At 43.6% G+C, this 144,179-nt stretch overlaps 1 protein-coding gene across 2 annotated transcripts; it reads left to right on the forward strand.

Annotated features, from left to right (window-relative positions):
• Positions 1 to 21,087: 21,087 nt before the first annotated feature.
• Enpp6 (ectonucleotide pyrophosphatase/phosphodiesterase 6) lies at positions 21,088 to 120,140 on the forward strand. 2 transcript variants are annotated; one of them, XM_028857672.2, is made up of 8 exons: positions 21,088 to 21,442; positions 59,454 to 59,633; positions 83,631 to 83,742; positions 91,360 to 91,501; positions 91,926 to 92,105; positions 94,995 to 95,132; positions 111,462 to 111,585; positions 116,525 to 120,140. In XM_028857672.2, the coding sequence occupies exons 1-8, from the start codon at positions 21,196 to 21,198 to the stop codon at positions 116,728 to 116,730; spliced, it is 1,329 nt and encodes a 442-aa protein (XP_028713505.1). In that variant the 5' UTR covers positions 21,088 to 21,195; the 3' UTR covers positions 116,731 to 120,140. The 2 variants fall into 2 exon arrangements, with proteins under 2 accessions (XP_028713505.1, XP_037067626.1); XM_037211731.1 differs by having other exon boundaries at positions 91,926 to 92,048.
• Positions 120,141 to 144,179: the final 24,039 nt, after the last annotated feature.

The raw sequence follows: 144,179 nt of genomic DNA on the forward strand, positions 1-144,179 counted from the left end.
TTCACTATAGGAAAACAAAATCCTGAAGATGCACACGACAACAGGTACTGTGGCCCACGGTCTGAAACAAAAGACAAACGGCTTACTAGACGCTGGCACCATTATGTATCGCTGGAAGAGGCTGAGGGCATGTTTTCTTCTGCTAGAGATCTGCTCCAGACACACACTGTACTTTAAAACATAGAACTTCTGCCGTGAGAGCCTGCCTCCCACAAACTAAATTATCTAATATGGTATTCATGAGCACTCTATTGCATTTCCAGAGAGGGAGCTGGGTGTGGTTGTCTCATTACTATAATGGTAGAGCTTAGGAGGGGGAGGCAGGAGAATTGGGGGCTTGAAGCCGTCCTTAGCTACCACAGCCTGGTACATAAGATCCTGTGTGTGTGTGTGTGTGTGTGTGTGTGTGTGTGTGAGAGAGAGAGAGAGAGAGAGAGAGAGAGAGAGAGAGAGAGAGAGAGAGAGAGAGAGAGAACAAAAGAAAAACAATAACAATAACCAAAAAAAAGGTTCTGTGGGAAAAAACTCAGTTCTGGAAGCCAAATGAACAGCTAATTAAAAAACACAGTGAGTCCAGACGACAGGTTCAGCGAGCAGCAGAGTGACTGGCTGGATGCCGTCTAAGGGGCAGACACAGGAGGGGTTATTAGATAAGAGCATATTCCCCATTTCTTCCTCTCACTCTTATACAGCCGGAGTCATCCCTGGAATCCTTGTCACAAAGGTCACTGTTACTAGTGGGCATTTCTGTGTTTGATCCATGTCTGTCTTAAAGCCTTTACAGATTTATTTTAACTTATTTTCCGTTGTGTTTGGGGGCTGAGCAGTTGGTGCCTGTGGCTGGTGCTCCCCGAGGCCAGAGGCTGGAAGGACAGGTGATTGTGAGCCGCCTGACTTGAGTGCAGGGAACCAAACCCGGGTTCTCTGCCAGAGCAGGCAAAGCCCTCTAATCACTGAGCCTTGTCTCCAGCTCTGTCCCAGAGACTTTTGGAACAAGTAGGGTCTGTCTAAAATGGAGGCTGGCACATGAGCTCTCTGGCCCTCGCTCACTCTCACTCCAGAGAGAATGTCACTTTTCTCTGTCATAAACACTACCTGTCTCCCACTCTGCCACTCCACGTGTCTCCTGTGACTTCTCTCCACAGAGATCCCAAGGCCCTGGAGCAGGGAGGACGCCAGAGCCAGCTCCCAGAGACACCAAGGCAGCAGCTGAAGGAATCCTTCACTGTTTTAGCTGCCTTGGGGTTTAGTTCATCACATTCCTAGAACTAGCAACCCCACCAGACTTGTAGAAGGCTTTATTTGTTACATTAGATTTTTCTAAAGTCCAATTTAACATTAAATTCATGTCATATGTAGTGTACATTTAAATGAATAAATATATTCACCCTGTGATCTTTATGCCTCATAGCTCTTTCATATCCTAAGATCTGTGGGTGCTGCACAAAGTTTGCCTAATGTCAGTATTTGAGTCTAGAAATAGTCACTATTTTTTTTTTTGAGACAGAGTTTCTCTGTGTAGTTTTGGTGCCTGTCCTGGATCTTGCTCTGTAGACCAGGCTGGCCTTGAACTCACAGAGATCTGCCTGGCTCTGTCTCCCGAGTGCTGGGATTAAAGGCGTGCGCCCACTATTTTTAATAGAATGAACAATCTCTGTTATAAAATTATATTTGCAAATGTTTTCAAGCCATGGGCCTCTTGAGAGAACAGGCTCCCAGGGCACAATGCCATGTTGTGGTCCAGTTTCTTGCAGGGAGAGGACAGCTTGAGATAAACAGTGGCCACTGTCCCAGCTAGAGAAATGGAGTCCCAGAGGGTATCATTTAGGCCATTCTAGCCCCACCTGACCCAGCGCAAGTAGACATAGCATTAGTATTAACATCTGTCAAATAAGGAAGTTGGCATCCCCTTCTGGATCTGATAGCGAGGCTCTGAGGAGGAGACAGGGACTTGCTGTGACTCGGCAGCAAACAGTGGAAATCGTCATTGGAAGCACAAAGGTGTTGTCCCGACTCCTGTAAGAAAAGGAAGTCTACCAAAGACCGTGTCTTAGAATCTTAGCTAGAGATGAGCAGAGACAGATACAGCCGCATCCTTTTTCTCCTTTGCACGATGATAAAGTATGAAAATGTTCTTAATTTGTTGACAAAGGGTAAGGAGAGGCAGGGAGGCAAGAAGACTGCTTATATTGAAAAATTGATTTATATCTCAGTGTGTCTCCAGGACTGCCTGCTCTATAACTTATACACAATTAGCGAGAGTTCCAGAAGCAATAATGGTGCCTCCTGCAGACCGTCCTATCCCACGGCTTTCTCCAGTTCACTTCCTGCTACCACATTCCTCCTAACCTAACTCTCCTACCCTTACCCTACCCCGATCCCATCCCCTACCCCTGTGTAGGGTACAGTGGGACCTTCACTGTATTTATGAAATATTTTCTTGGTTGTAGGACAAGGGACATTTTCTAACTGCTCTCCAGCCCTGCTGATGGTGGTTGTGGAAACATTCTTGGACCTGTTCTTTCTCTTTCCTGGCTAATATATGTCATGCTTATAGTGTCATTTATTTCAGAGATCCCTCAGCCCTCAGAGTTTTGATTTAGCAATGGACTTACAGTCTCCCCTGCAAATATTTGTTTCTCGTGATTATCTTGATCCATCTTTCCTTGTTAATGGTTGTTTTTATTTTTATTTTCTTCTTTATAGCTTTAGCTTACTGATATTCATCCCTACTGCTCATATTTCCGCCATCACAACAAAATACCCATGATAACCAACTCATTGCAGTATATTTATTAATTTAGTGTGTGCACGCATATGGGGGGCACTTTGGGCATATAGTGGAGATCAGAGGATAACTTGTGGGGGTCAGTTCTTCTACCCTGCAGGTTCTGGGGAACAAACTCAGATCCTTGGGCTTGGAAGCAAGCCCTTAACTACTGAGCCATCTTGGGGGCCCTGAGATAATCAATAAACTTATAAAGAAAGATGTGTTGCCATGGTTCACGGTTTTCTTTCAACATCATGAACTTTTGCCTTGATCATGAACATATGACATGAAGAGGGATGCCCTTTAGTGTTTGGTCTTCAATCCGGGTCACTTGAAATTCTCATACATCTGATACAGACCCTTCTCAGTCTTTGCCATGCTATGTTTCAATGAAGCAGATCCATTAGGAATGTCTGTTACTTCTTTTTAATCAAGATTGTAACTATGATGGGTGGGACTTAGTTGACCAGCAAATAATGCTAATGACTTATTTCCCAACTTCATAGTCCTTAATCACTTTTCATTTATTTCATTTTGAGGCCAGGCACTTGGTATGTTCTCTAACTGCCAACACTGGTTGTTGATTTTGTACACTAGGTATCACCATGGAGGAAACAGTAGAGACTGAATCAAGTGCAAGAAGTGTCATAGTATGAGAGATGAACATAAGATATCCAAAGCTCCTGGCAACAGAACATAGCACACTTCTGTTTAATTTAACATTCCATTTATTTATTTTTGAGGCAGCCTTGGTATGTAGCCTAGGCTAGTCTGAAACTCTCAATCATCCTATCTCAGGCTCCTGAGTACTGAGAGATTGCATACAGTTTTGCAATAAACTACAAACTTTTCTATATCAGTAGAAGACAGATATAGTAATGATTTAGCAAAAAGTAAGATAAATATATAAAATATCAGCTATATAATGTATACCACTACACAAATGTATTATTACACTTTTACACTGTTAGTTAGCACAGTAGCTTTGTTCACACCAGCACTATTACAAACATGTGAGGTTATGCTGTGACCCTGCCAAAGCTATCCCTAAGTGATAGGAATTTTTCATTTTATTATAATCATGTGACATCACCATCATATCTGCAGTTCATTGTTGTTGTTGACCAAAACATTGTTTTGTGAGCTACAGGTGTATTAGCAAAACAAGTCCAGATATGGACAAAAAGAATTCATCATCATGACTCAGTGGATTTTATCCTAGGTGGGAGAGACTGGGTCAACGTGGGAAAACATCAACTAATGGAATCCATGACATAAAATGAAAAGTTTATAGGAGTATATTAATAGGTGCAGAAAAAGACTAATAAAATCTAATAGCTAGTCATGATAAAAGCTCAAATTTAAACTAGGAATAAAGGGAAGTCCCTAATGTTGACAGTAATAGCTATAAAAATCCTATAGCTAACATAGTGTTTAATAATGTTTAAAACCTTCCTAGTATGCTAAGGAACAATAGGGTAACATAGTGGGCTCTCGGGGCTCATCTTCTACAATATGCAGGAAGACCAGCTAACAACCTGGTAAGAAAGGGAGGGTATTCCACACACTGAGAAGGAATAATTGAAACTATGCTTTTTCAAAGGTGACATGATCACCTATGCAGAAAAGCTAAAAAGAAGAGGAACAGAAACTGGAATGAATAGAGCAAGGTTGCTGGAAACAAGGCTACTATGGGGAATCCAATCACTTTTCTACAAACCGATAGTGAATAAGTAGAATTTTAAATTGAAAACACAACACCATTTACCATAGCTTCAAGAAAATATGTTTAAGACCTATTGGGTGAGAAATATGAAAGTCCAATAAACACTATTTCTTAAAATACTAAATAAATGGAGAAATATTCCATGTTCACGTCTGGGACAGTTGTCAAGGTCTCAGTCACTTCCCAAATGAATGATAAATTCAGTGCAACCCCAGTCAAGCCCAGAGAGTTATTTTGTGGATAGCCAATTCTAGTGTTTACAGAATAGAGACAAAAGACAAAGAGTAGCCAATCAATATTTAAGAAGAACAAAATTAGAGAACTGATTCTATCTGGTGTCAAAACTCTCTATAAAACTTCAATAATCAAAATGGTGTGGCACTGTGAAATAATAGATCTGTGAAAGAGAGTAAGGAGCCAGTAAGACCTGCATAAATAGAGTCAACTGTTCTTGGAAATATAATAATGCCAATAGAAGGAGATAAAAAAGTTCTTTACAACAAATAATTTTGAGGTAAGTGGACACATTACATGCCAACAGCAAAGACAAGACAGAAAAAAAATACACCACCACCACCAACAACAACATCAACAAACAATATAGGCATGGACTTTACTTACATCTGTTCCCCAAATTAGCTCAAAGTGGACCATGGATTTAAATGCCAAATGCAATATAGAAGAAAGCACAAATTACCTTTGGTGTAGTAATGGGTTTTTAGATAGAAGACCAAAGTCACAATCCATAAAATGAATAATTGAAGCCAGATTTCATTAAACACATATTTTTTAATTTTATGAGTTTAAGTGCTTGCCTGCGTGTATATCTGTGTACCACATGTGTGCCTGTTGCCCTCACATGCCAGAAGAGGATGCTAGATCTGCTGGAACTAGAGTTATGGGTGGTTGTGAGCTGCACAATCCTGGGAATTGAACCCAGGTCTTCTGGGAGAACAGCAAGTGCTCTTAACCACTGAACCGTTTCTCCAAGTCAAATTTCATTAAAACTAGCTGCTTCTATTCTATGAAGACATGGTTAAGAGAAGGATAGGACAAGCCACAGAATAGACTTGGACTAAAATTTGGAAAAGACACATGATAAAGAGCTGATCGCAAAAATATAAGGAACTTCACACTATGAAAACAAGCAAGAGAGGGGGAGAGATGGATCAACAGTTAAGAGCTTTTGCTGCTCTTGCAAACCCAGGTTTGCTTCCCAGCACTCACATGGTGGCTAATAACCATCTAGAATTCCTATTCCAGGGGATCTGACACCTTCTTCTAACCACTGAGAACACAAGCCAAGCCAAGCTTGTGGTACACATGCAGGCAAAACACTCATACACATAAAAGAATAGGTAAATAAATGTTTCTTTCAAGAAAGAAAGAAAACAAGTAACCTATTAAGACATGGGCCAACGACCTCAGCAGACATTTCACCAAAGAATATGTCACGGATAAGCAAATGTGAGAAAGGATGCTCAACATCCCGTAGTCAGGGAAGTACAAACTGAGACATCAGTCAGATGCCACTGTGCAGCTACTTTGCCACTGCCAAATCTTGGTGACCTTTGGAGCCTCAGGGATTCTCATGCATTCCTGGCAGGAATGCAGAATGGCATAGCCATTTGGAAGACAGATTCCTATCATTCAATGCAGCAATTCCAGTCCTGGTCATCTCCCCACAGGAGAGAAAAACTCATGTTTATACACAAGCCTGTAAGTGGATGGTCTTCTATCTAAAAATCTAGTACTACATCAAAGATTGTTTGTGCTCTCTTTCTATGTTGCATTTGGCAGTTAAATCTATGGTCCATTTGGGCTAATTTGGGGGACAGAGGTAAGTAAGGCACATTCATAATTACTAAAAATTAGAAGCAACTGAGATGTCCTTCAACATGTGAAGAGACACATAAACAGTGGGATGTCAAGATAGTGAGACAGTCTATGTGGAAAAGAGGTGAGGTATGAGGCTGTAAAAAGATGTGGAAAGATGTATATGACCGGGTAAATGAAGCCAACCACTGTGCGGCATTGCCCATCGATGACACCTTAGATAAAATGAAACTTTGAAGACAGTAAGTTGATCAGTGGATGCAAGGGCTTTTTTGGGATGAGGGGGTGGGAATATATGGAACATACATGACTTTTAGAAAGGTGAAAATATCCTTCATGGCAATGTAATGGCAGATACATGTCAAACATTTTTATTTCAGACTAACAGAAACTATACTAAGAGTGAAGCTGGATGTAAATGATTACCCTGTATGTGCTGATGGAAGTCATCAAATGTAACATATATATGTGTGTATATATGTATATATATATATATATATATATATATATATATGCAGTGAGGGAGGCAAAGAGTAAGGGGGCTATGTATGTGACATAGGGGCCATGTAGGAAATCTCTGGTGCCTTCCTCAGCTTCCTGTGAATCTAAAACTGGTCTGTGTTCTAGAAACTAACATCTAAAAACACAGCAAAGATCTGAAGTGAATGTTTAGTCATTTATTTGATAGAAAATCCTGATTTTCCTTGTACCAACTAAGGGGCATTTTACTCACCATGCTTTTATTTGAGGCTATTTATGACATCAAATTTATGTTATTCATTCTCTCTCTCCCTCTCCCTCTCCCTCTCCCTCTCCCTCTCCCTCTCCCTCCCTCCCTCCCTCCCTCTCTCTCTCTCTCTCTCTCTCTCTCTCTCTCTCTCTCTCTCTCTCTCTCTCTCTCACACACACACACACACACACACACACACATTTTTGTCAAATATATGATTAGCTTCCTAAAAAACACTTTTAAAAGTATTTGGTCTTCAAACTTTAGGAACAATATTTGATAATAAGGGAAAAGGTTATTGCAACAATAATGATCTTGATTTTAGTTACTATTATTAATAACCACTAGTTGATAACCTGGTGATGTCTCAGACTCCATTACAGCTGATTCTGTAAAAGGTCTTTCTCAAATCAGTACAATACTTCTATTCTAAAGCACAGTGGTCTCAAAAGTCTCAAATAAAAGATGTATACCTAAGCCACTAAAAGCAAAGAATGGACACGACCAAAAATAAACACTAGAAGATGGTGGGGGCAAAGAGAGATGGGAGAAATCTGAAATCTGAAAGGGTGTTGTTGAGGGAGATCGAGGAGTCTGCCGGTTTCCCTTTGTGTTCCCAAGGGCACACTCCTCTGCCTATGTGAAGTCCAGCTTTTTCTCTGCCAGATGAGAAGTCTGTGACTCTGGAAAGAGTTTGAAGCTGCTAATTCTGTCCCTTCTTCAGAGTGGTTCTTCTCGCTCGGCCACAACCAAGATGTGCAGATCTCCTATTAAGATGTTTTAAGTTGACACACTGCTCTGTGTCTCCCTTCCTGTTTCACAGTTTAAATGGGAACTCAAACATATTCGTGTGACAACCAGTTCCCTACTTCTCCTAAGAAACAATACCAAGCACGTTGGTTGACTTTTAAATGATTTTTTTTTACATTTTAACTCTTTTATAATTAGTAGATATCATCACCCAATCAATCAACCTCTTCCGAGATGATATCTATTTATTCGGCAAAGACATAAAGGAAGAACATGGGGTCATTTGTATCAGAGAGCTTGAGGCGGGTTTCAGAATGGGTTGCTCTTCTCTGTTGTGCTGAGATCACCTCCCTCGGTCTCTGCGGAAGATAGAGTTCCTTTGTTACCTTGGATCATGGTTTAAATTAGCTTAACTTCCCTCCTTTTTCTGATTTATGTGATGGGTGATTGCTTAAAGATGGCGTTTTCCCTACTGTCCAGATCCTGACAAATGGCACTCCTCTGTCATCTAAGACAGAACCTTGGGAGTCATCCAAATGGCCTTCCCTCTCCCTCACCACCCACATGTTCAATTAATCACCAAGACTCGCTGATTTTTTAAAAAATGTTATAACACTGTCTGGCCTGCAAAAGGCATAATACAAATGGCGTCCATAAGCCAACTTTTGGGTGTGCGGAATTGTAATAGATTGTCAACTTTTTAAATAAATGGAACATGATGTTCAAAGACGCAGCACGTTGTCGGATTTCCCTTGCACATTTGCTGTTGCTGTCGAGTATTGTACACTTGTGTGTTAACATGCTTGCTGCATGCCTCTGACTGCAACTGGTTTATAGCACTGGATGTTGTTGAGAGCTAACCAAAAACTAAATATTTATCTAATTTACTCTTTTGAATAGCTATGTAAGATTTCATTGTATGAACATGCATGACACCTATCAATTATACATATTCTTGTTAATTAATATTTAGAATTGTTTATAATGTTTTGTCTTGGCAAACAGCGCTGAAATAAATATCCATGGACCTATCTCCATGTATAAGGAAGCTTACCGAAGGATATAGTGGAATACATACGCTGGAGTTTTGCAAATGGGTTCAGGCGTGCAGGATATTTATCTTCTCAAGTAGGACAGGTGGGCAGGACCTGAAACATGAGGAAAGTCTGGGCACTGGAGGTTGCCTCCACTTACCCCCACAAGCAATGGCAGTCATCTGGACACTGTACTAGTTAGCATTAACTGACAGCAAGATACAGCCTAAGGTTACTTGAGAAAAGAGTTTCAATGGAGTGGTGACTGCCTAGTCAATTTAGCGGATGTTCACGTCTGTAGGGTTTGTCTGGACTGTTGATTGACGGAGGAGGGCCCAGCCGGAGGTGGCGGTAGCATTCCCTGTGCGGTGGATCTGGGTTGTATAAGGAAGCCAAGCAGCGTATTTTCTGTGGTTTCTCCTTCAAGGAACTACTTGGGTTCCTGTCCTGACTTCTCCCCGTGATGGACTGTGACCTGAAAGTGTAAGCTCCACCTGCCTTTTTCTCCTCTGAGTTGCTTTTGACCAGAGTGTTTGACCACAGTAACAGGATGAAACTAGAACAGACACCACATATACAGGGATTTTCTTTACATAAAAATTACCCACTCTGAAAAAAAATTCTCCACTCTGTACTCAAAACAACCCCATGGGCAAAGGCACGGGTTTCACTCATTGTACAGACAGGGAAACTGAAGCATAGAAAGAAGCCAAGGAGCACGACCAAGGTAAGTGACGAAGGACTGGTAAAAATGGCGACTGGTCCCTCAGGGCTGCTGAGTGGGACGATGCTGCTCCTTGGTAAGTTTGCAGAAGCAGTGGTCTAAAGGTCAGCGCTGAGCACCTGCAAACTCACCGGCTGGTGCTACTTGGTTTTGCAAACGCTCCATACCCCTGATGTAGTTCCAGTTCCATCGGAGACTATGCATTAGAGACTCCGCATTTTCATTTGAAATAGACCTTTATTTCCCGGGAAGGAATATCGACGAGCCACATGCTAGCTCTGAGAATCAGCGTCATCTGTTTCTACTGGCTGAGCAGATTACAACGTCAGCATGAGGCAACGTCAGGCAAGGCTAGTGATTCATCCTCCCCAGGCAAATGGACCGAACCAAAGTCCTATGAAAAATGGAGCTTATATTTTCAAGTGACTACACTTTCCGGGGGTTCCTTAAACGAACGTGAGTGTGTTGGTTTGCTTGCTTGTTTGTCACCGGGACAACGAAAGTGTCTCCATACTACAGAAAATCTCCCCCTGCTTCAGCGACGACACTTAGACACTTTGCTGTGGCAAGGTGCAAGTTATTGTCGATTTGGTTCATAAGGTAGCTGGATAGATAACACATTGAGTAAGACATCCCTCCTAGCTCCTAAACAATGGGCAATTGTTACTCTATTGTTTTGTATTTTGAAAGACACTTTTATCCTCCCTGTGACCTCTTACTGATGACCAGGATTCTAATTTCAATTAAAAACAAAACAAAACTTTGTGTTCTGGAAAATTTTTAAAAATCCTGAAGGATTTCCAGCACAATGTGGATGGTTCCCATAAACTTTGTTTTTAACTCTATGATAAAACATAGTATTATTGCCCAAACTAAGAAATTAGCATTGTTGTAATAGTATTAACTAACTCTTTGGTATTCACTTGGAGAAAACTTTCCCTAATTAAAAAATTTTTTTTGAACTCTCTCTCTCTCTCTCTCTCTCTCTCTCTTTCTCTCTCTCTCTCTCTCTCTGTGTGTGTGTGTGTGTGTGTGTGTGTGTTTATCTATGTGAGCATGTGTGCATCGGGGGGTGTGGATACACAGATGTTCTTATGCATATGGAGGCTAGAGGTTGACATCCATCTTTCTTGATGCCTGCACACCTTATTCTTTGAGGCAGGGTCTCTCACTGAACTGGAAGCAGGATGATTTGGCTAGACCAATGGCCAGCAAACCCTGGGATGCTCCTGTCCCCAGTACTGGGATCACAGGTACATACCACCACACACAGCTTTTCTATGTTGTTCTGGGGGATTGAACTCAGGTTCCCCGGCTTGCCTGTCAAGCACTTCAGCTGCTGAGCCAACCCCACAGGCCCCTTTTATGACCCTTTCTGATTGAGGAGCTCATCCAGGATTCCACATTGCATACAGTTGTCATGTCTTCCCCGTTGCCTCTGGTTTGTGGTAACTTCTTGGTCTTCCTTTGTATTTCCCAGTCCGGGCTTGTTTCCCATGGTTAGACTGGGATTATGACACTTTTGGAAGAACACCAGTGATGAAGGACCTTTCACACCTTACTACATAAGGAGGCCTCTGACACCCTCATGGCATCCCAGGTGACAGCAACCTTCCTCAATTAGTTTTTCAGTTATTTTTGCACATTGTAACCAAATGACTGACAGTTTAAGGGAGGAAGGACTTATTTAGGCTGCAGTAGCAGAATTTCCACACACCAATGATGGATTGGTAGGGTGGATTTTTGACTCATGGCACCCAGGAAACAGAACAAAGATGGAAAGGGGCCAAGAGAAGATATGTCCAGTGAAGAAGGTCTCTCCAGTGACCCACTTACTCCAACAAGGCCTCTCTATCCATAATTTCCATCAGAATACATCAGTGGATCAAAGCCTTGATTAGAACATCACCCTCATCTACACCCCTCTGAAAACATTTGTATAAACCCAGATATATTCATTATTAATGTAGGCATCTCTCAACTCAAAGACATCAACATTCAGACTAGTCACCACACTGTAACCATGTCACACTTGACAAGTTTCTCCATTGCAAAGTTATTTTCCCTTTTGACTCTATTTCTGGCAGTGAGTCTATCAGTCCATCTACCCTCACCAAGGAGGAAGAGGAGGTGGGGATGGTATCTCTCTTACTGAGATGGGGAGTATCCTTTTTTCAAAATGTATTTATTCAGTTATTTACTTAGACCAGTCGATCTTCCGTATTTATTTTTATATGTTGGCTTATATTCCAATATAACATTGTTTGTTCTTTGGTCTAAATTGTCTGCTTTCAATCACTAAAAGTTCTTTCAGGTCGGCTCCTGTGTTTCTTTGACATTACCTTATGTTTTGGTCTTCTCCATAATTTCACCATTCACCAGTAAGCGATGCCTTCAACAGTTGCTTCTTTCAAATCCTAATGGTGATGTTTTGGTTTTCCCATCTCAATTTAATCAAGATAACTAAGGATGTTTAGACTTTTTTTCTTTAACGCGGGCTGTGTTTGCCTTCTGAATTTCAGTGACAGAATGTATTCTCTTTCTTCCAAAGAGAAGACTATCACAGAAACCTAGGTTTTCACTTAATCTTCAGTACTATAGGTTATCTGTTGTTAGCATCTTCTAAACCATGATTTCCTTTATGTCAGAGAGGTACAAATCCCCTCAGAAAAGGTTAGCTGCAGGATGGAGAGATGGCTCAGCAGCTAAGAACATTTGCTGCTCTTCCAATGGACACAGTTCAGTTCTCACCTTGGGCAATTCACCTGGAACTCCAGTTTCAGGGAGATCCGACACCATTAGTCTCTATGCGTACTTGTACTGGTGTGTCCATACCTTCCACCACATAGGTAAAAAAAAGAAAATCCTTTAAGAAAAAGAAAAGGCAAGCTGTAAAACAATTTCCGTACTTTTTGTTTCTTTCCATACCGAAAAAAAAAATTCTCTGGTTCTTTGTAGATATCAACTGACTGTCTCATAATCTAAATTATTTTAATGTTAACTATGTGGATTTAACACAGACCTCAATGTTAAGAGCTTAGTCTCACAACACTGCCTCCACTTCAGATGGCATTGGAAAGTCCAAGAATATCCCTTGTCCTTGTAACTGACTGGATATCAGTAGGGGCTCTTGGAACCCATCCCTAGGGTTGATAATTTTCTACGATGGCCATAGCACCTCAGGGAACCACTCACTGATACCCTTTTGCCATAAAGGGCACAGTTCAGAACTGCCAAACAGAAGAGGCATGCCTAACCCTATCCCAAAATACAGCTCTTCCCATTTGCTGTTCTGAACTGTGCCCTCTCCAGTGAATGGGCACAGAGCACCTAAAGCTGGACATTTCTACAATGGGAGGACTGAGGGGTAAGTTTTAAATTATTCATAATAAGCTCTTTTCAACCATGCCTGAGTTTATAATAGCACTTAGAGAATGGGGCTGATCGTCAGAAGAAGCATGTAATAAGACGGTTGGAAATTTCTGTTTCCTCTTTCATGAAGGTAAGGGAGAGGGACTACCGGGTGGGTTAATCATCCATAGTGACTATTGATCAATCATGCCTGCATATGAGAACGCCATAAGAATCCCTCACAGTGGAGATTCCAGGCTGGTGAGTATACAGTGGCGTTAGGGAAGATATGTGAGGGCCAGGAGACTATGGAAGATCTCCATTTTAGAAGCTCTGTTCCTGGGCTGTGGACAGGGACCAAATACCTATTCCTTGTTATAATCACACCACCATACAGCCTTACCAAGAGCTCTAGCTGGTGATTGCATGTGAAGTTCTCTGTGTTACAGGACATGGATATTACTGTTCTTGCTTTCACCTGCAGTATTATTGCCTCCATGCTTCCAATGCCTGCTTCTCACAGCTTAATTTTTTTTTTGCACTTATGTGTTTATGCTCACCTGTGTACATTTGGAGGTCAGAGGTCAACAAGGACAACAATGAGAGAATCATTCAGGAGCTGATTCTCTCCTTCGGTGAGTTCCGAGGACTGATCTCAGGGCCAGCCTTGGTGGAAAGTGCCTCTGCTTGCTGAGCCCATCTCACAGGCCCTAAAGCTTGTTTCTCAAAATATAAGTCTAGTGATGGTGTGATCTTGTTCAGGCTCAGTCTTTGTGTGCTGCTGTAAGTGGTGGTACCCAAGTCTCTCTCTCTCTCTCTCTCTCTCTCTCTCTCGTGTGTGTATGTGTGTGTGTGTGTATGTATGTATGTATATATGCATGTGTCTGTCTGTCCATCTATCTAATTTTACTCTAGCTCCTTTGACTCCAATTTTAGTAAGGTGAATCTATGATCTTTTCTATATAGATCTTCGCTGCCTTTTAATTGTTCAATGTACACATACAATTATCTGAGTGATACGAATCCACTGGAAACTGAACTCTGAGTTTGATCTTTCCCAAGGTCAGCAGTATGCTGTGTGATGCTCAAAGCTGGGAATCAGCAATGCGCTGTTGGTGTTAACTAACTCTTAGGCACACCATTTAACTTGGAAGACCTAGTTTCCATTTTTAGGCCAGTCTGGTCTACAAATCAAGTTCTAGGACAGCCAGGGCTGTTACACAGAGAGACCCTGACTGGAAAAACAAACAAACAGACCTAGCTTCCTGGCTTGTAAAATAGGAGCAGTCAGATTGTACCTGATGGTTAGGTATTAGCAGACTCCAAGGTTGTTAGGGATGGCCCCCTTCCTCATAATCAGCTGCCTGTAAAACCAGGAATGGATACTGTAGGACTTTGATTACCCGTCAAAAGAATAGAATCTGAGTCAGATCTGTGGTCCAGAGTTGAGACATATATTTGAGCTGCTGGAAGGTCATTAATAGCTGACTATAGAATCCTGATAAGATTTCTGTCTATCCAGAGGCTTTCTGATAGAGAAACTCCCTCTTGAGAGTTAATTCGAAAGAGTTTATTGATCACTTGCACAGGAAAATGCCTCTGTAGAAACTGACACAGAGACTGTGGAAGCAGTATAAAGCCTACCTAAAATGTAGGCTAGCACAACGACCTCATCAGCCATTGTCCACTCTCGTCCCTTTGAAAGAGTGCTTGTCGTAGTCAGGGTTCCTATTGCTGTGAAACGACACCATGATCACGGCAACTCTGAAAACGTTTAACAGAGGCTCACTCACAATTCAGAGGTTTAATTCATTATTGTCATGGCAGGAAGCAAGGCTGCATGAAAGGCAGGCATAGTGCTGAGGAGGTAGGTGAGACTTCTACATCTTGTTCTGCAGGCAACAGGAAGGAGTCTGAGTGTCACACTGAGTTGTAGCTTGAGCAAAGGAGACCTCAAAGCCCACAATGACACACTTCCTCCAAGGCTATACTTATTCCAACAAAGCCACACTTTCTAACAAGGCCACTCTCTTTGAACTTATGGGGGCCAATTACCATCAAACTACCACAAGGCTCTACCAGAATGACCTTGGTCATACTGACTCTCAGCCCTGAGTGTGTGCCCTCGATAAAGGTTTGGTTTGCCATTGCCCGCCCTCAGCCCCTGCGAGCGCTTCACTTTATAACAAACCCCATATGTCTTCTACACTGTGCTCTGTGTGTCTCATCTAAATTCTTTCAGCAGAGATCACAATGACCGGAGAGCTGATGGGAAGCCACAGCTGGATGGCAGACGCATTGTGGTTCCTGATGTGATGTAATGACACTGTGGTGCACTGTGTTGCTGAGCTGTGTTTAGTAGGTCTGGTGTACTAATTGAATCTTCAGCCTTTGATACTTCTGCCTCATAGGTTGGGATTTTCGGAATATAATATCATCATAAATTGAGGAATATCTACAACACACGATTTTCTCTAAAGGAAACAAATGCTTCTTTGTTTTTGCACATTGGAAACTGTAGGGAGCCGCCATTCTAAGATGGCGCCGACTTCCTGGTAGCCCAGCTGTAAACAACTCTATAATTGGCTATGCTCCTAGGACTATGTGTCCTAAGGTCTGCGCATGCGCGTATATGGTAATTGGCTCTATGTCCTCAGCCTATCCCGTGGCTCCCCGTGTTTGCATTCTGGCGGGACCCAATCACAGTACGGCACGTTTGCCTGATTCCCTATATAAGCAGCTGCATTCTGGCTCTGGGGGGGGGGGCCCTCACCTCCTGCTCTCCCTTAATCAAGAGGCGCTCCAATAAAGTGTGATCTGAGAAGAATCCTCGAGTGGTGGTTGTTCTTCCTCGCTGGTCGAGGAGCTCGCCGCAGGAAACAACACACAAAATGAGACACTTTCTAAAAAAATTTTTTGTTAGTTTATACATATGGGTGTTTCCCCTACACATATATGGCCATGCACCACAGCATGTGATACCTATGGAGGCCAGAAGGGGGAATCAGGCTCTGGGGACTGGAGTTACAGATGGCCGTGAACCACTGTGTAAGTGCTGTGAATTAAACCAGAGGGGTGAGAGTAGATATGGTCAAAGAACGTTCTGGTAGAGCATTCAGAGATGACAGTGGACAATGTCTGGCGGGATCATTGTGCTAGCCTACATTTTAGGTGGGCTTTGTACTATTTCTGCAGTCTATGTTATTTTCCTACACTGGTTCAAAGCCAGTGCACTGAACCACCAAGCTGTTTCTTCAGCTCTGAGTCTCCCCTACCAACCCCACGCCCCACATTTTTAAAGAAAGTTTGTGCTCAGAGTTAGAATCCCAATATATGTCCCAAATATTCAAGGTTGAATTTCCAAATTGAATTCCAATGAGAGATCAGGAGAGAGAAGTCTCCACTATCATATCTAGAAACCTCCCCTTCCTGGGACAGTGGGGGTGGGGGGAATCAATGGTTTAGTGTATTCAAAATAGCCCAACACCTTATTCAGGAATTGTGGTAAAGTGGCCCACACTGCTCTCTCCAGGAGTACCCAGAGACAATGACAGGCCTGAAGTAGACAGCCCTCCACAATTTTTACAGCTAAAAGACAGGCCTGTGTCTCTCAAATCCAGTCCTGTCTTGGGTGATTTCTGGATGGGGACTGTTAGGAAAAAAAAAAAAAAGATTCTCTCATTGCTAGATCCCAGATTTGGCTTCTAGGGCAAAGGTAAAGTATTATTGTTACCGGGGGGTTCGGGTAACTCCCCGGTGGGACAATTCCAAAAGTCAGAAGCAGAAGACGTATGGACCATGGGTTTAGATTTACTTATTTGGGACTCGCTCTTGGGGTCTTTTCTGAAAAGGAAAATGTAAGGTCTTAATTTATTCTCTTATATTTTACTGTGAGTATTTTCTGAAATACTGGGTTTTTATTTTGGACAGATCCGCCCAGTTAGTAATTGTTCTGGGTGATTTTTGTCAGCTTGGCATAAACTAGAGTCACTTGGAAAGAGGGGAATTGTCTCCATCAGATTGGCCTGTAGACAAGTCTGTGGGACACTTTCCTGATTAATGATTGATGTGGGAGGGCCCAAGCCCACGGTGGGGGGGTGTCAGTTCTGGGCAGGTGGTCCTGGGATATATAAGAAAGCAAACTGAGAAGATCATGAGGAAGAAGCCAGGAAGCAGCGTTCCTGTAGGGTAGTGGTTCTCAGCCTTCTTAATGCTGTGACCCTTTAATATAATTCCTCAGGTTGTGATGACCTGCAACCATAAAATTATTTTCATCGCTACTTCATAACTGTAATTTTGCTAGTGTTACAAATCATAAACACCTGACATGCAGAATATCTGATATGTGACCCCAAAGGGGTCGCAACCCACAGGTTGAGAACCGCTGCTCTATGGTCTCTGTTTGTCCCTGCCTCCAGGTTCCTGCTTTGGCTTTCCTTGGTGAGATGGTGGCTGGTAACCTGTAAGCCAAATAAACCTTTCCCTTTGCTTTGGTTAGTGTTTTATCACAGCAACAGAAAGCAAATTATGACAGTAATTCCCTAGAGTCTGACAGCTATCAGGGTACTTAATAAGTCCCAATAGGTCCTCTTTAAAGCTAGTTACATGAATGACTACCTCTGTAGGTCTTTAGGGGAACTAGGTCCTTAGCTGAACAGGGTTTGGATGAGAATCCTGGGAAGGGGTTGGTAGAAATGTGTTTTGTTACACAACTAAGTAATTTACTTTTTGGTTATACATTCTTCCTTGGTATTTAAGACCATGTAGGTAGCCAAAAATTAACATCATAATCATCATCATCGCCAGTCAAGACTGTGTAGGGATGACCCTTAGAGACCTAGTATAAGTAGGTTTCTAAGGAGCATCCCCAGGACTCCTTAAATTTTTTTTCTATCCAGTTGTGTTATCTGGACTGGGTCCAGGTCTTGCTGACTATGTGGCTTCCCTTGGAAGCCTCGAGGATACTTTTCTCTGTAATTAAATTACCCTGATCTTTACAGAATGTACACTGACTATAGCCGGACCGCTGGGTCTCCATGACCTCTCTGATAAAAACAGCAGGCAACTCACCAGTCCGAGGTCCTAGCAGCTGGCCTGGAGAAAAGGTGTACATGGAAAGGGGGCTCTTTTTGAAGGCCCTTCCTCTTTACTAGTCTTGGTGTCTCATGGCTGTTGGAAACCTGGAGGGTCAGACACACCAGTCCTAGAGAGTGAACTGTTGTGTAACATTCAGAGCAGTGGTCCTCACCCTTCCTAATTCTGCAATCCTTTAATACAGTTCTTCATGTTGTCGATCCTCAGCCACAAAATTATTTTCATTGCTATTGTATAAATGTAATTTTGCTACTGTTATGAACTGCAATGTAAATATTTTTGTTTTCTGATGGTCTTAGGCGACCCCTGTGAAAGGGTCCTTTGACCCCGAAAGGGGTTGTGACTCCCAGGCTGAGAACCACTGATTTAGATAAAGTGTATGAAGACAAACAGATTTTTAAATAAATCTTGAGTCTGTTAAGACTCAGTTTCAGAAATCACTCAGTTAAAAATTGGCAATTATCCATCTAAAGAATGAATTAATTTCAGACATTTTTTACTCTAGTGATAATTGGAAATTTACATATCAATCCTGTTATATCTAAAAAAATGTTTATACAAGAAAAAGCATGATAATAAACATTATTACTTTAAAATAATAATAAAAACGATTACTTAAACCAGAAATAATGCAAATAATGAATTCTGCTCTCAAGAAGCACAAAGAAAAGCAACAAAATAAAACTATAGGAAGGAGAAAGACTTTAGTAAAAGTATAGGTTATGTTAATTAGCTAGAAAAGAGCAGAATTTATAAATACATTGGAAATCTTAATAATACAATTTAAACACTTGTAAGACAAGACCTAAAGCAGAGATAAAACCAACATATTGAAAGACAAAGTGGAACCAAGGAAATGGAGAAGACTGCAAAGGAATCAGTGTGTAAACTGAAAAATGGATAACTAATCCTGGGTATCATATCACCAAGACAAGCTAGGGAGATTAGCAAGCATGTAAAATCTTTAAGAGAAGACTCAGTTTCCTTGACAAACTCAGCAGAAAACACAATTATCTTGATGAAACATAAAAACTCTCTTTATCAAAAGCCAATTATTATAAATGTTGCCAAGAGCAGATGAATACTTCAGTATTTTAGCGGGAAACTGAAGAGACTGAAGCCGAAAATTTGGACACGTGAAGTGTTGAATTCTTAACAATAATAAAAGAGCAACGTTGTCGAGATCAAAAGGCCAAAATGAAAAGCCAAACTAGAGAGCAAAACCATCCATGAAAAGCCAAACTAGAGAACAAAACCATCCACTGTCTACCAGGACAGAGAAATGTAGCAGTCATTTTATGCTCATTTTAAAAGTATGAACCTGATTCTCTCCTAAGCTCTCCTAAGCTCCTGAGTTGCCAGGGGTAACCCCAAGGCAAATATGTGGACTTGTCCAGTTAGCAAAAGTCAGGTTTCAGGGTCCAGCTGAGTCTGCAGCTTCCTTGGGCTTCTTCATGGGAAGAAGGTCTTTTAATATGCACAATGCTCAGGGCTGGGCACCCAGCAGCTGTTCGCATATTTCCCTCCCCCTCCCATCTTTTCATTTTTTCATTCTTTTCTTCTCCATCCTCTTCTTTCATGTCTCGTCTTTTCTGTTTAGTGAAGTGGTAATGTTACTATTTCAAACAGATAAGAATAAAATTGTGTAGCCAGGAGGTGGTGGCACACACCTTTAATCCCAGCACTCGGGAGGCAGAGGCAGGCGGATCTCCGTGAGTTCAAGGGCAGCCTGGGCTACAGAGTGAGTCCCAGGACAGCCAAGGCTACACAGAGAAATACTGTCTTGAAAAAACAAAACAAGAATGAAATTGTGTTTTCAAACTAAGAAACATTATGAGTAAGCTATCCTTTTTCTATTTTTAATAAAAAATGAGTTTAATTGCAAAAGGCATGACCTTTTATTAGAGAAAAGAAAAAATGAAGTTTCCTTCTTTTCCACATCACCTAGATGTCATTTGGTGCCACATTTCTTTTTATCCATGGTGCCACGTGAAAGTTTGACTTTAAACACTGGGATGGTGACACAGGAGAAGGATGTCAGCCAGTCAGAACCATGAAGGTGAATGAGAGTGACCACGGACTAACCAAGCCTTTGTGGTTTCCTCAGGATCCAAGCAACCCTATAACATTAATACCACCCAATGTTTTCTAAGTCGCTCTGTGGCCACACATATTTTATTAGCTTTTATATAAACATCTCATTTAATGTTGCACCAGATGTAAGAACCACTTGAGGGTTCCTGCGGCCTGGAGACTTAGTCTTTGCCATCTCCTTGATAAACGGGACCTTCTTCTCCTTCCCAGACTCCTCCTGTGACGGGCTCCTCTGCTTACTTATTCCTGTGTAGGAACATGCTTGGTTGTGTCAAGCTCTTTTTACCATGACAAAGTCGCATCCTCCATCTCCCCTTTACCCTCATGAACAATGCTGCCTCAGTCCAGCCTGTTAGGCCTGACCTCTTCCGAACCATTCTAGAATCTTCTCTCTGGCTCTGTAGCTCCTCTCTTTATCAACTCCCCCTCCAGGTGAGTGCCAAGCACCAACGGTTTATTTGCACTTGAAAAATAAAAACAGCAACCCTGCATTTAGGGGCATATGAAGACAAAAGTCAGTAGTGGAAACCTAGATAAATAATTTGTTTTTGAAGGCTGTGGCTATGACAAGACCGCATAGCTCACAATAGCTCACCTGAACATATTCTCTAGTTTATCCCCTAAGACTTCGGGGTTTCTAAATGGTTCAGTGAAGAGGTCAGAAGGTTTAAATCAGGCAGTACAAGTTTGCAGACTTCCCTTCTCCCTGGCTCCTCCCTGTGGCCAGCACAATTACAAACTTAAGAGTTGACTTGGTCATCTTCTAAGACTCTGCCTCTCGGTGGATGTTTATATTTATAGAACATTTCTACTAAAAACAATAAGGTTGTATTTTCTCCTGTTAACTCTAGGGTGTTAGGGAATCCTGCCTATCCAGAGGTAGTCAGTCTCTGGACTTTGTGAGGGTGAGCAGAAAGGTTTTTAGAAATGGAGTGCTGTTCCTTTAAATTCTGCAAGTGAACTTGGCTTAAGAAGGCCAGCAGCTCCAGGTCCAGCCCCTAGAAGACAGAACAGCTCCAGGCTCTCCATCCTCGGACTTTGCAAGGGGACAGTGGTGCCAGCTGGCTCGGGCAGGCTTCTGGCAGCATGGCAGTAAAGCTTGGGGCCTTCCTGCTGGTGTTTGGGCTCAGTGTGGTGTGGCCAGGGCCAGCTGCTGCCCACCGGAAGCTCCTGGTGTTTCTCCTCGATGGTTTTCGCTCAGACTACATCAGTGAGGAGGTCCTGGCGTCCTTGCCCGGTTTCAGAGAGATTGTGAACAGGGGAGTCAAAGTGGATTACCTGACTCCGGACTTCCCCAGCCTCTCCTACCCCAATTACTACACCCTAATGACTGGTGAGTACCTACCGTGTCCACTTCTTTGAGAGGAGGGCGCAGATGCCCTCTGACGTTGGGAATCTTAATAGTTATATGTCCCGAGTCCCTCAGGACATGAAGGATGGGCGGGAGTCTACGGTCCCAGCTAACTCTTTCATTTTGTCATAGCTGTGTTTTTCTACCAATGTCCTCCCAAGGAACGATTTTGCATTGTCTGTAAAGAGAAGAGAGGACAATAACAAAAATGGAAATTGGAGATTTTAAAAAGTGGTTATTGTTGTTTGCTTCATAGATTAAAAAAAAAAAATAACAACATCACATCTTCTAAGTTCAGGTGTAGAAGACGGACAGGTCTCTGGGAATCTATCCCAAGTCCCTCCGTCCCTTTACTGCGGTCTGGATTCTTGCAGACTGACTTATCAATGTGTAAGACAGTGACCATTACTCTCAGGATCCCTCGGCAGGGAACTTCGTTTCTAGACGACTTGGAAGACACATTTTAGGTCACACTCTTCAGTGTTCCCCAGCAATGCCACCCTCTGCTTTGACCTTTTTGGGGGCCTTATAAAATGATACAGAGACGAATTGTTTTTGTTGTGGAATTCAGATTGCCCAGCATCTATGAAATTGGGGGGGGGGTTGGCAAAATATAAGCACAAACCCCTAAAGAAACAGACAAAATTCCAGCCACTCATTTGGGAAAAGTGGATTTGGCTAAAGATGACCTCCCTCCATCTGGAATTGCCTGAATGTCGAAGGTGATTCCAGAAGGCTGAGCCTGTCTGTGTAATGATTCTTAACTTCTGTTTTTGTTTGTTTGTTTGTTTGTTTTTTCATCCAACCTTGCAAAATCAGCAAAAGGTGTTCAGAAAGTTTGTTTTTTTTTTTGTTTGTTTTTTTTTTTTTCAGCCAGCTATCCAGGGAGGCTAAGAATGCAGTCATTGCGAGACTTCTCTGTGAGCTCTGAACTCACAGAGAACTTTGAAATTACATTACCAGACAAGACTTGAGAACCGCGATATCTCATTAAATAGCTTTATGGAACTCCAAGGCCAAAGGAGTCTGAAAATATGCAATGGTGTCTTGAGCTGTGTGTTCCAAACATAGAAACAATCCCATAAATGATGATCAGAAAAAGGGACCAGGAACCCTAGGATTTCTGTCTTGTATGGGTGTCCTAGGTATATACAAAGTCACCATGAGCTGACCCCCAAGATTAAAGGGAATATATACTTTGGAGAAATAGAAATGAAGATATGGGAAAGAAAAAACTCAGGCTGCACACAAGCAAAGAATTGATTTATTTCCCCATCTAACAGATAAACCAGTCTCTAAGATAAACAGTTAACAAAGGACTGACTATTGGCCTTCCCTTGGTCTGTCAGTCCATGCTCACTTGCTTGCTCATTGGGAAGCAGTTTGCAGGCTTCTGGGTTACACATAGATGCTATTGTGTGTACCAACCCAGTTCTGCATGGGGAGTGTCACACACACTGGCCACCTCCCTCCACTTGTCTTTCAGAGCCTGCTGGGAGACACAATTCATAAGCTGCCACGTGCAGCTTTTCCAGTTGCGGTGGAGAAAGAACAAAATCTGGTTTGTAAAGTCTGACCCCAGTAAGTAAAAAGGGGCTATTGCAAACCCACACAGACGCGGAGCCAGTGACATGGACGTTTGTTTTTCAGACCCACATGGCTGACATGGCACAGGATGAGTTTGCATGAAGTCTCTGTAAAGCAAATATACACACTTCTTTTCAGGCTATAGGTCTCTAGGGGATATGGGCTAAGTGATCCCATGAGCATTGTACATCCTCAGCCTGTGTTTCTTAGTAGTCTCCAGAGAGAAAGCTATCCCATGGGGAAGGACTGTAGCGCCAAGCACACAAAGCTCTCATCCTAATTTTGACAATAAAGCTAGCCAAAGGAGGAAGAGGAGGAGGAGGAGGAGGAGGAGGAGGAGGAGGAGGAGGCCACATATACCTTCTGTCTATAGATTTTTAGATGGTAAATACATTATCTGATTTGAAAGTCTTTTCTGTTTGTTTTTTAGAAATGATACTAGATGTAGGCTGTGGCCAGCCAGACTCACGTTTATATTGAGATGTCTTTGGATATGATTCATCCTGCACCTGAGGAGTAAACTCACAGTTTGGGGGAAGAATTTTCAGACTATGAAATCTACCTGTATCATTTTCACTGTCCTGTAACTGACCAAAGGACAAATTTAGACTTTTTTTTCCACTTGATATCAAGAAATTCCATTTGTGCTTGCTTCTAAGGAAGAATATACCCATTGACAATTCTATTTAAGCATATGGTTTGAGCATCTGAGCATTTTATAAACCAACAAAATTGTTAGGTAGATCATACCCAAAGATAGATTGTTCGGATTTCTCAGAATTCATGAGAGAAGCTGTTCTTGCTTCATTACGTGGATTAGTGTGCATAAGATCAAAAGCCCTTAATATTTTTTAATTTCACATAATGAAGGATAATGGATTGTTGGAAGGAAAACACTGCTGGCCTTGGAGTCAGAAAAACTTACTTGGAGTCCTTGCAGGAAGGACTTTGACAATCCTCTGATTGCCCACAGCCTCTGTGTCCTCGGCCCCCGTGTAAAATAAGATGAATTAGCAGGGCCTAGATCTCTCCTGGGTTTCAGGTGCCGCTGGATGCAGGGATGGAAGTGAGTGATGTATGGGAGTTCAGGATGTTCAGGATTGGTCTTCTGTCTGTTGTTTAGATGTGGCGTGCTCCACAAGGCTTCCATGTGCTGGAGGCTTGGTCCTCCGTGTAGTTATGTTGAGAAACGCTATGGAAGCTCTCAGAGGGAAGGACTACCAGGAAGTCCTTGGAGCAATGCAGGAACCCACTCTCAGGAGAGAAATTAATGTAGTTCTCATGGAATTGGTGAGGTCTCGCAAGATTAAATTACCATAGAAACTCGAGCCCGATCCCTGAATGTTCTCTGGATTTCTAACGTGAGATATGATCTATTTCTTCCTCGTGTTCTACTGCCATGATGCTAAGTGTTGTCAGGACTTTGACAAAGACCAAATCAATGGAACCACCCAATCTCGGACTTACAGCCTCTAGAACTGTAAACCAAACAAGCTAATTTTCTTTATAAAATTCTCCACCTCAGACATTTCATGGTAGTAACAAAAGTTAGATCAATACAACCTTCTAGGGAGACTTTTATACAGACATTAACAAATGCCCAAGACAGAATTTTCTAGAGTAGTCAATGGAGTGTCATGGTAAATAAAGTTATTTATAATCAGAGATTCTCCTGCTCCGTCTAACAGGAAGAAGCCACTGTGCTGATTATCTCCCCAGCCCCCAAAGGTGTTTCCAACAGGATGATTGTGAACAAAATTCTGATAGTGATTAAGAAGATGAATCGATTGATTGCTGTAATCACGAGTCTTAAAACAAGGTCTTTCGCCAAGGGAGGTGTACACTGCATTTGAGGGAAAAAGTCACTCAGAGAATAGATACCTACTATATTCTAAAATATATCACAATGTATTGTGAGCTCAGTTGTCCATACGCTGCCCAAATTCTAGGAGGCATTCCCATCCACACTATATCAGAATGTGACTAGGTTTGTAATAAGGTCTTCAAAGAGTGATTATGTTAAGATGAAGCATTAGATTAGGGCTTTGTTACACTATAACCAGCGTTCTTATAAGAAAAGGAAGAAAAAAAGTTGTGTTTTTTTTCCCCAGCCAGGCAAGTGGTGGCACACACCTTTAATCCCAGCACTAAGGAGGCAGAGGCAGGTGGATCTCTGTGAATTCGAGGCCAGCCTGACCTTACAGAGTGAGTTCCAGGAGAGCCAGGACTACACAGAGAAACCCTGTCTCAGAAAGAGGAAGAAGAGGGGGAGGGGAGGGGGAGGAGGAGGGGGAGGAAGAAGAGAAGACTCCAGGTGTGTGGTGTGTGTAGAGAAAAGGCAAGGTTATGCCACAACAAGGAAAGGTTCAAAGAGAAACTTCAGAAGAAACCAAATCTGGCATCCATTTATGCTTGAACCTCTGGCCCCCAAACTGCGAATGAGTTTATCCTGTTTAAGCCACTCCGCCTTGGGTATTTTGCTACGGTATTCTGTTTGGGTGTGAGCTTGTCGGGGGTCAGGGTGGGGAAAACTGGACTAACACAAACAGACAGGATCCAGAAGCAGGTCAGAGAAGAGAGTTTTCTTCTAGTCACAGGAGCACGAGGAAGCATTTTTGTTGGGACTGAGCCATGTAGCCCAGGTTAGCTCTAAGCTCCTGATCATCTTGCCTCAGCCCCCTTATTGGCAATTGGGATTACAGATATGCTCTTCTGTGTCTGGCTATGAGAAAGCAAGGCGAAGCTTAGGTTTGAGTGGGCATAAATAGGCAGAAGCGTGGCTTATGTTGCTGGATCTACCTTTCTGCATATTCTGAATCTGAAGTTCAGTGTGTGTGGACCAAGTTAATGTTAGTTAAAATGCAACCACGGTTTCAATGTGGTTAGAGTACATTCTGCTTAAGTTCGTTTTACTGGGGATCTTTCTGGAAAATGAGAGTTTCCTTGGTGGGCAAATTCACTTTTAACATGGTGATTTCACATAAAATTAATGGAGAGAAAAAGAGTGATTTGTTCAGTCCAGGTCATGGGTCAGAGAAAATGCTATCCAGAGTAACATAGCATTGTTTTGCTAAGGCCAATGGAATGCTTGTTTGTCAGTTTTTGAAACGCTTGGCTAAGAAGTTCAAGTGGCCCAGAAGTGTCCTCTGTAGCTAGAAAGCCAGTCTAGAATTTTAGCTTCATTTTAAAAAGTCTGCCAAGATATGAAAATGTGCTGAAGCGGTCATTCCTACACTTAAAAACAGCAAATAAGAATCGAGGGAGGGGCGGGCTGAGTGTTAGCAGGATGTTAGCAGGAGAGCTGGCTAGAAGGTAAGGATCAGAGTCCGCCTGAGACCCAGGACAAGGGGCTCCTCAGGATGCGTCCAGGAGGCGGCAAGAATCTGAGTAAGGATGCTTTGTAAATCCTTTGTGGGGATCAAAGCAAAATCCAGGGCACTAAGTGCCCCTCATTAGTATCTGTGCCAGCATGATTCCTACCACACTCCCAGAAACTGCACGTGATGTAAATTCTTACCAGATACCAAGGACCCAGCACTCTAGGGCTAACAGCCTGCATGGTGAGACATGCTTCCCTACAGTTTAAAGAAAATGCCTCATGTAAATTAAAACCAGCCATCACTTGGACCAAAGGAGATCAGTATAGGAAATACTCAAACAATCACATTTTGAGAAAAGTACCCATTCACAGGCTTTTGCAGAATTCAGGCCGTTGTGGGAGTAAGGCATGAGGTCCATGAACCTCTATTCACCCATAGCACCAGGGAGAACAACACCCTTGGCTTCCTCTCCTCTCTGCCCTGGAATTCAGCACTGACGCAAGACCACTAGCCCTGGGTGTTAAGCTCCTCAGATTTAAATGCCTCTACTAGTGAGTGTTCTGGAACTGGGCACCTTTTTCTCTTGTCTCTTTCTCTCATACCAACCCCTTAAGCTTCTGTTTTCACAAGTGACATCCTAGAGATCCAGGCTCCGTTCCTCACTTCAAGGACCTGGCCCAAGGCCAGCATTTGTCACCCCGATGCTCCCCCTCTTTGGCAGCCCATCTATGTGTCCCCATGCCCCGCTCTGTTCTCTCTACTTCCTCTTTGTTGATTGACCGTTAGCTCCTTTCTCCTAGCTCTTCCTCATCTTCCCGATCTTTCTCTCTCATGGCCGGAGTCCCCTGCACTTTCAGGGTTCATCCCCAGTCTGTGTTTCTTCCACTCTCCTTGCCAGGGTCCAGTGGAAACCACGCCCATGGTTGCCAAGAGTCGCTTCCCTGCTCCGGCTCTTCTGTGTCCTATCGTCACGTGAAAGAACCAGGGAAGTCTTTGGAAAACATGCATCTGTCTGTGTCACTCTTCTGTCAAGCCTTCCAGAGAGTCCACTGTCACTTCAAGCGAGAGTCCTTACAAAAGGGGCCCCAAGCTGCCCCTGTTTTACCTTGTCCCTGACCACCCTCCCCAGGCCGCTTCACGTCTGTCATTTTGGTATTCTTACTGAACCAACTGTGTGCCCGTCTCAAGACACATCGAACTGCCTGCTTCTTCCCGGCACCCTCAAAGCCCCCAAGGCTGTCTCTCTGCCTCTTCTGCCTCCTTCCTCAAAGCTCTGGCAGCAGCTGCATCTTTCCCCACCCTCCTGAACTGGAACAGCTGAGCCTCAGATGAGAGAACCCTGTTGAACCTGGGTCTTGGACTTCTGGCCTCCAGAACTTGAGAAAAAAAATAATTCTTCTGTGTAAACTACCCTATTATGACCTTGTAAATGAACCAAACAAGATTGACACCTGTCTGTCGCTGGAAGAGTTGAGGGTTTCCAGACAGGCTGCATCCATTCCCAACCCTACTTTGTGAGAGTTTCTGGAGACTTCTGCCCTGAAATTAAGGCACTGGTAGCATTTGAGTTTCCTAGGACTTCAATAACAACGACTACAAATAAGGTGGTTCACATCAACTGGAATTGATCTCCTCACAGTTTTTGTGGCCAGAAGTCTAAAATTAGAGCGGTGGTAGGGTTATGTTCTGTAGTCAGAAGATTTCCTGTGTCCCAGCCTGCCGGCAGTCAGGACAAATCTCTCCCACTCGAGTCCCCTAAGTAAACACACAGAGGCTTATATTAATTATAACTGCATGGCTATTAGCTCAGGCCTATCACTGACTAGCTCTTACACTTAAACTCAGCCCATTTCTGTTAATCTATAGGTTGCCATGTGTTCCATGGCTTTACCTGTGTGCCATTACATGTTGTTCTCTGGACAGTGGGCTGGCGTCTCCTCACTCAGCCTTCCTTTTCCCAGAATTCTCCCCATCTGCTTGTCAAGCCTATAATATTCTCTCTGAAGGTTCTAGGGTGCGTGTGGCTCAGGACTCTCTCTTGGCTTCTAGTACTGCCAGTCATCCTTGGTATTGTTTGGTCTGTAAGAGCTCTGCCTCTGTTGCCACACGGTATTCTACCTGTTCATATCTGCCACCATCCTTGTGGAAGGGACACTCCTCTGATGATATCACAATAATTTTGCTATGCCTGAAAGGCTGTGATACTTTAGTTGTAATCTCAGGATAATGTAGAATCATCTGGGAAGAGAATCTCAATGAGGGGTTGTCTATACTGAGTTGGCCTGTGGGCAGCTCTGTGGGAGGTTGTCTTGATTGTTAATGCCAAATGATGTGGGAAGACCCAGCCTACTGTGGGTGACACCACTTCCTAGGCAATAGATCTTGGGCTATACAAGAGAAGAGGAATTGACCTGAGTGTAAGCAAGCAAGCAAGCAGGCAGGCAAGCAAGTATGTGCACATTTATTTTTCTCTGGTCTTTAGTTATATGATGTGACTAGATATTTGAAGTCCCTCCCTGCCTTGGCATCCTCAAAATGATAGACTGTGACCTAGAATTGTAAAATGAAACAAATTTTTCTCTCTTTAGTTGTTTTTCATCAAGATATTTTATCACAGCGACAGAAATGAAACTGAGACACAGGCCTTACTTCTCTCCAAAGCAAGGTCACATTTGTAGGTACTGAGGACTAGAACTTCAACATATATTGTTGAAGGATACCTAGAACACATGGTATAGTGGAAAGAGTAAGGCATTTGCTACAAAAAAATATACAATTTGTCTTAGTTACTATTCTATTCTTATGAAGAGACACCATGAAAAAGGCAACTCATTAAAAAAAAAGGCAACATTTAATTGGGTGCTTGCTTACAGTTTTAGAGGGTTATTCCATTATCATCATGGTGGGGAGCTTGGCATCATGTAAGCAGGTGTGGTTGCTGGAACAGTAGCTGAGAGCTTTCCATCCTGATCCACAGGCAGCAGGAAGAGAAAGAGAAAGACAGACAGACAGACAGACAGGGAATGGCATGGGCTTTTGAAACCTCAAAGCCTACCCCCAGTGACACACTTCTTCCAACAAGGCCACACCTCCTAATCCTTCCCAAACAGTTCACTAACAGGGGACCAAACATTCAAATACATGAGCCTAGGGGAGGGGCATTCTCATTCAAACCACCACACAATTTAATCTATTTTGCCATATTTTGACTTTCAGAATTTAATCACTTTGGGTTTTTTTTGTTGTTGTTGTTTTTGTTTTTGTTTTCCAAGACAGGGTTTCTCTGTGTAGCTTTGCGCCTTTCGAACTCACTTGTAGCAGCTGTCGAACTACAGAATCTGCTGCTCTGCTGAGTCTATTAAAACGTGTCCACACTGAGCAGCTTGGTTTTAATGTCATTTGTTTGTTTGTTTGTTTGTTAGTGGTAGGACAGACAAAGTAAAAATAAGTCAGTGAGTTTATTGTGAAGATAAATGTATCTGTGTTAAATCACCATTGTTGTAGTTGTGCTCGTTATACAAACTATCAGCAAGGTCAGCCTAAGTTGTGTTCCAGTAACAAGCAAATCCAGACAGTACCAGAAACATGGTCATTTTTTCCTCAGTCAGGAACTTGGCCTAAGGAATTGACTCTGCCTCAGTTTTTCTTCACATTGGGACCCAGGCTGAAGAAAGCCACCTTCTAGAAGAGACTTAGTACTTTCATGGAAGAGAAAATAGTAGAATGATGCAGCCTGTTTAAAATCTCTGCTCAGAGGTGGCACAAATCACAGGTGCTCACATTTCAATGACTGAGGTGAATCACATTGCCAAGCTTGATGCCCATAGTGAGATATACAGTCCTCCTATAAGGGGGGCTAGGGATCATTTTTAACTTTAATGTAGTGTGCCACAAATACATTAAAAATGATATAGCTGCAGTGAGAAACTTGTAGATCTTATTGCATTTAACAAGCTTAGATGAGAAGGGGATTTTGAAGACACCTAAAATGTCAAAGACTGATTTGTGAGTGAAATAATGAAATAACAGACTCTCTTAGTTACTGTCCTGTTGCTGTGAAGAGACACCATGACCAAGGTGACTCTTATAAAGAGAAGCATTTCATTGGTGGCTTGCTTATAGTTTTAGGGGGTCAGTCCATGATCATCGTGGTGGGGAGCACAGTCATGCAGTGGAGCTGGAGCTGAGAGCTTTGCATCCTGATTCACAGGCAGCAGGAAGGAAGGAGAGAGGGAGGGAGGGGAGGAGGAAGGGAGGGAGAGAGAGAGAGAGAGAGAGAAGAGAGAGAGAGAGAGAGAGAGAGAGAGAGAGAGACTGACTGACTGACTGACTGACTGACTGACTGACTGACTGACTAACTCTGGTCTGGCAACTACTAACCCTGTCCCAGTTCTTCTGACTGGGTACCTAGCATTCAAACTCATGCACCAGTGGGGACCATTCTCATCCAAACTGCCACAGACCAGAACAAGAGCTATCCTAAAGCTGAAAACGGAATAACTTGAACAACATGCAGACAGGCGCCTGGACCTGGGAAGGAGTGGCTGTTATTGGGAGCCACAAGGATCTTGACCATTTTCATAGAGAAGCTGGTATAGAATTAAATACTGTAAGATAAGCAGAAAGACTTTTAAGTAGAAATTAAATTTGAGTCAGATATTCAAAGAAAAACACCAGTAAAGAGTTCAGCAATAGGAGGGTCATGGCATAGACCAAGAGAAGCAAACATCAGAAGACAAGAGGAAAGGTTAAACACACTTGTCATTTAGGTGTGGCTTAGGGGGATACAAAAGAGAAGAGTTTGTAAATTTATTTTAAATTTAAAAACAACACATGTGCCTGGTGGAAGACTTTGAAAACCCAAGGAAGGATCGTGCGGCGGCGAGTCCATCCCTCCTTTCCCCACAAGCATTTAAGCATTCTTTTTTCGTGAAGGGGGAGACTTGAGTTGGAAGACTACCTTTGAGGAAGCACTTACTGACCAGCTGGGGGGGTGGATGTAAAAGAATTTAAGGGAAGGGGGTTTGAGTAGTTTCCAGGGCCGAGTTGTGTTCTCTCTGCTTCCCATGCATCTGAGAGAGAAGAGTTCTCACGAATGCACAGCCAACACCCAAGAGCATCTTTCCACATTTCAAAGGGAAACCCCGTCTCTGGAAGGAGCCCCGATGAGGCTTCTGAAAGCACACTGGGTAGCTGAAGTGTGGGGCAACAGAAGCCCTAGAGAGCTCTAGCTACCTCATGCCTTGAAGGAAGAAGAGAGGGATGTAAGTATTTACAAGAAATAATGTCTCCCAGCACATGATTAGTTAAGCTCCCGTCAACGACCTCTCCACACTGAAGTGCCACTTTTCAAAAACTGTGTTTCTCTTAGCCTCCCATGGTGATGAGGAAAGTCCTTACTATATAGCATTGGTCCACTGGAAACCCACTCCCTGAAGGAGGGAGTGGTGGGGCGCTGGGCAAAGCCTTAAAATGTGGCGAAAGCTTTTGATTATAATAACATCAGGCCTTTTTTACCCCCAGAAAATGTATCCAAATAGAGCCCTTGTGGTCTACAAACCATGGCGTACTTAGCCCTGGTCTTGTGTGCTCCAGCCCATTTTTGATTGATAGGACCACATACCTTTTCCTAGGGCTTCTGGGAGTTTGGTTAGACTGGTCTGTTCTCAGGACCTGCTTCATCCCGAGATCCTGTGCCAACAAAATGGGTTAAAATGACTTGAAGTTAATTTGGATGGGGCCTGACTCAGCACGTTAACATTCTGTTCAGAGCCCCTCTAACAACACCTTCTTATGTTTCCTTGGGTGAATAGCGCCATTGTCTCCGCAGTCTAAACAGGCAGGGACCTGGGGCAGGTCTGAGGCTCAGGTCCTGGGGGTAGCATTTGACTCTTCCTGGACAGTTCTCTCAATTGTAACCAACACATATCTTCAGCCCCTTTGAGAACAAGGAGATAAATTCCAATAGTCAGGTCTTGGAGTGATTTGTAGACAGACATTGAGACAAAGAGCTGCACACCCTGGAATTATAAATGGACTTGTGGTTTGGAATACTTCGGATATTTTGGCCCTGGAAGAAGAAACTACAGAGGTAGTGCCTCTGTAGTTGCGCAGTCTGTGGAAGAATCCATAGTCATGAGGATGTATCCAAGCATCTGCAACAGACCCACAACCCATGTGCTGTGGGTTGTAAATGGGTTGGACCAGGTATACTCACCCGTCACCTTTGGCTGTGAGAAGCCTTGTCTGCTGAACCCAACATGCCTAGTTAGAGTGACCCACATGGGACAAGTTGGTAGACCAGAGAGGAACCAAAAAAGGGAGTTTGAAGTCAAGCCTCTTTTCCTGATGATGCCACAATTAGCTGAGATTTTTTAATAAGCCACAGTAGCATGCTAGTCATGTGTCTGAAAGGATTGTCAACTATGCATTGGTGACAGCCCAGTGTGTGCTAAAGGTGTTGTAGATGTCGGAAATCCAGTAGTGAGACTCCAAGAAGAGTCTTAAGGGCTACAGAGGGAGCCAGGGGCGTGGGTGTGCTGGCTAATTTTATGTCAACTCTACACTGCCTAGAGTCATTTGGGAAGAGGAAACCTAACTGTGAAAATACCTATATCAGCTTAACCTGTGGGACATTTTCTTGATAAATGATTGGTATAGGAAGGGCCAAGTCCATTGTGGGTGGTGCCGCCCCGAGTAGGTTGTCCTGGGTTCTGTAAGAAAACTATCCGAGCAAGCCATGTGGAGCAAACCAATAAGCACCACTCTCCAAGGCTTCTACATCAGCTCCGGCTTCCAGGCTCCTGCCCTGACTTCCCTCAGTGATGAGGAGCTGAAGTAAACGCTCCTGCCCAAGTTGCTTTGGCCATGGTGTTTTATCCCAGCAATAGAAAGCCGAACTAAGATGGGGGACGACAATACATAAAATTTTGCAGCCTTGCTTATGATTGCGACAACTTCACTTTGACCCGCTTCATGCATTCAAAGAAAGTTGTTTGCAGTATATGACTGGTACTGATGGTCTATGATAAAGATATTGGGCTGAGGAAATGGGGCAGCAGCTGAAGTCTCCATATCTATGGGTGTAGTGGTTGAGACACACCCAGAGTTTGCTTAAGGGGGGCTTCTGGGACTTGCTGTCTTCTTCCAGATACTGCACACAAATTAAACAAATACATTCTCTGGCTCCATGGCATATCTAGCTTTCCACAAAAAAAAAAAAAAAATCTGTGTGTTTAAATGCTTGACTTTCACAGGTGGAAACATTGAGAAAACATTCTGCTTTAATGCTTGAAGGCAAAAATCTTAAACAAACATTGATGCTTTGGATAAAACCTCAAATACTGTATTCTTCAATCACTCACTAGCATAGTCTGGGGGCCTAACCTGGGACACACTCCCCAGGTCCCCACCACCTCTACACGGTGGTCCCAGACTGGTCCAAATTTTCCCCAGACACATTCAGCATCCCAAAAGTGAAATGCAGGAAGTGCTCTAGAGGATCTGGTGCGTTTGTCTTATTGAACAGAACAGGACACAGAGGCCAAGACTCAGGTCCCAGAGCTGGTTAGAGTAAGAACACACTAAATGCAGGTATCTGAATTGGGAACAGGGTTGGGCATCCTCTAAGACCATGGATGGAAGCAGGGAGTCTTTCTCGGTGCTTCTGGACTTTTTTTTTTTTTTTTTTTTTTTTTTTTTTTTTTTTTTTTTGCCTGTCCTCACCCGCCATCATTGCTGTATACTCTTGCATGGCTAACCATACCTGGGTTGCTGTTGATTCTTTTTTCATTCCCAGGGTGTGCAAATTGAAATAGAGATGTGTTGTAGAATATTATCTTAAGGTGTGTTACTTTTGTTTTGTTGCATTTGTTTAACTCTGTGAAGCTGTGTTACTGTGCCTGTCTAAAACACCTGATGGTCTAATAAAGAGCTGAATGGTCATTAGTGAGGCAGGAGAAAGGATAGGCAGGGCTGTTAGGCAGAGAGGATAAATAGAAGAAGAAAACTAGAAGAAAGATCAAGGAATGAGAGGGGACGGAAGAAAAATTCAGGGGCCAGTCACCCAGCTACATAGCCAGACATGGAGTAAGAAGGAAAGAAAAGATATATAGGAATAGAGAAAGGTAAAAGCCCTGAGGCCAAAGATAGATGGGATAATTTAGTTTAAGAAAAGCTGGCAATAAACAAGCCAAGCTAAGGCCAGGCATTTATAATTAAGACTAAGCCTCCATGTATGATTTATTTGGAACCTGGGTGGCTGCTCCCACCCCCAAAGAGTAAAGAGCAAAAACAACAACAACAGAGATGAGATTCAGGTAAGAAAGGAAATGGAACCATCTAGAAGGTCATACAATACTTAATGTTCAAGTCAGGATAAATGCATATCCCCCCCGCCAAGCATTCATCAGTTCTTTGTGGTGCAAACTCTCAGTATCCTTTCTTCTAGCTGAAGTTCTTAATTCTGGAAAGAGTTCTCACATTTTCATTTTATAGCAGGTCCTGCAAACCATGAAGCCTGCTTTTCCTTCCTTCCTTCCTTCCTTCCTTCCTTCCTTCCTTCCTTCCTTCCTTCCTTCCTTCCTTCCTTCTTCCTCCCTCCCTCCCTCCCTCCTTCCCTCCTTCCTTCCTTCCTTCCTTCCTTCCTCCTTCCTTCTTTCCTTCCTCTTTCAGCCCTTTTTGTGGAAGATGAAGCAATATTTCATTTTTAAAAATTTCATTTAAAAAATGGTTTTAATTTACATTTCCCTAATGACTGATGGTGTTGGGTATTTTTTCATGTGCTTTTTGGATATTTGATAACTTCATAAGAGAAATGTCTATTTAAATCCTTTTAAAAAGTTGGATTGTCTTTTGAAATGTTTTAGCTGTAGGAGTTCATTGTATACCCTGGGTACAAATTTTTATGAGTTACATGATTTATAACCCAAGTTGTGAGCTGTCTTTTGCCTTTTTGATGGAATGTCTTGAAGTACAAGCTAAATGTAAATGGAGTCTTATTTATCAGCCTTTTAAATCACCATTTATACTTTTTCTGTCACATTTGAGAAGTCATTGTCTAACCCAAAATCCTGAAGATGTCCCCTGCATTTTCTTCTAAGGCCTTTATATGTCTAAATCTGTTTAGCTTTGTGAATTATTTTGAACTTAAAAAGAAAAAAAGAAAACAAAGTATGTGGTAGTTCTTTTTCTACTGATTTTACAAAATAATCCTTTGAAGTTTATTCTTTGGCTCGCAATTTTAATCCACTTATGTATATGTATTCTTATGTAAGGATCATGTCATTATGAATGCCACACAGCTTTCTAGTGGTTTTAAGAGCACTGTTTGTCTTCCCATTTTGTTCTTTTTCTAAGTTCTTTGTGTGTGTGTGTGTGTGTGTGTGTGTGTGTGTGTGTGTCTGTTCTGAGTTTTCATAAGAATTTAGAATAAGCTTGTCAGTTTACACCAAAATTTAAAAAAAGCATGCCAATCAGAATTCTAATAGGGGTTGTATTGAATTTTTAGATTAATTGGGAAGATATCTTAATAAATCCTCTGATCCATGAAAATGAGATGTCTTTCCATTTCTTTCAAGTTTCTATCAACAATACTTTGTAGTTTTCATTGTACTAGTTTTGCATTTTCTATGTTAAATATACCTATATATTTTGTTCTTTTGATATTGTGCATGGAACTATTTTCCTAATTTAATTTTTCTAGTATACAGAATGCAAGAGATCTATTGTAGATGTTGTGTCTTGCTACCTTCATGGATTTTTAAATTAATTCAAATATTCTTATGGATTCCTTAGGATTTTTTTGCACACAAGAACATGTTTTCTACAAATAAAAGCAGGTATTTCTTCCTCTCCGGTCTTGATCTTTATAGGCATCTGGGAAGCTGCATGGGATCCTTACAGAGGATAAGGCAATTCTAGAGAAGACATTTAACTTGTCTAATATCATGGAGTGAATATATCAGAGTCGGGACAGAGGGCTCCACCACCCCTCTGTTGCTTAGCATTTTTACCCTGCCACTTCCAATGGGGACAGTCATTCTTAGAAGACAATGGACAGCCTATGTTCACCAGCATTCTGATTGTCTTCCTTTGTTACAAGAAGACACTGTAGTCAAGCAGGATACAGGATTTCCAGACTGTGTGTCATGCTAAGTACTATCCACATATAAGTACTCCGTGCCATCGTAAGTACTACACACATTCAAATACAGCCCTCGTAGGAACCCTGTGGGTAGTGACAATTGTTCTCACCTTACAGATGGGGAAACCTAGCTCTGAGATACAGAGTTACTTGTCCATGATCACAGAGCCTAGAGGTGGAAAAAAACAAGGGCACAAAATCCTATCCCCCTCCCATGGCGTCATGTGGCTCTCCCTTCTTGGTTCCAAGGACGGGTTTGCAGGGCAAGACTGTCCTAAGCATCTCTCCTTCAGACAGAGATCTTAAAGCTGCCTTGTGCACACAGATATCCTGCACTGTCCACACAGGACAAGAATCACTGCCTTGCCAGGCTTCCTCCAGGCTAAGCAACTTCATGGCTCCATGCATTTTTAAACCTTCCTTTGTGTGTCTCAATGGACAATGTGAACAATAAGTGTGCCTGGTGTTGAATATAAAAGAGAGGATTCAACCTCAGACACTCAGCTACTTATTCCCAATGGCCAAGGCAGTACAATTGTGAAAACTGGTTTAAACAAGCCTCTTTTGATAATCCACATCTGGGACACTGACCCAGACCACCAATGTGCAGCTTTAGGCTAGTGGCTTCTTCTTGCACTTGATCTTGGGGACATGGGATGGCACAGAGTCTCAGTCAGGGCAGCGTTGGACTCACTCTACTTCCCACTCGGCCTGCATCATACTCTCTGATACTTTGCAAAAACTCAAAATAAATACAGACTCTTTGCTTAAAAACTACATTGGTGTGTGTGTGTGTGTGTGTGTGTGTGTGTGTGTGTGTGTGTGTGTGTGTGTGTTTAGGACTCAGTTCTCCCCTTTCATCATGTGGGTTCTGGGGATTGAACTCAGGTCACCGGGCTTGTCGCAAACACCTTTACCAGACGTCTTTTTTCCAGTCCCTCCTTCGCTTTTATTATAAAGCCATTGGTAGCTTCTTTACCCCAAACAGTTCCTTTTTTTAGCTGTTCCTTTCCCCACACCTAGCACAAAGAAAGGCCTTGCTACCCAACTATTAAAGTGACAATTTCAGCTGAGGAACAGTCCAAAGGAATGTGGCAAAAGGCCACCTCAGACCCAGCTGTCTGATTCCCTTGGCCCTCTCTGCCCAGTGCCAGCCCACACTCAACCCAGGACCCATTCTGGGACCTCCAAGCAGGAATGGATGTAATTAAGTGTTTTTGCTAACTCTTTCAAGGCCATGGAAGCCCCACAGTTTACCTTTATAGAAAATTCCAGATTGGTGAGTGACCCAGCACGCCTGAGCTTAAAAACAGCTCTTTCATATCACCCAAGAGATTTTTCGCTTTGGGAGTTTAAGCCATTTGCAAGGCAGAGTCTGGGAAAATCCTCAGGAACAGCAGTTCCCTGAGGCAACGTGGTGTGAGGTAGAAGATATTCTGTGTTAGTTCAGCTCCTACTTCCAGATGGTTCGTGGTCAGCAGGAGAATATGAAATTTTTAATAGCGTGAAATAAAAAGCCAATACTTCTGCCAAAACAAGATTGCCCCATGTTTTACTTTGCCGTATTTTATAATCTCTCAGTTGGCTGCCAAATCCAGCAACTTAGCCCTCCTGTTCCTTCCTATCCACATCCACATGTAATCTTGGGCAGCAAACTGCTTGCTTCTTTACTCCTTGAAGAAGTTCTTGTGATGAGAGTCATGATGGACTGGAAGCAAGAGACACAGGTTCTTGTCTGGGCTATGGAGAGATGCAAATTTTGTTTTCTAAAAAAAAAAAATAATAAAGCAAAACACTTTGGATGCTGTTTGTTTTCTTAAACCAATGAGGGGCGTGAAGTCTAAGGAGAATATTCGAAGGTTACTGCCAGGGTCCTTTTTATCTTGATTCTTCCTGGTCTGTTTCCCTCTAGACATGTTTGACTTTTGCTCAGCCCTGTGACTACCTCTCCTCACATCTATCACCACTACACTGAGCAGAAACCTCAGCAGATAAATTCCCACGGCTGGACATTCACTCTTCAAGACCTAAGTTCAGTCTGAGTGCACCCTCTTCTACTTAAAACTCAAGTTATAATTTAAGAAAAGGGGTGGGGGGAAGTTCTGGCTTGAGGTAGGATTTGTGGGGTTAGAAACCTAGGCCCAAATTTTCTATTTAAAATCCTATTCTTCATTATCAATTTCCCTGAGGAACAAAGTTGAATCCTGTTTTGGGAGATATCAAATGGCCTCTGCCACCACCAACCCCACTTCACTGTGGAATCACCCCTACTTAGTCAGAGGCATGGCTGTGAAGCAAGGGCTGATGGGAGAAGGATCCCTTGATGTACACACAAGGAACTATTTATTATGTCAACTTCCAATCTACTTCCCTAGAGGAGCAGAGCTGTTGAATTCCTCGTCCCTGCTTTACCCAGGACTGAGTGGACACCCTGGTGAAGTCCCTGGACCCAAGATCAAGTGGACACCCTGGTGGAGGGCAAAGGGAAAGTTCAGGAAATGAACTTTTGAAATAGTGGCAAACACATGTGTTTACTTACTTATCTGTCATTTTGCTCCCTAAAGTTTTCTGTTTCTAGTCAGTTTGAAGTGGCTGTGTCCATAAGACCAAGGTCTGACTTCTGCATGGAAAGGAGAGGCCCCCTCATCACAGAAAGACACAAGGAAAGGCAAAAGCTGCTTTATTCACAGGCCTAGGCAATTCATGTTTAACTTCACAGTTGTGGACTTATGGAATCTTTATTTTAAAATTCTCTTCTACCTATAAAATTACTGATGTATTTTTCTAAATCTTTTCTCATAAGAACTACTTTTTCTTCAAACTAAATTGTTCCTAAATTTTCAAACATCTGGGACAATTAGAATCAGTTTTCTTTCTGAATTTTTCATTTGGTTTGTTTAGGGTTTAAAAATAGTTATTATTTGTGAGTGTATATGTGTGTCTTAACATGTATGAGTGGGTGTGTATATGCACCACATCCTGATGCGGAAGACTGAGGAGAACTTTGTGAAAACAGTTTTTCTCTTTAGGTAGGTTCTAGAGACTGATGTCAAGTCTCAGCTTTGGGCAGCAAGCATCTCTACTCACTCAGCCATGTTACTGTCCCTTAGTTGGGTTTTGGGAGACAAGGTCTCACTCTGTGGCCTAGGCTGGCCTCGAACTCATGGCAATCCCCTTGCTCAACCCTCCCAAGTGCGGGGATTTACGTACAGGCATCACCACACCCCGTGTGGCAACAGTTTTCCCATGCAGATTCTTCTGAACTTGCTTTACCTCTTCCATGAAATGAGTGTCTGCGGGCCCACGGCGGTTATTCCCAATACCTCAGCCTACAGACTAGCAAGACAGATACAAGTTCAGGGTGAAGGCTTCCAGCTTGTGCTACCCCAGGGACGCTGCTACTGGCCTGGTTTCTAGAACTTCAAATAAATTCAGGGGTGGAGTGTGTGTGTGTGAAAATGATGAAGAAATTACCTTCCTAGCTTAAAACGCAAACCTAGGGCGATATTTGATTTGACTAAGTAGAATTGGGTTGATAGCTTAAGAAAATGTTTGCTTTCTAAGTCTTGAAATTTACCCCACAGAAGCAAACCTGAGATAATATTTTCTTAAGGAAACACCATTAGGAAAGGCTGAAGACACAATGTCAACCCAGACCCGGCTTCCAGAATTGAAACATAAATGCATGAATTTAAAAAAAAAAAAAGACCGCTGGATTTGTTCCACCGGCTCCTCATTATGTTCTTTCCTGAGATGATGTTCTGTGAGTGTAGGCTCCTTTAAAGATCGAATAAGTGATCTGTAAGGAGATGCTACTGCTCCTATGAATGACTGATTCTAGCATCCAATAACCAATTCTTATTAAAGAGTGCAATGCTCCTTAGGACTGGGAATACAAAGTCTTGTTCAGCTTTGTATTCAAGCTTCTGGACAAGTCCTGACCAACTCATTCATTCATTCATCCATCCATTCTTCATTCATCCATCCATTCATTCATCCATCCACTCTTCATTCATCTATCCATTCATTCATCCATTCACCTATCAATATCTTCAGAGTGCTTGCTATGCCTACATAATGGGTTGTCATCATTCATTTATTCAAAAAGTTATCTATTGCCTTCTACAGATCCAGAAATAGTCTCTTCTAGGCCGTGTGTATATGAACCAAGCAGGGCTAAGTGTCAAACTCCAAGGAACTTATAATCTTATAAAATGCTGAAGACAAAGGTTGTAATATCAAGTGGTAATCTAATCTGTGGGAAAATTTAGAAACGGGTGGTAGCAGCAGGAATGACCAGAGAGAGCCTTTCCCCCAGCATGCTGTGGAGACACCTTGATGAAATAAACTTATGAGCAGAGATTTGAGGGAAGGAAGAGAGCTGACCACGCAGCTATCTGAAACCAATGCATCACAAAGAGGGAACAGGAAGGGCAAAAGGGATGTGAGACGGGCACACCCTTGGGACAGAGGAGGGACAGCCAAGAGCCTAACAGCTACAGCCAAAAGGAATGCTGGGAGGACTGGGAGATGAGATCTGAGAGGGAACAAGTATAGTGTCTGTGACAACATGCTGCTCAGAGCACCTGCTGCGGAGGAAGACTTGATGGGCAGTCATTGCGGATGTCCCTAGATCTGTCAAGCTAATGCTGAAGACTCGCGGCCACCAGACACAACATGACCAACCACTGAGCAAAACGGGTACCTAGTTCTGACCGGTTTCTCTGCAAAGTGACCAGCTATATAATATGCTAGCTATATAATGATCTATGTACAAATGGGGTTACATCCTGATACACCAATCGCAAATGGAAAATATTGTGAGTTTAGGAATGCATTTGATACACCTACCCTACAGAGGAACATCTTGGCTTAGTAACTGCATGCTGGGGGGTGTCTTTGTTTGATTATCTGATTGTGTGGGTGACAGGAAGCTTTGGCCTAAAGGTCCTGCCCAGCAACTCTACCATGTGGGGGATTGGCAAAAGCTCAAAATTTAATGTGAGGTTTCTAGCAAACGCACCAGCAAGAAGTTGAAAGTTGGTAAACCAAACTGTTGATTGGCTGGGGACCATAGTTATGTCATCTTGGGAGGCAGAGGCAGGCAGATGTCTGTAAGTTCGAAGCCAGAGTGGTTTATACAATTCAGGCCTGTCTTAGGGCTCCAGGTTCTTAGCTGTTAGTCCATGCGTTCTTCCATGTTCTCTATTCTTTCTTAGATGTAACATGGGTCCTTTAGTTCTAGTGTGTTTGCTGAAGACACAGCAACAAATTACCAAAATCTCCCTCCCCCCCTCTCTCTCTCTCTCTCTCTCTCTCTCTCTCTCTCTGTGTGTGTGTGTGTGTGTGTGTGTGTGTGTGTGTGTGTGTGTGTGTGTGAAGAGTGTGCACATTAAAGCAATAGAAATTTCTTCTTTCACAGTCCAGGCCAAGAAGACCAAAACCAAGGCTTGCTTCCCTCTAAGTGCTCCCAGGGAGACTGTCCTGTGGCTCCCACAGCTCTCCTGACATCCGGCTCACACAGCATCCTTTGTAGACCTGCTGCCTGCCTCCATTTATGCTTGGCATTCTCCTTTTTGAGTGCTGTTATGGCTCATTGGGTAACCTGGGAGTCTATTACTGTCCTGTCTTTTTAAAACTTAGTTTTCAAGCAGGCATGGCTGCTTGCCTTTAATCCTTGCACGCAGAGAGGCAGAGAGCAGAGAGCAGAGGCAGAGGCAGAGGCAGAGGCAGAGGCAGAGGCAGAGGCAGAGGCAGAGGCAGAGGCAGAGGCAGAGGCAGAGGCAGAGGCAGAGACAGGCTCGTCTCCATAAGTTTGAAGCCAGACTGCTCTACATGGTGATGTTTATGTCAGCCAGGGTCACACAGTGACATCCTGTCTCAAAAAAAAAAAGTTTAAAAATGATGTACAAAGTTGAGTTTTCTTTTGACCGTTTCATTCACACCTTATCCCCACCCTCTATTTCCCAATATCCTCTTCCCCAAATGTCTGATGCTCTACCCCTTGCTGGTCCCTTCCCTCCACCCGGTGGCCTGCCTTGTGCTCTTTCCCAAGCATTTTGCTACCATCTTTTTATTCTTTCATCCAGCCTCCCCTTACAGTTTATTTTCTCATCGAATGGTTCCTTCTGGCTTGACAATCTATACTAACACTCACACATACATATGTGTATAAAAATTAAAATCCTTGCCGGGTGTTGGTGGCACACGCCTTTAATCCCAGCACTCGGGAGGCAGAGCCAGGCGAATCTCTGTGAGTTCGAGCAGCTGGCTACCAAGTGAGCTCCAGGAAAGGCGCAAAGCTACACAGAGAAACCCTGTCTCAAAAAAAAAAAATTAAAATCCTTTTCTTAGAGCAAGTATGTAGTATTCCCCACCCCTATCCATGAGTCCATTGAACGCTGTCTGAATGTATACAGGTGTGAGACCATCTCCTGAAGCATGGCTAGACGCCCATGGACCAAATCCCTGAAGAGAACAGACTGTCCCTTCCTCCCCCAGCATCTGTCAATCACCAATATCTCCTCAGATAAAGCTGGGACTTCATGAGCCCTGCCTCCACGCATGCTGGGATCACATCCCTTTCTACATCAACATTTCTAACATGTCCATCAATGGTGGAAAGTATCTCTACTCATGCTATTCTAACTGAATCTGCTCCATTCCGCAGCAGCTGGCAGCTAAGAAGAGACGGGGTCTCCCTGTGGATCCCAGAGGGGCCTCAAAGGCAGTCTTTGCCCCTGCTCCTAAGTGCTGGGATTCTAGGAATGTCCCGCCACACTCTCAGTAGCCGGCCATGTGAATGAAGTCCACACATTTCTATGTAGTCAGTATCTCCTAATACAATCAGATACCATCAGCCTGAACGTCCGATTTTGTACCAATAGGCAACATAAAGGCAAGAACCGTACATGCCAGGCTTTCATTTCTGATGATGTTACAAATACCCCAACAAAAAGTGACGTAGGGGAGAAAGGACTTGCTTTAGCTCGCAACTCCAAGTCATAGCCCATCCCAACAAAGAAAGTCTAGGAGGCAGACGCCTTAAACAGCTGGTCATATTACACCCAAAGGCAAGAGAGGGAAGAAACAGATGCATGCGTGTTTGTGATCAGCTCACTTTCTCGACGTTTGTACAGCTCAGGACCTACATCCGGGAGAGGGTACCGTCCACAATGGGTGAGCCTTCACAGCACAACTGATGTGATCAAGGCATCCCTCACTGCCATGCCCTTAAGCCAACCTGATCTAGAGAATCCCTCATTAAGTCATTCTTTTCTGGGGTGATTCTAGCATGTATCAAGTTGTGTTGTACCCAGAGTCCCCTAAAGACCCCCAAGAGGTCAAATCTGATGCAAAAGCAAAGAGTCTTTGTATTATTACGAGTTAACTCAGGACTCTCTGTCCGTCTGACGCAGCAGCAGAGCAGGAGAGACCCTGAGTAGCAATGGGGCAGGGATTTTAAAGCAAGGGCAGCTTGGGGGTCTACAGACTACATAGGAACAGACTCAGGATTGGGTTATGCAAGTAGCAATCATGTTAGTAACTTTTAATTGGCTAAGGTTAGTTAGAGGTTACAGTTACCATTTTTGGACAGGCCTGGACAAGTCCCAGGCTCTGTCCTTGAGCTGCTATGGAGGTTGGCTGGCCTAGCATGTACTGACTGTGAGGGCTGGTTCAGTGACCCAGGCTGTCACATTGACCCATGCACATAGCTCTAAGTTGATGAGGGGTCCCAGACAGTAAACAGCTGGCCGAACCTTGAACAGTCAGAGTATGTACAGAAAGGGAGCTACTGCAAGGACTATGTCTTTTGTTCATGGCCCTCCCAGAAACTGCTTGCTCAAGTCTCAGGAAACTGAAATTGAGGCCTGATCTCTGAAGGAAGGCTGAGCAGCCTGTGATGGTGTCTGCCTGGTCCTTTCAGTTGACGGTTAAAATTAACCATGAACTGTCTTTTGGAGCCCACAAAAGCTTCCTAGTGAGATCTGAGCTTACTTTACCCAGCAGGGCTGCATTAGGAGATGGCTTGACCATGCATGGTCACCAGGTGTTTGGGATGGTCTGCACTTGGCTGTGCTGCGGGGGAGGTCTTCTGCCCTACCCCTTGGCATTCCTTTAAAAGCCCTTTAGCAGAGACAGAAGGGGCCGGTGGGTTTTGACCCAGGCCCTCCCGAGGCTGTCCTGTGTTTCTATCTGTCTCTCTCCTCTATATTTCTAGCTACATAGTCCTCATTTCTCTCTGCTCAAGAGTACCCTGGGGGGGAAGTGGGAGCAGGCCCCAGCAACTGATGCCCAGTGCACACATGCACATGTCTCCTACATGCATGCAGGAGAATGAGTGTGACTGGGAACACTGTATTAGTGAGATACACCAGACACAGAGAGACAAGCACTGTATGTTTTCTCTCATATGTGGATCCTACATTTTAATGTGTGTGTGTGTGTGTGTGTGTGTGTGTGTGTGTGTGTGTGTGTGTAGGGGTGTGCAGGTAACAAAACTAGAAAGGGGACCTTCATGGAAGGGAGCAAAGAGAACTCAAAGAGAATGATAGAATGTGTGTGATGGTAAGAACAGAAAGGAGGCTTTTGGGGGGCAAAAGGAACCAGCTGAGGTGGGGTATTTACTGTTTTCTCTTAATTCCGATGTGTTCCTAGGCCTGTGCTAATTGCCCTTATAATTCTTCAGTCACCTTGAAAACGCTTCGGTCCTCTCTGTCGATTATCTGTAGACCCTTTGATGCAGCAGTACTCAGGATATCAATACCACTCCTCAGAGCTCAGTGGGTGCAGCCTGTCGGTTCCCAGGAGTGCTCTGCTCCTTGGCAAAGACCTTCCACCTTCTAGACTGGCGTGGAGTAGGTTGGACTCGTGTGGCCCCGTGGGGAGGCAGGACATCACACAGCTCAAAAGCCCCTCCGTGTCAGAATGGCCGCTGTTCTCCTGAAGATGGGAGCAGACAGTTCGACTTCTCTGCGCTTCTTTCGACTCACTGATTTTAAGAGTGTAACAGTTGTGCCTACTGCAAGAGGGTTAGTGGGGGAAATAATTCTGAGTGTTTTACTCACATGTATGTCTATGAACCATGTATGTGACTAGTGTCCATGGAGGTCACAAGAGGGCATAAGAACCCCTGGAACCGAAGTTGTGGATGGTTGTGAGCCACCATGTAGATGCTGAGAACTGAGCCCAGGTCCTCCGGAAGAGCAGCCAGTGTGTTCTTCAGCACTGAGCCATCTCTCCAGTGCCTGCCCTGGTCCCTTTTCTCATGTAGCCCAGCTTTGTTCTATGTTTGCTGGTGGGGGTGCAGACTACCTTTGTTGTGGGAGAGATGCCTGTTCCTCAGCAGCCCCAATTGAAAACACATCTCCAGCTTCCTAGTCATTGTTAGACGTTCCACTCAGAGACTGCCTCGTTCCTGGACCCAGTGTTGACAGCTTGTAGGCTCACAGTCTGATGAAGATTCTGCTCCTTCCCAGTTGTGTGATAAAAATGCTTTCCTCTGGAACAGAAGGCATAAATGAAGCTGTTCTACCACTTAACATAGGCTCCGTGGGGGTGTAGGAAGGAAGAGAACAGGAAAGGTCTGAGTTCTCCACTTAGGAAAATAAGAGCTGCCATTCAGTCAGCGCACAATACATGTCCATTTTCATAAGTTGTACACTTGATCCTGAAAGAAATAACAGCATGCCTGATATGGTTGTGCTCGTCAGGTTTTTTTTGTCAGCTTGACACAAGCTGGAGTTATTTGGGAAGAGGAACTTCGCTTGAGAAAATGCCTCCATCAGATGCTTGGGGGTAACCCTGCAGGACGTTTTCTTTATTAATGATGGATGTGGGTGGACTTAGCCCACAATGGGACAGTGCCTTCCCTGGGCAGGTAGCCCTGAGTAATATAATAAATCAGGCTGAGCAAACCAATAAGCAGTTAAGCAGCATCCTCCACGGCTTCGGCGTCAGTTCCCCCTCCAGGACCCTGCCCTGATTCCTCTCAGTGATGAAATGTGACCCAAGAGATGTAGACTGAAACACACTCTTCGCTCTTGACGTTGCTTCTAGGCGTTATGTTTTATCACAGCAGTAGAACCTCTACCTAAGACACTGGTCGTGTGCCCTGACTTTGAAAAGAGGAGTTGATCTTTGTCAAGTACAGAGATGGGTGTGGGCTTAAGGGTTGCACACTTGGGACTAGGGACTCGCTGACCTCCTCTGACAAAGCAAAGAGAAAACAGAGAGGTTGTTTAAGGCTGGGGCAGATTAGGGTGAGGTCAGGACCCCAATCTAAACACCACAGGGTGAAGAATGAGAAGAGTTCTGGGAAGCACAAGGCAAGGCTAGGAGACCTGGGAAGGTTTTGGAGCAAGTGCTGGGTCCAGTGGATTGTTCAAGAGTCTCGCGTGATGACCCATGAGTCACTCAGCAATGCTTTGAGTGGATCATTTACTTCCTATCAGTGCAGTTCCAGCTTCAAAGTCATCACTGAGTGGAACCAAGAAGGCAGCGGAGTTAGCAAAAGCATCTACTACACGCCCTTCCTTTTCTGTTGAAGATACCAGGAGTCATTCGAGATGGCCGGCAGGTAACCTGTGAAACTGGGGTGCGCTGTGGGTCTCCTTCAGTGCAAAGCTTATGCAGTTACACACTCAGTGACGAGGTTCAAAGGCCATGTTCAACATCGCTCTCCTGTCGTAGGTCTCCAAACCGTAGAAATGCATAGAGCAGCAAGGTCAAGTGCGGAAGACTTAGAAGTGGAGCTCGGTGTTAAGCAGGTAGGGTGCTTAGACCACATGATTGAAGTTTGAGTTCAGCCTCAAGCTCTGCCTACAAACAGGGTAAAATACTTCAAGATACCACAGGGCTTGAAATTCAGTGGCTTTACCACTTAATAATGGAGGAAGCAGAGCTTATTTCTCCCAAGTCTTAGTTCTCTGGCACGTTCAATATCTGCCACAGAATGCTGCTATCAGGTAAGAATTCTGGAAGTCTCTCAGCACAGAGCGTGGCACGTAGTGAAAGTTGCCGCTGTCACCCGTTATTATTAGGTGTGTCCCCAGCACACTATATCTTGCGTATTTCATTAGCTTAGAACAGGCTTGAAGCACTAGCATGCCATGTGTTGTTTCGGAGATGATCGACAATTTGGCTGAGTCCCTGTATTATTTCCAAATGAACAAAAGCTTCTGAATTCCTGACTTTTCACTAGAGTATGGCTCCTTCCAATCTATTTTCTTCGGAGCTATGAGAACTACAATCACCAGGGTCCTCTATAATAGGTGATCAGCACAGGCCCTCATGTATCCTTTGTACTTTCCTAGTATTTTTCACATGATCCCTGCATGGCATTTACCAGTATGGTACTGTCAGACCCCCACCCAACCCCCCAAAGCTGGGATCCTGTCACCTCTCCATTCTTATGCTTTTCCCAGCACCTGACACCATGCTTTGAAAACAGTAAATACCACAGGAATGGGCAAGTGTTCAAAGAATGTCCCTGGTGGCCTTTTTAATGTTGACTCTGCCTTTTGAGAATGAGTCCCAGGGGACTTACTTACTCCCTTACTGGAAAACTCAGGGAACACATTCAAATCTTCAGATTTCACCAACGGTCACAGTGACCACCAAAGGCTTATCCAAATGAAGGACTACAGGGTCTTGATGCAGTTAAAACAGTTAAGTAAAAAGTAATGCAATCTTGCACAAGGCACCGTTAATCCCAGCACTCAGCAGAGGCAGATGGATCTCTGTGAGTTCGAGGCCAGTCTGGTCCACAAAGCAAGTTCCAGGACAGCCAGAGCTGTTACACAGAAAAACTGTGTCTTGATAAACAAAAAAATAAACAAAGTCATCTCACTTTAATTCTTTGGCCTTTAAAGCTGTAGGTTGAAAGTAATAGAATTCAAAGAGAACAGAGAAGGTGGTGAAATTGATTTACTTGAGGAAGTATATACAGAGACGCACCCCTTTTGGAGGAGCCACTGAGAAGTGTTTATCAAGGTTCTTAAAAGTATCCACTGAACTCTAGCATTGCATAATTCAATTTTTGGATGTCCAACAAAATAGAAAAGGATCAAAGATGAGATTTTATAAATACAGATGTTGTAGAATATTATTTTAAGGTGTGTTGCTTTGTTTATGTTGCATTTGTTTAACTCTGTGGAGCTGTGTTACTGTGCCTGTCTAAAACACCTGATGGTCTAATGAAGAGCTGACCAATAGCAAGGCAGGAGAAAGGACAGGCGGGGCTGGCTGGCAGCCAGAGAGAACAGATAGAGGGAAAAATCTGGAAAGGGCAATCGAGAAGGAGCCAGAGAAGGGGAGGACATCAGGGGCCAGCCACCAAGCTACACATTCAGAATTGAATATCCTGGGGAAGAACGCAGGAAGGACTAGAGTGGTGGGTTGAGAGAGTGAGGACACAGAATGATGACTTGAGTCAAAACCAGTAAAGTCCCAATGCTGTCCTCCTTGGCTCCAGGAACTATCTGGGTCAGTACTCTTGACATGTGTAGTATAGTCCCAAGCCAATCTTGAGGAATATTCAAGACAGGCAATGAAAACGCAAGGCTCAGCAAGCTGGAATCTGACTACCAGAGAGGAATGGAGATTTTTTTTTACCACCAGTAGAGGGCAGTATCAGGCCAGGCATGTCTCACATCTCAGGCGGATAGATGCCTTCACTGCTATGCTGAACCCTTCTTTGGTCGATTACTGAGTCTAGCTGGCATTTCCTTTCCATCCTTCTAGCTGCTCTTGGTCTGTCCAGAGTAAAGTGTGGGTAGTAATGCTTCTTTGATTTACCTTCAGGGAGACTGGGAAGTAAATACCATGTAAAAAACATACAGCCTATCACCATCTCTCCTCGATACCATTTACAAGTACACCCTGCTCAATAAGGCAGTCCTTTAACAGTTATGCAGATATCAGATGCCCTCTGTTGCCCTGGGCATCTACCAACCATCATTTAACCCTGCTAGAAGGCGTGGCGATAGCTATTTCTCAATTAAGCAATTGAACCTATGGGCGTAGGTCAGTGGTAGAGACTTTGCTTGTGGAAGGCCCTGGGTCCCTCAGAGCTTAAAGAAGACAGAAAGGAAAAAGAAGGAAAGAAAAAGGAGAGGAAAGGAAAGAAAAGGAAAGACAAGACCTCTCGGATGGGAAAACTTAAGGTTGGTGAAGCTCAGCGGATTGGGTGAGGTCCCAGGGCTAATGAGTAACAGGGATAGGATTTCAGCTTCAGTCTATTGGCCTCCAGAAGTATTGTGAGGCCACAACCTACTCACAGGTCCTGAATTCCCGTTCTCATACTTCTTCGTGCTGCCTTAGCTAACTTAAAACAACAACAAAAACCAACACACACACACACACACACACACACACACACACACACACACACACAATGTCCCTTTTCAGTTGCATGGATCCCTTTCACTGAAATCCTGAAATTATTGGTGCAACAAAAAGACACTTCCCACACCTGCCAAAGTGCTGAATTGCGCACCGAGTTGAGTCTCTCAGCCCTGAGGCAAATTATCGTTCAGCACTGCACCCAGGAAACACAATGCACCCGTGTTATTAAGCTGGTCCCGTGTCTATGCCAAGTACAGCTGTTTCTAGTCTGATCACTGCCGGCCGCTGACTGGGACATCTAAGCCGTGGCTATAATGGGCTGTGATGCTGACGTTAGCTATAGGAATGCTGTTAACTCCTGACTACGGGGAGAGAGGCTAGTCGGGTGTTATGGGAGTCTCTGGCCTGAGAAAGTGAGCTTAGATAGGCCAGCATTATATCACCTTCACAACATCTAGCATCAACAAACTGAATGAATCACACTGACAAAAATGAGCTTTCTACGGGCTGATGACATGGCTCAGTGGCTGAGAAGTGTCTGCCGCCAAGCCTAGTGACTTGAGTTCAAGCCCTGGAACTCACATGGTGGAAGGAGAGAACCGACCCCAGCAACCTGTCCTCTTGACTGCCAATGTGCATCATGGCACTCAGGTACACACACACACACACACACACACACACACACACACACACACACACACAAAACATTTCAATGAACTTTCTTTAAAAAAATATATAGGGTGCCTCCCGAGTGCTGGGATTAAAGGTGTGTGTCACCACTTAGGAGGTAGAGGCAGGCAGATCTCTGTGAGTTCGAGGCCAGCCTGGTCTACAGAGTGAGTTCCAGGAAAGGCACAAAGCTACACAGAGAACCCCTCTCTTGGAAAACAAAACAAAAATAATAATAAATGTAGGGTGTAACAAGTTGGGTCATAATTAAGGCTCTGCATGTTTTTAATCTTAAAAAATATCAGAAGCCGAGTCATCCGGAGACTGGCTTTGAAGCTACAGGGCCACATTCCCTGCTGCGGCCTCCAGATAAAAGAACAATGAAATCAGCTCAAATCTGGGGGGCCACAGGGGTGGGGGGATGTGCTGCATTTCCCTTTAGAGTATTGAAAACCCTCAGAATTCACAAGGAACTAGTCAGTGTCTTTCCGAAATCATGCGAAATAGCTAACCAAGACTGACCACTGTTTTGGCCTCACCTACCTGGCCATTAAAAGCAAGCTAGCAGCCGGGCGTGGTGGCGCACGCCTTTAATCCAGACTGGAGCAGAGCAGCGATTTTGTGAGTCGAGCCAGTGCTACAATGAGCTCAGAAACAAAGCTACACAGAGAAAAAAAACCAAAAAAAAAAAAAAAAGCAAGCTAGCACAAGAAACAATGATCAGAGCCTCATGGGGTCATGATAATTTTTATGTCCCTTAAAGCCCTCACCTCCGAGGAGATGATTTTGGAGGTAGAGACTTTGGGGGTGAATAGTTGAGGAAGACAAAGCCCTCAGATATGGTTAGTGTTCTGATGAAAGAAAGAATAGACCCAAGAGAGACCCCCCACCCTTTCCTCTGTGTGAGGAAACCCCAAATCTGCTGCCTTCAATCTCGGATTTCTCAGCCTCCATAACTGTGAGAAATGGCATTTCTGCTGTTTAATAAACAACCAACAAGACTTTTCTTCCACGTGCTTCTCTCTATATAAGGGGAGAGGGTTTGGCTGATTGGCTGGTTCATGATACTTGATTGAAGTCATTGTTAGTTCACGCTCCTAAAAGAGCTGGCTTTGATCTACCAATTGCTAGTGTCGCGGGTTACTTGGGTGACGATTTGGAATCTGATCATCCTTTTTAGAGATTACCCATGGACCAATTAAAAGCTTGACTAGAGAACGTGGCTTGGATCCAAGACCTAACTCTGCCTTGTTCTTCGTTAATTAAATTCCCTGTCCTTACTACTGACTCCTGCCCTAGGCCAGACAGCTGGAGAACTGCCTCCGGCTTGAGGCCTCCCGTCCTAGGGAAGAAAGAGGGGGGTCCCACCTCCTGCAGCCAGGCAGTGTTGGAGGGACAGGAGCCTGGGAGTCTCAAGTCACTATCTCCATAAGTTTGAGGGAACTGATGGCCCTGGGAAAGAAAGAGAAGTTGAGCCCCTCAGAGAGGAAGCTGGCAGCTTTACCACAGGGGAAGGCTATTGGTGGGACTCCAAGGTACAGGTGTTGGCTGAGTTCCATCTACGGGAGGAGAGGTGATCAAAATGAGTGATTTCTCCTTCCAAACCCCTTACTATTGTTTGAGAAGACACCAATGGGTCCAAAGAAATCCCTTTTCACTTGTAATGAACTCAGCCACTTTCTGAGTACTGCGGTGTCCTCTCTTCCTGCTTCTCCCAGCCCCCCCCCCCGCCACACCTCTCCTCTCCCCCAGATATTCCGTTTCTCTTCAGAAAAGAGCAGAGCTCCCAGGGCTACCTACCTAACACAACAGAACACAATATAATAAGACTAGGCACAAATCCTCATATCCAGGCTGGGCGAGGCAACCCAGAGGGAGGAAAAGGGTCTCAAGAGCAGGGAAAGGAGTCAGAGGCCCCCCCCCCACTCCTACTACCGGGAGTCTCCCCAAAACACCAAGCCCAAAGCCATAACACGAGCCGGGTGGTGGTGGCGCACACCTTTAATCCTACCACTCGGGAGGCAGAGCAGGCAGATCTCTGTGAGTTCAAGGCCAGCCTGGTCTACAGAGTGAGTTCCAGGACAGGCTCCAAAGCTACACAGAGAAACCCTGTCTCAAAAAACAAAAAACCAAAACAAAACAAAAGCTATAACTCATAGGCAGGTGACACAGTGCAGACCCATACAGGCTCCGTGATTGCCACTTCAGTTTCTATGAGCTTTGCTTAGTTGATTCTGTGAGCTGTGTTATCCTGGTGTTCTCTGCCTCTCTGGTTCCTACAATTCTCCCAGACTTCTTTCAACCTCCCCTCTCTTGTGCTGAGAATTGAACCCAGGACTTTATCACTGAGCTGTATCTCCGGGCTTTGATTAAAAACAAACCTTCCAAAAGTAAAAAGGTTCAAAGCAGAAGTCCAAAACTTTCAGTTTTCTTCTCATGCAAGAAAACAATTAGTTTTATTCCATGTTTTCATTGTTAGGGAATTGCTCGATGCTACCGGGCCCTATGGAATCATGAAACAGTGCTCCCCGACCACCTTGTCTAGTGACCTCAAAACTATGGGTGTGAATGTCTCCAAGGAAAAATCGCTTTTAACATTTTAGGTTTTTTTTTTTTTTCAGTCCTTACACTTCACACTATAATCAAATCCTGCCATCTTGAACTTGCAATATTGTGACTCACTCTAATCATGACCCCGTCTGGCATACACATCAGTAGGCACTTTGAAAGAAGCACAAACTGTGAGCTTCCTGTTTCAACTTAACCTTGCCTGGTTCATGCAAAATGACTTCTTTTTTACCTTTGCCATACTAAGCTCCATCTTCGGACAAGTTAAGAAAAGAGGATATTATTTCCCAACCGGGGTGATATGTAATGCAAATTTCAATTTGTAAGTTCAGTGCTTGGAGCAAAGCGTGGTTAATTCTTTCACATGTCTTGGCTGAAAGGAAGTTATTCGAAAAGTTCACTAACCTAAGCAGAGTCTAACTTAATCCTTAGCCTCCCAAATGCTAGAGGATGTGTGCTACGAGGGCTCTAATGTGGAGCGATCTGACTTACAAAACATATCCTTAAGCTGCCTGGCTTGGAATTGGACATATAAAGATATTTCTTGACACCATGTCAGTGTAAGGGAACGTGTATATATGACCAGTGTCTAAAATGCATTAACCCGAGACCCCAGATTTCAGAACTTTGGGAGCCTCTCTTTGCACAGCTGGACTCTTTCCAGAGGGAAAGGAAACCTGAGATCATGGTCTCCTTTGTCTGGCAGCATCCCACCCATAAGAGGTACTTACAAGGGTGCTGTGTGTAGGGCGGGACGGGGGTGGGGTGTTGGTTGTGGGAGATCACAGTCTGTCTGGTATTCTGGAGTTCTGTGTGCCTCCTCGTGGACAGCTTGGTGTCTGAGTCAGTTGCTATGAAAGTGGCCAGTGCTTGGAGGACTGGGTGGGCTGGCGGTAGGGTTTGGGAGATGTTGAGGGAGAGATTCATTTTGACCTCAACGCTCTGCCCTCTCGTCCGCTGTGGTGCCCCAACCCCAGCACTCAGCCGCTGTGACTCTTTAGTTCCCCCTCCTGAAAAGCAAATGTCAGAAGTGTGTCTGTGTCTGGGAGCTACGCCGAACACCACAAGGCCAAAGCAGCTGGAACGGAACTCATTCAAAGTGGCCAAGGACTGGTAATGGCGGCTAAACTACCCGGCAAACACCAGCCAAGCTCCATTTCCCACCCCACTCCCCTCCCCTGCCCTGCCTCCACTCTGTTATAAACTCCACACCAACAGACCCTCACTCCAGCCCCCGGTTCCAAGATGTCCCAGGGGAACGGCTCATCTTGCAGACTTCAACTCCGGCCTGATTTGTTCCCTTGAGTTCCCCCATTGCTTGAGGGTGATAGTTTCATAGATCACCTAAAAGCAGCCGCAAAAACCATACCACATCCTTTTGGGGGGGGGGGCATCAAGCATGGATTGTGCTCGAAGACCTCCGGTGGATGCCTGTCATAACGCTGGACAGGATTACACTTTGTGCATGCCATGCTACTTCCTCCATACAGACTTAGAAGAAAGGGTGGTTTATAAACCAGGCACAGGAAGAGGCTAACGATCACAACTAACATGAAAGAGCGACTGTCACAATCAGCTGCAATAACAGTTCTGTTGGGGAGCTCTCTCGGGCTTGCTCTGGGGCTCCCGCTCCTGCCCTTTCTCACTGCATAGCACTCATGTTTCTCAAGGATCTCTAGGGAGCCGGTCTGAATTACGGCTGGGGGTATGTGATGAACTCTCACACCCGTGTGGTCTCTCCCACTGGTGACGAGAGACATCCCTTCGTTCAGTGTTTCCTTGCTCTGCCCACTGCCTCCTTCTTAGTTCCTTAGTAACCATGTTATCCATCGACTTTCTCAGTATGGCGGTGCTTGTGTTGAGAGTGAGCCTTAGAACAGTGTGCAACTTAAAGCTTACGGATTGCTTATTTCTAGAATATTCCTTGTTTCTAGGCTGCAGTTGGTTTTGAGTAGCTGAAACTGAGAAAAAAAGAAACCCTTGCACAAAGGAGGACAACTCGCCTGAGTACTAACTCATACCCCATGGATCAAGTGTTAGGAGGTCCCGGAGGAAAGAAGCCACCTGAGGCCCCTTCCAGTTCCGTCAGAGATGTGCCCAGTGGTACCCTGAAACTTACATGTCTGTGATCAGGGGATACACGGCCCATGTGGTCTCTGATATTAAGGACTTCTGTTAAAGCTATCAGTGTAATTTTTTTTAAAGCCGTTGGCTTCTGTTTGTCCATGTGTGTGGGACTTCATCCTTCGTAGTGAACCTATATATAGCCTATGGAAGGGGGTTTTGATAGCTAGAGGAGGGTCCTTGATGATGACACCCTTCCTCCTGCTCTTTAGTCCTTGGAGATGGAAGTGATGACCTCTGTGTGGTTTTACCACTGACCACTCTAGTCCTCCCCACTAGACAGCCCTAAATGAAACGGCATGATTGGTTTATTGCCGGCATCTTGAGGGAGTCCAGCTTTGGATCTGTTCAGTGTGCTGAGCCAGCACAGCTTTGAGGGTACCGCTCTGTTCAAGCAAGAGAGTCACATTCTTATTTTCATCAGCGAGTGTGATTAAAAAAAAAAAAAAGCAAGTATCTTTATTTTGTCCTAGAAATAACCTGTGTCTCAGCTCTTCATTCCTTTCTAAGGAATCTTTTTTTTTTGGAAACCTCACCTAACCTGTCAAGTCCTGGCTCCTCTGAAGAGCTCTCCTTGACCCTTCCAGACAGACTAGACTGTATGTTTGTGTGCCTTGTGTGTGTTTCTTTGGGCTACTCCTTAGTCCTGCTGTGACTACAGACAGGAAAAAGAAAGAGATGATCTTCATGGCAACAAGTGAGGTGATCAGGGACATGCAGTTACACTTAACCCTTTGATAAGCGATAAGGAATTCTTAATATATCCCACCTAGTATTTGGAATATATGTGGACATTTTTGTTATTGATGATTGAGGTGGGAAGGCTCAGCCTTGGTTGTATAAGAAAGCAGGCTGAGCAAGCCATGGGGAGCAAGCCAGTAAGCAGCACCCCTCCATGGCCTCTGCATCAGTTCCTGCCTCCAGGTTCCTGCCTTTGGTTCCTGCTGTGACTGCCTTTAGGGACAGATTGTGACGTAGAGGTTCTACGATGAAACAACTTTTTTTTTCTCCTCTAAGTTGCCTTTGGCCAGTGCTTTATCACAACTGGGAAGCAAGCGAGGATGGGGGTCTGGGTTTCTCCCCAAACCAAGTAGCAGTATTCATGCTTAAAATGGACTCCACAAGAGGGAAGCTGAAGCCAGGTATGGTTGAACAGAAGGCTCAGAGGAAGAGGAGCCCGGATTAAAGTTTAGCCAAGAGACAGTTTTGGTGATCACCAGTGACAGATACAGTTCACAGAGCCTCTTTTCTCCTGTGTCCTGTGAAGGCTGTTGAATTCCACAGTAGTAGAAATACGGAATTTGGTGCAGGGCTAGAAAGCCTCTGGTGATGCCATGGCACCAGAACACATTAAATAAGACTTTGCATCGTTACTGGAAAATACTGAGAACTGTGCTGCAGAAAGTTTCTCCTAATGCTTTGGGTAACTCTTCCAGATAGCCAGCCATAGCAAGGCTCCGTGGAAAGCACAAACCGGGGAAAAAATCAAACCCTGCCGATGTGTAAAAATAGATATGGGTCAGGCTGGAAGATGGAGATGAAGCACTCTGTAGGCTGCGAAGCTGGTACACTGTGTTTTGTTTTGTTCTGTTCTGTTTTCTCAGCTACCACTTTCACACACACACACACACACACACACACACACACACACACACACATCTGCAATAAAATCGCAAGAATGAGTTGCAAAAGAGAGAGGGAGGCAAGGTAAAGAAATCTGCGGGAGTCAGGCATCAGGCTGCTCCAAGCACACGCTGCCAGCCTCGCTGTGCTCCTGGGAGCAGAGGAGGCTGAGCTGGGGGAGAAGAGAGAGGGGCAGATGGGCTAGGGCCGTCCAGCCTCCTGCTGGCTTTCAGAAAGGCAGCTCTTTCTGCAATGAAGGGCTAACCCTGGGGACTGGCCCGGCACCTGCCGTTCAGCCTTTGAACAGTAAAGGCAGTCCACCAAAAAACCCAACCTCAGAGCTGAGTTTGAGGTGGTTCTTTGTGGCATGGCTGGATCCCCCAGAAAGGCTCCCAGGCCCTACCTCTCTTTCTCTCTTCCTTTTTCCTTCCCTGCTTCCCTCCTCGCAATCCAGACACAACAGCTCTGCAGCGTACAGGAAGCCCCTCTTAACTTTTCAGTTAGACAGCAGAGAGCCGAGGAAGGTGGGAGGGTTTGGACTCCGGATTCTGCGCACTGGCGACGGAGGTTAAGGAAGAGGGGATTGCCCAGGGACGCGGCGTCCGGCGGTTGTTTAAAGTACTTTAGAAATTGAATTTGTTTTGTGCTTCTTGGCACTGAGCATCTTCTGTGAAGTATCTTTGCAGTGGTCGTTCTCATGATTGCCTCATGGAAACATGAGCGAACAGACATTAAAGAAGATAAGTGTCTGAATTCATTGTTCTAATGGAAGAACTCATAAGCGCTTTTGCTGGAGAGGTGGGGCGGGGGGGGGGTCCTTAATGGGCTTCAACGTTCCTGAACTAAACGTTTTGAATCAAGAAGAAAGATGTTTCTACTTGATGAACTAGTCAGACCATACTCCCCTTTCTCCTTAGCAAGAAGGACATCACTGATGGTCATGAGTCTGAAGGGAAGCTGCAGTCTGGTCCCCTTCCTGGCTTCCTGGGTCCCTGGAAACCAGTCTCGTTTATGCAAAGACCCTCTGCTGGGTATTAAATTAAAGACCACTTGAAGATGGAGACCATGCTTCACATTTGACTCTCTATGCTTATCACAGTATATGATAGATAGGAGTGTGTGTGTGTGTGTGTGTGTGTGTGTGTGTGTGTGTGTGTGTGTGTGTGGTGTGTTCAATAAGTGCGAATCAAATTCCTTAACCATGGAGAAATTGCTTGATGATTTTAGTGTCTCTGTTCTCTTTCACTTTGAAATTTTATTAGTTCATAAGCAAAACCCTTAGTGGGGATAAAAATACTATGCTACTACAGCTTTGGGGAAAAACTCTTTTAGATCTTTGGACTTCACATGTAAAGCATGGTTTGCGGAATGTCTGGCTTTCTGTGATGGGAGAGAAGGCTTCCCCTTTTTAGAAATTTTTGTGTTCGGTGTTCCAACATTGTCCTTGGTAGTTCCTCTTTGTTTTTGTTTAAAAACGGGGCGGGGGGGGGGGTGCTGGGAGACTAGAAGAAATAACAGCAGCAAACAAACAGAAAACACTACTCTGCTTACACTTGCTTGTAGGGCTTGCTTAAGTGTGTCTTCCCCTACCCCACCCCGTGCCGAATGACTCGCTCAGATTGCAGCGATTTTTGATGCCCTCGCCAATGTTTGTGGTATTTTTAACTTTAAAGATGTAACAGATTGCTCTAAAATAAATAATTTAATCTAATGTTCCAAAAAGTCCCAGCGCTTGCGACTTTCACTTTTGGCTTCTCCTCTGGGATGGAGCTCTGTCCAACAGAACCAGCCCTCGCTTTGTTAACCCACTCCATGTGGAGGGGTGTTTCCTTGCTCCCCACCACACACTGGAGTCTGTTTTGCACTCTTTGGTTCCATATATTATAGGGTGGATCATTGTTTACCACTGAAGCAGTAACTTGTCTCTCCCAAGAAAGGAGAGAATCATGTTCCTCGCAGCTGGACTCCCGATTTGTGGGAGGAGACTGGAAGGGATGCAGAATCTAATCACCTGTCACAAGAATCCACTCTTTCCAGGCTGGTGCATATGTAGCCATCAGGCTATGAAAAAATGTGGTGTGTGTGTGTGTGTGTGTGTGTGTGTGTGTGTGTGTGTGTGTGTGTGTTTGTGTGTGTGTGTGTCTGTCGCTCACAGAGGACCAGAGGTCAAAGGATAACTTGAGAGAACCAGTTCTCTTCTTCCACTATGTAGGTTCTGGGAATCAAACTCAGCTTCTCAAGCTTGGTGACCAGCTTGTTTACATACTAAACCATCTCCCTGGTCTCCTCAATGCAACTTAAAACAGAGCTTTTGGAAAGGCTTAGCTTCGTGCAAAGGATCCCACTCTCAATCAGCTATTAGATATCTGTTTTATTTTTGAGACAGGGACTCATCACACTGCTGTGGCTGATCAGGAACCTGGTGTGTAGACCTGGCTGGCCTTGAACCCAATGGTGCCTATCTTGTTTGTCCCCATGGCATCATCTAAGAAAAGGACAAGTTGTGGAACTTTCTCTCTTTCCTAAATGAACATGAGAAGCTCTTGCAATCGGATTAAACAAAGTTTAAAAACAAAGAATAAAGTAACCATGTGTTCCCTCATCCCCACAGGCCGCCATTGTGAGGTCCACCAGATGATCGGGAACCACATGTGGGATTCCAGAACCAACAAGTCCTTCGACATTGGGGTCAACCAAGACAGCCTTTTGCCACTCTGGTGGAATGGGTCGGAACCGTTGTGGATCACTCTGATGAAGGCCAGGAGGAAGGTCTACATGTATTACTGGCCAGGTGAGTGTGCTGACCTCCAGGCCCCTCCCATTTTCCAAATCTCAAACACCATGAAGTCTGCCCAAGAAAATAAAGCAGAGTCCTTTGAAGACCAAGCCCTGGTTGAAATATGGGATTTTTACTTAATAACTATGTTCTAAGGGTACATTAAAAATTTTAGGAATTTTTAAAATTTAACTTAAATTTTCTTAAAGGTATATATTTTATATTGCATGAATTCCCTCCTCTGTCCCTCACTACCCACTATATTACCCTCTCTCTACCCCATTACCTCTCCCCTCTAACACTAATCTCCTTTGTCCCCTAGATAGTTTTACTTTTATTTAATGTATATAAACATGGCTTTCAGTGACTATAAAAAGCAGGGACCGCAAATGAGAGAAAACATACAATCTCCGTCTTTCTGAGGCTGGCTTACTTTGCTTAGTACATTTGTCTTCCGTTGCATCCATTTTACCACAGATGACATAGAAACCACCATGTATCTATGCTGCCTTTTCCTTAGTTCCTTACTTTCCTCTGCTGCTGCACACCCAGGCTGGTTCTATAACTTAACTCTTGTGAATCACACCCCATTGAACTGATATGCATGTGTTTCTGGGATAAGACTCAGAAGTCTTTGGATCAACGCTCAGGAGTGGTGCAGCTCTGTCCTCTGGAAGCTTGATCTCTAGCTTGTTGGGAAGGCTCCGTACTCATTTCCGTGGGGGATTAGATGAGATTACATGCCTGCCAGCAGAGAACGAGGATTCCCTTTTATGCACACCTCTGCGAGCATTTATTTGTTCTTTGTTTTTTTAGCGACTACTATTCTGACTGAGATATGATGGAATTTCAGTACATTTTTAATTTACATTTCTTTGATAGCTAATGAGGCTGATTCCCCCGCCCCCTGCATTTGTATTTTTCTTTTATGAGCTATATGTTAATGTCACTATCCCATTTATTAACTGGGTTGCTTGTTTTCTTGTTGCTTTATTTTTTTTTTTTTGAGTTCTTTGTATATCCTGGATAGTAATCCTCTACTAGATACATCAATGACAAAGAATTTCTAGTGACACATCTTGAAAATTCCATGCTTCAGCTTTATAGCATCCACAGGTACAATGTCATTTCCTGGTCCCCTATTGCGGTGTCGTACGCTTGAATTTCATGTGCAACATTTTCAATATAGAAGAGAAATCAATTTCAGTGTGCTCATTGACTTTTACAAAGGAGCTGAATACCATTTCTAGACACTTTTTTAGAAAGAATGTTTTTATATATTCTTTGAGAATTTCATCCAACATATCTTGAATTTCCATGCACCTTTAATTTTACTCACAGCATTGAAAATGGAAAATCAAAGCACTCTCAACTGTTTGGTAATGAATTAGATGACACCTCTTACTGTTGACTCCTTTTGATACACCTAGATAATTGGGAAGCAAAACTATTTTACTGTAACGAAGTAAGTAATGCTACAACCTGTCTTGGCTACTGGGAAAGCCAGTGGGTACGGTCATCCTGTCCACTGAATCATTAAGAATGAGGAGATTGGGGGGCAGCCAAAGGCATTTGCCACCAAACTAGAAGACCTGCATTCAAGCTCCAGAACCCACATGTTGGAAGGAGAGAACAGACTCCAGCGAGTTGTTTACACATGCACATGTTTGTGGGTGCACACACACACTAAACATAGGTAAAAGTATGAGGGGATTCAATGCTGACACAAGAATCACTCTGCTACAGTGGCTTCATTATTTCGGCAGGTGACATGCACTATGTTTTTTTCCAAGCACATGGCTATGGCACTTTCCCCCAAGGCTATAAGATTGATTCTTATCATCATGGAACCAGCTATTGGTAAAAGCCTAAAGGAAATGCAGGAATAAATGAACAGTAGGCTGGTGGGAGGCAGAGAAAAGCAGCAGAGATCTCACTGACTTGGGCTGGGGTGGTGGGGGACGGGGGGTGGAGAGCAGGAACAGATGAGAGAATTGTGAAAGCGCAGTGGATTATGGGAGAGGGCTGCTGACAGGCGTGGGGGACAGTGGAGGGAAAAATGACTAATCCCGAGCTGAGTCACAGATGGCCTGCACCGAGGGTGTGGGCTTTCTACGGGAGTTGGGTGGATGCTGTCTGGAGGTGGCCGCGTGGAGAGATGCTCAGGGCGCGCTGCAGATCTCAAAGGATCACAGGACACAGCAGATGGAGAGTGCAGAAGGCAGCCCACCCCACTGCTGAGCTGTGATGCAACCTTGTGAGTTGTCACAGAGCAGGGACAAGCATCCACAGGGAGGCTCACAAAGGCCAGACGCACAGCGTTGCGTCCCAATTGGGCCGAAGAACTAACTGGCTTATTCCACCAACAGGGATAAATTCAGAGGGACACCAGGGATTCTGTGCCTAAACCATCAGTCACCTAGGCTGACATGAGATGCTTTGGATCAAGGGAGGAAGAATCAGTTATGCTTGATCTCACTGTGACCAAATATATCTGACAGAAATTACTTAAGAGAACAAGGGTTTTCTTTGACTCCTGGTTTCAACGATTGAAGTCCATGGTCACTCGGCACCATGCACTTGAGTAGAACATTATGGCTGATGGAGCCCATGGCAGAGAACAGCCATGTACATCACATAGACCAGGGATCAGACAGCAAGACTAGAACCAGGACCAGACTGTAACTGTCAAAAGCCAACTCCTAGGACCTACAACTGTCAGCTAGGTCCTATCTCCTAAAGGTTCTGCAGCATCCCCAAATAGTGCCATGGGAACAAGCATCCAAAGGATGAATCTATGGGGAACATTTGTGGCTCAAACCATAACATAAAAGTTTAAGGGTACTCCTTTATCTAAAATAGAGACCCAACTGAGGCTGTGAAGACTGTTGTTAGATTAAAGAAGTATAGGCCAATCTAGGGAGACTTGTCTAAAGGGTCAAGTTCAGATTTAAGCCGGTTATGCTGAGGTCTAAAACAGAAAAGAACACTTTGCGTAACATTAAAGGTTACTTTTAGAAACATTATTATCAATGGATACAAGAGGTTGCATGCATAGGCACAGAAGGATTATGACAACTGACTTGTCACTGGCCTAAGGACCACCAAGACGAATATTGCCACAATACAGCGTAGCCACCTTCCACGGTGGTATCTGATTGACTTTGTTGTTTGTATTGTGGACCTTAAATAATTAGCGTTTTGAAAGGCACCACCTGAACAATTGTCACCCCCGACACACACCAACCACATCCACACGCCTCGTTTGCACGCAGCCCCATCAATGGTGGGAGGTGTAGCCAGAGAAGCCAGCGTCATGGCAAGCTGGCAGGAAATCCGAAAGTGGTCATATTCTAAAGCTCTTACCATAGTCTTACAGGGCACTGTTTCTCTTTCATCTGGGAGAATCTTAATTTATATGTCACTGAATATGTGGTGAATCTCAAAGGTATTTCCCTATGCAATATCGTATTCCTCCTCCAGAACAGCTCTTTATGGGTAAGAAGGGATAATCACGCCTTACAAGCCATAGTTCAGCAGCTAATAGACACAGTGAAACTGCCTGGTTAGCAGTTATGGAATTAACAGTGAGAAGAAAAGAGACTAAAAAGAGCTTTCCTCAGTGACCCACATGGAGGTTAGCCAAAGATCTGGATCGAAGCCTTTGTATAAATGAGACGAAAAGTCTGTTGTTTCTTAGACAACGTCTAGTCCTTCGAAACTGAGTACCCCACTGAGGTTTTTCTGAGTACAGGCTGCCCAGTCCAGGCTGTAATACCCCAGCCCCCTTCATCCCTGCCAATAAAGGGCTGAGGGAGTCATGGTCACGGTTGTCCATTCTCTCTCCTCCCTGGTGCCTTCCAGCCTCAGACAGAGACCTAACGAGTGCTCATTTGTCTCCACATGATGAAGTGAAGCGCCACGGGTGTCTTCTAAACATGCCTGGATTTTTATTGTTCTCCTTCTGCCTTCTATTCCCTTTTCCACTTCTGATGGGACATTGTACAGACTTCTTGGTGAGGCCTGGACAGTCTTCATTGCTTCGGGGAGCTGTGTTATGACACTTTGAGTCTTGCCATTAAGTCAGTGTTTAGAAGAATAACTTAGACATGGCAGGAGTTCAAGCCTTCCTGTCAGGTAGATAAAGCAACTGGGTGAAAAATGGAGTGACGGGGAAGAGTCCACCCTCCCTCAGCCCCAATCTTAAGACATTTAATATTTGTCACCAGAGCCTTCAAAGCTCTGCCCACTGGTGCCACACAGTTATACAAGAGGAAACCAGTCTCGGGAAAGAGTTCCAGGCTGAAATAAGCCAGAAATAGTACAACAGGGACCCACCCACCGGTGCTCCAAGACGGTTAAGAACTAATTACATGTTGGTTACAAACTTCACGTTTTGATGTCAAGGACATCTTATTTTGAAGGACAGAAAGAATCTTCAATTGATACTGAAGAACAACTCAAAGGTAGACGGCTGGCTGTCCTGAGGAAGAAGTCAGAGAATTGGGGCAGGTGATAAGGTTGTATATGGAAGAACATTTGAGCTCTTCATATCACAAGTCCTACCTTACGGTGGCAACAGGTTTTAAGTTTATTCTTTAGTTGCCTATTAAGGGTTGGCGTTTCAGTTCTGTGTCCCTTCATTATGGACTTTGCTGTTAATTTTCAACAGCCTACTGCCAAGAAGACTTGACCAAAACCACCCATTTACCCTAGGATGATGTTGGGTGTGCCTTGGCTCAATGCCACTCCCTCTTCCTGTTCTGTTCAAGTGTTTTGGCCAATAAGCTACTTTCTATGTAGAAAAACACACATGGCTACCAGCCTTCTCTCCCTCTCTTTCTAGAAAAGTGCTTCAGGCAGCTTCTACTCCACTCAGATCCAGTTTGGGCAGTTATAATCATAGTGGTTTCATTTGAATTAGCAAGAGGAACATGCTAGATGTTGGTCAAGAGTTACGGGTTACCTACAGTACCTTCATCTACCCTGCCATGGTGCCACAGTGATACCTTTTTGTCAAGTTCACCTTAGATGCATGTCACTTGGGCACAGGCCAAATTAGAAGCCAAGCATCCGTCACAAAAAAAAAAAAAGTGTAAGCCAACATTATAGCTCCACCATTGCCTCCGTGTACACTACACCAAACATCTAGATAAAAAATGCCATTATTTTTATCAGAAAGAAAAACAATGCTCTGTAAGACTACATATTTGACACACAAAAATCTTGATCACTAGATTTCCCAATACAGTCACCAGTTGGGCATTAGTCTTTGTGATGAATGTCATTTTAGAACTGGAAAAGGCCTTGGTCTGTACTTTGTTGGCTCCATCACTTGGTAACTATGGACTTCTTTTGGAATCTGATGAAAACTACAATTTTGAGGATTGAGGGTATAAATAAGCAAGTGGCAAAGAACATCTTTGATATGTGCCAGGCTCTAGGTTTAATCTCCATAACCTCGAAAAGAAAGAAAGAAAGAAAGAAAGAAAGAAAGAAAGAAAGAAAGAAAGAAAGAAAGAAAGAAAGAAAGAAAGAAAAAACGAGGGAGGGAGGGAGGGAGGGAGGAAGGGAGGGAGGAAGGAAGAAGGAAGGAAGGAAGGAAGGAAGGAAGGAAGGGAGGAAGGAGGAAGGAAGGAAGGAGGAGGAAGGAAGAAGGAAGGAAGGAAGGAAGGAAGGAAGGAAGGAAGGAAGGAAGGAGGGAAGGGAAAGGAAGGGAAAGGAAGGGAAGGGAAGAAGAAAAAAGGCAGACAGTCTCCTTTCCTAGAAACATCTATCTAGATCTGGTGAGGTAACTCAAGCCTGGGGACCTGAGTTCATATAAAGGTGAGAGGAGGGAATCAGCCCTTCAAAGTAGCTTTAGATATTTGTGTTATTTTCCATATTTATGCCTTGGTGCACTCCCACTCTCTCTCTCTTTATAATAATAACTACATTTTAAATATATATATGTATATGTAAACATACTGCGTTTATAATTATTGATCATGTAGTACACGAGAACGCAGCAGAATTGCAAGTAGTTTTCGATGCAGTAGCATGTACATACCTGTGGTATAAAATGGATTTTATTTGTTATATAAGCATGGCAAAAGTCCATCAAAGTATCCAATGCAGGCTAGGCTCTGTCACTAATCTTTCTGGCAAGGGTAGGCTTGGAGCAAAACTCTGTTAGACTCCAGGCTGGTATCACATTGCGTCATCCTTTGACAGGAAGTTTGCAAACTCCCCAGCACTGATGTTGATGGTTTGTGTCAGGAAAAAAGAAAGATTGCAGATTCCCCATTCCAAGTATGAGACTGTCTCCATAAGTGATCCTCTAGAGCATTCTACAGGACTCCTAAGCATTGGCCATTTCTACTTCGGAGACCTCACAGTAACACTTCCTGGCACTGCTTGGCTCACAGATGCCTGTCTTCCAACCCTTAACATTTTCACAGTTGTCCAACCACATCCAGTAAGATGGTAGCTTGGCCAAAAGAGCTTATAGTCTCTCTGCTGCATCTTTTATGTTCAGCAGAAAGTCTTAAAGAGAATTCCAGGGCTGAACTTCCTTTATCACAAACCATGGCAAAGCTCTTCTTTTATAAAGCATCTCTAACGGGTGTGACTTGTGGCTATAGAATGAGCTCCGAGAAGACAGCCGGGAACTAAAATGGACACAGGTCCTCACTTATGACCCCCTGCCATGAGCTTACTCTCCAGAAGATGAGAGAGGATGGTTCTGTAATACGTAAACATATGAGAAGCACAATTATGAAAGGTGTAACGCTGACAAGTATATTGTCCATCTAGTAAGGGATAAGGCATCCTCTGAGAAGGTTATCAAAGGAGTCCCTGGAGAAAGAGATAAGTTCACAGGAAAACAAGACAAGTAAGGAGAAGGAATCAGGGTGCTAGCAGGAAGGGGCACACACATTGAAGGAAGAGCATGCCTTCAGGTATGTTTCAAGAGACTGAGAGAGGGGAAGCTAGATGTGATATGGATGAGGCAAGCAGAAGCCTAGGCTCAGAACGTTATTCCACATCTCAAAGTACAGGATGGAATGGAGATGTTAGAGAGAATGGATGAGTGGAGATAGACAATGCAGGAAATTATTGTATAGACTTAGAGGAGAGATGATCACAGCTTGGACTATAGACTTGGTATTGAAGGCACTGCTGCTTGGGAGACATATTTACAAATTAAATGCTAAGACTTAATAGTGGATTGGATTTGGGGTTGAGGCATCAGTCAGTGATAAGCGTGACACTAAGTTCCTGGCTTATAGAACTATCTGGATGGCGATTCTCTACTGAAATTAAAAGACTAAAGCTTGGAGGCAGAGGAGCATTGCCTCTAAGTCTACTCTGAGAGGTCAATTGGCAGGTTTGTAGCTCAGGAAGAGAGTTGGGGATCCCTTTGTTGGTGTGGTAGAGGTCAGTTAAGCTCTGAGTATAAAGACATCACCCAGCGAAAGACTAAAGCAGTTCAGATTGTTCCAACTAATTTCAAACATGGCCCTGAGAAAATTTCATTCTTAGTGAACCAGAAAGAGGAAGGTGAGCCCAAAAGAAAAACAAAAGGGATGTGTAGCTTGAGAAACAAGAGGAGAGGACAGAGTCAGGAAAAGAATAGTAGAGGGAAGAATGATGCCATTCTCATCCGGTAGGATTGGGACAGTTTCCCTGAGCAGGTGACACCAAATGAAATGTCTTTACAGACACGTGTACAAAGACCAAATGGGCAGGATGACTTCAAGAGAGCAGTGGGCATCACTGCCGTTTTAGGTCATTGAACTTTATAGGGATTGCAAACAGAACATGCAATTAACTCCCGAGACATCATTGGTAGACTCCGAATTTCATAGCTGTTAAATTTCTCCAACATACCCAGATTAGATTAAAGCAATTACAGTTGTTCCAACTAATTTCTAAATATTCTAAACATTTTTTCAACATCATTAGTCACCTTCCAGGAACATGTACATATTTACACTGTATTGGGCATTACCTGTGATCTGTAGATGATGGCAAGCTCACAGAAAGTGAATATAGGTTAAATGTGTGTAACTCACCACTTTTGGTAGGGACCAAAGCAAGTAGTGTGCTATCCTGTACCAGGCTTTTTCTTTTGAGCCACCAACCAGCTCTCAAATCATGACACAGAGACTTATTAGTTTTGAATGCTCGGCCTAACTTAGGCACATTTCCGGCTAGCTCTTATAACCTAACCTGTTTCTCTTCATCTGTGTTTTACTCAGGGCTTATTACCTTTCTTCCTTCTGTATATCTTACTTTTACTGCTTCTCTATGTCTGGTTGGCTTCTTGCCCTGGGTGTGACCTTTGTTCTCTCCTCCTTCTTCTCTCATTCTTCTTCTCTGGAGCCTAGATTTCTCCTCCTATTTATTCTCTCTGTTCGCCAGCCCCGCCTATCCTTACTTTGCCTTGCTATTGGCCATTCAGCTCTTTATTAGACCAATCAGGTGCCTTAGGCAGGCAAGGTGAAACAAATGCAACACATCTTTACACCATTAAACAAATGCAGCAGAAACAAATGTAGCACACCTTTACACAGATAAAGTAGTATTCTGCAGCAGAAACAAATGTACCACATCTTTGCCTAGTTAAAATAGTATTCTATACCATTATCCTAAAGGGAACTGGAACTTATTTCCTATGGAAACTCAGGGATAATTGTTCAAAAGCTGATTTGATCTAATTTGTGTATTGAGCAAATTATTTTCAGTCAAATTGCTTTTCTCTAAATTTATTTCAACTAAAGTATATGTCACTCTATATACTGTTGAGTGACTCACTTGGCCTCTAGGGACCTACAGTGAGGAATGCCTCCATGTATTGGAGGACATCTACCAGAGATCTTCCATTTGCGCTCACCACCCTTGTCACAGCTATGCCTTAGGGGTTTGCATGTTGGAAATGCAGGGGATAGCTTGGAATGACTTGGTAAAACGTATCTCTAAAAAAGACGTTCGGAGTCACTTGGGTATACTATTCATTAATGTCCCCATTCCATGACTACTTTCTTGTGTGATCTGTATTCCTGTTGCATGGAATACAGACTGGTTGTGCTATATAGCCCTGCTACCAAGCAGCTTAGAGTCTGATGATATCACCAGGTATGCAAAAAGTAATCACTCCACACAGCATGATCACAGCCAGCACTCAGACAACCTCTCTCTGCTGCCCCAGCACCTTTTGCTCACACCTAATCTGACCAGGAGGTTTCAAGCACAGTTGAAGCTGCAGTATCCCGGGCCATATAATACTCAATCACCCTTGTGCTGGTCTGAGTTGGAGGAGGAGCTAGCACGGGGATTACAGGCTTTGAGATTGACCGAGAAAGGAATGCGTGTGCTGTAAGACCAGGCATCATCCTCAGAGCTTGATGGCTTCTTCCCAGACTTGTGTCTGGGTTCCAGGCATCCTGCCAGCCTGTGAATTTGTGAGTTCGAGGTTCATTCTCACCTCGATTTCATCTGGCTCAGACCAGATGCTGATGCTATGTTGGGGCTCAGGAACACAGTAGGTCTGCTGCCCCATCTTCATGGGTATCCAAGAAAAGGTGCTGGACTGCTGTGAGCATCCAGCTCCCTTGGGTGCTCCAGTAATAATTCCTCTTCTTGGAAGGGTCTCTGTAAAGGACTCTAGGGAAATGTTTCCTTGTCCACCTCGCTCCCTAGCTCAGGGAATAGCCAAGAGAATCGATACTCAGAGAACATACAACCAGGAAGCAAGCAAGTCAAACCATCATCCATCCTATTTGGTTCCAAATCCTTTGCAAATTGCCCTGAGCTGGTACCTGACAGGACACAGACTGAATTGGGAGCGATGGGAAGGAATCTCTCAGCAGGGGCCAGAGATCCAGGAACCCAAATGAGTTGTGCAAGAAAATGCTTCACTGGTATGTTTTATTCTTTTTTTTTTTTTTAATTTATTTATTGTGTATACAGTGTTCTGCCTGCATGTATGCCTGCAGGCCAGAAGAGGGCACCAGATCTCAATACAGGTGGTTGTGAGCCACCATGTGGGTACTGGGAATTGAACTCAGGTCCTCTGAAAGAGCAGTCAGTGCACTTAACCGCTGAGCCATCTCTCTAGCCTGGTATGTTTTGTTTTATTCTAAGTAAGTCCTGCCTTCTCTCTTTCAGGGTTTCCATAGGGAAGGAGACTTTGGTTGGGATCGCCACATAGTGCAGGAAGTCCACATGGCTTCCCTGGTGGGGAGGAGTCCCATAGACCTTTCACAGTCCTGTGAGTGAGATATCCTTGACGCAACTACCTCAGACAGGAAGATGTTTCTAGTATACGCCAAGGGGCCTTCAGGAACTATGACTCTCATAGACGCCACTCTATCTTCATCTTGTTCCCCTTGGGAGGAGGATAGTCCCTGACCCTGGTCTAGAGGACATTTTTCCTGATCTAAAGCCAACTCTGACCTGCTTAGCCTAGTAAGCAGAGCCTTGGCCCTGTGGAGCATGCTTACCCTCTCACCCTGGCTTCCTGTTAGTCACTTTTTATGCTCAACTGGGCACTTCTTGTCAAGCCCCTGGACTCAAGTGTCACAGATGAGCTGCTTCTCATCTGGTTTGTCCTCCTCAGCCTGCTCTCACTTTGTACACAAGGCCAGTCTTCTATGGCACAGCCAACCTCCTTTCCCCTGACATCAGAAGAGACCTACAATAGTACTTGGGCCTTCTGGGACCAGGCCAGCCCTGGGGAAAGGGTCTCTGAGATCAAAGGCCATGCTTCCCTCCAAAGACTTGTTCCCACAAGCTCCTGTACCTCAGATGTATTTTCCTGGAAAAGGTTGCGTGTTTCTATGAGAGTTAATTGGCTTAGCTGCTTTAATAAGCTCTCTTGAGACATGTATTCAACAGTTGCACACCTGTCTCACATCACATAAAATGCAGCTCACAGGAGTTATTGTTACAAGATGTGTCAAAGTTGGCAAGCGGGAACGCCACTTGGAAGGCGAGACCTGTGCTCTAGGAAGCTGGGAGAAATGTGATGTTTATGGTCTCGGGTTGGTGGTCCTTGGAGAGAGTTGCCAGGAAGTCAGGCGCATTGAAGAAAACAGTGCGTGCGATGGAAAAAGCACCAGAACTAGGGGATCAGATGGTTGGCCCCCCAGAGAGGCATGGGGACATTCACTTCTGTCTGAGGGTTTTGTTTTCACAGCTAGGAAAGAACAGGGTTTGAGGGAAGCCTATTGGGTAGTGCTTTGAAATTTTTCCTTCCACAAGGATGCTGCGTCTACATGACGCGTCATCCACGCTGGATTTGCAGATTTGTTTGGGATAGTTTATTGGGGACGATGAGGTCTTGTCGTGAAAAAAAAATAAGTATATTAAAATAATCTTCTGATAGGTGAAAGATGAGAAAAACTGCCTTAAAATGTTTAGGACAAAAGTGCGCAAATATAGTGGTGGCCCTCGGTAGTTGTTCCTACTATTTATTTTCTTATCAGAACACTCAGTAGTAGTAACTACTTAGCAAGAAACTAGGTCTAATAAGAACAAGAGTAGGTCTTGATAGTTGTACTTTAATTAAGGACAATTCCCCTCAAAGTTCACCAGTAATAGTGAGGAAAAGGATGGAAGAAAAGGAGAGCTCATGTCCTCAAGGTTTTCATGAAAACAAAAACTGACTTCCAGACCATGCCTTGGCCATGACTTTCCCTGCAGACCCCTGAGGCAACAGTCCAAGACTTCACACTTCTCTCAGACCTACTTGGGTGACCTGTAGTGACCTCAGTGGACCAAATTTCATGTTCTCTGAGTAACCACGAAGCAGGCCTGGAGGTAGCAGCCTGGAAGTTGAGAAATACTCGCCCACACTCACAGATCCCAGAGTGAGCCTGTGGCAGATCCAGAAGGAGTCCACGGACTCCTGATTAGAGAGCTATCCACACAACACCCTCTTCCAGTCTGCTGATTCCTATCAAAGACCAAAGAGAACAAAACAAAGCACCCACACAAATCCACCTAGCAGTAATTAACTCTGCTCTCTCCGAAACCACCGGTTTCATTTACACCCTGTTCCATTACACGGCCATTGTCTTTTGCTCACTGGCTTTCCTTTGTTAGCCGTTTATTCATTCATGGCTTTGAGCATGCCCAGTAAGGTGCAATGTTTTTCCTTTTGAGGGCTCATCCAGGCAAGACCATGGTAGACTGACAGAGAAGAAGGATTTCCTTGCCCCAGACTTGTCTAGTTGACTACTTACCCGGTCCATTTTGTGAGGCATGTGGAGGTAGACGGCTTTCATCCAAACTGATGGCACCCTCGGGATTGCATTCAGAACATTATTCATTTGGGGTAGGACTTCTTGCTCCGTTGTCTGGATCTCCGACCTTGAATGATAATGCTCCATTGGCCCTGTGGGGATGGTTATTTCTCTCTGCTGTGCTTACAGAACTTGGGTTGTGAATGACCTCAAGGTGGACTGTCAGTCATAACCCATTTCTCATCACCAGCTCCCAACACCACTTCCTGTTCTGTTGTTTTCTGGACATTACACTTTGGTACTATGACTTCCTTTCCTACTTCTGAGCTCTTCAAACTGGGTTTCCAAGCAACTCCAAGAACAAGACTAGTTTTGATGAAGTATTTTATAGAGCCCCCTCTAAGTTTTATATTTGGTATTAAAATTATTCTGATTGGTATAAGCCTTTTTCTTACCTTACATAAGAAAGAATATCTCTTACCCAGAATCTCGCTAAGGCAGTGCATAAAAACTTCCAGTACCAAACAGATACACGGCTCAAATACTGGCGTATTTGGAAAGTTATGAAAAAATAAGTAGTTGCTACTACTTGCTCTTCAAGTTATTTAAGAAAAACTGAATTGAATTGTCAACTGAAATACTGTTTCAAGGTTTATGCTAGATCACATTTTGATATTTAAAAAAGTAAATTACATTGGCACTAATGAATACTAGTTCCAGCCATGGATTTGTGTGAACAACTTTCTTAGCACTCAGACTAAACAAGGAGAAGCTGTATTGGTTCCGAACTCGTCTCATTCGAGAGATTAGTCATTTTCAGCCATGGATATATATTAGCTTTTAAAAGCTTCTTTGTTCCTTGAACTAAGAAATGTCTTTATAATAAAATGTCATGTTCTTAATATTTGAAAACTGTTAGAATTTGAACATGGTACAAAGACATACTAAGTAGTTTGGAAACATTTTTTTTTTCTCTAGGCATAACTAGATACGGCGACAGCTGATGTATCTGTGCTCATGTAGTAGATTGGACACACACATCAAGACCTGAGAGGGAGGATTTTTAATTGCTCTGAAGAGACACCATGGCCACAGCAACTCTTCTAAAGGAACCCATTTAATGGGGGCTAACTTACAGTTTCCGAGGGTTAGTTCATTATCATCACAGCAGGACATGGTGCTGAGAGCCATTTCTCCAGCCCAAATGCTCTTGGGTGTTGATCTCTGTTGTAGCTCCACTTTGGAAGAGCATTTCCAGAATTTTAGGTTGATGATTGCCCCATCGTTTTGAGGCTGCCGTCCCACTCTCTCCCTGCGTGCCAACACTTCTGGACTGTCTCTCTGATAGTACTTTGTTTGAGCAGTGGTCTCTGGCCAATGTTAAGCTTTCCTCATCGTCTTTAGTTTTCAACAGTTCTGGAGCTCATCTCTTCTTTCTTCTCATTCCCGACACAGCACTCTCTCTGTGTGGTGCTGGGAATCGAATACAGGGCCCTCCTGGATTCTAGTGCTTTCCCACGCACTATGGTTCCTTATTTGTACTTTGTTTTGAAATAGGATCTGGCTGAATTGCCCAGGTTGGCCTCAAACTCCCTAGGTAGCCTGGGATGGCTACTGTTAAATATCAGTTTATCGTAACTCAGAATCATCTGGGAAGAGTCTTAATGAGGAATTATTTGTATTGATTTGGCTTTGGGGAATGCATCCCTGTGAGGATTGAGGGCAGGGGCGACACACCCTGAATATGGGTGGCACCATTTCATGGGCTGGGCCCTGAGCTAAGCAAGAGTGGGGAAGGTTGGCATGCTTGTATTCTCTCTCTCATCTTGACTGTGGATGGACTAGCTGCTTTGAGTTCCTCCCTTGACTCCCTCTCATGGATTGACTCTATTGGAATTGTCTCCATCCCCTCCCTCACCCCAATATGTTGCTTTTGGTTGTGGTAGTTTATCATAGAAACAGAAATGAAAGTACAACATAGCCCAAACAGGCCTTCAACTTGTGATCCTCCTGCTTCAACTTCCTGAACGGCTGGCTGGGATGATAGTCATAGCCCTTCTACAATATGTGTTTAGGGTCACTTGTTAGTTTAAAGTTTTTCTTAATCATATTCTCTCAAATATCACTTCTTTCCCATTCTGTCTCTATTTTCCTATACATTATCACTATGTGTCCTTTACATTATTTTCTGTCTTTCTGCCTTTTGCCTCTCCACATTTGACTTCGATGACTATCTTCAATCCTAGAATTATCTTTTTTAAAAAACGATTCTAGTGTACTAGAGAACTTCCATTTTGTTCTTTGTACAATGGTTCTTTTGAAGTGCATGACTCGTATCTGGGTTGCTTGTAGAGTTCAGTCTGTTGTCTAATTTATTCCTCTTGTTTTGGGAATGGTGGTCAACACTTATTTTCTTATATTTTTATTGAATGTTGCATACTGTGTATGAAAACTTACAGATATCATATGATGTTCTGTATGTTATGCTCTTCTGGAAAGCGTGCACCACTACTTATGGATGTCTCTTAGACCATCCCATCCATAGTATAAAGAGGGAGAAAGATTATTCAAAACTCAATTTCGTGTTTATGAAGACTTTCACCTTTGTTTATTTCTACCTAATTCTTATTCCTCAGATGATGTCCTTTATTGAAATCTTAGGATGCCTGCTGGGTCTTATCTTGGTGGATATTGTCTTAGTGTTTCTGTTGCTCTAAAGAGACACTATGACCATGGCAACTCTTATAAAGGAAAAACATTTAATTAGTGTACAGGTAGATATGATGCTGGAGAAGGAGCTGAGAGTTCTACATCTTGATCCATAGGCAACAGGAAATGAACTGTGTTCCACACTGGGTATCGCTTGAGTGTAGGAAATCTCAAAGCCTATCCTCACAGAGACACATTTCCTCTAACAAGGCCACATCTACTCCAATAAAGTCACACCTTCTAATAGTGCCACTCTCTATGGGAATGATTTTCTTTCAAATCACCACAGTCCACTCCCTGACCCCCATAGGCTTGTAGCCATAAATGCGTTCAGTCCAACTTCAAAAGCTCCCATAGTCTATAACAGTTTCAAACTTATTTATAAGTCTAAAGTCCCAAGTTTTTTTCTGAGATTTATGCAATCTCTTAACTGTAATCCCATGTAAAATCAAAATAAAAAAGCAGATCACATACATACAACATATAATGGCACAGGACATACATTACCATTCCAAAATGGAGGAAAGAGAGCAAAGTAAGGAAATACTGGGCCAAAGAAAGACCAAAAACCATCTGGGCAAACTCCAAACTCTGCCTCTCCATGTCTGATATCAAAGTGCTCTTCAAATCTTCAACTCCTTTTATCTTTGTTGACTGCAATACTCTTCTTTCTCTTGGATTGGTTCCATTCCCTCTTAGCAGCTCTCCTCAGTGGAAACACATGGCTCTGGCATCTCTAGCATCTTGGGGTCTCCAAGGCAATCCAGTCTTCAACTTCACACAATGGTCTAGAAGTCTTTCTCATCCTCGGGAGTTCCTTTGTGGTAGGCAGGCCTGTTCTTGCCTCAGAGTCTTCCTTTGGGAGAAGGGCTGCAGATGGCTGTTCAGTTCATCTGCCAGTGCTGCTACTGGGGTAGATCCACCCTCATTCTCAGGCCTTTAACGTTTTAGTTACTCAAAGTCCAGTGCAGTTTTCAGCCCCTCTGGTCCCTCCCTCGTGGAGGCTCTCCATAGGAGAGGCGCGCTTCCCAAACAAAACCAACACTTCCAGGATAAACTCTAAACCCTCTTTCTTTGCAAAATTCCTCATTTCACTTTGCTCTTTCAGCCAGACATATGTGTGTGTGTCATCACCGCTTTGACAGCAGCTATAGGATGGTTATTAGGCCCCAGCCCCACATGGTGCAGGCTAGTGTGACCACAGCAGGACACATGAGGTAGTGGCTGCTATGGGGGGAGAGAAGGGGAGCATCCACTCGAAACTTTAACAGAATTTATTCCTGGTTAACGACACACACTAAAATGGAACATGGCTAATTTTAAAAAGAAATAACAAATCCCAATGTTGATAGGAGTGGAACAATGTTATCCCAGGAAGTGCTGATGGGAGCGGAGCCATACCATAATACTCAATCCTGACAGTTCTGTTCATGACATATTCTGACAGGAACGCTCCCCTAAATGAACCAGAAAGCATATGTGAAAATATTTATGTCCGCATAATCCGCAATTTAAAAACTGGCAACAAACGAGTATTCAGCAGCTGGAGAATGGATAAATACAGCAGCCACATAATGGAACTTTGGTGTTCTCACTGGTATATTAGAAAAAAGTTGGAAAGTTATCACTAAAACATCAATATTTGTTTTTTTAGGACAGACACTTCTTTTACAAAAGTGAGTTCAATTTGAATGAGCCATATGAAAATATTTAGGATATCTAAATCCCCTTTATATCACCAATTAGGAAGTGTGTTATAAATAATAGAGAACAGACTAAGAGTGGGCAGCAAAGGGACTTGTTTGGACCACATGAGAAGTATTGCATGTGGGTTCAGATGCTTGTCAGTGCCATTTTCAAAGTGCATGCCCTGGGACTTTCCGCTTTGCTTTAGTATATTGACTTTGGAATCTTCTTCCTTCTTACGTCATTATTTTCAAGATGGCTGCCATGAGTCCAGGATTCTATCTTCACAACCTACACTCCATGCCAGAAGAAGGGGCTGGCCCCTGCAGTAACTCTTTACCTTTCATAAGGAAGCAAAGCTCCCCACCTCATGCTCCTCAGTAGACCTCCAAGTCAGGGCTGGGTCACATGACCACCCCCTCCTGAAGAGGCAGCTGCTGAGAGCTTTCCTCCTAGAGTAAAAGATGGGCTGAGAGGAGGGAAGTTCCACTTGATTTCAGTTTGGATCTTTACAAAAAATGATTTATCAAGGCAGCCACAAAGATGTGTTCTTGTAGCCATTGTATGATGTTTATTTCTCTTCTTTTGCTAGACATAAATATGCTTTCAGGCTTTATGACTTCATATTCTTACAATATGTTCCTAGAAGTGATTTGTTAAGCAGAGCAGGACTATAGTAAACATGGTCAGAATGTTGCTTTATAACCTTTCCCTCAGTGGATGGAAGTGACTGAAGACTCCATTCTGAGATATAAGCTTTATAGAGCATTCCTTCCCACTATTTTAGCTACTTGTCAACTGCTATATGAAAGCATTAGTTGCAAAAGTCAAGAAAGAAATTATTATTGAGTTTTAATATATACAGCATCTGTGAGCTAAAAATCTCATGATGTCTTATTTTGTCCCTCTCAGGATAAGCATTGCCCCATTGCCTAAGTGTATTCACCCAGCCAGTTACCCACTAGATAATCACTTGGAAGCCATCTTGGTTACTGGATGGACTGTTGAAGTATCTCAGTGCTTGTAATCATGTAACTCTTATTTTACTTAATAAAGAAGCCAAAGCATAAGAGTGGTGGTGTGAGATATAGGGAGAAGGAAAGCTAGGAAGTACTTCCTTTAAATGAGAAGGGTACTCTGTGTAAGTAAATTTGTTGCAACTCTATGGGTTTGGTCCCAGGTTTTGGCACCAAAATGTGTGTTTTGCAACTCTGGGGAAAGGTATTCTGACTACTTGGGGAATCAGGCAACACCTTGAGCTGCTTAGGACAGCTCTGATGGCTGGAGCTGCAAAGAAACAGCTTAACCCTGGAGGATGAGGTATCCTGGATACCTTGAGCTGCTCACAACAACTCTACTCTAGAGGTGTACTGGACACTTGGAGCTGCTTAGGACAGCTCTGATGCCTGGAGCTGCAAAGAGACACCTCAGCCCTGGAAGGGAAGTTTTTCTGACTGCTCCAGAGAGTCAGGCCTAGAACTGCTTCAGCAGGGAAGGGGATCCTGACTGTTTGGGAAAGTCAGGCCTGGAACTGCCAGGAGCTCTGCAGGGAAGGGTATTCTGAATGTTCAGGAGAGTCAGGCTATACCTGGTGTGATGGGGTATGATCTCCCCACAGGAAATAGCAATCCTGCTCCTCTCCCGGAGAGCTGCTACAGATGGGCTTTACTCAGCCCCCACTTAAGGGGGCTTCCTAGCAGAGCTCTGCTTCTCTGGACTAAGATGTTGCTTCTTTTGCTTTACTCTGCAAAGGGGGAACCCCCTGCAAAAATTTAGCAATCTCCTCTGGCTCTGGAGAAAAGTGTTACTTTTTCAGCTCTTTCAGTCAGTTGGCCAGGGGCAGAGTGGGTTTCTTTAGCCAGCCTCTTTTACTATAGGATATTGTTTTAATTGTTCCATTTTATTATTGTTTTTTAATCTCTTATCATGACTAATTTAGAGATTAAATGTCATAAGCCTATCTATCTGTCATCTATCTATCAATCAATCAGTCAGTCTATTGATCTATCTATCTATCTATCTATCTATCTTCATCATCTATCTAATCTATCTACAGTACAACTGAAGACAGAATGTATCTTGAGGAATGTGGTGTTAGGCAATCTTGTTATATGAACATTATACAGTGCATTAACACAAACTAAGGTGGCTGACAACATCACTAGACAATATAATCTGGCATTCGTGGCCCATTGTTAATTTTACATAAAGGTTTACATAAAGGTTTCTATGCTTTCTGTCGTTTCTGGTATCTACAGAGGTCTGGTTTCCTCTGGATAAGAGGATGTTATTATTAGAACTGTTCCAAGACAGGTCATAACCCATAGTGAACAGTAATGTAAACTTGTGGTTTGCTAATCAACTTTTAAAAAATACTCATAGAGGTTAGAACAGAATAAAATAAGTATTTGTGCCCAGTGCTCACAGTTTGGTGACACTTTTGTTTCTACTGTGAATGTTCATAATACTGTACTATGTCATAGAGTAAAATATTTTATAACTGTACATGTGTGTGATGGGCATGTGTGTATGCATATGTATCTGGAAGCTGGAGACTGACATCATGAATCTTCCTCAATTGCTCTCTACTCTATTCTTTTAGGCAGGGTCTCTCAGTTGGACCTGAAGCTCACCATTAATGTTAGTTAATCTAGCCAGCTTACTCCAGGACTTCCTTGTCTCCACTTCTAGTTACCTGAATTAAAGGCAGGATATCATGACCATCTGGTAGTTGTGTACACTAGGGATTGTGTGGCCAGAATTTTAATCACTGATCCATCTCTCGACCCTGCAAAAAGTTTAGTAAAGACTGTCATACAGACGCTCTTGGTCATACCTCTTGATTCCTAAATTTATTTCTATTTTTTATTTGATGAAAAGCATGTTCAGAGCAATAAATTATAGCAGTGAGAGAAATATTCTTGTTTTTCTTCTGGCCTAAGTGAAAATGTGTCCCTTGAAGTTGTGAAGTATAGAATTTTCACTGTTGTTAATAACTAGCCTGTCAACGAAGTTTTCATTTCCTCTGTACATTGATTTACATAACAGTTTTCTTTTAAATTTGTAAGTGGTTAGGTTTATTTTTAGTTAGCTATTATGATTAAATTTCTAATGTTGTTACCTGTGTTCAGGTTGTATGCATCATGTTTGGAACTTTTCTGCTTTTTGGGAACCATTGAGACTTTATTTATGGACCAGAATATGATTTGTTTGCCTAACAATTGTGTTTAAAATTTTACATCCTATGCTCATAGGATTAAAAGGATTCAAATCTATTTAGTTCATTCCATTAATATTAACACCCAACTTCTCCATATATCTCTATTTATTAATTCTGTTTGTTTATTTGTTGTTTGTTTACATCTTTGATAGAGGGCCTCATGTAACTCAGGCTAACCACAAACGTTGTATAGCCAATTGCCAAACTGGATTTAACTCCTGATGCTCCTGTTCAGTCTTCCAAGTAATAGGATTGCAGACTGAATCATCATGGCAGACTATTCATTGTATCTTGAACTAATTTCCATTAAGGTCAAAGTCTTGTACATACATTACTAAGAATCCTTTGTGTGTGCATGTACATGACACATGAGCAATAATCTAAACACATAAATGTCTATGTGGAGTCATGGCTTCTTCTGGCTTTTCATACCTTTCATGTTTGTTTGAAAACTAAAATCCTTGATTTTGTCCTTTTTTGTCATTATTGCTGCTTGAATCCTCCCTCTTTTTTTTTTTTTTACTTTTACGAACTTTAATATTTAGTTTAAAATCTGATGCTTTATTTTTCTTCTTTTAGTGATTTAGTAGTTATTCATCCAACACCCCTTTGCATGTCCATATCTTTTAAAGCAATGTCTAGCGTGAGATGTATCATAATTCATCTTCTGCTTTATCTGTAACCAAAACACTTTCCTTCATTCCCTGGCACTCTCCCCAGTTTTTGTTGATATTCTGAGTTTTAGATTTAGATTATCATATTTAAACATTTTAAATATACATCTCATTTCAAATAAAGGACTTTCACATAGGTAATATTCTTCTTGGAATTCATTATAATTTACTATTCCATGGTTTAGCGCTTCGTTAGCTTATGGCTCTGTAACCAGGACCCATGATTTCTGAGGGTTCAGTTCATGGCCTCTTGGTTCCATGCTCTTTGGAACAGTGGGGCGAGGGTCAGAAGATGTGGCAGAAAAGCATCTCAACTCTTGGCAACTGAAAGCAGAGGGATCAGAAGGAGCAGAGACAAGAGACTCCTAACAACCTGCCCTCAGTGACCTTCTTCTTCTAGACTCACTGTCTAGAAGTTCTAGAACCTTTCAAACAGTTCCTAACTCCTCCAACAATTCATAAGCCTTCATGGGGATACTTGACATCTAACCCATCCCACCAAGAAACAATCTGATAAACTGGCCATATCATTGTCCTCCCCTATGTTGTAAGAACTGCCCATCCCTGTAACACATCGTTCTCTGCCTGCCAGCCAGCTCCTAAATAACAACATGGAGATTTATTATTAATTATGAAAGCCTGGACTTAGCTTAGGCTAGTTTTTAACTAGCTCTTATAACTTAAAATGACCCATTTCTTTAATATTTGTTCTGTCACACACCATCCATCTTGCTTCTCAGTGTCTCCTGGCATCCCCTGTGCTCCTAGATTCATCTCCTACTTCCCCTGGAAGTGTCGCCTATATCTCCTGCCTAGCTATTGGCTGATCAGCTCTTTATGAAACCAATCACAGCAATATATATTCACATAGTGCACAAATATTCCATAACACATCCCATTATCATTTGTTGTTCTACAGAATTCTGTTTTATCTGATGTGTGATCACATGGCACTCAGTGTAGAGTCGGTGCACTTCAGTGGAATTTATCTGTAGTCCCCTATCACTCCCAAAGACTTTTGTAAGATGCAACCATGGTCCTCAACTAAGAAATATCCATTACAGGAATGTGTGTGTGTGTGTGTGTGTGTGTGTGTGTGTGTGTGTGTGTGCTTCATCCTGTTATATTTCACAGATACTGCACTTTTGTGGAAACTAATCCATTGACCATTTTCTAAAACTTTGTGTGATTGTGATCATTTTCAGAAATATAGAATTTTAAACTAAAAGTTATATATGGTATATCTTTTATAAACAATGCTACATGACATTTAATTATAGTATGATGCATATGCAAATTTTATAGGCATAAAAAATCCCAAAATGCACATGTCTTGCCTTATTGTGACATTTTCTTTATTACAATGCCTGGAACTAAACTTACAATATATCTGGGATATACTTATATAATTTTTAAGATTAAAAAAATTAATATTGTGATAATATCTCCACTTTCCTACATATTGCCTGTACTTATTACAGAAGTCTAGATATAATTAACCAGAAAAAAAAAACCCAGCTTGTATCCTATTTTAACTTAGGTCAAGAGTTAATTTCTCAGGTGAAGGATATTACTACATCAGTGTTAAGCCCAGATTAATTTTATTCAAATGAAAGTATCAAGAGAACACATGCTTGATAATTTTAGCAAATATACTTATTGTTGATTATACAACAACAACAGAAAAAAAAACTGTGGTTTGTACTAACCTGTCAGGAACAAAAATCATGCATTTGTTCATCTATAAGAGAATGATCAAAGTCTCATTACTTCAAAATTCCCACTCCCACATACTGGAAATGTGAAAAGCAGCCACCTGGCCACATTGCAGATAGAGGTTAAACTCTGAAAGGGCACATGTTGTCTGCTGTGTTTCTGGCACTAAGAAAGGGGTACATACAGAATAAAAGGCTTTGAGACAACAATCAAAATTTACAAGTAACTGTTGAGAGACAAAACACAGGTATTCAAGGTAATAGGCGGTCAGTATTCCCCTTGCATTTCTTAGTATTCTAGAAACTGTGAGCAGATTCATTCCTAAACTACACCTTTATTTATTTATTTATTTATTTATTTATTTATTTATTTCTATCTATCTATCTATCTATTTATTTATTTATTTATTATTTATTTATCTTCTTAGTAAGCATGTCCAGGAAAGGAGAACTGCTTACCTCTTGGCCTCCCTGAACCCAAGATCTCAGGCAGACAGACAGGGTCTCGCACAGACTATTTCAATCAAATGATGATATGCTAATGAGGGGAGTCTTCCTAGGAGCTGCTCTGCTACCTTTTGCATCACCTGGAGCCACCTGGCAGACGTACTCAAAAGTGCCTGCCAACCTGTTTCCTGGCAGACTTTTTCCTCCCCTGCATTCTACGTCTCCCACTTTCACTCACTTCCACTCAGAAATCATTTTCCGGGAGCTGCAAGCTAGAGCCACATCTGGTGTGCTGATTCTCCTGGTCTGGCATTCCACGGTGCTTAACTGCTTAGAAGTCCTCTGAACTCTGGCTCACACTGCTTTCTTTGCCTTGGTACCCACCCTACCCCCACTCCTCCCTCCAGCTCCCATCACCTTGGCTGTGTCTCTAACACCAAGTCGGGGACAGGGATGCAAGCAGTACTTTAAAGAGAAACATAATGCTCCTTCCTGAGTTCCAACACCACCCAGGAAGTGGGCACCTCACTTCAGACCTCACACAGCACACTGTTGTTCTCTTTCTCATAAGACTAGACTCTGGACTGCTTGGAGAAGGAGACCCTGGCTGATTCATTTTTGTTTCCTCTGCCTGAACAGGGCCACTAGTTCATAGCAAACGCCAATAAATATTTGCTCAACAAATGTAAACTGAGTCTGGCTCACCCCTCTGCTGCTCTGTGTTCTGATATTCTGATTAAGTGTCCCTTCCTGAAGACAACTACTTCTGCTGGTCTAAGAGTCTGGGATAGAAACTTGAGCAGATTCATACCCAGCTTCTGACTCTTTTATTTATTGCATTTTGGGAGATGGAAGGCCAGCTCAGAGCTCTTGCTTTAACTCAGTGAAATTGGCTTGCTGTTACCATTCTATATTCCAGTTAGTCTTTATAACTGGATAGGGAAATGTTTCTTTTATAATTATCTGGCTACAAGGTACTATTCGACATAAGTCTCTTGAATAGGCAAGGGGACTTTAGACTAGACGATGGTAGCTATGGAAAATCTAGAGAAAAAATTTGAGATATTTTGGTATACTAATAAATATATGTTTTGTTTCTATTGTCCAATTTGTAGCCATCATGGGACTTCAGTATTACATTGGAATGGCATTAAGAAACTACTCTACTGAAGCAAAAATATAATGAAATGTGCTACCTACCAGGAATAAATTATTTTAGTTTATGAAAATTTACAAAAATATTTTGACTGATGTTTGTTTTATGGAATAGGTTCATAGCCCTACTTCAAGTGTTAGAGACAATAACTATTTTCCATATCTTTTCTTGTTAGGCTGTGAAGTGGAGATTCTTGGTGTCAGACCAACTTACTGCCTAGAATATAAAACCGTCCCAACAGATATCAATTTTGCCGATGCAATCAGTGGTGCTCTTGACTCATTAAAGTAAGTGTCCCAGATCTTCAGCCATAACGGTGTTCTTCCTTGTTTTTTTCTTTTAACAAACAGATTGTGTGTGTGTGTGTGTGTGTGTGTGTGTGTGTGTGTGTGTGTGTTTGCGCACACAGTGGATGTAGGTGTTTGCAGAGAAGAGTTAGGTCCTGTGTAACTGGAGTTACAGGCAGTTGTGAGTCCCCCGACATGGGCACTGGGAACCAAACTCTGGTCCTCCGAAAGAGCAGCAAGCACGCTTGACCACTAGGCAATCTCTCTATTTCCTCTGCCTTCTTGGATGAACAGCAAGTCCTACAATGGTCTGAGAGAGCTGGACCTAGGTATAATAATATCTCAGCGAATTGTATGTAGTGATTCTTAGGTGAGACCAGTGGATTGTAACTGTGAACAGCAGCACTGTTTGCAAATGGTGAATGGGATGCTAGCAATCCCCAGGACTCGAGGACCTTCTTCTTCTGTTGTTAGACTCTCGAGAAACCACATAAGTTCCAGAATTTTCATACTGATGATTTACTGAGCAGGTATATTTCAAAGACATCAGGGAGTATTTGCATTAAGGAAGGATCTGTGACCAGATGTGTTTGGGGAAATGGCCTTTTCAACACTCTTGTTTGAGATGTACAAAGCACGTTGCGTATTAGAACAAGGAATGGTTTTGGTTTTGCTTAGTTGTTTTTTGTTTGTTTGTTTGTTTTTCCCTTGCACATGAACAATGACACAGTGTGAAACACGCAAGATTTAGTTCCCCTCCCCTGAATAACACATAGGTCTGTCAGGGAACTGATTACCAAGTCAAAGATAAAGCCTTAATTCAACTGGAAGCAGTCAGGTCACCAAGATAGGGGGCCAGCTAGGAGTATGCTTTAGAAATCAGGAGCGAGGAGGTGTTGGGGGCTCCCATTTCTAGACCTGGACTTGAGGTTTTTTGAGGTCATTTTGGCTGCTGAATGGGTTTTCTAGGGGGAGTCCGAGCAGAAGACACAGATAGAATCGGAGTTTATAGATTGGGGCAGGACCTTCATCATTCCAAAAGATCATGGTTTCCAGCCAGGAAGTGAATGGTCATCCTTCCTAAATCCAGTTCATGAATCACCGGCACCAAACGGTGATGCCTGGCTATGATTGAGATTGTCTCTCACACAGATGACCAACTATGTATTACATTCTAAGCTGTCTCAGGTACAGAGATGAGCAACTGGGTGAGGTTACCTCCTAGTTACTCAAGTATCTACTTAGTTGTGGAATCTTCCTCATGGTGTAAGATTACCTCAGTACAAAGGTGACTGATCATGGATGCCACACTTTCACTTCCTTTTCTGCCCCAACCAACCTTCGAAGTAAATGGTTGCCGCTCCCACAGGATTATCAAAGGAGAAAACAGGACCCCATCCCATGCTGATGTTCTGACCATTCTCCCTGTGGGAAATCGATAGAGAGGGGTCTTTAGGTCACAAAATGCTTTAGCATGATTGACATGCTAAAGAGAAAACGGCTTCAAAATATTAACCATCAAGAAGAAACAAACTTACTCATGTCATTTGTTCCTGGCGGCATTTAGGGGGGCAGAGTTCACATGAGCAAATGTTCTTCGTACAGTTTATATATTGTGTGTGTCGTGTGTGTTAGATGATGCTGCCTGCTACTTCATCTGCCTTTTTTATTTCTTGCCCACAAGAGCTAGAGAGCCATGTGCATGCAGAGCTGGTATATTGTGTTGCTGTCCGGTTAATGCAAAGCAGACTGCCACAGCACACAGGGCAGAGGAACAGTGCCGGAACTTGAGAATTCCTCTACGTCTCCTCATTCTTACTTCCAATGTATTCCAGACCCAAGTGCTAAGCCATCCCTATATCCTTCTGCCATGGCAGATAGGAGAGTCTGGGTTGTAATTGTCACATAAATACCTCCAAGTAGTCGGACAGTCTGCTTATCAGTGTGTTTGCGTATCTCCCGTATTTATCTCGTGTTTGGAACTGAATGGACTGGACTCTCTTTGTACCCCACCCAGAGATCACAGCGAAAGAGCAAGGAATACTATGAGAGCTCCAGGCTAGTGATCATCAATTTAAGCAGACATTCTTGTTTTCACAACACCAGAATGCTGGAGCAATGAAAATTGGGTTCTATTTCCTTTAGAGAAGTATTGGCTTTGTGGGTTTTTGGTTTTGTTTTGTTTTGTTTTGTTTTGTTTTTTGTTTTGTTTTGTTTTGTTTTTTGCCTTTTGTTTTTCTTTGTCAAGCAACAGAACAAAGGTAATAGGACCCTGGGAGATGCATCTTTATCTTGGAAACAGGGAAGATTTTCTGATTGTTGCTATAGTTCCTGGGGGATAGGGGTAAGATATGTGTTTATATTTGGCAAAAGGGTTGTACTCCTCTAGAGAGAAAAGGCCACAAAGAGCTGCAAGTCCACAGAGTTGGCCTCAGACTAGGCTTCCATATGTTATGGTCTGGTGCTCCACATTGCCCAACTCAATACCATTCATGTGGCGGGTAGTCTAGGTGCATGGTCTTGAACTCTGTAGACCAGTGTTTTTCAACCTTCCTAATGCTGCAACCCTTTAATACAGCTCCTTATGTTGTGGTGACCTCCAACCATAAAATTATTTTCATTGCTACTTCATAACTGTAACTTTGCTACTGTAATGAGTCATAATGTAAATATATGATATGCAACTCTTGAAGAGGTTATGACCCACAGGTTGAGAACTGCTTCCATTCACATGGTCTGCAATCTGGATGATACTCTGGATTTTGACAGTATAGACCAGGCAAGATTGAACAAGGCTAATGCTCTTGGGGTTGGGAGGCAGGGTCTTCATACTGCCAAAGTTAACCAGGCAGCTAGAAACAACCTCTTTACATAGTAGATAGAAAGATCATTTCTTTTCTTTTTTTTTTTTTGTTTTTTTTTGTTTTTTTGTTTTTAGACAGGTTTCTCTGTGTCTTTGTGCTTTCTGGAGCTCAGGTAGCAGCTGCTCGAACACAGCGATCGCCTGCTCTGCTCCGAGTGCTGATTAGGCGTGCGCACCACGCCAGCTAGAAGATCATTTCTAAGTGATCAGTCTTTCTGTTTACGGACTGACAGAGAAGAGTAGAGATGCAAACTCCTGCTTGTCGTCTCTAAGCTGGGTAGTATTTGGAATGAGAGAGAAAGGAAAGGCCAGATGATCCTCCCCGAGGAAGGCAGTGGGGCTGACCTGGGTCCTCCAGGAACAAAAAAAAAGGAAGCACTTTCTTCAACTTTCACTTCCTTCTTACAAAGCAGACTGAAGACTAATGTTTGTAAGTCAATACTTACACATTTATTCACACAAAAATCAAATCTGTCCTCTTCAGGAATGAAGTGGTCAACAGTCTTAGCCAGATTAGAACAATCTAGAGCAATCAAGATTGCTTTGCATGTAAGAGCTTGTGCACGAGCATGTGCATATGGCACAAAGGAATCTAATTCTTGTGGTAGGTGTGTTTAGGCAAAGCTGTGGAATGATTTGGCTTCCCATCAGATAGCCCTGCCTGGCACTAAGGTTCTTTAGGTTTTCTCTATCTCAAATTCCTAATTATAATTTGAGGAGCATTTGGAAATTGCCACACACAAGTGTTCAAACACACGCACACACACATACATTGCTCTGAATCTGTCTTGTGCACAGAGTTCAACTGCCTTTCAGAGAGAATGGACATGGGACAGATAGGACAGAACCTAAGAGAGATCATTAAGACCTTGCCATGCATTCTTACCCAGGGGTGTTTCAGCAGGAGTCGGGGCAGATCAAGAGGCTTCACATGTCCAGACAGGAAGAGATGAGCTCACACTTGTATTTGACCCAGGCATTGCCTTGCCCTGCCATATCCTTGTAAGATGCTACCTTTGCATTTCAATGACTTTTTTTGCATAGAAAAAGAAGATTAAAGAAAAGGTGTCATTTTTAATATCAATAGCATTGGAACAAAGGGCTTTATTTACATGAACCTATATTTCTCTTTATCTACCATGGGGAATGATGCAATGTGGGTATTGATACATGGAGAAATATCAATAACATTGAGAATAATCAAACTATAACTTCAGGGTTGTTTCCTCCATCAGAAAATTCAAATTTTATTTTTATCAGGTTTCTGCTATCTAGCAGCTAAGTTTACAGAACCTGAATGATAACCACGAATGAAAGACGGTGACTTTTAAGAAAGTGTATTGGACAGTGTTCCAAGATGATACTGAAGGGTCACACTGTCATTTCAGGGATCTTCTTTCTAAATATTAAATCATCTTTCTTAACAGTCAATAACTAACCATACTTTTAAATTGCTTCCATTTCTCTGTGCCCAGTTCCTCTCTCTTCCCAGCCTACTTCAGTAAGAAAAATGCATATGACATTATGAACTCTTTATATTGCAAAGCAATCTAGACAGAATTATAAGGTGAGGGGAGAATTGGGTGTCCCTGAAACCCTAGGGTTGGAGGGCCCCCTGCAGCTTTCTGGGAACTGGGTTTGATGGCCACATGTCCTTCTGGCACGGTTCCTGAACCTCAAAGCCATAAATGGCCACTGGCAGACACACAGGCATTTCTATCCAACTTGCCTCACCCAACCTCATAACAAATGAGCTGACCTGTGATAGAGACCAGACCCACATCGGAAACAGCTGGCTACCAAGAATTTATCTGCTAAACTCCAAACAGGCAGGAACTGTCAGCCCTGGGAGACTTCAGTCCCTAATGAATCAATGAAACCTTAGCACAGAAACCTCTCGCGTGTGTATTCCGTGTAACACAAGCACCCCAAATCAAGTGTTCCTGGCATCTAAGGTTGACAGCTTCCTGAAACAATGCCATCAGGTAAATTGTGACACTCTCCAGCTTTCTGACCACATGGAGATTTTCAAATGTGATAAACAGCCTTGGAGAAGCCAGCCTATGCTACAGTGCACTATAAGTACGCTGCAATACAGTGGGTATTAAAATGAAGAGAGCTGGGTGTATTTCATTAAACTCCAATACCACAGTAAACCTCACTTTATTAAGTCACCAATGCATTAAGTGGGATTTCCCACCATATCTAGGGCCTGTGCTGGAAGTGTGGACCCCTAAACAGATGATATAGTGTATGACCCAGCACATCTGGAATGTCTAAGAGGCCAGTCCATAAAGCAGATAAATGTGGAGGCTTATCTCCAGGACAGGTTTTATGGAAAGCTTCCATTGTGTTCAGATGTAGTGATGGGGGAAGAGGCCAGGGCCCTCCCAGTCATGGACCATGAGCGAGTTTCGGGGCTTGGATGAAAATCACATTGCCTAGTACTGACTTCTCCCTACCACCTCCACACTCATGGGGCCCTAGAGGGACCTTTTGTGCCTGACTGTGTATAGATGCACAGGAGGTTTGAATTAGTCATCCTCACATTAGAGAGTATGAATAATAATCATACCATTTGTGAGAAAAATCTAAATACTAACATAACCCAATCCATACTGTGGAGGAGGGTGGCAATGGGGTTTATTACTGGAGGGTCAGTTTGTTTTCTTCTAAAAAGAGAAAAGAACATCTGACTAACAATTTCACTTCACTTGAAACCAACGTTTCCTTAGAGCTGTTAATGATATGCACCCCAGAGTGTTCTCTGGAACATAACGACATCACTAAAGGGTCCGTGACCATAAAGAAGAAGGTGCCAGGCAGAGAATACTCTTGAACCTCTCCCCTAGTTTAGAAGATAGAGTAGATGTGGATGGACTTTCTTTCAAAGGCCCAGTTTACATTTCCAAGTTCCAGCTGTCTCTCAGAGATCTGCCAGGGAGTGAGAAACTTCTAGAACCTTCTGAAGTCTGCTTCTTCCTGTGCAAATCTGGAAATGCTCTTTTGTGAGGGCAGTTTTCCCAATAGCTCCAGGCCTGAAAATGAAGTCAATCCATCCACACAGAGCACCTGGGTGACAATGATGGTGTCTCCTGGTGTTACCTTTGCCCTTTCTCTGGGAGTTGGTCAGGTGTCATAAAACACCAGGAATTTCCAAAGTTCACTCAGGCTGGGTGGAATGGTTCCCTTTTGTCATGGGCTCTTGACAGATACTGCAACCAACACAGAACCCAGCCACAGTCAACAGCCCCCTTAGTGGGTACTTGTTACTATACACCTAGCTGACAACTTTAGCGTGTTTACTGTGTGCCAAATGCTAGGCTTGAGCTGAGAGACCTGGAGAAGGAATCCCCCTTCCTGATGTGAAGGAATCTCTAGTTTAGAGGGAGAAAAGTATACCTAAAAAGGGCCCAGAAGAGAGCATACAGTCATGGGAACATGGTGCCATGTGCCAGGGCCACCTGATCTAGCCTCAGGACACCAGAGGAAGTTTCCTGGAGGAGGTGACAACTTTCACAGATATGAAAGAAGGGTGGATACTGTGTGACTCTGACCAGGCAAACCAGGCTCTCCAAGCATTACGAGGATGCTTCTTTCTTGGGGGACAGCAAGACCCAAGGTGCTGGCAGCCCTGAGATCACACTCTTGTATTGCTCATGGTGGGAAGACCGTTTCAAGGGAAAACATGTTGTGTGACTATGTGACTGTGTGTCTGTGTCTGTATACAGATGTGCCTAAAACAGCGTTTTTCAAGGGAAATAAGGCAAATTGACGGGATATTAATACTTCCTCTTGTACAGGTCCAAGCAGGAAAAAAAAAGACCACCTTTCATTTTTTTTCCCATGGACTCATCTTTCAGTCCCAGAGGCCATCAGACTATCTTCTCCACCCTCAACACCACTCCAGTCTATTTTGGGTGCTTGATGGGAAGACAGGCAAAGCCAGAGCTTAGGCAGGGGACGTCACAGTGGAAAGTGTTGTGTGAAGGGAGAGAGAACATTTCCTGGAATTCTTCCTTCTCTCCATAAGCTATCCACTCTTGTTTATATCGCTAGCTTCTGGCCATTCTTAGGCCAGCCATGGGGGTTAAACGGTTTGGATTTTCACCATCAGTGCTGACCTTGGGGGTGTTTTGGAGTTCATCAATGGACAGTTACTTTTGGGATTTACTCTGTGTCTATAGGAGAGCTAGCCTGCCACAGGTTCCCATTGAGTCCCTGGCTGGTGTGTGTGTCTGCGGATGGTAGATCCTAAGGACTAATCTATTTACAGCTGACAAAGTGGCTGTGGTTTCACTGTTGATATTCTTGTCAGTCAGACCCACAATCTAGCATTTTATTAGGACCCCCTTCAAGTCCACTAATAATTTTACGGTAATTTTTTTAAAGAATTGCCTCCACTTTCCTGACTTTCCAGTTCCAGCAGGTGATGAGAAGGGAGTTATAAGGACTATGCTCTGCCTCATACAACATCTTTCTATTTTTGTGGACATGAAAAGCAATACAGTCTGGCCAGAAGAAGAGGTGACCAATAAAAACACTCTTCAAATCTTGCCACCAAGCTGCTCAGGACTAGAAACTTTAATTCAGTATCTACCTACCTTGTTTATGTGGGCATGTAGGTTTTGACTGGTCTACTAGGCAGGTCCCTTTGGGGGCTCTCATACCTTCACAGAGGGTCAGTGGGTCACAAGGGAGCAAGCTGCCAGAGATCTCCTTTAACTGTGGTTGTCTCACTCTGTCCCCCCCAGGAGTGGCCGAGCTGATCTGGCAGCCATATACTATGAGCGCATCGATGTGGAAGGTCATCACTATGGCCCCTCATCACCTCAGCGAAAAGATGCCCTCAGAGCTGTGGACAATGTGTTTCAGCACATGATCAAGTGGATCCAGGTGACCCAAAGCAAGGGCAACTGGTCTGGAATGTTCCCCTGTCACCTCTTATCATCTCCATGACTGCCGCTCCTTCATACTTCCTTTAAAAGTTTCTTTACTAGGCCAGTGTAAGGCTCTCTTTTCTTCAGGTAGTACTTTTTAGGGCACCAAGCAACTCCTTATTCCGTGGATAGTCAGTGGGATTTAACTCATCCAGATGTGGTTTTTGCCTGGCTTGACTAGAGAGCTGGCCTGGTTTGTAGTAATATTAGTAAGCCTATTGACCAGTTTAACCTGGGCATGGCGGTTAAATGTGGGTTCCAACTTTAACAGTCTCCGTTCTCCTTTAGTCAGTAGCTTAAAAACACGTCTTTACAAGAATGTTTGTGTGAAAGGATCTTTCTTCAATCACTGTGGTGACTGCTCACGTCCATCCCCGCAGGAACGTGGCCTGCAGGATGACCTAAACGTCATCATTTTCTCAGACCATGGGATGACTGACATCTTCTGGATGGATAAAGTGATTGAGCTGAGCAAGTACATCAGCCTGGATGACCTGCAGCAGGTGAAGGACCGAGGGCCCGTTGTGAGCCTGTGGCCAGCCCCTGGAAAACACTCTGAGGCAAGACACACCGTGGTGGACGGGAGGTGACCTGGCCCCATTGGCCCCTCATTTATGCTTTGTCTTATTCCTAGAGTTTTCATAATGAACTAGGTAACAGGATAGGCGCACAGACTTTGGGATCAGATGACTGAGCTTGCCATTCACTTACCAAGTGACCTTTATAAAGGTCATTCATTTTCTGTGTTTGTTTATTCTATACCAGTATCTACCTCCACTGAATTTAATGAAAATTAAAAGAGATAAACAATGCCTGGCACATGTCAGCATGCCCTTATTAGGGCTCTTTTATTGTTGGACAGACTGTGTAGGGGGCTGCTAGAGGCAGGCTCTTCCGAATGAAGCCGCCACTCTGACCTGCATCCAATTCTTTTTCACCAAGGGGGCTGGAGATATAAAGCTGACTAAAGAAGACAGCCTAGGCCACATGTGTACCGTGGGTTCATCCCTGACTTTACGGTCACACCTCTTAGGTTCTGATCCCAGCTCTGTTACCAACTGTGTACAAGGGAATAGCAAGTCCGGCCCTTCTCCCTTCCACATGGAAACACAGCAATGAACGCTATCCTAAAACCCATGGGAGTACACAGAAGGCAGGTGAGATCACAGCAGAGACTATATATGTGCCACTTAGGAAGACCATCATCAAACAGGAGGGTGCCTAGGAGGGTGTGGTCAACTTCCCACAGTGTGCAGATGGGGAACAAAACTCCCTTTCAGGAACTCAGTAACCTGTGTTCACCCTCTCAAAAAAAAAATAATTAGGGATGGCAGTGGATGGTAAGGATAAGGAGGAATGAGTGCCACTCTTGGCCGACTACAGAGTGATCTTGTTGCTTCCTCACCTCCCAGTGCATGGATGCAGCATCTGTCCACTCCCAGGGAAGCTGATGTGGGCCAGGAAGCATCTATGTTTCTCAGTGGAGGGGACAACGCCAGCCACAGGGGAGCCAGGAGGAGCCTGGGAGCCGCCGTCTTCCTGCATCCTCATAGCTACAGAACAGTTGCCTGTGAACACTAGCCAGAGGGGCCTCGTGGAAGCGTTGGTCCTTTGGTCCAGAGGCAGCCCCGCTACCACCTTGCTTGCCCTGATCTGAGGCCTCTTGTCAGTGATACCACTGCTCTCTCAGGCTTTCCCCATTCACTAGGGAAATGCTCCCCTCCTCCTCGCCACCGCCATGTTCTTCCTTGAGCTCCGCAGCCAGGAAATGAAGTTTACACAGTGTCCCAGCAACTCCCTAAATATGAAAACGGAAAGAATATGTTACACGTTGGCAGGTTCTTGGGAAGCAACTTCCCTCTTCCTGGCAAGGAAGAGCATCTTTGTCTCCAATTTGGCACTTAGGCATGTGACACCTCCAGAATGCTTGGGCATCAACACTCACGAGCCGAGAAGAGCATCTTCCAGCAGGATGCGCATCCCAAACACTGCCGCCAGCCAATCGCAGTTGGTAATGGTTCAAAAGTGGAGGCTGCGTTGGGTGACAGCTGGGTCATGTGATGGGTCACAACAATCTGCAGGACCTGTTGTATATCAGCAGATATATTTTCACATATTCGAAACAATTCTGCATACATCGTTTTTAATCAAAGAGGGGAGGTTCATTCATGGAGCTATGAACAACTTTCCGCTCAGCAGCCCGACGAAGACTGTTTTTAGGGTGTGAGTGAATAAACACAATTTCATTATAAAGGAATACATTTCTGATTTGGTTGGTGGCCAGCAAACCAGCGTCAGCAGGTGGATTTTAATTTTAGCCACAAATATTTAAGTTTCTGCTAAATATTGGAAGTGTGTATAGACTTTACATCTTCATTATGGAATTGGCAATGTGGTTAGTAAACAATTCCTCCTGCTTTTAAGATTCATGTATGGGTAGGATATAATCTCGATGTCAACTTAAAGAGCACATATCTTTTCTCTGATTTTGGTGGTATTTAACATCAGCCGGCCACTTTCACAATTGCCACTTAATTTTAGTGCATAGAATTTTGACAAGTAAGTTTTGTAATGTCACTGATTATTTATGAAAGAATATATATATGTGTGTGTGTATATACATATACATATATATGTGTGTGTGTTTAAGCAGTATAGGAGTATAGGATCATGTTGCCATGATTACCTCATCTTTGAGAGAAGTAGCATGCTGGCATGACCTATGATATTTCCTGAAAGTCCTTCCTGATCCCATGAGCGTTTTACCCTCTCAGAAAAACCACTAAGATGTAACCATTTATCGTAAGGTTGTGTGGTTATTTGAGTTTTATGTCATAAGAATCTCTGTGGTATTTTCTACAATTTACATTATTTTTGCTCTGGCTGAGATCCCTGAGTCTTCTGTGCGTCTTTGCAGATGTGGTGCATCTGTCTTTACTGTTCTTTATGGTGTCTGCCCCAGAACTGCACCGGTATCTCTTTATCTCTCCCCATTATCTCTTTGCTCTATCTCTTCTGCTATGTGTCTGGGTTATTCTGTGTATACACTATATAGGTGCACACACATGAGAGCTTTTCATTATATTCCCTAGAGGGGAATTCCCTTCAGCCTTTCTAGATAAAGCCAGATTCATTTGCAAGCTATACGAAAGTCTCTCATTGCAAGACGTGGTAGCACACACCTTTAATCCCAGCACTGGGGAGGCAAAGGCAGGCTGAGCTCTGTGAGTTCAAGGCCAGTCTGGTCTACATAGTGAGTTCCAGGCCAGCTAAGGCTACTTAGAAAGTCTTCTCAAGAAAAAAAAAAAGTATCTTATTTTAATATAGCTAAATTCTCTCTCTCTTATATACATACATATATGTATACACACACACACACATAGATAAATATCCTATCTCACAGATGTAACACGAGTGTTCAAACAGCTCATTCTTGGTTTTCTTTGCAGATATATCATAAACTCAGCACAGTGGAACACATGACTGTGTACGAGAAAGAAGCGATACCCAGCAGGTTCTACTACAAGAAAGGGAAATTCGTGTCTCCTTTGACTTTGGTGGCCGACGAAGGGTGGTTCATAACAGAGGTAATTATAAAATCAGTGCCCTTCCCCTCATTGTTCAAATTCTATCCACAGCCCACAGGTAAGTAGCAATTATTGAGATCTTTTCACTAGGAGTCCTTTGTGGCACGGCTTCCTTGTTTAGAAAATCAAAAGGCTGGACCAGACGCCTAGGAGAACACAGGCTTCGGCAAACCCAGAGTCAAGATTTAGACTTCGTGGCTCCACATACTCTGTATTGTAATAAATTGGCCTGAACTCAATTCCTCAAGCTTCCACACAGCCTGTTTAGCTTAAAGCAGGGCAATTACTGTGATCTGAAGCCCTTGCTCCAGGGCAGCAAAAAGCCAGGAGAGCCCTGTGTTGGTTCCATCTTGAGAGAAATGTTTAGGAAACAACTGCAGGGACCCAGGCCCCCAAATTACCAGCTGGTTTTTATAGCAGAGATTATCCTTCCCTTTGGGCCCAAGCCCTAATGTGCCTCAGGCCTGCCTGCCTTCCTCCTCCTTGTCGTCCTGGGCTCCAGGCTCAGCAGAATCCATGTGTGATACTTAGGAATGCCCTACCTTCCAGAGGAATCTATGGTCACACTGAGAATCCAGTCCCTTCTGGAAGGGAGCATTCCTTCAGACATGCGTTCCAAGGTGGGCTGTGCTTCCCTCGGACAGCAAGGTTAAAGGTTAAGTAGTAGGTAGCTGTAGCAGTGATGCTTAGGACTCCGGGTAAATAATATGCTAGAGGGAAGCGGTTCCTCATCAGTGGAAATGGGCATCTGGGCGAGTGAGCGGGTCACCGACAAGCAGGCCATGAAGTGAAAAGGCTCTGGGACAAGAACGTCAGCTATTGGGCATGAGAAACGTCTGGTCACCGTGAACCGAAAACAAGGCAGATCTGGTTGAAACCACGGGCAACAGAAGGAGAGGCCGGTCAGGCTCTGCTGAAACCGAATCCCCCGTCCTCTGCCATGCCATTTAGAGTCTCTAAGGTGGACGCAGAGAGAGGAGAAGGACAAGTTCCAGGCCAGCCTGGGCTCCATAGGAAACCTTCAAAAATACCTAGAGACAGAAAGGATTTCAAGAGACGCCTTCTAACACCACCGCTTCCGGGGACTAAAATGTAACTCTTGAGTTTGTCCGCCCGTTTGGGGTTCACATGGACTGAGAGAGGATATTTTAAGCTATGACTGCTATGATTTATGCACACATGGGAAACCCCTAGCTGGCCGGGCCAGGGTATCCCACGCGTGCAGGGGACCAGGCTGGGCAGATGCTGGCGGGCAACCCACTCCCTTCGGGCATGGCGCGGCAGGGGACATTCACAATGCAGATGCTACATCCGCGTGGAGAGTTTATTATAATAGAAAGATAAAGAGGCAGACAGACAGAAACGGGGGAGAGAAGGGGGTGCCCACCTTGTGGAAGGAAAAGCAGAAGGAAGGGGCAGAAGTTTTTCCTTCTACATCAGGACACAGGGTGGCCCCAAGGGGCAGGTCAGAATATTAACAATAACCTTGCCATGTATCATTCTCTCTCTCTCTCTCTCTCTCTCTCTCTCTCTCTCTCTCTCTCTCTCTCTCACACACACACACACACACACACACACACACATACATACACACACACACACACGTGTGCGCGCGCACACACACACACAAAGCAATATAGAATAATAATAAGAATACAATCGGTTTTATTCATATATTCATATTCCTAGTCTGTAGCATACAAACACACATGTTTCTTAGGTCCCTCTGTGGAAGACACAGGCAATCTGGTTAGAGACCCACTGACAATAGTCCATCAAGAAAGACCTCCCAAGTCACAGCAAAGAACTTTCTTTCTTTTTGTTTGTTTGTTTGTTCTTGCTCTGAAACATCTCGCATTTTATAAAATTCTGGGGGAACCGTTCTGAATCTCTGGAGGTCGGTAAGTTGTGAGGATTAATGCACAGTGCTCTGCCACTAGTGTGTTAGCATGCCTGGAGACATCTGCCATTTGCTTCCTCATGTCTAGTTCAAGGGCTGAAGGGCTGAGAGGCTACAGTGTGGGGGATGGGGAGACTGGCAGGCTATGGGGTGATTTGGGGTACTTTGCTGGAAATAAGTAGGGGTGGCAAAGCCAGAGATCACCATGGAGAGGGTGGACAGCTAGTGAGATGCCATCACAGTTCCAGTGGGACATGCCTTGGGTCCCACAGGGTTGGACAGGCACTATGAAACCATTCCAGCTAGGAAGGGAAATGCCCTGATGGGGGGAAGGGAGATTCCCTCCAGTTTGGCAGAGGTTTTTCCCATAAAGGAAATATGATATCCTGTTGTAGTCCACTCAGGAAAAAGATGTCTGTCCTGTTGAGTGATATAAACAGTCCTGGGAGACCTGAGGGTACTGGTTAAAATGGTGTTAGGTTGTAAGCCAGGGCCATTTGCCTTTCTGTTTTTATTTTTGGCTTCTTGAAACAAAGTATTGCGAAGTTTCCCATATAGCTTTACTACGGGAGTTCACTCCATAGCTCAGACTTGACTCAAATTCACTAACCTCTTGCCTCAGCCTCCTGGGTATTTGGACTAAGGCATGTGCCACCGAGTCTGGGTCACAGGCCACTTGAACAATGGCTTCAATAACGATTTGCCATCTCATTTAACTGAGTCTGGAGACAATCAGTTCCATGGTTGCTTGCTGTGGATATCGTTCTATATAAATAAAACACTGATGGCCAGTGACCAGGCAGGAAGTAGGTGGCCAGGCAGGAAGTAGGTGGGACAAGGAGAGAGGAGAATTCTGGGAAGCGGAAGGCTGAGGGGAGAGACACTGCAGCCACCGCCAGGAGAAGCAGCATGTGAAGACGCGTAAGCACCAGCCACGTGGCAAGGTATAGATTTATAAAAATGGGTTAATTTAAGATAAAAGAACAGTTAGCAAGAAGCCTGCCACGGCCATACAGTTTATAAGTGATATAAGCGTCTGAGTGATTATTTTATAAGTGGATTGTGGGACTGCGGGGCTTGGGGAACCTGGAGAGAAACCCTCCAGCAACAGTTGCTTAATCCAGAAACTCGATGAAGTCAAGTCCCTGAGCCAGCTCTGTGTAATTCTGCTTTTCTTTCAAGATCACAAAATAGTTGCTGCAGCTCTGAGCTGTATGGCCTCTTAAAACACCCCAAAGCAGGAAAGAAATGGTGTGACTTTTCACTGTACATCTCCTGTTATGGGATATGGGTATATATTTCAAAACTAGAGGTAGAAGCAGGTATGTGGAACCCTGAGGGTTATGGAATGCTGGTGGGGAGGGCCTCTCTGTAAGAAAGAGTATGTAATTATGAAGATAAGGTCTTTAAAAAAAAACCCACATACCCAATAAGTTCTTGTAGTGAAGTTTCTTTAAAGACCCTGAAAATCTGCCCCTGTCTAGAAACTATTAGCAACTTCCCCTAAGGTCTCGTCAATCAACTGGTTGATGTGGCTAGAAAATTCCTGCCTGGGGTGAGATTTGCTTCTGAGATGCACTGAACTGCAGAATAAGGAACCTCAGTCACAAAACCAAAGAGATGCAGAAGCTGGGGTTAAGAGACGGGGACCTCAGAACAAAGCCTTACAGAAGCAGGCGTAGGGCATGGCACACCATTTCCCAGGAGATCAGCAATCCACTCTAGGATGCCTGGGACTGCCTGAAAAAGCCTCCTCCTGTCCCCAGCCTTGGGCCCCACCAATCCCCACCCCACACGCAAGGGAGCTGAGTCATGTTTCCCTGGATGAAACCGGAAAATTATTATCTTCTGTTATATGGTTACATACACTATATTATATATTACTTTTGTATGTATCACACACATTAATTTAAGTTATTAAAAACTAAGAGTCACCTGTTAGCGAGGATGCCCAGGTATTTCATGATGTGGGCTTAAGAACAAAGAAAACCCCATTAAAAAAAAAAAAGAATCCACACCATGGACAGCCACATGGACAGTTTTTAAAATCTATAATTAGGGCTGGGGATGTAGCTCAGCTCCTAGACTGCTTGCCCTGTCATGTAAGCCTTGGATCCCATGCCCAGCAGCACATAAACTGGCCATTTCGGCACATACCAGGTATCCCAGCACACAGAGGTAGAAGCAGGGGGAGATCAGAAGTTCAAGGTCATCCTTGACCACATCGGAAGCTCCAGGCCTGCCTCAGATGCATGAGCTCCTGTCTGGAAAAAAAAGGCAGGAAAGAACACAGGGAAGGAGGAAGAGGAAGGAAGAAAAAAGAAAGATTTCAAGAGGGAGACTTGAGATATTAAAGATATGTAAAACAGGAGCCGAGCGTGGTGGTGCACACTTTTAATCCCAGCACTCGGGAGGCAGAGGCAGGTGGATCTCTGTGAGTTCGAGGCCAGCCTGGTCTACAGAGTGAGTTCCAGGACAGCCAGGGCTGTTACACAGAGAAACCCTGTCTCGAAAAACCAAAAATAGATAAATAAATAGACAGATAAGTAAAACAAAATGTGTGTGTGTGTGTGTGTGTGTGTGTGTGTGTGTGTGTGTGTGTGTGTGTGTACTAGGATGAGTGGGAGATAGATGGTGGAGGCAAGAGTAACCAGAATGCACCAGAATATATTGTATACATAACAAAATTGTCAAAGGAGAAAATAAATAAAAGCTGTAGAATAAGAGAAGACAGGAATAAAAGTAAGATAAATCGGACAAGAAAAAATAAGACTACCTCTGAAAGATGTGTGTTGACCCACCCTGTTGACTTAACTAACAATGATGGAACTACACACCAGTTGTTATTGGTCATGCCTGAGTCATGCATTTTGAATGGCTCCTTTCCCAAAGTTTCTATGGTGCACACTTACCTTTTTATCAGATAATAAATATATCCATGGGGGAAAATGAACATTGGTCAGTGATAACAACTGAAAAACAAAAATATCCTGAACTAATTGCCTCCTGTTAATTCTCCTCATTTTGGATTGTGGGTACCGTTGGTCCTGGAGCGACATAAGAAAACAAAAATGGAAGGCTGGTATATCTCAGGGCTTCTCAGTGCAGTCAGATTTACGCATGTCGTTCATGGTGTCTGTCATATATGAGCACCTCTTTCTCCGGAAAGTCATCATCATCTGTGTCCTGAGAGAAACTGGGGTATCCCTGTCATTCATGTTTGTACCTTAGGTCCATAGCGTGAACCTACCATGATCACTTTATTCCTGTTCTTGAATATATGCCTTTTTATCTCCTGGATATCATATATAAAAATTTCAAATGCTGATCCTACTCTAACACTGAGGAGTCATTTTCTGAAAAGTCCTAAAAACAGAAGTACCTCTGTTGACGTTCTTCTACAGACCTGTACTGTCTATGACCCTCTCTTGAGTACACTCCGCTGAAAACTGCATTCTGCATCCTTGTTTCCGCCCAGGACCAGAACTGTTTATCGCTCACATTTCCATTTGCAAACTTCTCTCTGGTCAGAAGAAAAAGAGGCTGTGTTTTGCCCTGTAACCTGCACACCTGTCCGAGGTGCGTGCTGTGGCAGGACAGAGCTGGGTCTCACTTCAGATCTGCAGATGACAAAGTCTCAGCCCTGAATGCAAGCTCACTGGGTCTCATTTCAAAGTGATTAGGAAAAAAAGCTGAGTAAGGACAGGCTGATGCTGGCTAGGACCTAATAAAATAGAACCTCACCCCTCCCTCATGCCTTGGTTCCCACAGCTACCATCCCATAACCACAAAAGTGTAAGGTGGGGCTTTCACGGCAGTGGCACCCAGCACCTTTCACTAAGGTTCTCACAGGATTGAGACAACTACTGAGGGTTCATTTCTTCTTATGGTCGCCTAGAGAGCTGCCACTGAAAAGACAGAGACACAGATGCAATTTGTCACAGGAATTGTACCAATATCCAGAGTGACCCAGGTGCTCAGTGACTCCTGAGGTCACTTCTGCTCCAGGTGTTTCCAAATACAAACTAGATTCCAACATCTGTCCTTGGTCTGACCACCCTTCCTTAGCCAGCGGAAATCTGAAGGTGTTTGTATTTCCAGGGGACTAAACAGAAAGAGGAAAAGGAGTCAACACTGAGGTCAAGGCCCACGGTCCCCCCAGCCAGTCACTGTTCCTCAGGACAGGAAGCAGAGCGCTCGACTCGTGCTCCATCTCCTCTCCCTCCCTAAGCGCCGGCCAGTTCCCCTGGAAGAAAAACTGTGTGGATATTGTTTCTTTCCCTCAGGGGATGAGTGTAGCTGAAGTTTTCTCCAGTCCTGCCCAGCCTCACAGACCCCGCAGCCACTTATAAAATAATCACTCAGAAGCTTATATTAATTAAAACTGCTCGGCCATTAGCTCAGGCTTCTTACTGACTACTAGCTCTTGAACTTAAACTCAGCCCATTTTTTTGTTAATCTATATGTCGCCACGTTTTCCCTGGCTTTACCTGTGTGCCATTACATGCTGCTCCCTGGACAGCGGGCTGGTGTCTCCTGACTCAGCCTTCCTCTTCCCAGAATTCTCCTTGTCTGCTTACCCCACCTATGCTTCCTGCCTGGCTCCTGGTCAATCAGCATTTTATTAAACCAGTGTACAAAAGCATGATCCCACAGCAGATGAGGTCACACTGGCTCGCAGAACATCAGAACCCTGAGTGATTCAGCCTTCACTCACGCTCTTCTGGGATTTTCAGGCAGCCATATTGCCGCCTCCTTCCTCAGCAGGTGCTAGGCCAGAGAGCAGAGAGACTGGGACGTCACAATGTCTGATGCCATCCAAGGGCACTCAATAGACACATCCAGTACTGCCAAATATCCCTGGCATGAGACAGTCAGGGACAACACAAGAAATAATTCAGGGAAGTTTCCACCAAACTCATGTCTGCTCTTGCATCCTGAGCCATTAAGCCCTGGGGCCTACCAAACTCCACAAATATTTGCTTAGTGCCTACTCATGCAATGAACTGCATAACATGCTGACTCCACTGAGGAGCCACCAGGAGTCCCTGGCTGCCTGATGCAGCCTAGAGAGAGAGCCAAAAATCAGCTCAGTATGCAGGCCATAGGGGTCAACAAATGTGCTATTACAAATAGGTTACACATTCTAAAGAAGAGGGGAGAATGCCGTAAAAGACCATTTCTGGAGTGACAGGGTGGGAAGCTTTCTCCAAAAGGGGGCCTTGAGCTGAAACCAAGCGCAGTGTTCCTGGGCATGTAAACAGGATCCTCAAATCTGAAGGAATGGGGTGTAACCACAGTTCATGCCAAAAGGAGAGTTACAGAGTCAAGTCTTTGGTCCATCCTGGTAGAGCAGACTTGTAATCCAGCTATGTGGTGGTAGTCACGGGTGCTAATGCTTCGAGGCAGGAGGATTGCAAATATACCCCTTCCCTAGGCCACAGAGAGGAAGACCCTTCTTCAAAATAAAAAGAATAATGATGAAAGGCGGTTTGGAGGGATAGTTCAGCATATCTACACTAGCTCAGGAGTAAAGCTAAGGTCTGGTTGAATCCCCAGTGCAAAGAAAAGAAAGAAAGAAAAAAAAAAACAGATCTTCATTTATGTGTAGTTTCACAACAAAGGAAATCCTGTTGTAAGTATAAATATAAACAGGATTTCTTGTACCGATTCACTAACTAGAGATAATTTCTGTATTTTAAATTTTTCTTAAACTCATGTACAACGTAATGCATTTCATCATGGCATCTTCATACGTATGTGTCATTAGACTTTGTTCACACCCTCCCTTCTGTCACCTAATCTTTCTAGCTGGTTCCCATTCTCCCTCTGAATGTTTTCATGTCACATGTGTTCCACCACCCTCCACCTCCTTAGAATTTGTTTTCCCTCTGGTGACCCTCTTTCTAGTTTCATGGCTGTCTTGGTTGCTTTTCTGTTGCTGTGATAAAACACTCTGATTAAAGCAACTTCAGGGAGAAAGGGTTTCTCTTAGCTCACAGTTACAGGTTATGATCCATCCTGGAGGAGAAGCCGAGGCGTCAGGAGTTTGAAGCATCCCGTCACGATGTCAGGAAGGGAATGATAAACACACACATGCTAGTGCTCAGCTCACACTTTCCACTCTTAGGCAGTCTAGAATCCCGTGCCTAGGGAATGGGTACCACCCACAGTGGACAGGTCTTCCCATATCTATTAGTGAAATGAAGATAATCCCCCATGGGCATACTTGGAAGCCCATCTCCCAGGTGATTCCAGGTTGTGTTAAGATGACATTTAAAACTAATTCTATCACAGTAAAACACACACACACACACACACACACACACACAATATTAAATCTAGGTTCTGCATCTGGCTTATTTCACTAAACAGGATTTCCAGTTCCATTCATTTTCTTACAGATGCAGAAATGATGAACTCATCTCATAAACCTTTAAATAGCAATACCACTCATGGGAAGAAACTGTGAGAGTAACCCTCCTTTGTCATGCCAGGGTCATTAAAAAGCTAAGTGAGCCTCCTACTGTGCACAAAGGAGGTTTCAATAATGTCCTGGGACATGAAGTCATTTAATGTCTTTCACATTGTAAATACATCAAGAACTTTTTGCTTTAAAATTTTCAGTTGGGCTGGAGAGATGGTTCAGCTGTTAAAGGCTAGGCTCACAACCAAAAATATAAAATTTTCAGTCAACGACAGTGACAACTGTCTTGAATTAAGCCCTTCCTAGCAGACAAATACCTTCTTCAATCAGCCCCCATAAGCAACCAACAGGATCCGGGGATTGTCCTAACTCCCACAAAGTCCTTCCAGTCCTTCAAAGTCCAGCTGACGCCCCCTCTCCCTCGATACACTCAGTTGTTCCTAATTGTCCTCCTTTGGGACTTTCCTAAGATCACAAATCCTTCTGCTGGGTACCAGTTTGCCTGTTTCTGGACTCTCTGATCTCGAGTGGAGGTTCCTAGAGAACGAGTCTTTGATGAGGTCTTTTGACTTTGGCAGGAAGGATGTGTTCTGCAGTGTACTCTGGAGCCATAGTGCGTGTGAGTAGATTGGACAGACTAATAAACACCTAGACTGTTGCATTGGTTCCTTATTGGAAGACAATTCGCTTTATGGGTTGCTAAGCAATTACCAAGGAAAGGAGGGTTGAGTCAAGACTTCAACTCATTCTTAAGAGCTCTAGGAAAGATGCCAACTGGGGAAGGCGGTGAAACTCTGAGCGACAGTTCTAGCTTCAGTGAGCCCCAGATTGAACAGGACGTGTCAGCTCACTGGTCGGCAGCCAGCTCTCAAGGGCCGGTTTCCATAGCCTGTCCTGGAAATGTGTCTACCAAGCTGAAGAAAAGCAAGATGGCACAAGAGTGTGGAAAAGGACCGTGAAGCATGGTGCTTTGTGCTGCTCGTCCGGATCCCTGTGTCCGTTAAAACAGATGGGGCCAGCACAGGCCTGGGCATCTATAAGAGGCCAATATTTGTCCACAGAGGAAAGATTTGTTCTGAAGACTAGTAAAGGCTATGACATGCCAGGCCCAATTCTAAAGCCTCTGGCTGAACGGCAGTTAGGCCTCACTCCAAAATATTTGGGGAAATCAAGACAATCTGGGAAGCATGGCTTCTGAGTGATTATGGCAGTGAGCATGGTATTGTCCAGGCCCAACTAATTGAGCTTCAGGAAGTCAGATGGAAAATGTTGGAAGAGCTTGCTCACCACAGTGACTGGGGTCACGTGTGGAAACTGAGAGTGCAGCCCCCCCCCGCCCCCTCTGCCAATGATTCAACAAATGAGATCCCAGTAAAGAGGAAGCGCCATCCCTGGTCCACAGTCCTCTTTCCAATGCTTCACTCTTAGCCGGCTTCTCCTGACCCTTGCCGACTCTGCTGCCTGGCATTTCCCATGGCAAGGACCAAGCTGCGTGTGTGGCAAGAGACTCTCCAGGGTCAGGCCAGGCGACCAAGGCTGAGTAGTTACGTCCTGTTAAGACCGAAACAGAGCAACTGTTCGGACATCTCCTGGGAGCTGCATGTGGTGAACACATACCCAAATTTAAGACCACGGCTCCCCAGGGGCTCCTAGGGACCTGACCCAGGAAGACACCCTGCCGAACACTTTTAAAAAGCAGTGGCATGAAAGCTAAGCATCTGGGGCTGTGTGGCCTTTCCTCAGATACAAACAAATGCCTTTCCATCTTAGGGCACTGATAATAGCTCAAAGCAGTAATTCCACGAACCAGCAAGGTTCCTGGGGGTACTGACAGGAGCGCTGGTTACCTGTTACACAGCCCAAGTGACTTGAAGTGACACAAGGCAGCTGCATGCCTGGAAAGCCTACCCCAGTAAGAGTAAGGACTCAGACACTGTGTCCCTGGAGCTCCATGGATGACGAGCAGACGGCTGCACCCCCCGCCCCCACAGCAATCTCCTGTGGCCTGGCAGCCATCACCTGCCTCTGTAGGCAACCTTAGAGAGGCCTGTCATGAATCTTTCAATGCTCTGAACTTCTTAGCCTTGTAAGTGTCGGGAGCTTCCTGAGTCTCACCCCACCCCCAGCCCACCCCCCGCCAGCTCTTCCATCCAGGAAGAAATGCTTTGAGTTGGAGGCGATTGCTACAGAACACATGGATAATAGGAGAAGGTACAACTCCTTCTTAACCCTAGCACAGATCCAAGACTCAACACACTGTGGCTCATGGACATTTTCAGCAGTGCATCCAGGGACTGGGACATTGTTGCTCTTCCTTCTCCTTCTGAGATGACACTACATAACTGTAGTTTCCCTCTCTTTTAGGAAGAGGAAGGCTCTTGTGAAAAGCATGACCTAGGAATGTTGACGGCATGTTGAATTTTTATTATTGTTCTAATGCACCTCAAATGCTTCACATTTCACTTATTTTAATTTAATTTCTAGAATCTACACCAAGATTTTTGGAAATAACTTGAGGGGGAAAAAGATTTATACTCTTAGTGGTTTTGTTAGTCTGCTTCCTGTTACTGTGACAAACTAACCGAGTTAACCAACTACAAAAGACAAAAAGATTTACTTTTGCTCATGGTTCCATGATTCATCGATCCTGTTTGGAGCCAACACATCACACCATGTGGGAGCATATGGCAGAGGAGAGCCAGTCACTTTTTGGTTCTTTTGAAGCAAAGAGAGAAGGAAGGGGCCAAGGTCCAAATATTGCTTTCCAAGGCACTCTTCCAATGATCTAACTTCCTCTCCCCAGAGCCCAGCTCTTAAAGGTTGTGTCGCTTGCCCACGGTACCACTGGCTGGAGATCAAGCCTTTAACACACGGGCCTCTGGGGATACTCCAGATCCGAATCCAAATTTACAGCAGTGGTGCAAGAGGAAAGATGTTTAACAGCCAGCAACCGGTACTCCTCGGGCCCCAGCCAAGGAGAGCAGAGCCCAGTTAGAGAAAGCCGATGGCCCAGCTATTCCACCGAGTCCCAGCCAACTTTATCCTTGATTATGCCACGCCTGAAGCTCTGTGGCCTTTCTTGGAAGGGCTTCTCAAGCTGCACCCAGAGTCACATGGAAAACACATGAAAACACCTTGGGATGGATGGCAGGGAGTTAAAACAAAGCCTGTCTTCAGTAAATAATGAATGACCGTTCAATGATGCTGGGTGAATGCCTTTCAGGGGTTTCCATGCTCCAATATGGGTCAGATCAAACCCTGGTGTGCCCAGACCTACAGAAGGCAAGCATCCAAGAGTGGAACATAGGACATGCCCAGGGCAGTCTATGCCCAGCCTGGCTTCTGAGCCGCCAGCATGAAGAGTGAGTGCTCCCTTCTAAAGTTGGCCAACACAGCTGTGGCCTCCATGGGAAGAAAGGCATCAACCAGGAGGAGGACACAGGGAGGCCACACTACAGGCCCCCGCCAGAGAGCATCCATCCCAGTCACATGTCCACATCACGAGAAGTCATTACTCTGACTCAGGGCAGGACATCTCTCTCAGGCCTCACATCTCTCTTTCTCAGCTGCTTGCCCTCTGCCTCCCTGACCCCTCAGGGGTATGTTTCCCTGAGATTCAGCAATCTTTCTATGCTCACCTGGGGTGTGGCAACCCAGAACGGTCACCAGCCATCCCAGTGTGCTGCCACGGGAACTTGAACTTGAGAAATTCAAGATTTCAGTTTTAAAACTGGACTCCCTCCCCTCCCCTCACCCCGGGCAAACCAGAGCAAGTTGGTGGCGCCGCATTTAACACTGCATGTAGAATTCAATGATCATCATACTGCGTGCTCTTCCCGGCACATGTCTTCAGGAGACATGGGAGCAAATGGGTGAGAACCAGACATCTTAAAGTACTCCAAAACCCCAATGGTGAGCGAGTAAAAGGAGCCAATAGAACAAGACTCCTGCTTGTGTGCAAACAAAAAATAACAAATCCACGCTTGCTCAGGCTGCTTCCTCCTTCTTCCCATCCTTCCTCATCCCCTCCCACCTCCACTCTTACTCCCAACCAGACATCTCTAGCTATTCTTCCAGTTCACTGCAGATTAACACCACGGAGTGTAAAGTAACAGCCCCCAGCAAGGCCTGAACAAACCTCACCTACTGGTTCTGACTTGAACGCCACTTTTCCTTATTAATGCCAAGTTTGGTTGAAACTAAGCCCTGTCTAGAAACTGCAACTCTTATCATTTTTCCTCTGGCACCCCAAATTCAAGTCTAGCGCATCATAGGGGTCTTGGTGGTAGGCTGGAAACAGAGTACACGCAGCAATGGAAGAAGCCAAGTCCAAATCCAAAACCCTCACCCATTTTTCCCAGGGTTCCCTTGTATAGTGCTGCCAAGTTCTAGATCCTTCCCTTTGGAAATGATCAGAATGTTGAATGGGAGCCTTCTTGTCCATTGTACCAGCCCATGTACATGGTAGGGGCTTGGGAGGCACCAGAAGTGCCCGAAAGAGCACGCAGTATGATGATCATTGAATTCTACATGTAGTGTTAAATGCGGCGCCACCAACTTGCTCTGGTTTGCCTGGGGTGAGGGGGTGGGGGAGGAGTCCAGTTTTAAAACTGAAATCTTGAATCTCTCAAGTCCCCGTGGCAGCACACTGGGATGGCTGGTGACAGTCCTGGGTTGCCACACCCCAAGGTGAGCGTAGAAAGCCCTGTGACTGTGCACTCTGGCTGGCAGTCGCTTTCCTCTGGTCTTGTCCCACGTGAGACGAGCAGTGTAAAAGCCCCTCCCATCTCAGAGCCTCCTTGGGGTCAGGCCTGGCACCACCGATGTCCCCCAGGTCCTGTCATGGAGGAGAAGCTGTGGGATATCTGCTCCTTTTGATTGGCTTCTCGTTACAGCCTCCTCATTGTGGCCCCCCTCTCCTGCAGCCATGTGCAACGCAGACAGACAGACGGACGGACGGACGGACAGGACGGACAACACACACACACACACACACACACACACACATACGTTTCTCACCTTTGGCCAGATCTAGGTGGCCTGGATACCTCGCCAGCATGTCACTAGGTGGCACTGTGTGGCAGTCCATGGTAGGGGTACGGATAAGGTCAGTTTCTCAATCAGCAGCCGGAAGACCCCCAAAGCTAGAATTTTCCTTCTCCCTGCATAATTCCATGTGTGTGCCGTGAGAAGAGGATGCAGGAACAATGCTAAGATGCCAGAAGCCATTATTTTAAAATTAAAGGTGTGTTTACATATCACCTGGGCCACCTCTTTAGTTTAAAAGGATTAGTCCCTCCTTACATGACCAGTTCATTATTATTATTTATATCTGTAAAAATAGTTTTTTGTTTTTTTCCCCCTCTTTGGGGTAATTGTCACTTTAATAAACAACTGTGATTTATTGGTGATTGGACAATTCCCCAATTACCTTAAGGACTAAGATTATCGTTGTATTTATTTGTGCAGTGAGAAATGGTAGCCTTGTAGACTGTAGTTTTTAAGTTAGGCTGTCCATTTTCCCCTTGGCTATGGGGAACAGACCTACTACAGGGCCCATCACAAGTGAGATTTGAAGAATCAAATCGTTCCACTTAGGACTTCCAGCCTTGTTGCCTTGAAGACAGAAAGTGGGAAAAGCAACAGATTAAGTTAGCTGATGAAGCTAAATTGGACTGTGTTGTGCTCCTCACTACAGCCAGCTAAAAACCAAAAAACAAAAGGCAGTACGAAAAGTTAGCAGTGCAGTTAAAGTATGTCCGTGCAGAACTACAAGCTGCCGCTGGAGGAGGAGGACTGAGGCATGATGGAAAGCCCGGAAACAGAGTCTGTGAAAAAGTGTCCTTTAGAAAGCAGAAAAGCTCAGGAGCGATTTATGGGGTGAGAGCAGAGGAGTATGCAGTGTGCTGTGTTTAAATAAGCAGAGAGACCTCAACCTCGCAACCAGAATGCCTTGCCCCACAGCTGGTGGCATCTGGTGACCAGACCAGCCATTTGTTGAGCACTTACTGTGTGCCAAGTTCTTAACACATAGTCAGCTCAGCCTCCCCAACTCCACAAGGTGAGCGTTGAGCATCCCTACATCCAACAGCGAGAGTGAAGTTCAAAGATGTGACACAGTTTCGACTTGGTGCCAGAGAACTGGATAACAGAAAACTAACTCCAACTCCATACTCAATCCAAGTCCAAACTCTCCTCTCTCTGCCCCATGTGGTGGGTAAAGACCCAGGACAGGAGAAGACAGTTCATGGTCCGGTTTTACCAGGAACGCTGTGGCTTTGGGTTGGTAGAATGCATATGATGACTGACAGACAGACTTGAATTCCAGTTATGACCCTACCTCTTATTAGCTGTGTGACGCTGAGACTTTCATTTAACCTCTCTGTGCCAAAAAAAAAGGTGGGATTGTCCACAGTAGGATGTTGTGATGATTGTAAACACCACGGTCAGCCCCTGGGTCTGCTGGATGACTCAGTAAATACACGATACCAGTGTTAGCTTTGAGGCTTACCCTGGAAACGGCTGGCAATTGTGCTGTTCTGATTCTGCTCCTGCATTTGAGATACTTGCGATGCTGAATTCCGCTCATCAGGAAGATCACAGAACTGTTAGGAGCACATGGTCTGTCTACAACAAAGAGCTAGGGTTGTGTTTGACAGGCTGTGAGCTGTTCGGGACCCACAAAAACTTTAAGCTCCTTCTCACCACAACTGGGCCTCTGGAGCCCAAGAAAATGACAGGGAAATGGTGGCCCTGACACCCTTCCCCAGGTGGAGAGTAGCTGAGGGAAGTGGAGATACAGGAGGCCTAGGGAAGAGGACTTTGGGAGCCATCTTCAAATGGCTAAATACAGGGAGCAGGGGAGAATGAGTATGATGTTGTCCCTGAGTGTGGAACTGGAACAAGACTGTTGTGTGTGTTGTGGAAGGGGCACTGGAGGGGCTAAAGGAGCCCTTGGGGTCCTGGTTGCTTCGCTACAAAATGAGGTGACTCTATACACCTCATATTTTCCAGCAACCGTTCAACATCTCAGTACCTGAACATTCAGTTTTATCCCCACAGTAGTGCATGGAGTTAGAACAGACGTCACAGGCTTAAGGAGTTCAGTCCGGTAAGACTCCACTCACCTGCCAGGTACAAGCCCTGGGTCCCCAAGCTACCACCACTTATGCCTGATTTGGCTAGGGTTCCCACCATCTGACTTCAGTTCATCAGAACGGATCCTAAGACTCAGGGAAGTGCTACACTTGTGATTATAATTTTGCTTTGAAGGACACAACTTGAGAACAGCCAAGCAGACACATCCGGGCGAGAAGGAAGTGAGGGGCACACAGCTTTCATTCTTTGGAAGGTGTCTGAATTGTGTTTGGCATGGTTGACTCTGGGTGTCATTTTGCGGGCATGAGATATTGTATTGGTTATATGACAGGACTCGAAAGCCAACAACCTCACTCTCTCCAGTGGCTGGGGAACAGGAACGAACATGCAAACCTTCTAATCCGGAGGTTTGTTCCTTAGGTGACCGGCCCCTCCTGAGGCTACCTAGACCCCCAGCCCAGTGGCCATCTCCGCATAGAGCCTGGTATGGGAAGAAGGGGCTCCTTAGGGATAACAAAAGCCCCTCTTATCATCCAGGAAATTCCAAGGGATTTTAGGAGCTCTCTGGCAGGAACCCGGGATAAAGAGCAAATTGGCTTTTAGACCACAGACATGTTCTAACATCCCTTCTATATCTAACATGCTGTGTTTAGTGGTCCCCAACCTCATTACACAATGTGGTTCATCTCTGGGTAAGAAAATACCTCCTTAGCCAGAGATGTTCAGGAATTTAGGAGGCTGCTGTTAAGAGTCGGAGCTACCTGAGGTAGAAAGTGGTCTAGCTGAAGCTGGATGACCCCAGTCTCAGGGATACTGATAAGGAAATCTCCACACTGGGATCCGTTTGCCCACTGATTGCAATTGTCCAGGAACAATATACTATCACTGCCTCTCTTGATTTCAGAATCGAGAGGTGCTTCCGTTCTGGATGAACAGCACTGGCAAGAAGGGAGGCTGGCAGCGTGGATGGCACGGATACGACAATGAACTCATGGACATGAGAGGCATCTTCCTGGCCTTCGGACCTGGTAGGCAAGGGGATGACGGCATACTGGTAGGCAGCATTCCAAGGAAGCAGCTCTAACAGGGACTAACCACACTCGTACAAAGCTGGAGCAGTTCCTTTATGGACCCTCTTTATGGGCCAAGCTAAGCAGATCCAGCCGCTCTCCATGAAGCATCTTTGGCGGGCTTCCTTTCAGATTCTTTTTTGGTTTGGCAATTGTGGCCAAATACTTTTCCTTGTAAATTTTAAATCCTGAGTGTGGTGCCGAAAATGTGTTCCACATGTCTATGATTCATTTTTTACTTAATTCATCAAGACGTTATTTTACAGCTATCTGATGTCCAGAAAGGCTTATCAAACACCAGTTTGCTGACAGCTGTGAGTCTCAAGGTTGACGCTATTGCTTCCTGGACTCTGGCTCTTAAATAGCCGTGCTTTGTCTAGAATATCCACCCCTGTGGGGTCCATTTAGAGTCCAACTATAAACTAGGATGTATTTAAGGGCAGCTCAGAAATGACCTTGAGATTGACTCTGAGAATGAGCCAGAATGACGAGAGATATTTATAAAAGTACATTTGCTGGTCTTTCCTTGGTCAATTATATTCCAAAGGTCTGGAAGAAAGGACAGATGAAGAGAGCCTCTTTGGTCACTTGACTTAACTGATAGGGCATTGTGAATCTGGACACTGGAAAATTTTACCAAGTAGTCTACTGGGCACACTGCTAAACATAGCATCCAAGAGAGACATCAAGGGGTGAGGGAGGAAAGGGTAGTCACTCACTCCGAGGACTCTCAGGCGTCAGGTGACCAGTTCACAGCTGTCCTTTCCACTACTCTCCAGTCCTCTATTAAACATTCTCCCCCTGACATCTGTATTCCAAAGGCATATTTCTGCTTCCACTCAAGAAAGTCCACGATGCACTTCCAATCGTATGTTCTCTACCTGTGAGTTCTGCTCTTCTCATCGGAGGAGCGAGAGAGACCGGCCACGTCAATTCACTCTCTGTGCTTTGTCTGTCTCGATTACACCACCACAAAAGTGCAGTTAAGAGCCTGAGCTTGGCTGAGAAACAGTAGTGGTGAGCCGCAGTTAACCCCACATAGGATTCTCACCTCCCAAAGTCAGCATCAGAATCAGTGACAGCAAACGTGTGTAGAGCACTGGCTGAGTTCCTAACACAGGTCCAAGGGACCAGAGGATGTCTGAGTGCGGGGCCATTGGCCGGTGAAAGTTAGGAGAGCTCCCTGTTGGCCAAGCCTAGGCCTTGCAGAGCCTCAATGCAAGAGGAATTAAGAATGGAGCTTTTAGGACTATGTTGAGGTCTGTTGTAGATCAGAAAGAAGACATTCCAAGGTCATGGCCTTCATTTGGGAGAATGTCAATCATCAGGATTTTCAGTCAAAAAATATCAGCACTTTCTTTCCCAGAAGAGGGAAGAAAGGTCAAGAATGCTGAACAGTTGTCTGTGGGACTGTGTATGAGCAAGTCTCGTGTGTGTTTTAAACCATAAGCCAATCCAGCCCCTGCATCAAAAGTTCTAAATGAAATACCCAGCACTGCTCTGACTTAGAGTTAAATTCACCAGGGATGTTTTGTCCATTAACAGAAGCCTCTGTCATCAGCTCCTTTCCAATGGAAAGCCCTCGGCATTTTACAGACAGAAAGACAACCCCTGATGAAAATGGACTGGGCTAATTGCAAAAATGTTTCCTTGAGAGCCTCTCACAAACCATCACATTATTCCAGGCTCCAGTTCTCATGAAAGATTAAACAGCTTTACACACCGACTGTTTACTCGGAAGGAAATTTAAGAGAGAGCCCTTTAATAGCTATCTTGCCGCACTTGCAGATAAAGGTGCATACTTCCTGCTTCGTCGTGCTTCTCACTTAGGGAGGAGGGCTGGGCATCATTGCGGCTGCCCAGATACCAGCCTTCCAAGCCAGTGAGTCTGGATAGCAGAGAGAAAGGAAAATAATTCTGAAGATAGCCTCTATGTGGTCAATCCCATTTTCTAATTTCAACTGACTACCTAATCTGGTTCTGGAGAACTCTGTATTCAGTAGGGAATGACAGGGGCAGGAATCAGCGAGTGGTCACAAGCCAGCAAACCTCTCTCAGAGCTACAGCCAAAGGTAGAAGGTGGCAGGGCACAGCATGAGCCTACAGGGCCTTCTCTTTTCAATAGATGAATTTTAATACCCAAAGCCATGTGTATGCTTGTGGGAATAACTTAGATCCCGATCTAGGTTCAAAATGTCATCTTGAGCTAGTGGGACTTGGTGGAAGCCTTCCAAATCAGACTAGGTATTGTTCATCTCCTGGGGAGTTTTCTAAAAGTTTGCATTCTTTTTACTTGAGCTCAGAATTCCATGTGTTGAGAAGAGAAAGCCATGAACTAGATCAGAGAGAGGTCTTGTGTCCTCCTTCTGGACAGGCATAGGCATGGGACACAATTTCGAGTTTTCAATCATACTTCAAATATGAGCATCCTCTCGAGGGTGTATGTCAGAACTTCATCTTCTCTCTCTCTCTCTCTCTCTCTCTCTCTCTCTCTCTCTCTCTCTGAAACTCGGATTTTTGAAAGATCAAAGAAGGATACCTTGCACCACCCCACCGCCAGATGATGATCTGGCCTCATGTGATGAGCAGTGTGACCTTCACATCCAGGTCACATGGCAAGTCAGGAGGACAAGGCAAAGTTGGGATCATAATCCTTGGACAGTCTTTCCATTGATCCATTAGGTTGTGGTGGGTTCATGTGATGATACTATGTCACCACCATCCACCCTCATCCAGTTACATAATTTGCCTTGACATTGAGAGACCCCTCCTTTGTATATTCCCACATAGCCATGTTCTCATTTTTTAAAACTAGTTTTTTTATACTTTAAAGCAATTTCAGACCTCTAAATGAGCCCTCTAAGGCATTTATAAGGTGAATATTTTCAACCCTAATTTTTTTCTTGATACCACTTACTTTATTTATTTATTAATAATAATGGTTGTTGTATCTGGCATTATGATTTAGGTGCCATTTCCCACGCCCTGTAGAGTGCTGGTGCTTCCTCACACTGAATTCAACTTTAATTCTCCAAAGTTGAAAACCCATTTCTTGAAGAGCTGCTCTAGATCTCACACACTGGGTGCCAGGGGCATCTGTCTCTAACTTTCTTCCATAGTTACAATTCCAGGAAGAGAATGGGTGTCAGTACTGTGCTTCCAGAAGATACTTTCCCATGCTTTGCTTGCGTCTTTTAAAATTAAGTAGATCTGACCACTTTAGCAGAACACGTGAACTGATTGTTTTCTGAGATAGAGAGCCTGACTTGCCACCTCTCAAGTTCTCTGTCCCTTCTTGAAACCTCTAAGATGGACATTAAAAGCACAGGCCTCTGTTGATGGATCAAAACTCAACTCTGAACTCAGCCTTAACGTTGCTTGGGATATTTTGCTAGATATTTTGTTTGGGGCCTAAAAAAAAAAAAATTGCTTGTCTATGTTGTATTCAGATTGTCACTATCTAAAGCAGTGGTTTTCAACCTATGGGTTGAATAACCCTTTCACAGGGGTCATCTAAGACCATAAGAAAGCACATAGGAAAAAATCATATTTACATTATGATTCATAACAGTAGCAAAATTATAGTTATAAAGTAGCAAAACAAAATAATTTTATGGTCCGGGTTCACCACAACATGAGGGACTGTATTAAAGGGTCGCAGCATTAGGAAGGTTGAGAACCACGGGTCTAAAGGAAAAGGGCTCCATATTCATTTTCTGTCCCACAGGGAAGTAACTCCAATTGGTTAGAAAGCCACCTGGAGAAAGGACTGTGCATGACCAGCCTCTGATTTACACACTAATGCCCTCAGCTGGCACAGGATCTGGGTAGAGGCACAATGCCATGACCCCCATAGGTCACTTGAGGTCTTCCATGGAATCTCAACTCCGATACCAGTTTGCTCATATTCCCTATAGCTAAATTATTTCGTCTGTTCCCGAAAGGCTCCCAAGCAATGTTCAGTTAATTCTCTAAATATATTGAGAACAACATTGCCATTGCTGGTGAGCTATCAGTCGCCAGGAGACTATACAGCTTCACGGGCCATATAGAACTGTGACTTTGGTATGGCAGGGAGAGAGAGACATTCTCAAGTTGTGGTGGCTGCTCTGGAAGAGCCCCCTAGGTATTACCCCTGGCTAGCTAGAAGATCTAGAAGATATCCATGACGTTTTCAAAGAGCCCAGCAAAATAGCTGACCTTCTTTGACCACACTGGCTCCCCAGTGCTGTAGAGAAATGGAGCAGCCTCGCTGGCCTGTCTGCATTGCAGCAGAGGCGCAGGAAGCTTAGGCACAAAGAACTCTGTCTGCTCATTTGCCTTTTGAAGAGTCTCATCTCCATGTCCCATAGAAGGATGTAGACAGACTTTTCTTGGCCAACCAGCTCCCAAATCATTAATCATGAAAGCTCGGCCTTAGCTTAGGCTTGTCCCACTAGCTCTCATAACTTAAATTAACCCATACTTTTTTTAATCTACATCTACCATGTGACTTTTACCTCTCTACCACTCTTCATGTCCCACTTGTTTTGCGTCTCAATAGCATCTCCTATGTGCCTCGATTCCTCCTCCTCCTCCTCTTCCTCTCTCTCCCCAGAAACTCCACCTATCCTCCCTGCCTAGCTATTGGTCATTTATATAGCTCTTTGTTAAACCAATCAGAAGACTCCTTAGGCAGAGACACATCTTTATAATAAACAAATAATCCGAAACAGGTTTGTTCCTTCACAACCAATAGCCGTCCACATTTATAATCCTCATTTATAAGTCACTTAGCCACAGGCACCGATGGAGCTGACTTTCCCAGAGCCTGAGCAGAATTTCTCCATCTTTGAGTCAACCTTCCTTTTCTGAGTGATCAGTCCTGACTATCTGCTTGTCTGTTTTTGCCTTTTAGATTTCAAGTCCAACTTCAGAGCTGCTCCCATCAGATCGGTGGATGTCTACAACATCATGTGCAATGTATCAGGCATCACCCCACTGCCCAACAATGGGTCCTGGTCCAGGGTGGTATGCATGCTGAAGGATCAGACCAGCTCAGCTCCATCTGCCCCACTGAACCACTGTGCCCTGGTCTTGATTCTCCTCTTATACTTTGCATAACTGGTCATATCGCTCATTCCAAAGCATTGTTGCAGTAAGGCCTGCCTCCAACATGGGACAGTTTTCATTTTCTTTACGAATAATAGCTTTATTAACACAATCAAGGCCATTGAAGTTGTAAACATATTATTCTTGGATGATTATATACATAAAGTCCCTTCTTTTAAAAAAAAACTTTTTAAACTCTGTTTTACCTAAAAGTTTGTCATTTTGATCTTTTCATTCACTTCACTACACACGTTCTCTCCTTAGCACATCATTACTGAAGACGAACAGTGTGAGCAGTGGTCTGTCCCAGTAACAGCCAGTCATCAAATGGATATCCTGTAGTCTTCCTGGTCCCTTTCATCCTGCCTTGCCCTATCAATCAGGCCCTCTGTGTCCTGTTCACATTCAAGTGCTCATATTTGGGATCTGCAGCCATAATTCTGCACTGTCTTTTCTATTCCGGAAAGAGGAGGTCTAGTCACAGGAAAGCAACACGGGCTGTCTGTTTCTGCCCCGGTGCATGGTGTTTTTAAGAACACAGTCTCAGAAAGCAAGTAGGCCAGTAGAGATCACCAACCAACCAATTAAAGTATCAAAAAACAACTAAACTCACAGAACTGGCAAAAGCCATGATTTCCTCTCTCAAAGTCTGAGAAGACAAATAGCTTCTCAATTTCATTGAGTGCTTACATTGTAGGGTCCGTGAGGCTTACTACACAATCTCTCATAGTCTAAAGCCTTGTGAACCACAGGCCCTGAACATTGATGTGTACTGATCATCTGCCTACCTGGTTCATCTGCCTATGACCTCTTACTTCCTCCAGACACTGCCACTCTTTTGCTCTTGAGTCAGGGTGCAGGGCAGGTAAATACCTGATATTGTCAGTATAGGCTTAGAAAGGAAGAGATGTCTCGGCAATAATAATACGAACATTAGAAATATTAACTCATTGCTAGGAATGGTGATATATCAAACTCAAGTTTTGTATTTCAGGAGTCCAGAAGAGGACTATAAAAAGAGTTGATTGTATTTTTAAACAATTAGAGGCACGTGCATGTGCACATGCGTGTGTACACACACACACACACACACACACACACACACACACACCTCTACATATGATGGTTAGACTTAGGTTTTTTTATACTTTTTTTATGGTGAGGAAGCAAGACACATTCAATAGACTGCAATCTGAATTTTGAACTTGAACATTTTTTCAGCTTAGTATTACGCAACGTGACACTGTCTCACGAGGCTGGCCAGAAGCAGCAACAAGCCACAGCTCCCAACCAGCCACATGATCCTGGGTGTAAACACATAATATCCTAGAGCATCATGTGCGGCTAAACAATGAGGTTTTATAGGATGGTGCACTAAATTCATTTTGACTGAATAATATTTCCAATTTATGACGGGTTTATTGGGATGTGACCCCATCATAAGTTGAGGAGCTTATAAATCTTGTTGCTTTGCATTCGAAAGGAGTTGGTACTAAATGAGTCACTAACAGTGACACTGTGTTGGGAAAAGATAAAACATCAGCTCTCGGGAGGAGGAAGCTTTTGTTTGGTGCTTGCCTGGACAGAAACAGCTCTCCACAGCACCCGGGTTTGGTAAAGATGGGCTTGCTACAGTGCCTTGAGTCAAGAGAGCAAAAGATCACTGCTTAAAAATGTCGAGTTCAGCCTCACAAAAGATTTCTAAGGATTTATGTAATGTGTTTTTTAAAGCTCCAACAAACCATGGAATCAACTGGAAAGGAGGCGAATCAGCCTTTGTTGTGTGGTTGAAAGCAAATTAGTACTTTCAGAGCACTGCTACGAGCTGTGGCCACAGATATCCATTGTTCAAAGTTTTCTTTTCCCCTCAAGAATGGTGTTTTGTTGAATTCCAGGAAGCTGGCTTGACTTCCTCTTCAGAAGGATTTCTGAGAGACATTCAAGTGATGAAATTAAAAGTGAATTATTAAAATCAAGAGGGGATAATAAGATTTCACACACTATTGCATTTTTCTTTCTTGGTCTGTTCTGTTCCCTCCACTCACCCTTAAAAACCCTTTAAGTTGTATAACAGCAGTTCAGATCTCTGTCTGATAAAGTATAATTTCTCAATAAGTAATGTTGAATAAATGAATGAGATACCAAAGGAATCTTGAGTAGAGGTCAATAATAAAATTGAAGGAAAACATCTTTAGTCTAAAACTAACGCATACATTCTGATGACATAATTAGTTGGCTGAAATTCCCTTCCTTTTAGTTTTACTTTAAAGTCTAATTATTTTCCCCAGTTAAAAATCTACCCCCCCCCACTATTAACCCTGCTTAGCCTCTGATGAGATATAGTATGTTCATGGTGCTATGGCTCTACCCTTCACTTTCTCTAAATGTCATGTGTTCTATAAAGTAAAATGTGCTGGGAATATGCACACACATCCTTCCTCCTGAAGTTTTCTGAGACTTTACTGCTAACCCCAGGAGTGGGATAACCGAGTGGACCTACCACAGAGAAATGAAAGGGATGTTCTTTAAATTAAAGAGGAGACTAAGGGATACTTTCTCTGCCCATGTGCCTCAACTCCAGAATCCAATTTAATTAAGTTCTAAAGACCTAACCATAAACTACAATAGGTCCAGGGAATTCTTGCAAGCCTAGAAGAGTCTTAAATTATAAAGGCCCAATTCTCTTCACTTTTTGGGAATCCATATCAGATCTGAGTTCAGCCACAGATAGTACCTTGCAAACCCTTCCAGAGTAAGAGGGATAGGGCCCCAGACAACACTTGTAAGTCATAATAATGAAAGTTTGGGCTTGCTCCAAGGAGACATGGGTTTTGACTCAATCCTGGGATATCTGAATCCCCGGAGAACTATTTCATAATTAGGCAGTTTCTCCGGGGATCATCAGCTGACATTGGACACTGACCAACCCCATTTGGGTCAGACTTCTATCCCTCCAAAACCAAAGTGGGAGGCAGGGTCTGAAAACTCTTGGGGAGGAAGAAACTTGTGGAGGAAAGAGCAATAGCAAAGTCAGCTTCTGCACGCCCTGCCTTGTGGTTCTAAGAATCCCAATGGTGCTATCAAACCAACTTGGACGTTGTTCAAGATGCACAGCTCTTTTGTGGAATTTTCTAACTGTTTCGAGTTTGTGTAAATGTCAAGAGATTTCCAAGTGTGATTTGTATTTTACCCTTTAAAGCAACTTGTGATGGACCAAAGTCAGCTACTATAAATTTTTTGCTACAGAAAAGGAGGGCATCATCAATGCCCACTGGTTATTAAACATTTAAAACTTGGTCTCAAGTTTACACTAAGGAGAATATGTGCTGCTCAGAAATCGTAAAATAGCACCTAGTACAGTGCCTTAAATGTTTATATTTTGAATGAAAAAAAAAGAATAAATGTCAACAGGGAGACTTAAACTTCTGATATTCTCTCTTGTCTGTGGTTGCCCCAGTTAAGCGAATTCTCCACATTTGGCTTGCTGTCTCTCCTTGTTTCCCAGTTGACAATGTCATTACACCATAGTTCATGGGCTAAATGTAGTCTATCACAGGTTCATAATTTAGATGGGAGGGAGGAAGGAAGTGAGGAGGGGAGGGAAGAAGGAGGGAAGGAAGGAGGGAGGGGAGGAGGGAGGGAGGGAAGGGAGGGAGGGAGGGAGGGGAGGGAGGGGAGGAGGGGAGGGAGGGAAGGAGGGAGGGGAGGGGAGGAGGGAGAGGGAGGAGGGGAGGGAGGGAAGGAGGAGAGGGAGGAAGGGGAGGGAGGGAAGGAGGGGAGGGAGGAAGGGAGAGGGAGGGAGGAGGGGGAGGGAGGGGGGGGAAGGGGAGGGAGGGAGGAAGGGGAGGGAGGGAAGGAGGGGAGGGAGGGAAGGAGGAAGGGAAGGAGGAAAAGGGGAGGGAGGAAGGAAGGGAGGAAGGGGAAAGGGAGGGTGAGAAAGGAGGGAAGGAAGGAGGGATGTGGGTAGGGGACTCAATTTAAAATGCATCCAGCATATTAACTTTTCTTTTACAATGTAATATTTTATTAATTCTTTGAGTATTTCATACAGGCATACAACGTACTTTAATTCTAATCACCTCCTACTCTGGCTCAACTCCTCCCAGATCCACCCCCACCTCCCCTCCTCTCCAAACTTCGTGCTCTCTTTTTTCATTTCCCTTTGTACCTGCCGAGTACAACTGTGCTGCCCACATACTCATGAGTGTGGACCATCCACTGGAGGATGGTTCACTTATCACTAGGGGTCATACCTTGGAAGAAAACTGACTCTCCCTCCCCTAGAAGCCAGCTGCTCCTCAGCCACGGGTGGGGACTTGTGAGCCCTCTCCTTTCCACAGAATCCTAACTTTTAAAAACATAATATCTTAGCCGGCGGTGGTGGTGCATATGCCTTTAATCCCAGCACTTGGGAGGCAGAGGCAGGCGGATCTCTGTGAGTTCGAGGCCAGCCTGGGCTACCAAGTGAGTTCCAGGAAAGGCGCAAAGCTACACAGAGAAACCTTGTCTCGAAAAAACAAAAAACAAAACAAAACAAAAAAAACATATTATCTTTATTGAGTCTGAATTCACTTACTGTACCACTTGTCTGTTTGAAGTGCACAATGAATTAGCTTCACAGAACAACTCATTTTGTTACCACAGCTCCACACCCATTAGTGATTAGCATCCATTCCCTCCCCTCTTCCTGTTTTGGTTAAGGTTCCTATCGTTGTGATAAAACACCTTGAGCAAAAGCAACTTGAGGCGGAGAAAGTTTATTTAATTTTATACTTTCAACTAATAGTCCATCACTGGGGGAAGCAGAGGAGGAAGAGGATGCTGCTGACTGGCTTGCTCACCCTGCTTTCTTACACATCTCAGAACCACTTGCCCAGGAGTGACTACATCACAATGGGCTGGACCCTCCCACATAACTCATTAATCAAGAAAATGCCCAAGGAACTTGCCTATAGGCCAGTCTTACTGAGGCATTTTCTCAGTTGAAATCCCTCTTTCAAAATGATTCTATCTTCAGTTGACACAAAGATAACAACATATTGTCAAACACTAAACCACGGTGTCAACAGCTTTGTTACTTTGTTACTTTTGGATGTTACTTTGTTACTTTTGGATGTTTTATAAACAGACTTTTGTGGATAGCTTCTCTCACTAAACATAATGTTTTAAAGATTATGGACTGAATCCATACTTCATCTTTCATAAATTACATCCCATTGTGTGGATAGGTACTATTTTATTTATTTATGTATCCATTGACCAGAATGTTATTTTTTTCCCTCCCTGTTTAGATATAAACAACACTGTTTTGAATATTCATATACATGTTTGGTGTTCATATATTTCATTACCTCATGAATATACCTAATATTATGTGGCAACTTTATGTTAAACTTCTGAGGAACTGCCACATAGTTTTCTGATTGACTTCTTTATTTCACATTCCCACCAATCATCTATGACTTTCTCTGCACCCTGGCTGGCACTTGTAATTACCAGTATTTTAAGATTAAAAATATCTTAATGAGTGAGCCATCTCATTCTGCTTATATTTGTGCTTCCCAAATGATGCAACATGGTATTTTTTTAATGTGCCCATTAGAAAAATGTCTACTCAAATTTTGTGCTCATTTTTTCCATTGAATTATCTTTTTCTGTATTGAGCAGCAAGCATAACTGATATATTTTGCTTACTAATTTCATATCAGATATTGTTTATAAGCCCTTGTTCTTCTATTCTGGGGCTCACACACTTCCTTGATGGCATCCCTTGCAGCATACATGTTTTTAGTTTTTGATGAAATTCAGCTTTAGTCGGCTGTGCTTTTTGTGTGTGTCATACCTAAGAAGGCTTTGCTCAATCTAAGACCATGAAGATTTCCTCCTTAAATTCCTCTGTGACTGTTTAGTTTTAACTATGATGTTCAGGTCTAAAATCCATCTTTAGTTCATATATATAATATAATATATATATATATATATATATATATATATATATATATGGTGAGAAAGGAACATGACCTCATTCTCTGTTTGGATATCCACTTCTCCATTTCTTTACTGCAAGCAGATCTACTTTTTTAGAGAAATGTTACAATGATCCTTTCTATTGAACAAAAATATGTATTCTTTTTTAAAGACCTAAATAACTCTAGAAGTTTGGGTTTTTTTTCTATTTCTACATGTCCAACTACCCAGTACACAACCATTAAATAAATTACTCATAAACTTGAGGAGAGATACCTTCTGTAGAAAGCAAGCATTGGATGATCTTGAAATCAGGCACATCCATTGGAAGAATGTTGAGACAAACAAGTCAAAAGAGTTGACACCATCTTCTAGCTGTCTTAGGATGGAAGGTGCCATCTCAATCACAATCTAGAATGAGTCAAAAATCCATCTCTATCCAACTGTACCATTCAAATGTACCCAATACTTCCCAGAGTACACTTATGGTTTCATTAAAAAAACAAACAAACAAAAATCAGTAAGTCCTACATGTCTCTTGTCTCTAACACTCCCAGAGGCTTTCCTTCACAATGTGCAATGGCCTCTTTTCCATTTCCCAAGGACCTTTAAGGCCCCAGCTCCCACACCTCTCTTCTGTCAAGAGACTTTCTAACATGCAATTGAGACCAGGCCATTGCCCTGCTCTTACTCCTCTCAATGGTTTCCCACTGTCTTAAGTCAACACTTTTAGTGTGGTTTATCTGCGTTTATCATTGCTGTATCAGTGAGTGGGTGTGAAATTCACTTGCTTTTATTGCATTTTCCACTCACTTTAATCTGCCCCTCCAACTCACCCCTACCCTACTTTATAAAGCCTCAGACTATTTGAATCTAATCTCCCGCAACTTCATATAGCCACACTCTATATTTCTTCACTTCCCCTTTTAGTAACAATAAGTGTTACACCTCACAACTACCTTTATTTCTATTTCCTCATATTCATTTACACAATAAATTTGTCAACAATACATTTTCCTTTTCTATCACAGCAGATTATAGTTTCCTTGGGAACAGAAATCTCTCTTCATTTTCTTTTTCTTTCAGTGTTTAGAATTTCAGGGTTCAAGGCACCCTAATCAAATCATTGCCATCTCCACACTGAAATAGACACAGAGATGGAATTCACTGAAATAGACACAGGGTTCAGCAGATTCATGGAGAAAAACCATGTTTCTTCCAATAAGCCTGATAGATAATGGATAATACAGCTTTTAATGCATTCCATTTGATCATACACAGTTGCCAACAAAGGCTCATAGAGGAGCAGGGCTTAGTATACACAGGTCTTGTGAAGATGAAGGGGAGTCTCAAATTCACCAATGGCATAAGTCATTTCTAAGCATGGGGGTGGCGCATGGGTGCCAAGAAGAGAAGTCAGATGATTTAGAACTGTATTAAATTCCTATAAATGGAAAGTGGAACATCTTTAATCATAAAAATGTGGCCATAGTACATATTCCTACCTGGTACAAGGTCAAGAAGTAGCTTCTGTCACTGTATGAGTTATTTTCTTCATCATTGTGACAAATTATCTTCCAGGAATAAATGAAGGCGCTGTGGCATGGAAGGCATGCTCAAGGGAGGGGCTCTGTTGAGGGTTGGCTGTGTGGTAAGGCAGCTGGTCATCCAGCAGTAGGCAGCAATCAGAGAACAGCACCAGCAGCCAGGCTTGGCTATATCCCTCAAAGGCCTGCCCCACAGTGACTCACTTCTGCCAACTAGGCACCATTCCCAAAGGTTCTGGGATGTCTCCAAAGAGCACCACCTGCTGTGAGCCAAGCGTTTAAAACTGTCTGAGGGAGACTTCACATTCAAACCCTAATTGTCACAGTGATATCTGTTACGGAAAGGTCAGAGGTAGCAAAGTCTGGACTAGGCTAGACTGACAGAGAGCTGATAGAGGTAGGAAATGCTAAACCATTTATAGATGAATCATGGCTCATTCTGGAGGACAGCAACAGGGTAGTCATACTTGCCCATTCTGGGCATCAGAGGCTCACAAAGGCAAGGGTTTCAGTCAGACCTAGGGGATAGCTGGAGGTCTGGGTCTGAATGATGAAATTGGATGTTTCACTGCAGTGCTTGTCATGTATTCCCACTTCCCACACACCAGTAACTCGGGGTAAAAGGAATAAAACATCTCCCAGGAGACAGCCAAACTCTTCACACATGTCTTGACTCTCTTGCATAGGATTTTGGTGAAGTGTGCATGATGGCCACTTGCATTAAATTACCCTTCCGTGAGTCCTGAACATAAATAGCATGGGTTTCCTGAATTCACTTTCAAGTCTTGGAATTAAATTTTTTTTAAATGGCGTGGAATTAATTTTTTTAAATGGCATGCAAATGAATATAAATATATTAACACAAAATAACATGAATTCACTTTTGATGGCTTGGGGAATAAATATAGCCATTTTCATGAATGCCTTATGCTTACCATGTCATGTCAGTAATTATTAAAGGGTGTGGAACAGCCCATTTGCAGCATGAGTAGAAACCATCAGCCTTTGGTACATTGGGCAATAGCCAGAGATGGTGACTACTTATGTGATATTTTGATAGCATTCTGATACTCCCGTGACTACCAATAAAGTTTGCTTTGAATCAGAGGGCCGATCTAGCTACTAGCTGACCAAAATTAACCATAGAGGTTTTGGAGAACTGAGGTCAGATAGAGAGACACAGGAAGTAGTAGGGCGGGGCTTAGAGAGGGTCTTGACCCTTTGGATGGAGGAATGAGAGATAGAGGAGGTCACTGATCACTGTTCTGATGCTTCTCTGATCATTGAGGTTCTCACCCCAAAATCTGACTCCCAAGTTTTTATTGATAAAGAATAATTAGATAAGCACTTTATCCCGCATCCAACTTGGGGCATGAGATCACAAGGTAGCCAGCCACTCACCGCTGGATTCGCAGCCACAGAAGCTGCCACCAGGGCTGGCTTTTACTTCTCCTCCTGCATGTCTGTTCCCTCTGTGTCCATTGATGACTCTGCCTTTCTTCTTCCCAGAGTTGTCTCTGTCCAGAAGTCCTGCCTATACCTAGCTATTGGCCATTTAGCTTTTTATTAAACCAATCACAGTGACACATTTTCACACAATGTAAAGAAACATTCCACAACAACTACTTATTTCATTTAATGAATGTTGAACTTTACCTGCAGGTTATAGTGTAACAAAATCCTAATAGGATGGGGTAACAGTTGAGAGATTGGGCAGGATTTTTTTATTGTAAGCTTTACATTAGGCTAGTGCTTGGAATTTATCATTAGGAAGCATGATCCTGGAGAATCCTCCTTCAGCTGTGACATATTATGTGTCATGGAGTTGGAAAGCTACAGAACCATTGATCTAAGGATTCATGATAGTGAGAGAGGAGTCACACTTGATGGCTCCAAAGAGAGAAGTGAGCACAAAGACAGGGTGGCTCTGGTGTTACTCTCTGAATGCTTACTATCTTCTGGAAGTTTCCAGAGAAGCTCCAAAGGAGCATCACTGCTGGTTCCAGTTGTCTCCATGGTAATCCAAGAGGACTCTGGGTAACCCTGCACAATCAGGATCCCAGCTGCCCCTATAACTGGAGATTTGGAGGGTAGTGGCACATAGTTCACCTCCTTCAGGGGCCCCCATCCCTGCTGGCTTCAACTATCTCCCTGGTGTGCTCAGACTCAGGAACTTCAAGTAGGGTTCCACACTCTTTCCAGAAGCCCTTATAAATAAATTCTGATTCTATATAATTACATTTTCCCAGTCACACAGAGTCATTTCACTTTTGGACAACAACAACAAAAAGATTGATTTCTGACTCTTAAACTACATGAAATTAACCAGAAAAGTTTACTTGGCTGTTGGAAAATTGAAAGCATAAATCCTTGATTTGTTCAGAGAGGAGTCTGGAGTGGCTTTCTTATCTTTCCACATCAGACCCTAGTGTCAGTCATGTCCTAGGCCATCAAACTCTGGGAGAATGGACGGATGGGTACAGTTTCTAGAAAAGAGATCTGCAGCTACAGGATGGGTACAGTTTCTAGAAAAGAGATCTGCAGCTACATAACATACTTAATGTTCTTGAGTGGGCACTGGTCCATGCTGTTCCATGTGGAGTGAGCCTCCCCCCCCACCCCCCCCACGCCCCAGAAGAGATTTGAACTGGTAGAAAAACAATAGCAAAAAGCCCACACCCTTCCTTGAGGGATGAACTGTCTTCCCCAAAACATACTTTATCCTCAATAAGATACCTCTGAGTGTAAGTTAATTTGGGAATAGGATTTTTTGCAGATGTCATCAATTTAGTTGCCCATCATGATTTAGGGTGGGTCCTAATCCAATGACAGATATACTTTATACAGAAGGGTAAATTGGGGCTCAGAGATACAGAGAAAGTGCTTAGGTAATGACAGAGACCGAGACTGGAGACAGCTGCAAGCCACAGCTGGCCACAGATTGCCAGCAATCTCAGAAGTTAGTTAGGAAGCAGGAAGGGAGGACTCTGCAATGGACTTTTCAGAGGGTCATGGTTCTTCTAGCATCTCGACTTCAGACTTCTGGCCTCCAGATCTGGGAGAATACATTCCCATTGTCCTAAGCACTCCCATTTGTGGTAATTTGTCATGGCAGCTGGAAGAAATTAACATGACCTTCAAATTGCCTCAAGTCAATCCAGCTCATCATTTTCTTCAGCCCTCTCCTTCCTCCAAGACACTGGGATGGATGTGTTCTGGGGCTAGAGACACGGAAACATCTGGGTATTGTTTTCACTGACCGTAGACTGCAGTCACTGCATTCTTCCATGCTTGGGCAGAATGAATCCTTGATTTCATGGTACAAAATACCATGGTTGCTAAGAGAAATGAAGAGGAACTCAGAGCAAACAGAAGGATCACAGTAGGACACACTAGCTCAAGGCCTAAGGGCTGGAGCAGGAAGTCCAGCTAGTGGATTTTAGCGGTTGGCCTGCGGCTTCCTTTGGTACCTAACTCCCGCCGTTTTCTGTGCCCTCTGGTTGGCTCTTGGCCTCTCCTGGATAACCCCTCCCATAGCACAAAGGTGACGAGGCTGCTTATCTTCTTAAACAGCCCCCTTGCCTGCCTTGCTCCTACAGAATTAAAATACAAATTCGACCTCCAATAAATCTCTGCCATTCATTTTCTCCCTATGTCTCTTCTCGTCTCAATCTAATTCTTCAGTTGACCCTTGGGTGGGCCATTCTCAACTCTCTTACCCTTGTCTTTAGGCCCTGGGGTTTTTGTTTGTTTGTTTGTTTTGTTTTTCTTACTCTGATTAGCAAACTGTGGTGGTATTGTGTTCCCCAAAATATTGTGCACCCCAATAAACTTATCTGGGGTCAGAGAACAGAACAGCCACTAGATACAGAGGCTAGAAAATGGTGGCACTCACACCTTTAGCCCTAGCCTTCTGGAGGCTTGGATCTCTGTGAGTTCAAGGCCACACTGGAAATAGCCAGGCATGGTGACTCACGTCTTTAATCGCAGGAAGTGAGGGCAGATAGCAGAAAGGTATTTAAGGCATGAAGACCAGAAACTAGAAGCATTTGGCTGGTTAAGTATTTGGCTGGTTAAGCGTTTAGGTTTGAGCAGCACAGTTCAGCTGAGAGCCATTTGGATATGAGGACACAGAGGCTTCCAGTCTGAGGAAACAGGATCAGCTGAGAAGTTGGCCAGGTGAGGAAGCTGTGGCTTGTTCTGCTTCTCCGATCTTCCAGCGGTCACCCCCATACCTGACTCCAGGTTTGTTTTTATTAATAAGAACATTTAAGATTCCTGCTACAGCAAACTCTCTTCCTTTCTTCCAGTTCTTGATTCTCAAGGAGTGGGGAATATATCTCAGTGGTAGAGTGCTTGCTTACTATGCACAAGGCTCGGGGTTCAATTCCCACCACTGCACAAACAGGAAAGAAAGTTAAACCCTAGGTTCCCATGAGTCCCTTGTGCTTTCATATTCCTTTTACTGTTTAGTTTATTACAAAGCAAGCCACACTGACCTATAACTATTTGTTCTCCCAAACTAGGCTGTAAGCTACAACGAATGATGGTATAGAATCTTTTCATGTCGGGGTTGGTTTCCCCTCCGCACTCAGCAAAGTCTGCCACAAAATAGTTGGCAACTTCCATGGACCTTGTGAGTAGACTGTTGATTAGCAGAGGCTAAGGCACGGCTTGGGTGAACAAAATCTAGTCAATGGGTGTAAAGATAGACAGGAGTAAGATTCTGGTGTGCTAGTCCATAGTAGGGCGACACAGAGAGCCTCACCGGACTGAGTGTTTCACAAAGCTTCCAGAATTTGGAGTTTTCACCACAAAGAGATAAATGATAAATGTTGGAGCAAAGGAATGCGTTTACCCTGGTTTAAACGTTACACTGTGGGTGCATGCATTGAAATATTATACCATGCCCCATTTATTTGTGCAATCTTTTTATTTGGCTAGAAACACATGATAAGCTACATAGTTGTCTTCTGAATGGATGGGCAGGCAGATGCACGGAGACGTGAGGGGCTCTGGATGGACGACGCTCTGAGTTTGGACAGAGCTTTCTCAGAGAAAGCGGTGGGTTGGAGAAGCCAGATGCAGAGAACGCTTTGCAGAAAGTAGAAAGGTTTGAGAAATGATAGGCAGTGTGACCAGAAACCCAGAGGGCAGGGGTTTCTTTTTCAGTATTTTAGCAGCTCCCCCTCATTAGTCATGTAGAGGAAGTGGAGCTGTGGAGAGGAAGGAAGAAGTGATAAATCAGCTCTGTCTTCACCATATTTGACTCAGCTTTTCAACACGTCCGGGCTACAAGGCTATACCGCCATTTCCCCCGGGGCCCTCAGAGAGACAATGGGGAGGAGCCCGCAGTGCTGACCACGCAAGATTTTATACACAGAGAGGCTCCTGATTGCCATCTCCTTTCTTCCCAATCATAGACAGTGGGGTTTGCCTTTGATTCCTCCAACAGCCAGGGCAGTGAGCATGGGGGGAGCGGGGGGGGGGTAGTTTACACTCTCTTAGCTGCCGCTGCTGGTTAGCTGAGTCTGTGGATGTCAGCCAGAAGAGCAGGAAGCTGAATCTCCAACCTGTGCGTTCTTCCAGTAGTTGAGGATGGAACTTCAGAAAGAGATGGGGCTGGGGGTCCGAGAAAGAAGAAGGAAGCCACTGTGCTACCTTTAAACTGAAGCGGGGAAGCTCCTCTTAGTCCGGTCACTTCCGCGGTGTGAACCCGGGACGAAGCTCCCGGAAACAACGAGGAAGCAGCATTTGCTGGTCGACTCCGGGAGCTGCCCAGAGCGGCAGAGGGCCTCGGGGAGATCTCGGCCTTCTGGAGTCCAGGTAGCTCTGTGGATCTGAAACTCTAAAACCAGCAAAGACTCCACGCAGTCCTTCACGTTACAGTTTCTCTTCCTCATCACAGACAACTGAGGAGGAAAGAAGCGTTGTAGGGCGGCCTTACACTGTCCCAGCTCTGCCAATCCTCTGGCCTTTCTACAAACCACTTCCCAAATGATCACGTCGGAGAAGTACTAGATCGGAACCTTGGTGTCCTTCTAAAATTTGTATGTTGGAACCTGTATTGGTGCCTTTTATGTTGTTGGGATGGAGTAGCGTAACCAAGGCAACTTATATAGGAAGGAGTTTACTGTGGCTTATAGCTCCAGAGGGGTAAGACTGCACCATGACTGATAAGTGATGGGGAGCTGCAGGCCTGGGGACAGGAGCAGGAGGTTCCTATCTTCATTAGCAAGTAGAATGCAGAAAGGGCAAACAGGAAAGCCAGGCAGAGGTGTCAAGTTCTCAAATTTGTATCCCACACCTCCTAAACGTCCCCAAATAGCATCACCAACTGGGACCAAGTGTTCAAATACTGACCCTGTTGGGGGGGGGGGGGTGTTCTCATTTAAACAACCACAGAACCTAATACCAACATGATAGTATTAAGAAGTGGGTCTTTCAGGAAGTGATTCGGTCATGAGTATTTTCCTCATGAGTGAATTGGTGCCTTAAGAAAGAGTTGATGTCCACTATTAAGATACCAAAAAAAAAAAGTAAATAAAAATAAAACATTATCTATAAGGAATAGGCATCATCAAATACCAAATCTGCCACTGCCTTGATGTTGGACTTCCCTGTTTCCAGACCTGGGAGTGATAAATAAATACCCTTTATCAATGACCTGAAGTTTTGCAATGGCCACCCCAACACTAAGAGGGGAGCAAACGGTCCCAGATATCAAACACACCCTTAGCATAGCCCCCACGAAGTAGTCGCCCGTGTTCCTCCACATGATATTTTTGGTACCCAAAAATCACATAGGCTCCACAAAGCTCCTGAAGATGAGCACCTTTTACTTATGGCACTAGATAATTACGACAAATTTAAATTTTTCTTTTTAAATTTATTTCTTAATGATGGGAATTGAACCCAAGGTCTTGTGCAAGCCAGGCAAGAACTCCACCAAATCAAAATTTTTTTTATTTAAGTCATTGAATTTCGGAACTGAATGTCCAAAATTAACTGAGGAAATTATTTCAGTGTACTGTTGTCCAGGCTTAAGTTAGCAAGAGAGTGAAATCATCTAGAGAGGGTACAGATGTTACTAGTGTTCCAAAATCTCTCAGGTGATTCTAATGTCAAGCAAGAACAAAAATACTACTATGGGGAAAAAAAAAGAAGAAAGAAAAACCAGTAGAAACCACATCCTCCTAAGTCTCATGACAGAACCTTAATAGCTGATGTACTTTAAATATTAGAATTTGTGTCTGGCAGAGACATGTTGAGAGGCTGCTGGTTATAGAGTACTTGGTAACAGCCAAAAACTGTTTCCATTTTGGAACTCATCAGAACAAAGGTGAACCCTCTCCCCAGAGTGAAACAGAGGCTACCTGAGCCCTCCTCCAAAGACTCTTAGCACATCAACCTAGTCAGAGGTATCCCCTGGCCAAGCAGTGAAACACCTCATTTGGTATACACAAAACAAAAGCTTTAGGTGAAAGACACCGGGGTTTGTTCTGGGTTGCAAGATGTGACTGAAAATTTGTCTTTGGGAGAAATGCTATCACTTACTTTAACTCGCCAGTTGAACTAAGAAAGTTAAATCCGGCTGGGGAGATGGCTCAGAGGTTAAGAGAATGGGCTGTTCTTCCAGAAGTCATGAGTTTGATTCCCAGCAACCACATGGTGGCTCACAACCATCCATAATGAGATCTGGTGCCTTCTTCTGACCTACAGGTGTATATGCAAACAGAACACTGTATACATAATAAATAAATCTAAAAAAAAAAAGAAAGAAAGAAAGTTAAATCCACATCCTGGTAGTAAAGCTCAATGGCTGAGCACTTACTGGTATAGCTCACTCACGTCCTGAGTTCTACTCCTAGTGCTGTATTTAAAAAATCTAGTAAATTAAAATAGCATTGCCTAGAGTAGGCCCAATGGAGACCAGAGCAATATATAGGGGGTATAAAATTTTTGAGTCTAATGTATGAAAAGTTAAGCAAAATCTAGTTAAGTTGATTCTTAAAGAGCAAAAAGACAAAAAACAAAACAATAATAAAATGTTAAATCTCCCTAACCATAAAAATGAAACTCCTTATGAAGCAAAGGAGAAACTCATCAATGTCCCCAATAAACAAGTGGGTAAAGGACATAGGTTACTATATGTAAATATTTAATGGACATTTTTTTATTGTACAATCTTATGAGTAATCAAAATTGTAAGCAAGTAAGACTTTATGTATAAAATTGGCGAAAGTTATTTCAATGGTTGTGGCAGAAGCAGCCAGGGCTGTTGCCCAAAAGAAACTGAGCAACCTGTAAGGACACATCAGAAGGGAAAACAGGACCCTGTTGGCCTTAAATCATGTCCTCTGTTAAAAAACAACTTGGCCTTGAAAAGTCAATATTGCTTTAAACATGTTTTCATGAGTACTCATGAAGTAATCCATGAACATATTTTCAAGGTCAAGTAGTATGAAAGAGGTAATAATAATAATAATTATAATAATAATAATATAGTAAACGCATATTCTATTTTTTCAGTCCTTTGAACTTGAAATGCTAGCAGTATTTTTCTAATATTCATCTCCAAACTCTGTCCATATGCAATATGCCTATGCTACAATAGCTTAGATTTTCTGACAGTAATGGCTGACTTCTCCAGCAGCCTGCATCCATCTTTTCCTCTCACCATGGTGATTTTTACAATTTTTAGCAATGCTAATCAGTAGTTTAGATAGCACAATTGTGCCAGCATTGCTCACCTTGCCCTGATTAACTCCTCCACCACAACACAAGTTTTTCCTGATTTAACAGATCATTTGTTTTATTCATTCTTAGACTTGAAACACGATGATTTAATGATTTCCAAATGCTTTTTCTCATGTACCATATGTGAAAACGTGTGGCTACTTCTGTCATGAGATATGCTTTACCAAAAAAAAAAAAAAAGCCCTATATTCTGTTAAGCTATGTACCAAACATCACAGAATTTATGGGGGAGAAAATAAGGTTGAAGGAGATCTCTCAAAATGGATGCAATTTTGTAATTAAGTGACCCAAATGATGATTGGAATCTTTGGACATCACCTGGATCACCCAAGCAGGTAGCTTAGTCTGCTAAGAATTTGCTTTAAAGGTAAAAGATGAACATCAAGACACTACTATGGATGGAGGTGGAGTTCTGAACCCAGGAGGAAGAGCAACTAGCCATAAACCAAGAGTTAGACAAAGCTAATGATGTGCCTGGTTAGGTAGCGGCCTCAGGTTCAAAGCTCCTTTTATGGATTTCTCAAAATACAGTTACTTAACTGGAGGACTCTGGGAAGATGAGTATGATCTCACAACCCTTACATTAAAAGCATTGGTCTGGGATTGTTGAGTTGGCTGGGTGGATAAAAGGCCCACGTCTGACGAAACCTGAGTTTGGTCCCTGTGACTCACACAGAAGGAGAGAACCTATTTGTATAGATTGTCTTCTGACTTCAAAATGTGTTGGCACTCCCAATGAATAAATAAATGTAGTAATTTTTAATTGGTTTGCAGATTTAACAATTCATAGACAAGTTCATGATAAAAATAGGTATCAAAATATCCCCAAGAACTGCAGGACACAAGTGGGAATTGCATGACTATTGGAAGAAAGGCCCTGATTCATGAGGCCAGCATGATGTCAGTTCTGTGGGAGAAGAACAGATGGTAGTAAGGAGCACATGGCAGGCTCAGAAACAAAGGAATTTCATCTAGTCAAGGCTTGGGCACTGAGAAGAAGAGACAATATCTGTTAGGATCCTGAAGAAGTCCCACAAGAGACCACCATTCACATATGCAATCAACAAGAACGTTTATCATTTCAGCATGCTGCAGCTGACCATCCTACACAAAAGCAAGTTGACGACAACCCCTAGAGAAGCTTGTGAGCTCCTTTTAAGCACGGCCAAGGGGAGTTCCTAGGGCAGTTAGGTCATCTTAGATATGATTGGCTTAAGCAAGTGGCAATCATATTACTATGCTCTAATTGGCTAAGAATAGTCAGGGGTTGGTCAAGGCTACAGCTTTTCCATTTTTGGGCGGTCTAGAAAAGTCCCATACTTTGTCTTTATTTGGTTATGACCTTGAGCTGCTGTGTCTGAAGGTAATACGTGCAGTACCAGGCTTCCTCATCCTTGCGGTTGAGTTGTTGGAGATTGAGTGTCCTTTGTTGGTGGCTTCCTCAGAAACTGCCTGCTCAATTCCAAGAAGCAGGGACTGAGGCCTAGTTCTTAATTGAGTTATTAGGACAGGCTGTCATGATATTTGCCTGGCCCTTTTAGGATCCACTTGCAGGTAATAGCTGACAGTGCAGGGGCCTTTGCTGGCCCCGTAGAGAACAAGTACAGGGGCTCACAGAAAATCCTGAAGGCTGGGATGGTGCTAGAATGTGGCTCCTTGGGAAAGGATGTGTTTAGAGAAGGCTGCCCCCTTAGAACTTCAACAGCTAGCCAGGTCACACTGGGTTCTAAGACAAAGCCCAAAATTCAGGAAAATCTGCTGGGAGGTGAGTCAAAACAAAGGAAGAAAGTGACAACAAAGATGAAGGAAAGAGAATGTCCAGTAAGCAGCAGCAGGAGAGAGATCCTGGAACACTTACTTAGAAGATGAGCCACGGTACTGAGAACCTGAAACACTTAGAAGGCAAGCAGCCACAGGTCTGAATACTCCAGGAACTTTAAACAGGAAGGTTAACAATTCAAAATAGCTTCAGGAAGTCCCTGAAACTGACTAGATTCACTAGACCTCCTCCCTGACAAAGTAAGCAAAACATGTTGAGAGTTCCCCTCAGACAAAATGCTTTAAGAGGAAAATCCAGAGCAGAGAAACAGTCTTACAGAAATGAAAGCATACCAGAAAGACCTGCTTTGAAAACTATTCATTACTATTTCAAGATAAGATAAACTACATTAACTACAGAAAGGGTTGGAGTAGAGAAGGAACAAGAGATAAAGAAAAATAATTTCAGAAACAAAGTCTAGAACAGATGGAAAAAAATAAAAATCAATAACCACAAGGGAGACTGCTTTAGGAAAAATAATAGGTGAAATGGAACATAATTTGGAAAACCAGAACCAAAATTAAAGATAAAAATTTTTTTTTAAAGTTAATGCTGAAAAAAAGCAGGTTGTCTAACTCATGGATATTAGGAATCTAAGAAAACCCCAAACACACAAAAAAAGAGCAGACACTAGAGTTATTTTCACTAACAGCTTGTTAGTTTCTCCTTTTCATTGTTAAGCAACTTTTGAAATGCTTCTTTAATTTTTTATTTTATTTTATTTTATTTTGCCATTGAAGAAAAATATGCTATGGCTTGAATACTTGGTTTTTACAAATCTCCATTGGAATCAAAGATTTAGTTCAGAGGCACAAAGTTAGTTAATAAACTTACTGGCAATTTTTATCTTCATAACACATTTTATCTCATTGCCATTTTTCGACCCACTAAAAATTTTACAGTAATTATCTAGAAACATTTTTATGTGAGCAATGATAGTTGACTCAGGAATGGTGGTACAGGTTGGTAATCCTGTAGCACTCAGTATGCTGAGCCAGGATGAATTTAATGCCAGTCTGTGCTACAGAAAGTTCATGATCATGATAGGCTAGATAGTGAATTTGAAACTAGCCTGGACTATATAGCATGACCCTATTTCAACACACAAAAACGAAAATAATAGTTTTCTCTGGGGTATGTACAAATGGCATATATACATATATGTAGATATATTCCATCTATATAGTATATTTTATATACATAACAGTAATATATGTTATCATATTTATATTTCCCAGTGATGGAATATGGCTTCCAGGGAAAGCACATATTTGGCAAGAGTTGATGATACTGCCTAAGAATTCAGGGGTTTTATATATAATTGCTAATTATATAAACTTAAAATAGAATATGAACAAAAATATTTAAAAGTAGTACAAAAATTGGTCAACAATAATATAAGATTGAAACATACAGAGATATTCTGAGTCTTTCCTATTGAAGAAAAAGACTTTAGCTTCTCATGTGGTCACCACTTCAATGTGGAATGTTATTTGTTTATCCATCAAAGATTGAGACTTGTCTCAGAGGTCAAGCTACACCATCCTCTGTGCTTCTTAGACTACTAGGTACAGCTGCTTCTGAAAGAAGCACCATGTGGTTGCTGGGAATTGAATTCATGACCTCTGGAAGAGCAGTCAGTGCTCTTAACCTCTGAGCCATCTCTCCAGTCCCACTCTTATGTTCTTATGTTGCCCATTTTGCAACTTCAAATGACAACTACTGATGCCATTGTGAAGAGCAATAGGAAAAGGATGACCCAGGCAGCATGCATCTCTTTTGGAAGGACACTGACTAGTGACATCATTCTGATCACATTGATCCTTTGGCTTTCTCAGGTATCTTCCTTTGGACTGTACCCTCTGGGACAGGAACAGGTATCTTTCAGAAAGTAACTGCTGGCCTGTGGCTCTTGTAAGAGTAGATATGAAATACTCACATCTTTAACTCTCCATGACTTCTTCACACCAAATTTTTTTTTCCTGAGACAAGATTTTTCTGTGTAACAGCTCTGGCTGTCCTCAAACTCCCTTTGTAGACCAGGCTGGCCTTGAACTCACAGAGATCGACCTATCTCTGCCTCCTAAATGCTGGGATTAAAAGCAGGTGCCACCACCACCCAATCACATGAATTTTTACTAGAAGATTTGTAAATTCACAACAGACAACAATGTCATGAAGACTGTTAGCTAGAGTGCCCACTCAAATACAGGGAAGTTATTGGCACTCTGAGTCTGCTTTATTTTCCCTATCTAACCTGTAGACATGATCTTTAAATGTTGTGAATGTAAGAGGGCAAAGCAAGAGTTTTATAAAGCTAAATATATATTGAGTGAACACTCTGTGTATCTGAGACTACCAGCCAGAACAACTAACGCTGAAAGCAAAACATTCTGAATTTTGAAATAAAAAAACAAAATAATTCTTTAGGTATCTTAGCAAAAAGAAGAAATTAAGTATGATGGCAGGTTTTTTAAACACAATATTTCGTGGCAGGAGAATCTGGACTAATGTATTTAAAACACTGAAGGAAAGAAAATTTTTATACCTAGCAAAACTTACTTTCTCAAATATGAATGGTACAAACTGCTAAAATTTAGGTAACATAGATTCCACGTATCTTTCCTGATTTAGTAGAGAACAAGATTCAAGCACAAAAATTACCAGTAATAAATACACAATCACTGAGTAAAAAATGATGGTACAGTGTACAAGGGCGGTGGGATTTGAGGATGCAGAGATAACACCAATGTTCTCTAATAGGAAGACAACAAAAGAAAAACACACATTATATAAAAACCTATTTTCAGTCATTATGTTGGTGGTATAAATATTTGGCCTATTATCCTGAGACTATTGTGTAATATGAAATAGAGCATGCCTATTGATATAAGATATTGTAACTATATCTTTCCTCTGTGTCCAAAAGCCAGGATTTCTTATTATAGAAGAAAGGAGACACAAATAAACAACATAAATAAATACTCAGACCCCCTGTGTGATAACTTTTTAGTAGAATTGATCAGTTTAAAACATAGGGTTTTTTAATTTTATTTTTAAACATATATATTTTCTAACTCAGTTCGCAAAAAAAAAAAAAAGACCTAGAACAAACTGAATGCTGTTAGCATTCCTGGTGTCCAACCTGAGGTTTTCTTTAAAGGAAATCAGGACTTCTGGAATAAAAAGCTGATTTCAAGTCATTAGTCATTTCAAATATATTGAAAGAGAGGAGGGGAGGGAGGAAGGAAGGAACAAAGGAAGGAACGAAAGAAGGAATGAAGGTATGAAGGAACAAAGGAAGCAAGCAGGGAGAACCTAAAAAATAAATAAATAAATAAACCCAAAGAGTTGTGATGTGTAGCCAATTTAAAATTTCTTTTTTAAGCCTTCAACATTTTAAACTCTTTCTATAGTGCATCTGTTTGAAGAAAATAAGACCTCTAAACTAAAAAGAGGAAGAACAGAAGCGTATTATGAAAACACACATGTAAAAATGAACATATTAAGGTATATCTTTGGAAACATCATCAGTCACTAAAGCAGCGATCTGAAATATTCTTTAAAGGAATTCTTCTCTAGGGGAGCTGTGTACACATGCGTCTCTCTTGGCAGAAAGATTCTTCAAGTCTATAGGCAGAAATGGCCTTGGGACCAAGCTAAGAAATGAGAGCCCGGCACCCACTGTGTGAGACATGAAGCCCTCCCTGAGCCTGCAGCAGCAGGGGAATGAATCATACTCTGTCAGCTCCGTGGGAGAGCAAGGGCTCACGGAAGAGGCGAGACCTCAGCTTTCATTTCAAATGTGTATCACTCGGCTCTGGGGATTTGGGAGCTAGAGCTAAATGTGTTCCAGAAGACACAGTGTTCTGAACAAGTATGAAAGGGAAGAACATACCTCCCACCTGAAGTCTCCCATCACAACCACAGAGTAATCCTACCTTCCCTCTTCATCTGAATAGGAAATGGGTAACCCACCGCATCCGCCCTAAAATGTTTTCACCAGAAGTCCTTCCAAGGGGGTTTCAATGACCACAACAGATTGCAGCGGCCAGAGACGCGGAAGGACAGGTGGGCTATGGAAAGACGAAATGATTTAACTCTCTTCCATACACCCAAATTCTCTTTCCAAGTCAACCGCCAGGGACCTCAAGTTCCTTCCTATAAAACGAAGCCGTTCTCACTTGGCCTCCTCTTTTTCAGGAGTGCAATTAAGATTAATGAGAAGATGTTTATAAATAACTTTAAAGCCCCTGAGTGAAAAGGAGTTGTATAAGTGTGAAGTATTGTGTATGGAGAGCCATCTCGGAAATCTCAAAAATAGAGGGAACTGGGTTCAAAAGGACATTTCATCTCTTTAAAATACAGCACGGGTCTGTTTCTCGGTTGCTCTGGGTGTTATGTAGGTCTCTGGCTGCAAGTGACTGAGAGCAATTATAAAATGTAGGGCACCGGCTGATGCCCAGCCTTCCGAGAAGGTCCTGTCTGCCGCGTCTGCACGTGAGTGTGCATTGGCTATCACCGGAAGCAGAGCCAAGGGCTGAAAGTGGAAATCCAGGAGTCCCTCCATGGAGAAACGCTCCGCGTTATTTGAGGGTCCAGGGAGCGTTCCCAAACTGAGAATTTACAAGGGTACAAGGGATGTGGGTACAAGCTGTTTCTCTCAGCCTCGCCTTCTGAAACTAACATCAATTGGACTATAGAGTTCTGCCCAGAAATCTGCATTTTAATAAGCTGATTTTTATTTGCCCCAAGCTCTGAGAGCCAGTATAAACTTTACAGTCTGAAGGTCTGCAGTCAATTAACAGATCACTTGCAGAAGGCAAGAAAGTGATGGGGCTGCCTGAATTTGAACCCTAGTTCTGAGTTTTGCCAGAGAATGGGTAGTGAGTAAACTGTAATAACAGAAGGTAGAGAAAGCTAGGTTTCCTGGAACAGACCTTGCCTGATTACTACACACAGTCATTCATGTACCCAGAACACCAGATGCAGACTATCTAGGACTGTGCACTTGGACGAAATAAAGTTTCCATAGTCAGGCTAACAGTGTATTCCATAGACACATGTGGCTAATAAACATTTAAAACATCACTAATGAGAGATACAGTTACACTGCTGTAGTATATATCACTGTATATAGTATTTGATATTATATTTTAATATAATGCATCTTACTTCATGTTTTTATATTGAAGATATGTTGAGATGAAAATTTTTGAAATTGTTTTATTTGAGCTATTATAAATTAAATCCTCCCATTTTTTTGGGGGGGGGGTAAATATATCAACCTGGAGATTTTTTTTATCACTTATGTGATTTGCGCTGTATTTCTGCTGGATAGTCCTGTTCTAGATCAATATCCTGTCTGAGTCTTAGTTTCGATGACTCTTGATCTTGGTGTGTCCTCTGGTTAACACCAGTGGGCTAAGATCTGTCGTCACCCTCTCTTAGCAAGGTGACCTCACTGTAATGGGTCCTCAAGAGAGACAAAGAGGAGGCAGGTCTGGCCTAACTCATTCATCAGCACAGAAAGCCTGCCAAATACAAACACCTCTACAATATAGGCCAGTCAAAGGGTGGGGGGCTGCTTAATAACTGGAAAAATAATAAAAACCCAGTAGTATTCGGATCTCGTGATAACTCTACCCTGTATCCAAGCCTCTGCCCCCCCCCATCCACTTCCTTCCTAGTCTCGGTGCAGGAGGGTGGGATGGAGAGGGACACCAAGCTAGAGTGAAGGGATTGGAGAAAGTTTGAGCCATCCGATTTCTCCTGTAGACCTTGCATCTGACACAAACCTCCTCCAGCCTACCTACCCGCAGTACTTTCAAAATGCATTTTTGAAAAGTGTTTCTTTAACTCAAGGTATCAAAATCACTGTTTAGGTTCTTTTAATGACTGGCCTAGATACCAAGAGAGATACAATTAAAGGATTAGCAAGCTTCCCTTTAAATGACAGAGCAAACAGGGATACGCTTGTAGGTTATCGAGAGCACGGTAAATTTTACACCTAGAGAGAAGTGTGAGAAGAGAAGGTTCTCACCTTGTTGACTAAGCCAGAACTAAAAATAAAGACTCCCATGTACTCTGACTTCTTGGCTGCTTGGCTGCCATGGTGCCCTAAAAATTCTAAAAGGACGAAAACACTCACCAGCCTCCCTCTCCCAGTGGGCTCGTTAGAACCCCTCCCACTCACGATTTCTAATCTAAGAGTCCCAGAGATGTCCACAAGGACAGTGACAAGCTCTCTCCTTGAATCTCACCATGTACAACACAGCCGCACTGAAGTCTTCAGTCAGTGGCCATAACAACTTTTGCTTCATAACCCAAACTACAGCAGCAGCATCTTTACAGGTTCCAGAAAATACAATGTATGACAGGGGGAAAAAAAAAAGACAGACTCCTCAAAATTCAAACTTCATTTGACTCAGGCGTACGTCAGTCTCCCAACAGGTAGAACAAAATTAATATTAGATGATAAAGAGGGAAACTGGACTTGCCTTGCCCAAATGAGCTACCTCTCAGTATAGAACCCGGAGGAGCCACGGGGCCCTGCTCTACTATTATCCTAAATTGAATGTGGCTACCTGGGTTAAGCAGAAGTAAATGAGAAAAATCACAGTCATGCGTCCTAACCACACACACGCTGTGCAGCCACAAGGTATTCCTTGGCCACAGAGGTCAGAGGTCAAAAACTCTTCCCATTCCGCCATTTTTGTTTTACTTATTGTGGATTTTTTCTGACAGGAAATGGGAATTTGGTTGATAATTACCAGGCATACAGATAAGGTTTCCTCATTAAAGTCTCATAAAACCATGAAAATAAATCATCCCAAGTGGGGAGAGAGAGACAGTCTCCTGTTTAGACTTTTCCATGGCTACTCAGACCAATTATTTTTCGTCTCGCAGCCAGCCAATTTTATTCTCAGCTAGTGTAGGGTCTGATAATCATAGGAAAGAATTTAGAGACCTCACAGCACTTTTCTGATTTCAAGTTAATGGCTTGGTATGTCAAGGACACGCTGAGCCTGGCGGAGTAAATTATGGAACCGCAGCTGAAGAAACACAGAGAAGGAGCCCACGTCATGTACATATACATCTGCAGACATGATAGAAACATAAATAAATAGGACAGTTTTGAGAAAATTGAGGGGGACACTGATGGCACCCAGTGAGGTGTGACTAGAAGTCACAACAGACCACTTTCCTGCTCCTTCTCCAGTGTGTATGGGGGCGGGGGACGGGGCAGGGGGAGGGGCTGGGAGGCTCCTTCCTTGGACAGCTCAGTCTCAACACTCTCCAGGCATTTCCCAAAGAAGACATAGGGCGGGAGGTTTTCAATTTTCCTATTGTAATAGCTACGGTCCTAACTCTTAGTTGTCTACGCATTATATAAAATATTACCGTATCAACAAATATTAGCCATGGTCATCAAGGTCCTACTTGTAATCTCTAGAAAAATCCCTCAACTTTGGAATGTTATGGGCATTCCTGGTAGAACAGATGCCCAGAACCACTTCATCGAACTGCCTGGCCAGAGCAGGGACAGTAGTACACTATATGGTCATCCAACTGCCTGACTAGAAGAGAGACAGTAACACACTGTATGGTTGCATCATAATTTCAGAACCAAAGGAGTCCATGTTATCTGTAAGGAGGTTTAAATGGAAATAACCAAGGCGTGCCAGGAGGAGAAAAGGTGACCAGGTCTGCTTGGGACTGCAACTTTCCAGATGGTGAGGGTTCCAGCGTTACATATGAACAATGGTTGATGGACACACAAGTAGACCAGGGATGTTAACTGAAGCTCCAAACAAGGCTCACATCACTCTTTTCATAGAGTCTGAACTAGTTCTTAAGCAAGTGACTACAAAGTACTGAAACACAAGAGAGTTGGATTCAATTGTCTACTTCTTTGCTTTTACTAGAGAGTAGAAAATGAGACATAAAAGTTGAAAGAGTATTAAATAATTTGAGGGGAGAACTGACTATCTGTGGGGACGTTTTGATATTCCAATAGAAACCCAGTGGTTGAGTGTGGCTCCTGTGTATACCACTGGAGGGGAGGGTGATTTCTGAGCACACAGAGCATCTGAATGCCTTGAGCCATGTTGAGACTGTATACTCTGCTGACCTGAGAACAAGGCCCACCAGATCTTCAAGGCTGGCTGTACGGACACAAAGCACTGAACGAGTTACAGAGGCAGCACAGCACAGTCATAGACCTTGGGTTTGTTTCTGAAATTAGAAAAAGCCAAGAAGAAGGAAAGCCAATAACTTAATGTGTAGAAATCTGACAGCGCTCATTCAGCCAGGTGACCAGAGTCAGGACAGACAGTCATAGAGGATGTTGATTATGAGCTCTTGCCATGATACAGTGAGCTCACAACTTTAAATCTGTATCAGTGACTTTTCCATTCCTGTGATGGACACCATCTCTTGTAGAGGAAGAGTTTGTAGAGGCCTATGGTTCTAGAGGTAGAAAAAGGTATGGCAGCAGGTGGCGGGAATAGGAAGCTGAGAGATCACATATTTATCCACAAACACAAAAGAGGGAGAAAAATTGCAAGTGGAGTGATTTTGCTCACCTCCCCAAACAGCACCAGCAACCAGGGATGAAGCGTTTAAATATACGTGTCCGTGTCCGTGGGAGACATTTTTCCTTCAAGCTTCCACCAGATCTGTGTGACCTGTCTTTTAAATGCTCACAGTCTTGATTTAATCATGATGGAAACATCAAATTCCCACAGTGAGCTGCAGTGTGTGCCTGAACAGTGTTCCTCAAAACTTCCCAGGCCAGCCCATTGTAACAATGAAAGCCTGAGAAATTTGTTACAGGTAAGAGGAGCTTATGAATACATGATGAATAAATGTAATGTGGCAGCTTGAAATGAGTAAAAGCTTAAGAAAATCAGAATAAAACACAAACTTAATAACAATGGGTCAGTATAGTTTATTAATTATGACAAAAGGGCCATGCCACTATAAGGTATTAAAAATAAGGGAAATTCTGTGAAAGGCCTGGGGATACTAGGAACTAAATTATCTCCTTCATTTTCCTTAAAATATTCAAAAAATGGTCTAGTAATTAAAAAGGCACATGCAAGGCAATAATACTAATTTATTAAGTAGATGAGGGGGCATCAAGAATAAAGTACTTCTATACCCTTGAAACACGAGAGCTGACGATTATGGTTAAATATGAAATGTGCTCCCACAGACTCATGGGTTGAATACTTGGTCCCTGGCTGATGGCGCTAATTTGGGATGTTCTGAAAATTATGGAAAGTAGAACTCAGGGAGAGGAAGTGGGATACTATGTGTGGAGGTATGAATAAGAATGGTCCCCATAGGCCATGTTTAGTCAC

Source organism: Peromyscus leucopus, chromosome 17 (genome assembly GCF_004664715.2).
Source record: "Peromyscus leucopus breed LL Stock chromosome 17, UCI_PerLeu_2.1, whole genome shotgun sequence".
NCBI classification, from domain to species: Eukaryota; Metazoa; Chordata; class Mammalia; order Rodentia; family Cricetidae; genus Peromyscus; species Peromyscus leucopus.

Excerpts from the sequence above, each read along its gene's own strand:
- Enpp6 (XM_028857672.2), top strand. The coding sequence starts at position 21,196 with ATGGCAGTAAAGCTTGGGGCCTTCCTGCTGGTGTTTGGGCTCAGTGTG. Across the intron at positions 59,634-83,630 it reads CTACATGTATTACTGGCCAG|GCTGTGAAGTGGAGATTCTT; the intron begins GTGAGTGTGCTG and ends TTTTCTTGTTAG. Across the intron at positions 92,106-94,994 it reads CCCCTGGAAAACACTCTGAG|ATATATCATAAACTCAGCAC; the intron begins GCAAGACACACC and ends TTTTCTTTGCAG.